At 42.6% G+C, this 104,377-nt stretch overlaps 8 protein-coding genes across 12 annotated transcripts; 4 read left to right on the top strand and 4 right to left on the bottom strand.

Annotated features, from left to right (window-relative positions):
• The first annotated feature begins 1,973 nt into the window (after positions 1-1,973).
• Positions 1,974-9,119, top strand: ube3a (ubiquitin protein ligase E3A). Of its 3 annotated transcripts, none has more exons than XM_070832224.1 (11): positions 1,974-2,112; positions 3,118-3,163; positions 3,638-3,715; positions 3,801-5,011; positions 5,115-5,259; positions 5,453-5,658; positions 5,990-6,154; positions 7,253-7,408; positions 7,501-7,574; positions 7,680-7,823; positions 8,023-9,119. In XM_070832224.1, exons 3-11 carry the CDS (start codon positions 3,673-3,675, stop codon positions 8,141-8,143), a joined length of 2,265 nt encoding a protein of 754 aa, XP_070688325.1. In that variant the 5' UTR covers positions 1,974-2,112; positions 3,118-3,163; positions 3,638-3,672; the 3' UTR covers positions 8,144-9,119. The 3 variants fall into 3 exon arrangements, with proteins under 3 accessions (XP_070688325.1, XP_070688324.1, XP_070688326.1); XM_070832223.1 differs by having other exon boundaries at positions 3,447-3,715; XM_070832225.1 differs by lacking the exons at positions 7,253-7,408; positions 7,501-7,574; positions 7,680-7,823; positions 8,023-9,119 and having other exon boundaries at positions 3,447-3,715; positions 5,453-5,663; positions 5,990-6,149.
• A 507-nt stretch (positions 9,120-9,626) lies between these two features.
• On the bottom strand, positions 9,627-16,369 carry cnga3a (cyclic nucleotide gated channel subunit alpha 3a). The gene is made up of 9 exons (XM_070832272.1): positions 16,323-16,369; positions 13,975-14,081; positions 13,690-13,779; positions 13,104-13,277; positions 12,785-12,844; positions 12,041-12,229; positions 11,807-11,908; positions 11,615-11,721; positions 9,627-11,511 (listed from the first exon to the last, which is right to left on the bottom strand). The coding sequence occupies exons 2-9, from the start codon at positions 14,073-14,075 to the stop codon at positions 10,115-10,117; spliced, it is 2,220 nt and encodes a 739-aa protein (XP_070688373.1). The 5' UTR covers positions 14,076-14,081; positions 16,323-16,369; the 3' UTR covers positions 9,627-10,114.
• A 10,131-nt stretch (positions 16,370-26,500) lies between these two features.
• tmem131 (transmembrane protein 131) lies at positions 26,501-53,870 on the top strand. Of its 2 annotated transcripts, none has more exons than XM_070831777.1 (41): positions 26,501-26,829; positions 29,188-29,249; positions 29,471-29,511; positions 32,200-32,268; positions 33,691-33,811; positions 38,801-38,917; positions 39,020-39,142; positions 39,251-39,331; positions 39,443-39,593; positions 39,683-39,739; positions 39,846-39,907; positions 39,992-40,100; positions 40,780-40,888; positions 41,019-41,172; positions 41,257-41,427; positions 42,264-42,374; positions 42,742-42,876; positions 43,802-43,906; positions 43,998-44,084; positions 44,208-44,360; positions 44,450-44,525; positions 44,643-44,757; positions 44,880-45,018; positions 45,121-45,230; positions 45,319-45,391; positions 45,549-45,700; positions 45,795-45,937; positions 46,473-46,659; positions 48,573-48,758; positions 48,863-49,018; positions 49,611-50,050; positions 50,149-50,333; positions 50,715-50,845; positions 50,937-51,055; positions 51,146-51,295; positions 51,380-51,530; positions 52,026-52,141; positions 52,227-52,308; positions 52,404-52,507; positions 52,623-52,774; positions 52,866-53,870. In XM_070831777.1, the coding sequence occupies exons 1-41, from the start codon at positions 26,652-26,654 to the stop codon at positions 53,130-53,132; spliced, it is 5,430 nt and encodes a 1,809-aa protein (XP_070687878.1). In that variant the 5' UTR covers positions 26,501-26,651; the 3' UTR covers positions 53,133-53,870. The 2 variants fall into 2 exon arrangements, with proteins under 2 accessions (XP_070687878.1, XP_070687877.1); XM_070831776.1 differs by having other exon boundaries at positions 51,143-51,295.
• Positions 53,871-65,170: 11,300 nt separating this feature from the next.
• LOC139202828 (inosine-uridine preferring nucleoside hydrolase) lies at positions 65,171-67,233 on the bottom strand. Its single transcript, XM_070832415.1, has 5 exons — positions 67,049-67,233; positions 66,680-66,862; positions 66,489-66,600; positions 66,280-66,416; positions 65,171-66,196 (listed from the first exon to the last, which is right to left on the bottom strand). The coding sequence occupies exons 1-5, from the start codon at positions 67,229-67,231 to the stop codon at positions 65,831-65,833; spliced, it is 981 nt and encodes a 326-aa protein (XP_070688516.1). The 5' UTR covers positions 67,232-67,233; the 3' UTR covers positions 65,171-65,830.
• Positions 67,234-69,181: 1,948 nt separating this feature from the next.
• On the top strand, positions 69,182-72,434 carry LOC139203037 (basic immunoglobulin-like variable motif-containing protein). Its single transcript, XM_070832665.1, has 10 exons — positions 69,182-69,312; positions 69,708-70,259; positions 70,433-70,562; positions 70,691-70,786; positions 70,873-70,977; positions 71,069-71,163; positions 71,248-71,380; positions 71,643-71,726; positions 71,810-71,906; positions 72,002-72,434. Exons 2-10 carry the CDS (start codon positions 69,773-69,775, stop codon positions 72,302-72,304), a joined length of 1,530 nt encoding a protein of 509 aa, XP_070688766.1. The 5' UTR covers positions 69,182-69,312; positions 69,708-69,772; the 3' UTR covers positions 72,305-72,434.
• Positions 72,435-74,080: 1,646 nt separating this feature from the next.
• On the bottom strand, positions 74,081-77,174 carry LOC139203217 (uncharacterized). Its single transcript, XM_070832905.1, has 8 exons — positions 76,900-77,174; positions 76,160-76,227; positions 75,556-75,728; positions 75,349-75,452; positions 75,020-75,181; positions 74,713-74,918; positions 74,467-74,546; positions 74,081-74,385 (listed from the first exon to the last, which is right to left on the bottom strand). The coding sequence occupies exons 1-8, from the start codon at positions 77,002-77,004 to the stop codon at positions 74,297-74,299; spliced, it is 987 nt and encodes a 328-aa protein (XP_070689006.1). The 5' UTR covers positions 77,005-77,174; the 3' UTR covers positions 74,081-74,296.
• A 573-nt stretch (positions 77,175-77,747) lies between these two features.
• On the top strand, positions 77,748-94,502 carry nme7 (NME/NM23 family member 7). 2 transcript variants are annotated; one of them, XM_070831621.1, is made up of 12 exons: positions 77,748-77,829; positions 79,749-79,850; positions 80,238-80,404; positions 81,222-81,332; positions 82,496-82,546; positions 82,755-82,962; positions 83,075-83,180; positions 86,629-86,693; positions 87,329-87,397; positions 87,624-87,725; positions 93,697-93,804; positions 94,367-94,502. In XM_070831621.1, the coding sequence occupies exons 1-12, from the start codon at positions 77,827-77,829 to the stop codon at positions 94,397-94,399; spliced, it is 1,125 nt and encodes a 374-aa protein (XP_070687722.1). In that variant the 5' UTR covers positions 77,748-77,826; the 3' UTR covers positions 94,400-94,502. The 2 variants fall into 2 exon arrangements, with proteins under 2 accessions (XP_070687722.1, XP_070687721.1); XM_070831620.1 differs by having other exon boundaries at positions 77,758-77,829; positions 79,746-79,850.
• On the bottom strand, positions 94,439-103,684 carry atp1b1a (ATPase Na+/K+ transporting subunit beta 1a). Its single transcript, XM_070831622.1, has 6 exons — positions 103,439-103,684; positions 98,997-99,125; positions 97,433-97,588; positions 97,059-97,243; positions 95,940-96,023; positions 94,439-95,834 (listed from the first exon to the last, which is right to left on the bottom strand). Exons 1-6 carry the CDS (start codon positions 103,530-103,532, stop codon positions 95,577-95,579), a joined length of 906 nt encoding a protein of 301 aa, XP_070687723.1. The 5' UTR covers positions 103,533-103,684; the 3' UTR covers positions 94,439-95,576.
• Between the last annotated feature and the right edge of the window lie 693 nt (positions 103,685-104,377).

Here is a 104,377-nt window from a genome sequence, read left to right as displayed (position 1 = left end):
AAACACTGCCGCCAGTACAAGAACAAGAAGCAGAAAAATAAGGAGGCGTAAAACAAGACACGGAGGTTCAGTTTCATGTCCTGACAGACGGGAGCGATCCGTCTGTCAGGATCTGATCTGTTCCTCTGTGTTTAAACTGGTTTTCTCCAGGTGCTCCGGTTTATCCAACATACAAAAAACAAACAAACAAAAAATCTGATTATTAAATTAGAAATTAAATATTGATTTCCTGTGTAGTTGTTCCTCTGTAGAGCATCGTTCAGAACTCTTCAGACTGGTGTCTTACTGTTCATATCATACTGGGATACAATCAAGGACTGTTTACTGAGTATCAGCTGATCTGATTTGATTTAATGTTGCACATAAAAATAATATTATAATATTATAATATGTATCATATAATAAAATGACATGTCATTTTAATTTAATTGTCTAATTGTAGCATGAAGAAACAGTTCAACATTTTCAGAAATGTGCTATTTAGCTTTCTCTCCAAGAGTGAGATGAGGTCACTCCAGCATGTAACTCACCCTGAAACCACTGTGTTATTTTTACATTTCTGTTTGTGTTCACGCTCAACCCAGACACAACGTGTTTTCGTCTATGAGTTTTAGAGGTGTTCACAGGTGTGTTTTTTTTTTTTTTTTTAACTCTGGACAGATCCAGGCTGGCTGTTTCCCCCTGCTTCCACTCTTTATGCTAAGCTAGACTAACCACGTCCTGCCTCCAGCTCCAGCTCTTCTTTTAAATTGAGTAGTCACGGACAAAGTGTGTTTTCATATAATTAGATATTATCACTGGTGCATTTACAGGCCAAAAAAAATCTAAACACAAAGGGAACAGCACTCAGACACATTTGTTTTTAAAGGAAACCTTCAAATAAATATTGTAGTGACAAAATGGGTTATTTCAACCAGAATTATAATGTAATATTTCCTACTGCAGCGTTACAAATCAGCTTGTGTTGTGTTCAGGTGTGTGATCTGGATGTACGACACATGCGGCCCATCTTCTGCTCTTAGTATGCGACGGTGTGAAGCGATGAGGTGTCACGTCGTCACATGGGTCAGAGTCTCCCTGCAGGAACCTCCAGCTGGTTTCCTCATGACAGAACCAACTAATCCTGCAGTCACACTGAAGCTTTCCTCGTTTCACTGCAGCTCAGTTGCTCAATTGGTCCAGTTTGCCTCAGTCGACTGCCAACTGCACCTGATCACAGTAGGTCCACTAAAAGTGCTTGTTTGATCCACTGACAGGCTCAGAGTGTTATTCTAAGTGTGTGACAGCATCATGGAAAGGATCCCTACAGAGAGAAACCTGGAAGATCCTTTTGGTTTAACCACAAACAGCCGTTATATCGCTCTCTGCACACACACCAGACTACATTCACAAAAACAGGGATTTTACCACACAGAACACAGGAAGCTGCCTCATTCGGTTAGTATGTTTGTGTTGTTGTGTGCTATATAAATATTTCTTTGGATCCAAACTAACCATTAAAAGCATCGAAGTAACACAATGACATAAACTGACTGATTGAGTCAGCTGTAGAAGAGAAGCACTGATGTTCTGTTCGGTAAAATCCCTGTTTTATCGCGTGGAAGGGTCGGAGTCCAGCAACAGGACGGAGCCGCCGCACGCCACGACGTGCACGGAGGTGCGAGGGCCCTCCAACGCTGCCTGCAGCTTTAATTATTATTTTTCTTTTATATTCCTTTAGACATTGTCTTCTTTTAATGACCGTGGGTGTCACTCAAACACAACAGGAGTCATGGACATTTAACTTCCGGCCTGATTTAATCACAACGCCTTATTGACGGAAGTGTTTTTAAGGTGAATAAAGTTTATTTCGGGTGGCTCCTGGAGGAGGAGGAGGAGGAGGAGGAATAGGAGGAGGGAGGAGGGAGGAGGGAGGGGGCATGGTGTTTGACAGCGTCGCACTGCATGCCGGGATATATCGCGCTCTTGTTTACAACATGGTGGAGGGGGATATTTGGCTCTGACTTACACACAAAGAAGTGTCAGGACTTCCCTGCGTCGCCGCATTATCAGCCCCGCTGAGGCGACGAGTCGCTGGACAGAGAGACGCTGGTTGAGCCGCAGCGGGCGGAGGTCGGTAAAACAGCCGCAGCGCGCGCACTGAGTGACGGCCCGACAGAGGAGGCTTTTTGCAGTGTCACCGACACCCACACACATACACACACACACACACACACACACACACACACATAGAGGAGTGTATCCCTGTTCAAATCTCAGGTTAGTGCCGGAGACATGGCCGAAACTTCACACTGAATTAACGCTGTTTTTCGTGGTGTGTTCACGTCCTGTGCTGTTTGCTAATAATGTGATGAGGTGTAGCCACAGGCGGTGAAAGTAGGACTTTCTCCAACCAATAAAATCAGTGCTGTTTGCTGCCACAGTCAGCTGGCAAGTTTTTGCAATATCATGAGGCTACTAACAGCCAGGACTCCATGTGATTTAACCAGGTGTAATGTACTGGAGGATGTGACATTTTTATGCCTTGTTTTAGTCTAATAGGTGTCACTGAGGGAAGAAATGACTGAACATGTGAACTTAATATTGTTTTAGATTTAGAGAAGAACTGCAATACTGTCCACTCAATATCTCAACATAATATAAGTACAGTGTGGATGATGAAACAGCTGTATTGTATGTTACCCTCTAACTACACAGTCATTACTGAATGAGTGCTCTGAGATCCAGGATTGAGCACCACAATGGTTCCCACTGCCACCCTAAAATAACAACTTATTAGGTCAGATGATGATGATGTCACCTGGTATGCATGAAATTAGATATCCAACTACATCAGACCTGAATTGCATGATGCAGAGTCACATGCCCAGTGATGTTGGAGACGTTTATTCCACACAGCTGCTCCAAAGTAGGACACGGCTACACTTCAAAATGCCTCACTCTGGATTCAGAGTAACCATGAATGTTAATAAGATTGGATGATAGAGGAGCGCGATAGAAGGTGACATCAGAAAGCTGAATCGGTTTACTGAAAAGCAGCAGCTGTTTTCTGTTATAAGCTGTATATTCACAGAAGGATAAGTAACGTTTTACATTATTGCCGAATGTTTCTTTCAGAGACTGTAACTTGGGCCTGCAGGAGGGTACTTGAATCCAGCCGAATGTAAGTCACTCTATTTGCACTAGTGAAACTACTAGTTAAACTAATGTACGTGCAGTTAGCTAAATTAACTATCTGAAGAGTTGTTGCCATCTCTGTGGCGTTGTGTCATAGCCTTTTAAAACAAAAGCATGTGTCAAAGCAATTGTTGAACATTTAGCTCTGATGGGTAGCGAAAGTCACTCGATGTTTTATCTGCATTGCAAGAATGCGTTTATGCTTTTTTTCCCGAACACTAGAGGACTTTGAACTATTGGTCTGACTTCCTGTTTGAATTGTCACGCAGGAACAGGGCGGCTGCAAAGCATCTAATTGAGCGCTACTTTCGGCAGTTAACTGAAGGCTGTGGAAATGGCGACTGCACGAATGAGTTTTGCGCCTCATGCTGTAATTTTCAACCTTTGGATAACAATTCAGCAGCTGCCAAAGCGCTTGAGCTGTTTAAGATTAATGCCAAACTGTGCACCCGACATTCAGACCCCAGTGCCAACGAACACACTCTGGACAGTAGGATGGGCGATGCGGGCATCTGTCCCACCAAGGAGGAGTTCTCAGGTACTGTAAAATTGACTCTAATGGACGCTGACTTTGAACCCGTTCACTGTGTTAATTCACTCTTCCTTTGACTGTTTTGGTCCAGATGTTCATTTCCTCACTGAGAACAACGTATGTACGATCCTGCATTTCTGTGAGGAGGAAGGCGACTACTCCACTCTCATTCGCGCCATCGGCAGGATTTTCTCCAACGCGGAAGCCTTGATGAAGAGCTTCAGGAAGGATGAATGCAACGCCGCTGGAAACCCTGACTCTTTTGACCCAACAGATGTGAATAAGCATGAGAAGCAGAGTGAGCAAACATCCGAGACGATGGGTGCTTCCTCAGTAGCTGCTCTACCAGACGAGGGTGTTCACGAAATGTTCGACCCTTCTGAGGTCACGGTGGACATTGACGCCGTGAGGAGAGTCTATGACAGACTTCTAGCCATCGACCAGGTGGAGGCAGCTCTTGTAAATGCACTCATTTACCTCACTCCAAACATGGAACTTGACCTGGAATACCTTGACGTGTACGAAACAAACCCAGATTACCTGAACATCTTCATCATTGTGATGGAGAACAGTAACCTCCACAGCCCAGAGTACCTGGAGGTGGCACTGCCGCAGTTCTGCAAAGCGATGAGCAAACTGCCGGTGACTGCGCTTGCCAGGCTGTCAAAGCTCTGGTCCGCGTACGGCCTCTCACACACCCGTCGTATAATGGAGACCTTCCAGCAGCTCATCACGTTCACAGTCGTCAGCAATGAGTACGATGGCGAAAATCTGGTAAATGATGACGAGACCGTGGTGGCCGCGACCCAATGTTTAAAAGTCGTCTTCTATGCAAGTATCCAAGGTGGTGATGTGGATGTGGAGCACAACGAGGAGGACGAGGAGGAGTCCGAGTCCGATGAGCTCTCCCTGCATGAGCTGTTAGGTGAGGAGCGTCTCTATAAGAAGGGTCCTCGTGTCGATCCTTTGGAGAAAGAAGTGGGTGTCAGATCCATAGACAGCAGGAGACCCCTCATCCCCTTTGAGGACTTTATTAACGAGTCACTTAACGAAGTAGTGGAGATGGATAAGGATTTCACCTTCTTCAAGGTCAACGCCGAAACCAAGTTTTCTTTCCAGAGCTGCCCCTTCATCCTCAATGTCATTACCAAGAACCAAGGACTGTACTACGACAACAGGATCAGGATGTACAGCGAGCGACGCCTCACGGCCCTCTACAGCATGGTGCAGGGCCAGCAGCCAAACCCCTATCTCAAGCTCAAAGTGCGCAGAGATCACATCATCGACGACGCCCTCGTCAGAGTGAGTCACACCGTGATATGATACTGTACTGCATGTGCATGGGATGTCAAATGGAGGCTCAGTCCTGCTGTGCTTGTCAATTAATTCACGCCCTCCGTTGCAGCTGGAGATGATCTCCATGGAGAATCCATCCGACCTGAAGAAGCAGCTGTTTGTTGAGTTTGAGGGCGAGCAAGGTGTCGACGAGGGAGGGGTTTCAAAGGAGTTCTTTCAGTTGGTCCTGGAGGAAATTTTCAATCCCGACATAGGTGAGACACGAACAAACAATGTTATGTTGATTATAGTTGCTTCCCATGTGTCCCTGTTTTCTATCATATGAATGGAATAGCTTTGCATTTTGGGAAACAGGGAAACAGCCTGGCTCTGTCCAAAGGTAACCATTTCCCAAGTATTTCATTATTCCTTATGTGTTTTTCCCTCTCTGTTTGATGTCCCAAACAGGAATGTTCACCTACGATGACGACACAAAACTGTTTTGGTTTAATTCATCCTCACTGGAGAACGAAGCGCAGTACACTCTTGTGGGACTCGTCCTGGGGCTCGCCATCTACAACAACTGCATCCTGGACGTACATTTCCCCATGGTTGTCTACAGGAAACTCATGGGCAAGAAAGGGACCTACTTGGACCTGTCAGACTCACATCCAGTACAGTAACTTTCTCCAAAGTTTATATACAGTGAAAGTCAGTTCATCACTGCTGTATTTCCAAATCTGTTTTTGACACTGAGACTTTAGGAAGCCACTGACCAGGCCACCAAATCCCCCCAGAACATGATCACCCATAAAGCCGTAATGTGTCATTTTGACTCTGATTTTTGTACGGATTAAAAAAACGAGATCATGTATCATGTTAGTGACAGACACGAGAATGGAAAAGGTCTTCTGATATAACTCCCGACAAGATAGCACACAGACTCATTTCCCAGAATCTCAAACAATTTCTTTAACAGCAGATGTTTTTCTTGTCATCTTGCAGGTTCTCTACCAGAGTCTCAAAGAGCTGCTTGAATATACCGGTGATGTAGAGAACGACATGGTGCTCACCTTCCAGATATCACACAAAGACCTTTTTGGGAACCCAGTGTTATATGACTTAAAGGAGCAGGGAGACCAGGCCCCTGTTACCAAGGAGAACAGACAGGTGAAAAGTGGTTTAGTTAAGGAGCTGCAGTACCTGTCATAGTGGTGGAAGGACAATGGTTTGAAGTTGTTTTTAAGTTGGTACATTAGATGGGTTTGAATTACAACGTTTTTACTGACATGTCTTAAAAGGGGTCGTGTGAGGTTACTTATCCAAAGTGTAGTACATAGTGTACTTGCAGTGTATTGCAGTATATGCCCCCAGTTTGGAGAAGTGGGCAGGAGTCCTGGCACAGACTTTAAGTAATGTAATGCTGTGGATGGGGGCAGCAAAAAGAAAAGTACTTCAGTCACAGAAGAAAAAAGCCCACCTAAAATAATCAATATTGTTTCAAGCATACGCTACACTTGAATTGTTTTCACAGCTTTACATTGGGATAGGACGGCTCTCCACGTGGAAGTGAAGCTGTTCTCTCTCTCTCTCTCTCTCTCTCTCTCTCTCTCTCCACTTGCTTCAAAGCCACAAGACAGGAGCTCCACTGCTACCGCAGTCTCAATCGATGAACTAAAAAGTTAGTTTGAATCCGAAGCAACCATATAAAAACACAAGCAAACTAACCAATCAAGGCAGCAGTAGACCAGCAACTCTTGTGTTTTGCAAGAAAAAATTACTTTGTTAATGGAGTCTGGTGGCTTTGAAGCGAGCAAAGAGAAAGAAAGACTGGCTTCAGTTCCCTGTCTGAAAGGGCTGTGTGACACAATGTAGAGCTGTGAAAATATTCTTAATAGAATGTACACTTAAACTGATATTGATTTTTTTTTAGGAGGCTAAAATCCATTTTCTGCTGACTATGGATAAGTATCCCGTACTACCCTATTTCATTTAATCTGAACTATCCCTTTAGGATAGTGGCCATCAATGTTATTGTTAGAACCGATAACTGACACATTTCTGTTTCTTCTCTCGACTTCATTGCACATTTAATAAACACAGCAGTAGGAATCCAATGGATATGAAATAGCTGGAAAATATACAGTTTGTGCAATTTGCATTAATTCTGTACATTCACATTAATGTGACTACAGTTATGAAAGAAAGTGAATAATGACCAATGTACATTTACCAGGTGTTTTTGTTTTGTACATGTGTGACTCACAGGAGTTTGTGGACCTGTATGCCGAGTACATACTCAACAAGAGTGTGGAGAGACAATTCAAAGCTTTCAAAAAAGGTTTCCTCATGGTCACAAATGAGTCCCCACTGAAGTATTTGTTTAGACCTGAGGAAGTCGAGCTGCTTATCTGTGGAAGCAGGGTGAGGAAACAAAAGCTTAATTTGGATTTTTGTTTCCTTGTTGTAGTCAACATGTAATGATTTACAGAAAAAAATCTCCTGGGATTTTACAGAAACTTGACTTTGAAGCTCTGGAAAAGGCCACAGAGTACGATGGAGGTTATAGCAAAGACACTCAAGTTATCAAGTAAGTCTTATTTACCGTTCATCACAAGCACAGCACACCAGTTAGGTCATAATCTAGAAACATGTTCGGAGCTGCAGGTCATGTGTTGTCTTTTATTGTCTACAGAGATTTCTGGGAGACGATTCACTCGTTTGGAGAGGAGCAGAAGAGGTTGTTTCTGCAGTTTACCACCGGCACAGACAGAGCACCGGTCGGTGGGCTTGGCAAATTAAAAATGATCATCGCCAAGAACGGCTCTGACACAGACAGGTACAGAACAGCACTTTGATTTAGGGAGGGCAGATTCAAACAGATTATTTTTGTATTTTATCACCTAAAAATATACCAGAAACTGACAGTTAGTCACTTCTTTGTTATTTTGTCCATGTGTCAGTCAAATGCGTAAAACATTTGTCCCGTTTTTGGCACCAGGCCCAGCAGCTCTCTTACTTTTCATCCTTCCCTCCAGGCTTCCAACATCTCACACCTGCTTTAACGCTCTGCTGCTCCCAGAATACTCCTCCAAGGAAAAACTGAGGGAGAGACTCCTCAAGGCCATCACTTATGCCAAAGGATTTGGGATGCTGTGACAGATCTGCAAAGAAGGGGTTCTGACTGCATTTTAACAAAACAAAGGGAGTATCACAAAAATACAGGGGGAAACGACAGGAAACAAAATGCTGCGCTAACCCTGTGCCTAACCAACCTCTACCAGTCACACTCGCACTGTCGGCCTTTCACTCCGACACCGAACTTCCTCTGACAGTTAGTTTCATATACAGTATTTTAGGGTCCCCAAAGAGTTTAACGCTGCACTTAAATAATTTATTTTTGTTTCTTGTGTGTTTAGTTTCTGCGCAAACAGGAACAATATTTAATTTGTGAAACTGTGAAAGTGCACTTATACACAGGATTTTAGTGAATGCCAGCACATGCAGTCTATTTATTGACTTAGTTTGACTTTTCTCACATTTTGCAGTCCTTCATGGCGTAGCAGCATTCAGTCCTCAGGCTCTCATCCCACAGCCGCGTGGACTGGGCATAATGGTGCTCCTCGCTTACGATTGTCATTGTGGTATATAGAGGTGAAGCCTTTTCTATTACTGCTAACCCAGGCAGCCTCACTGGCAGACTTATATTTAAAGTGTTTCCTGTCAGTGTGAGAGCAAACTCGCCACTAACCTGAAGGTTATTTTAAAGTGTTTCTGTGTTGTGCCTCTTGTATTACTTATAAAATGAATACTGTGTGTTGTGGAACGGTGACCCTGACCTGATAGTGTGATTTTTGATAGCTTTCAGGGTTTCAGAACGTTTCAGAACGGTCGGTTCAGACTTTCACATCCTGAAAGAAATGTCGCTCCTCCCTTGGTTTGTTTGCTTTTAAGTGTTTCTGAATGCACATCTGTAAGTGCAGTTGCCAAATGTGCAATGCCTACATAAGGAAAAGAGTCACATGAATTATTTTATTTGGCCAAATATCTCAGGTACATACAGAATGCGCAGAAAATGTGAAACTATTATGTAAAGCAACTATTATGCAAAAAAAAAAATAAAGGTGAAAAAAAATCTAGAAACTTTGTCATTGATATGCAATGAAGAAATGTCCACTGGCAACATATTATATGAATAACTTAAATCTGAATAGTAAATACTCTTATACTAGCAATGGCTCCCGTGACTGTGTAATGTCAGGGACACCCCCCAATCAGGATCAGGATTTAGCAACATTTGAATCAAGATTTGATGACAATCGATCGTTTGGTGCCTGTCAGTCAAATCAAACCACACTCACGCAGCCCATGAAGCAGACTGATGGAGCTTTTGGGCAACAAATGAGTTATAACTAATGATGTTTTTTTAAATTGATTGTTGCTTATATAGTCAGCAATATTCATGAGAAATACTTAAGATTCAAAGCCAGGTTGAGGGCCTTTAAAGCCAGTAGGTGGTTCATAAAGACCCACTGAGAAACAATCCAAAAAATGTTAATATTAGCAGTGCTGCAGAAAGGAGTTTCAAAGCTTCCCCTCTTACCAACAAAAGGACAATGTAGACACATGCAGTATATATATCATATGAACATTTTAATGTTTATTCACATGTAACATTTACATAACTGATGGTGTATGCTCATCAGCTTATAAACAGAACTGCATTTGGGTTTATTTTGCACATTCACGTCCAGTGTCAAATGCATTATTGTGTATGAATTTTAGTTTGTACTGTACAGATGGATCAATACGTTTTCTGGGAAAATGTCGAAACTGATCAGGAAAAAACAACATTCCTCATTAGTCTAAGGCTATGAAAAGCTGTTTTTTTGCGTCCACAAGCTTCTGATCAACATACTCGAGTAGTTTCATGACAACATGGAATTGCCAATCAGAGCATACACACAAAAATATGAATGTTCTGCATACACTGTACACAATTTGACACATTATAATGATAATAAACAGATGTATAAATACATATAAACATTGGCTGTTAAAAAGTGTCACTCTACTGTTGTAAATGAAAAACCCTTTCATTTCCTGTAAAGTCCTTGGGTAGCGCTCACATTACTGGACTTTTTTGTCTTTGTCGGCCTCCACTTCTGACAGGTCCCCGGGTGTTATGGATTTCACTTTGGCCTCCATCTGAGTGACCCTCTGCTTCATCCTCGTCTGGCTGGAGGTCAACTCTGCCATGAGCTGGGCGAACTTGGTTTGCATGACGTCCAGGTTGCTCTGCAGTTTGCCGATCTTCTCCTCCAGGTCTTTGGGGTCGGCGCCGGCGTTGGCGATCGCCTCATCAATCAGGTTGTCTTTCATCAGGATGGCTTTTCCCTTCTCCTCCAGAGCTTTTTTGGCATCAGGATACTCAGTGAGAGCTTCCATCAGGTCGTCCTTGGACAGGGCAAAGAGATCAGAGTAGCCCACACTTCTGATGTTGGCTGTTCTCCTGTTGCCGGCTTTACTGCCCTTGATACCCAAGATACTGATTTCTCCAAAGTACGCACCATCACTGAGCACTACGAACTGAGTGACCCCATCATCGGCCACCACAGCAAGCTTCCCCTCCTTGATGATGTACATCTCCCTGCCAATATCCCCCTTCTTACAGATGTAGTCTCCAGGACTGAACACTTGTGGCTGCAGCTTGAGCACCAATTCAATCAGCAGACCAGCTTCGCAATCCTGGAAAATGCGCACTTTTTTCAGCGTATCCAAGTGGACGTTGATGGCAATCTCTGCCTTGAGCTTGTCTGGGAGGTTCTTCAAAACTTCCTTCTCATCGCAGGTCTTCTTCTCAGTCCACAGGTAGTCAAACCACTTGATGACCCTGGCCTCCAGGTCCTTGGTGACCTTTCGAAACTGCATGTACTGCTTTATGGAGTCGATCTTCGCCTGGAACTCGGCACGAGAGGCGTTCATGTTGGAGATCATGGCACCTACATTACCGACAATACTAGCAAAGATCAGCACACCGCAGAGGAAGTCTGCAATGACGAAGAGGTATTCGACATCCCTGACTGGTGGAGGGGTCTCTCCGATGGTGGTGAGGGTCAGTGTGGACCAATACAGTGAGTAGATGTACTTCCTGGCCAAGCGGCCGTACTCCGGGTGGGAGATATTGGGATATACCCACGTGTCAGATCCAAAACCAATGGTTTTCGAAATGGCAAAGAACATACACGCATTCCAGTGGATAATAACGAGGATGTAAAGTACGAGGTTGCTGATACGAAACACATTAGGGAAGCTGGTTCTGGTTTCAGTCCGCTCGAAGAACTCAAAAAGCCTTGAGATTTTGCAAAGACGGTTGAATCTGAACTCCGGGTTGTTGAATCCAAATTTGAGAAACAGCAGATCAGTGGGTATCATCGATATCATATCGTATTTGAACTGAGACGTTGTTCTGTAATTACTTCTCAGTTTCACAGCATCCTTGACCAGCAGACCTTGTTCCAGGTAACCTGAGAGACAAACACAAAATTAGGAGCCAAATCCAAAACTACTATGGATGCAAATTCATATACAAGTATAAATTCTGTCCCGAAACATCTGGAAAAGCCCGACCTGTTCGTGATCTGACAAATGTGTCTGTGTAGTAGATGACGTCTGAGGTGTAGTCCAAGAATATCCACAGGTTTGTATATGAGTTCTGGAGTTCATTAAAACAGGCTCTAGGAGACAAAGTGACTACGTTAAAGTTTTGTGAACATCCCACTGAGGGAGGACTATGTTTTTAAGCATTTTAATGGACAATACCTTGTCACAATCATTATCAGGTTATAAAATACTGGGCCTGCGACGACCATCAGCCATTTGTAGTACTGGTCTGCGGCCGGATCCATAATCCAGATTTCTTTCCTAAGAAAGAATCAACATTACTTGATGTTGTCACAACTTTTTGTTCATTTTAACAGTAAGTATGAAACAGACAGAGGTGTGTTTTAAATTTCCAACTCCCTGCAGACCTACTGTATCTAATGGGTTACTTACGGTGGCTCCTCTTTCTTTTTATCATCTTTCTTGTCATCTTTCTTGTCGTCTTTCTTCTCATCTTTCTTCTCATCCTTCTTCTCGTCCTTCTTCTCCTCTTCCTTCTTGTCCCCGTCTTTCTTCTCGTCTTTTTTCTCCTCCTCCTTTTTCTCATCTTTTTTAATCTCATCTTTTTTGTCCTCTTTTTTGCTATGGACCACAAGTTTAGTTTTTAGGATGGTGAAAAAGGACGGAGGTGGACTACGAGGGGCTACCAGACTACACGATGGATTCTAGTGGACGATTCACAGCTTTTGATTTTGAAAGATCTGGTGCAGGTCATACTTTTGTCCAGCAGGTGGCAACATAACACAGCTAAGGTTCCATGTCTTCTGTCAGTTTACCACTGACTCTCTAAATATTAGAGTATATCTGAGCATTTCAGATCTAAATATTCCCCCGAAGGATAAGTATCCTACAACCAGTAAGTAGGATAAGTGCAACCAGTACAACCCGCAACACATCTTGCAACAAAAAAGGTCCCTCAAGCAAGCAAAGAGCCAGAGGTGTTATCTGTCTAAACACCAAAAAGGAAGGAAACCTGTTGTTTTTAAGGACTTCTAAGCTCTAGGCTGTGCTTTCTACTGCGGCATGTACCACATTAGCTACACAGTACACAAGACACTAATACTGTCCAACATGATCCATGAAACATTTCTCTAAGAATCTACTTCTATTTTTTCACACAGATATGAACACACTTACTCGTCTGTGTTGTTGCAGTTATTCATGTTGTAAGTAGCTAGCGGCCACTTACTGGCCAGACTTTGGAAAGAAATAAAGGACAAGGATGTTGCACAGTGAACACGGTGTCACACATGAACGCTGTTTGTCCAGTGAAATGAAAGATACATTTTCCAGATTCTAATCCTGGTCCTAGTGTCCAAACATCTTTTTTGAGTGTTTTGGATTGTCTCTCATGTAATGTAGATCCAGTGTGCTGTTTGGTGAACCATCGTCACCGTGAGTACAGATGATGAAACCTTCCAGCACTGACTGGTTGCAGTCACAGCGTGGTACTTACTTCCTCTTCCGGACTGAGTCGCCGTGGCCCGCAGACTGGGCATTGCTGTCTCGACTGGAGACGTCTTTGAGCTCGGGGCCTCTGAAGCGCTCCAGGAAAGAGTCATGCCTCTCTACTTGGGGGTTCCCTCTGTGAGACGCCCAGTTCCACAGCATTAAGAAGAAGTAAGAGAGCCTGGAGGGTTAGCAGGAGGTAAAAAGGAACAAGGTGACACCCGTCTACTCTAGGGATGGACTGTATCATCTAACAGAACACATCGATGCCAATAGTGGAGGAAGTATTTACTGAAGAATAACATCTACTTGATATGTTGTAAGACATTAGATTGATTCATCGATGTGTAAGCTACATCTTACTACTGGAGCTGGTTTATATGCATTATATACAGTTCTGCAGTTTAATCCGGTGGTTCTCAACCTATGGTTAGCACCACCTCAAAGGGTCACAAGAGAAATCTAAGGGGTCCTAATGGAAATACTCAAGTAAAGTACCTAAGTAGTACTTAAGTGTAGTACTTGAGTAAATGTACTTTCAACCACTGCTAAATACAGACTAAGAGCTAAGAAGTATTACTACAGGCGTTTACCTGGCCATTGCCCCAGCACCTGTTAATGAGTCTCTGTGGGACTCCGAAGACGACGCTCTCTCAGAATTGTCGTCACAAAGAGAGGGAGTCCTGGAGGACAGCAGGAGGAGAGAGAATGACATGCTCAAGATTGTGCCCCGCAGTCAGAGGTACAGAAGATGTGCCTTCAGTTGTCAGAATACGGTAGAAATGTGGTCAAAAGATCAAAAAATCTTCATTTAAAGGAGCACACAATGAGTTTTTGAGCATAACTTGAATCTTGAGAACTTTATGGTGATATCAGACCTGCTGTCCCCATTTTCAATGACAGCCAGCTCCTCATCGGGCGTGTTGGTGGGCAGCCGCTGTCTGGTTAAAAAGGAGTTTTCACTGCGGATTTTTGCCATTCTGGCCTGGAGCAGACAGACACAGAGGGGAAAGGCACAGTGAGACTGCAACATTACGGCACAAACATCAGATTTAAAAGCCAGAAATAACACAGCGAAAACCGGTCATTTCCCTCATGAGAGCTGTGTTGTTGCTGTGTTCACTGAAGGCCACTTTTCACTGTTTGTCTGAGAGTAGCAGCTAAAAATACATCCTCATTATGTCCTTAACACTAAACAGGATCAGTGCTCTCTCTCTGTCAACGATCAGCTGCTTTCTAAAATAACTAAGCTATGGCTTACAGGTAGACTGTAGCTGCTATGTTCAGCCCAACATACAGAAGCTTAAGTCTATTAGGGCACCATTTAAAGAACAGGTACAACTGTACACGACCGAGGGCACTGACTCTCTTCACTCCCTGCTACAGTCTGGAGAAACAGCCCAGTTAGCCACCTCCTGCTCTAAAGTCCTCTCCAGGAACTGCTTTAAAAAAAATCCTATTTTTATATTTATACCTTGCCTAGAGATTTTAGACTTTTGAGAACCTTTCAATTCTACCCGACAGATCTAAAAATGTCATGTGCAAAGTTTGATTTCATTAAATCTTTGCTTCAAATTATAGATATTTTTTCTTGCTTACTGGTAAATAATGACTCTCTGATCTCTGGAGAACACCGATGGTTGTAACACGTGCACACATGCAGATTAGTGGTAATACCAGGGAGTTAAGCAACCCCCACTAAATTAAATCACACTGACAGAATCACCAAGGAGGGTGACGAAAGTTAAGCCGCCCATGTGTCTTGAGGACCCGAGAATGCATCTTTGTAATGAACAGTGTGGGGAGGGACGGTTTCTGCAAATCAGTGTGATTGGGATGTGATTTCTGTCTGTATTTTTACATATTTTACCAGTTTTCTTGATTTCAGACAACAACTGACAACCAAAGCTGAGTGAAGCTCACACAAGCTCACAGGCTACAGGACGATGAATACTGAAATGCCTACCGCTTCCCGCACTGTGGGGATTATATCTGCCATTTGAAAGTTTTCTCTTTAAATCATAGTGAAACTGTTCAATATAGCACAGTGGTCTTTTTCTAATAAAAAAATACAAAATATTAAAATTGTTGAGAATAAAACCTGTGCCATTATTTCAAGTAACCATCTAAAAGAAGTGACTTTACATTACCACAGCCTGACATCACCAGATCTGATCTTATATCTGATTATGATGAGGAAGTGAATTCAGTATCTGATTCACTGAGTTTGTATTGATTTATATCTGTATCCCCTGTAGTTGTGTAATAAAGGGACATTCAAACACCCCCTTCCCAAATACCCCCCCACACACAAAAAATATCCTCATAGAAATCCAAATTCACTTGTTGATTTTTAATAGACTGATTTCTTCGTAAATGTACACATCTTAAAGAAGCTGTTAGGCCTGCAGTGTCTAACAAATACACTCTACTGCTAAGCCTACAATAATAAATACTACTAATAATGATAATATAAATAATAATACATGTATTTACACAGCACCTTTTAAGAACAGACATCACAAATGCTTCACAATAAAACACACAAGCAAATAGGCCATAGGTTTGTCTTGGGCTGCTTTTTAAAGGTTTCCACATTGAGCCCAATGTGAGACAGTTCCAAGATTTAGGAGCTACAACCATCAAAAGCTCTGTCACCCTGAGTCCCCCCCCCGGTCCAGGACCTCAGACTGCTGCTACAGGGCTGTGGAGGATCTGTAATGGAGGCAGGAGCCTGTCGTGAAAGGCTCTGACTGTGACAACAAGGATCCTACACTGGATTCTGGATTTGATGTGAAGCCCATGTAGAGACTTCAGATTCTGTGTTATGTGGAACCTTTAGGCAGAAATTGACCAAGACTAAATAAACTAATGACATAAACTAATGATCCATATTACAATGGAATATATAGTTCTGCTTCACAATGAAAGCTGGATGTTCTCCGTAAAGGCTCAACAAGTTGTTCCTGTTGTCTTTAGATTACATTCTCTGTCAGATTCACTCTGACAGTCAGCTGCAGGAAATGTGAAATTCTTTAATGCCCTATTATTTGAACAGTGAAGCTGACTGACAGCAGAAGGTCTGAGAGCACAGAGGAAAAGAAAGGACAGAAACCACATTGCTTTTTTCAAAAGAGTCACATTTGTCGTGAACCTTCCTGAGATTAGTCTAAGAGAGTTTTACTGGAGGAGGATAAACAGAGAAGAGTGATCGCAGCCAGCTCACCTGTTTGAAGCCTCCTCACGCTGAGTCCTGTGAGCCGACCACCCCCCTCTGGCAGTCCCTGTTTGATCCCATCTTTGAATCAGAAATGGCAGAATATTTCTCCAGTGGATGAATATTTCCGATCAGTGCGTCCGAGCGCGCAGTCAGCGTAAACATCGATGCCAGCTCTCCATAATTAGTATGAGCGGCTCTGCAGGCGGAGGGCGGGGGGGGTGGGGGGGGTGACAGGTCCGAGATCAGGCAAGGGGAGGAGACCTGTCCATCACCGTCCACAGCCCACAACATACGGCACACACTACATGACTCATCATGAGTCAGAAAAGCTCATCTATTCACACACGGACTGAAGAAACGTAAAAAATACTACTGGGAGCAAATTGTGCTCAGACACCCACACACATGCTGACACCTGCTCACAGTTAAGCTGAGGTCCAAGGGGTCGGGGCGGAAGGTGGGAAACCTGAGGGGCCCATGAGATGACTAATATTATTAGAAAAGAACATTAAAGTTCTGTGGACACCGATTAAAGGGCAAATATACACTTGTGTGTTTGCTAAGTTGACACAAGGTTGGAGACCACTGTTTCAGTCTTTAACATCATTTAATTTATTTAACAGCTGTGGTTTATGTTCAGCATCATCATACCCAAATTATTTCATGATGAGCTTATAAAATACAACTAAATTGCTATTTGTTAAACAATCCGACAGTTTAAAGGTTAAAAATAACTCCTCCTCAATCAGCTGGAGCAGAATCCATCCTTCATAACAATCCCATAGTGTACTATGACACGAATTTCCTGCAAAATCAATAGCAATGTTGTGTTTGTTTTTTTTTCCCTTACATGTTGGAAGGTGTATTCACATATCTGAGTACTTTCAGATGGGTGTCCTGCCATGACATCATGAAAAGGGCAGGAGGATCTGCCAAGATTGTACTTTTTCCATGTAGGTATAAGTTGAATGATGTATGCACACATCTGAATGGACTGTGCGGATGGTCAGCAATAAATTGAGTGACGAGGCCGACAAAGAGAGGATTCTTACATCACAGCGTTTCAGTGTTTCTCCTGTCACTTACACACACACGCACGCACGCACACACACACACACACACACACACACATCACCTGAAGGCATAAGGTTAACAGAGAAATCCCTTGGCAATATACGGAGCTGCAGTCTAATCCCAGATTAGACTTGAGTGCCTATTTCAGCCACCTAATGCCCCCTCATGGATGCGGTCACTTAACGATATGTCACTTTTCTACAACATTTTCCTGTTTTGTGTCACTGTTACACCAAATTCTTTAACAGTCACATTTCAGCTGCTCCACGTTATCTGTCTTATCTTTTGGCCCACGGTCTGTGGTTGCCTGCATATTCGCTCATAGATATTCAAACAACCATCTACAGAAATCATCCCTGTGGGCCAGATATGAGCAATGCTGCTGCAGAACCTGATAACGTTGGTGTTTTTATGTGTCTGTGATTGTCTCACACTGAAGGGACTTAGCGCCGAATAGATCGCAGGATTGTCCTCAGTGGAGGTGGGTTTAGGCCAATCCATTAATAGTAACAGAGTAGTGGATACACAGAAAAGGTGCTTATATGCAGACAGTCCACGGACAATAAAGCATTAAAGCCAGAATAACATTTCTTTAAGCCTCTCCTACATTATAAATAATCTTTAAATTATAATGTCCTTTTACATCACTGTTCAAACCAACTGTCAGATATGTTGTCCGTCTAGCCATGAAGTCGTGTAAAGCCATATCATTTGAATTTCTTTTAGAATGCCATATTGCAGTTGTATGCTGCTGCAAACCCGGTCGCTCTCCCCTTCTCCAAACCTCATTAGGTTTAGGACCGTCTCCAGGTGCATACGGATCTATTGAAAGCCTCTTTACATCTCTGCCAGAAGGCACATGGTAATTACTGCATCCTAAACCCTGCCTCTCCCAGAGTGCACCGTGAAGCAGGCCAACAATTGTCCCTCGCATGCTGGCTTCCATGTGCATTTCCAAGTCAATCAGACTGCGCAGCCCCTTCATTTCTAACACTCAGCAGCTCAACAATGAGCTGATTCCGAACTGATGTGACCGACTAGGCTGTGATCAGACCTGATGTCCGAGAAGAAGAGGAGGAAGGTCCCAGAAGATGCTCAGTATACACCGTGTTGTCATAGGTTTGGATAATGTAGACTAAAGACAAATGCATGAAATCAGTAAAGCACTCCTGGTCAATGCATTAACATGTTCTTGTTGCTAATTTCTATATTTAGTATGAACATGGTTGCAGAGCACTGTGGATGAAAAGCAAAGCTGCTGTGCTATTCATCAGACAGCAGGTGAACAATAACAGCTCACTGATAATCAGATTGATTTCCCATTTAAATTTCACTTCATTAGTTATTTAAATCACTTCGCTATTACTTGAATCGCTGAAAAAGATCAATATGTGGGCGGCGACTCTGAGGATTGGAGCCAACAGTGGAACAGAGATATGATATATTTCTTAGTTAGTAGGAGTCATACTGACAGTAGCAAACATCTGGAATAACTGAAAACATGGTCTAATATTTTTACTCTCCCTAACACTGTACACGTTTTGAAAGGTACATCCTTAAAATGTGTTGAGGGGTGCTGAGTGGTTGGGACCGTTATGTTGTGTGATGTCATACTAGTCATTTTCAATGGGATCCAGTGACATGAAGCTACAGACGTGGTGAAGCGGCAACCAATCATTAGTTTTTGTTTCACTACTGCCATTAGCCAGCTCCCTGTGCTATTTAACCCTACTGTACACCAACCCAATAAAATGTAGCTTGGCAGAGGGTGGTGGCCTATTATTAGTAACTTTTACGTTACATGTACAGTTGCACTATACAAACTTTCAGCTGTGTTCGACGTAAAACTCAAACAAAACAAAAAAATTTTAATAACTCACAACTGATATTACACATAGCTTCTCCAAACTCAACACAATATACCGCTTTTAATGGCTACTATTGTCCTGTTGGAAGGTCCAATGACGCCCAAGCTTCAGCTTCCTCAAAGAAGACATGACGTTTCCTCCTAGGATTTCCTGATGCTTGGTTGAATCCATCTTGCCCTCTGAACGCTGCAGGTTTCCAGTGCAAGAAGAAGCAAAGTAGCCCCAGAACATCACCAAGCCACCGCCATGCTTCACTGTTGGCAGGGTTCCTCTTTCTGACGCGTCCAGGTCGTGCAGCCAGTGTTCCTCCAGCTTTGACCTTGTGAAAAGTGCTTCCAACAGCATCTCCAGGAACATTCAGTGCCTTTGCTATCTTTTTCTATCCGTTACCTTGGTTGTGCAAGGCAATGATCTCCTCTCTTAACTTTTTGGACGATTCTCTTGACTTGACATATTTCTAACATGCAACCAAACATCACTATGAACAGACCTCTAGCCAGTCCAGGTATTTGATGTTTTCTATCTCAAGCACACCAGATGCAACTAATGAGGCCCTTCATTAGTTGCATCACGTGTGCTTGAGACAACACCTGATTTGCAAATGAGTACTCTTACGATGGATTCTGTTCAGGGGGTTGAATGATTTTGAAACTGCAGTAGTCATCAGAACTAACACATTGTGTTGAATTTGGAGAAACCACCTGTGCCATTAGTTGTGTTGAGTTATTTCAGTTGTTCTTGTTTGAGTTATTCATTGAACACAGCTGAAGGTTTGTACATTTTCTCAATACATCGATTTTGCAACGGGGGTTGAATAATTATGAGTGCACATACATCCATTTTTAAATCATAATTGTGTACAGTGTGTAACCAGCTGCCAGATGCTATGCTAGCTAACGTTAGCTTCTGCGTATTCCTACTCTAATCATAAATTGATAGGTATACAAGCCCATGACGACACCCTCATCAATGCAATCCTTCAACAATCAACTCTGTGCCAATGTAATGGCTACGCATAGCCTTTTTGTAGCTTTGTCACTCGTAGTTTGAACACAGCATTTGGCTCACACCTTTTTCTCAGTTATTCAAAGCTGAATCACAGCATGAAAAACCAAAGGGCTCAGAAGTGTGTCAAATATGTGGGAAATAATAGAGATCCCAAAGGTGAAAACATATTTTCAATTGAAAAATGGACATAACATGCCGTACGTGCTGTAATGTCAAATTAGAGCACAGGCCACATGACAGATGTGTCTCGGCAGTCAGTATCAGTTTAAGTGGCCATGGCTCTGCAGTGAGTGCTCTTGTGCTGATGAGCTGTGCCCTGTTCATCAGCTGCTGGGGATGATTACTTGTACTTTGTCATTTTTTTTATTCCAAACAGGGAGGATGATTTATCCTCCTCTGAACACTTACACGGCGTTGCTATGACAACCTCAAGGACAAATCTTAGGGCCTTTGCCAAAGACGGCGAACACAACATGCCGGACATGAGGTGTGTCATGTGTGTGGCTCTCTATTGATTTGTTTGTTTCATAATCCTCTAACCTGTGCTGTAATCAGACACACTCATACCTGTCCCCGCTTGCAATCAGTCAACGTCACGAGTGTGTGCGTGTGTGTGTGTGTGTGTACTTCCCTTATGTTCTCACTTCTCCTTTACAATCACACTTCCTTTATGTGGGTTTGAAAGTGTGCAATTGGCTGCTTGACTCTTCTGTTGAACACCCGTGCTCAAAATTCATTCAGATTTTCCCAGCAGCACCGTGTGAGGCTGCTGAGAAACAACAGGCTCTAATCAGAGTGAACGGAGGAGTGAGCTCGCGTTAATGTGGGGATGCAGAACGCAGATGAGGATGGTAATTAAACAGTAACTCAAACCTTAAACTGGGACCATACCCTGAGCAGTGCCTGGTAATATTCTGCACATGGCTAATGCAGTTCTTACTATATCCTGTGTATTGTCATGTATTGATAATGACAAGGTGCCTCGTTTGAATTACACAGATGAGCGTTGGGAATAATTATAGTTAATGGTGGCAAAATGGTGATGGAAATATCTAAAAGGGAGCCTCCTCTGTAGGGTGCGTTTTATTATATTTTCTGCCCTCTGCAGGAGGTTTCAGGCATTTCACTCACCAGCCCAGCAACATTAAGCATTTAGCAGTAAAGATGCTTTGATGGTCTCACAGTGACAGTTTAATATATCACAGTATGAACAGCACAGTGTGAGTTACTAACATTAAGGTAGTGGCAGTGAGCCGGTGTGTAAATCAGCAGCATCCTGTAAGTGACAGAGCTACAGTATGTGATGCTGTTGTTAATGTTGTTAGAGATGCCTTTGTGATAAGTCAAAATGTCAGTCAAAAGTTGAGCCATTTAAGGACATTTTTATGAATGTTTAGTTGTCATCATATGAATTTAAGACCAATATTTCCTTTACATTTAATCACACTTTGTACTCTGCTTTTGTTGCTTGTATTACCTCGGCAACAGGCTGCAGTATTATTTGCATATATTACATCCGGCACCGCTTTCAATCAAATCTGATATGACTTGTTGGTTGCTCTTGGCAGAACATCCTAATTCTTTTTTTTATCTCAGTCAAAACTAATCTAAAACTCACAACTCTGCTGAGAACGTTAATCAAGCGGTGGCATCTTTATCTGTCACTTTTCTGTTCGTGCAGCTTGTTGATACTTGTTGATCTGTCAAATGTTGGCAGGGTGGCTGTAACGAATGTGTTCTTAAGACGCTGCCGTACCAGCAGGGCTTGCTAGCAGCAGAAGATGAGCAGCCACAGCTGGTGTTTGTCACTCACTTCTGCACTGACATCACTTTGATGCAAACACACAGCTCCAGACAATATTTGAAGAGTTCATTAGCAAAAACACATCAACGGTATTCTTAATTAAAGCAATCCAACACCAGTTTGACTGACATTCTCTGGAGTGCACAATAAACAAACAAGATTTAGGGGAAATCTAACAGAAATGTAAATATCTCCTTTTGCAAATCACTTCTAGCCAACGTTTGCTGTCTACTCAAACCACCATTCAACCGCTCATTCTGTTTATGAGTAAAGCACAGCTTGTTTCAGGGTGACACATTAAATCTACACTGAGCACACGCCTCGCTGCCTGTGGCGCTCTGCTGAATGGATGCTCGCCTCACAGAAACTTGAAAGTGAACATTCTGGGACATGCTGCAGAATGATCTGTGCACTGTGATCTGTGTTACTGGCAGGGCTTCCAGCCCTCTGGCAGCAAACAGCTCTGCTGATGTTCAGGCCACCAGCTACAGCCACAAACAGTCCTCCAGACTGACATTCTCAAAACCAGAGCCGAGGGACACCTCTCAAGGGGCCCAAATGTGTCGTTAGGCCCCTATTAACCAACCACAGCTGTGGAGCTGAAATAATTAGTTGATGAATCAATTTGTCAATTGACAGAAGTTTTGCTGGCAATGGTATTTTGACTGTTGGTCAGCCAAAAAAAAACTATTTCAGTGTGTCAGCTTGCAGGGGATAATGACAGGCATGTTCCACTACAACAAAATTTGATAAAACACATCTTAAATGAATTCTAACTAAAACACTCAAGGTCTTAAATGTAGATTCTGACACTTCATCCCTCAACAAGACACAGACACAGGACGGATATAGCTGATTCTACTTCAGTGCGCATTTCTGACACATTTGCAAATGATCAAATTAAACAGAACCAAATGATATAGAGTAAAGGCTTCTGAGGCTGCTGCCTGGCTGCTGCCTGCCAGAACTAGTTTGAAAAAAAAGGAACTTGAATCGTCCTAGGAAGGAGGAAACGGGCTGCAAATAATCAGCTGTTTTAAAACTTCTTTTTAAAGTTATAGTGACCCTGTTCTTTTTTGAGTGAAAATTATAAGATGTGACCAGTTCCTATAATCACTCTTATATTTGTCAGTGACTCACGACTGAGGCAGGTAGCCGTATCTCTTCTTTTATATCATTTGCAATTGAAAAAGTAATTCTAATTTGTATACTATTGTCTGACAGCTGGGCTGCTCCTTTAGAGGGACTGACATTTATATTTGAGATAGTACAGAAGCAGGGGCAGCATGGTGGTGTGGTGATCAGCACTGTTGCCTCACAGCAAGAAGGTTCCAGGTTTGAATCTGCTGGCCGGCTGTTTTGCATGCTCTCCCCATGCTCCTGTGGGTTCTCTCTGGGTACTCAGGCTTCCTCCCACAGTCCAAAGACATGCAGGTTAGGTTAATTGGTCACTCTAAGTTTTTTCATTATGCACTTGTCAATACGTTGACTGCCTCTAGTCCGAAAGTCATTATGCTATTTCTTATTGAACAAATATTCACAATTATTTACTAAAGACATTGTCACTCCATTGTGGGCTACACTGAGGATTGTTTCATTATTACTGTTGCTCCTACTAAAAAATTAATAGCAGTTTTATGTCAATTTGACATTCCAAAAAAAATCTCCTGAGAGTTTGACGATAAAAATTGCATTTCAAAACCCCCTGATATTTATGAACAAACTCCTCTATCTTGCTAAAGGCATATCGACAGTGCTGTGCTGATAATGAGCAGAGACATTGCAACCAGCAGAAACAGCCAACCTTTGTCACCCTTGTAATTATCAAAACAAGCAGTACATTAGTGAGCAATGAGTGCTCTTTAGTGATACAAATCTAACAGCAGAAAGGGTTCCATGTACCTGCAAGGCCATCTTTTTGGAACCTGTTTTTTTTGTGTCATTGATCTGGCTGCTGGTGTTGTCAGCGGTCATGATGAAGGGGAAGAGGATGAAGTGGAGATGGATGATGATGATGATGATGATGATGATGATGATGATGATGATGATCAGTGAAATGGGACCTGTTTCCACGAATTAGGAGCGGCTGCACCATGCCAGTGGCCTTCCCATTTCATTCCTGGTGTGAAAACTTAATGAAAAAGTGGGTTCATTTCTTTGTATGTTGTCTAGTTCAGGACTTGTGAAAATCTGCATTGTTGGCCACTTGCATGGACATCAATTCAAGATGGCTGCCAGACAAACCCCATGGGCCTTTAGTTGGCCTTAGCTACATGAACGTTTGTGAACTAGACTGTGACGGCCTTGCTGATTTGTGTCTGCTACCCTGCTGTTCTCTGTCCTGATTCTGTAGAAGTGGGTGTCGAGTTGCCAGGCCACACCTGTAGGTGTGGTCCTACCTGATAAATGGCCGTCTCTGAGGCCGTCGTGAGCCAGGGTTGTAACAAATGGGGGCTCGTCCGCGATTCTAACACAGGACCTCTCGCAACCCTGGCTCACAGGTTGCAACAAACGAGAGAATACACACCAAAGGTAGCAGGGAGATATTTATTAACTCAACATAAGTCAACCGAAATATAAACAATGTGCTAAACAACAAAGGTTTTCTGGCCATGTGGTCAGCCAGCAACTCAGCCCCAGAGAGAGGGCAGAAGGACAGAGACCTACAGCTGTGGCCAGGCAACTCAACACCCACTTCTCCAGACTCAGGACGGAGAACAGCAGGGTGGCAGACACAAATCAGCAAGGCCGTCACAAGACACTATTAAGTCCTAAAAAACAGGTAACATAAAAGTGCTAGGTGGATACATGGGGACCTATTTCTCCTGCTAGACTTTAGTCTGCTGATGGTGGATGTCAGAAAATAGTCCTTTTAACTGCTGAAAAAGCTGGGAAGCTATACCTTTGCTGAAAAGCAAACATTAAGAGGGTTTCACATCTCCTACTCATCAATAACTTGTGTTTCTATTCAAGTTTCTATTCATTAATTCACCTGCAAAACCAGCCTGTAAACTGCAGGGCCAAACAGTAAACGAAGGATCATGGTACGAATTCAAACTATACGACACATCAAGTACCATCAGCAGACAACAGCACATTTATTATGTTCTATAGGCTCACTGGTCTCATGTTATCTTACTTTATCCTCAGTCTTTCAGCTATCAGCAATCATCTGGCTTTACTGCTGTCAACCATTAACCATTACTCTAGCTTCATTTTCCCACAGCAACCTGTTTCCTTATTTGTCTTCACTTATATTTCACTCTATAAAACTCTATATCTGTTTACAGGGTTCACAAAAAGTTAGGGATATTCAACTTTCAGGTGAAATTCATGGAAAATGTAAAAAGTTAATGCTACAGTGATATTATATCATGAAAGTGGGACATTTAAGTATCAGCATGCACTGGTAGTTTCTTCATCTTAAACAATTTATTGAAAGAAAATCTAACAACAGTGGAGGGTAAATGAGGGTAAACGTAAAATTGGGACGTGGCCAAAGGACGTCCACTCCTCTCCTTTCTGTGACTCTTCCAGTCTCTGTATCACTGTTACAACCTGCTGATGACACTCTGTGACCCTCTAAGCTCAGTGGACACTTCTGTCTGAGGACCTGTTTGAAGCCTCCAGCGTTGAGGTGCTGCTGATCAATAGTTAGGTGTCGTCTTGGTCTCATGATGTCAGAATGTGAACAGCATGATGAGGAGGACTGTTTAAATACCAATTCTAACTGAAGCAGGAAATGTATTGGTGGTGGTTCATCCTGAAATTTCACCTGAAAGCCGAATATCCCTAACTTTTTGTGAGTAGTGTAGTTCTATTGAAATTCCTTGGTTCTGTCTCTGTCTGACCTACAGCTGTGATCATCTTCCACTTCCTCTTTTTCAAATCCAAATTGAACATAACATCAAGCACATCTCATGCTGTCGGTCTGTAGTGGGGGGGACCACTTCTTGTAAGTGGATGTGGTGGGGGGGCATGGGGAGACTTCCCTTGGTCACAGGGTGGCGGCCCTGCTTAGAGAGATTCACAAAGATGGAAAAATGTTAATTGGGATCCAATAAAATCAACTAAAGAGTGATGGTGATAGATAAAACATGATTAGACAAAATAAAAAGCACTAGAGAGGTCACCTAATTCAGAAACTGTACATATTTAACTGCTCTCAGTAAGTGTCCGGTGAGTGTACCCTAGTGCTGTTCTGTACTTCTACTTTAAAGTTAAAATAAATAATTTAACAGTCTGCGTTAACATGAGAATGATTAAAACACCATAAAAGCATGAGGGGTGAGTGTTGGGCCGGTTTTAGCTGGTGAGGAGCCCTCACTCCGCGGCAGCAGGCAGCAGCACACACCGCTGACGGTGCCCGTGAGGCGGCTCACATGAAGCCGGAGAGGAAGAGAAGAAGAAGAAGAAGAAGAAGAAGGAAAAGGAAAAGCAGAAGAAGAAGAAGAGAGGCCAACGTCCTGCTCGGTAGTTAGCTGCTGCTGCCGCCGCTGCTGCTGCTGCTGCTGCTGTTGTTGCGCTCGAGTTTTTTCTCCACGGCGATGATTGACAGAGTCAGCAGAGGTTTCCACGGGCATGTCCGCACACTCGCTCGGTTGTTATCGTAACAGAGAGACCTGCAGCATGGCGAGTGGAGAAAGAGCCCAGAGTACTCGCCACTCTCACACAAGAACAAGAACAAGAACATCATGTATCGGATTAATGCGGATGTTATTTATTGCTTTTATTCACACGACGCGGGCCAATAAACAAGGTTTGTAACTTAGCCGGCTACGGCCGCAATAGCTAGCGCTAACTTCCGTAGACATTTCTACAAAGTGTGGGTCGGGGTTACCTCTACGGGCCAACTTTATCACAGCTAGCCCGCTACCTCGCTAACATTTATTCCTCTCTAACGCCGCTAAACAGTAGTTACTTGTGTTTGCCACCAACGAAGTGCCATTAAAAACCGGAGCGGGCTGACATTTGAATTGATAGAAAGCTCAGCGTTAGTTCAGAGGGAAGGTGCTACCTTTAGTTAGCTAACCTGTATGTGGCCTTTTAACGTCACAGTGAACGTTAGCTTCGTCTGTAGCTTGTTGACATGTTGTCATCCCGTCCATATAAGGCTAAGTTAGGCTAGCACTGCTCCTAGCAAACATAGAAAACGGCACAGGGAGAGCAGCTTGTTAGCATCATAGCTAGCACTAATGTTAGCTTACGCCAGCTTCTGTTTTATCTCGATGCATTTGACTTCAGAGATGTCTGACTGGCATTTATTAGTGGAAACATTGTCTTCCTGTCGCTGGCAGGCTCTCTGGCATTACTTCCTCATCATAGTCTAAATGAGGGAAATGTTTGAATCAGTCAGCTGCCTAGTTTGTTAACGTGGCTGAGCGTTTTGATTTTGACCCCGGGTCGTTTCCAGCTTGGCAATGATCGCTCCGCAGGCCAAATGACAGCCGCATACTATTTATCCAGCAGGCTGAAGTGTCCAGCTGTCAGGTCACAGTGATAAGTCTACCAGGCCAAGATAAGCTGTGCCAACTTTAAAACGTGTCTGCTGCCGATAAATTGTTTACATTGGTTCCGTAAACCTGCAGCACAATCTGAACATTTATGTTACACCAAGCGCTCTTGAGCGATAAAGCAGCATAGCATGGGTTATTTGGCAAATATTGTGAAGGCACTTTGGCACGCCTCTACCAGAGTCAACGCTGCAAGCTTAGCAAACCGAGTTAAGGAGATCACTGCTAGCTGTGCTTCACTATTTAAATTGTCAGTACAGATTTACACGGGCCCATGCCAGGAGAAGTCAGATGTGATTTGAGGGAGAGAAATTATCTAACTTTGTGCTTCCTCTTAGCTTGGCAGCCGTCAAGAAACTCGCACTTGCAGTCTGCTGTCAGTGTGACCAAAAGGCCCACTGTTCAAAGCATCAAATATTTATTGCTGAGGGCATTTTGAGTGAATCCTGTTTGTTTCTAAATCTCATGCTCAGTACATAGAGGTAAAACCTCACAGCAATAGAAAGTTTCACTTTTGCATTCAGCACTCTAGTTCAGCTTTCACTACAGCTCTCCTCCATTCAGTCGTATATTTTCCACAAACGTACACAAGGAAAGTTACTTCTTTCCACTCTAACTTACAAAAAGGGAAACTTGGACTTTAAAACTTGACTTCAGCTCTGACCAGAAGCTCACCCGTGGCAGAGCACTTCTAATCCTCTCTGTGTGTGATGTACTCGTGTAATGTCAGCAGTGAAATCTAAAAAGAAGTGTGAGTCATTGCATCAAGTGATAAGATCACCAGGATCTGCTGTGGCATTTTAATCTGAAACACACTTTCTATCCAGCAGTAGTTAATTAAATGCAGCAGTTTCATACCTCTGTGCACGCTAATATTATAACAAGTTTCCATGCTGATGGTGTGCAGTGAACATGAGCTGCAAAGGTTGATCCTGCAGCGCAAGCTGTGGGATTTCGGTGGTGTCAGGTGGAAAGCTACTCAGTAGATTGAAAGCGTAATAAGTGCTGAGTATTGAGTTGAAATTTAGGCCCTCCATGCTTATAGATTCAAACTTGGAGTGAGTCATATATCCGCCAATGCAAGAAACATCCGGTGCTGACAGTCTCGTTGATAATAATGTGATTACTAAGGATCTATTACCCTTTTAACACATAACTAAAGAGTATGAAGGTATGCTGACTTCTTAAGTTCATCCTTGTGTAGAAGGCAATTCAAAGTGAGCCTCATGCACAGAAAGACCTTATGAACGTCCTGAGACAGACAAATATGTTAAGTCTTCACGGTGGCAGATGAAGTTTCTCCACCAAGTGAAGCAGAACGTGAACACAAGCCTGATCTGTTTCTTGTCTGCTCTGAGGGCACAAGAGATTAAAGTTCAGGAAGGGAGTTGTCTTTACTTGTAATATAACTTGGTGGTTCAGGAAGAAGGGAGATTTGGAGTTACTAGTAGAAAGCTATTTTTATATCAGTAGAATTCTGGTATAGTTTCACCTTCCAGTGTTTGTATGTGTTTAATGTTCAAAACTGCTGAAATTAGAAACAGATTGTCAGTGACTGCGATGAGGATAATACTTATGATGTCTTCCTTTCATTGTTTTTGCAGCATTCATTCAGTCAGACACAATTCTAGAAGTTTTACATTTTGGTGAAGGAAGTCTTTTACAGGTGAGTGCTGTAACTTCATCTTCCTCTCTGTTGTTACCATTAAATTATTACTGTTACTCACCATAGATAAAAAAATAAAAAAATATTCACACCAGTACAGAGCAGGAAAATGTTGAATCAAGGCCATCTGCTTGGTGTACAAATGACCTTACTTTGATTGTAATCATGTGTCTGATTAAAGCACATTGAAATAATTGCTCATGTCTCTCTTCCCTTTGCAGGCTGAGTCTGACATCGATTTTAGTTTATATCATCAACAAAGGTACATTTTTATCTTTCTCTTCATAAATATGCTTCCAAACAAACACGTTTATGTAGTTAAATGCCTAAATGTTGGTGTGGGAGTAGTCAGGTAGGCGGGCGCTGTTGTACAGTGTATTCTGTAGCAAGGAGTTGCTGCACAGACAGAAATGTAGCCTGAGGAGTCTGCATTCACAGGGAAAAACAACAGCAGCACTTTTACAATGTTTCCATGACACTCCCAAACAAAGTAGAAAACAATAGAGATTTAGCTGAAATTCCACTGTAACAAATTGGCAAATGCAAATATCAGTCGCAGCGGTCATGTGAACAAGCAAGTACGAAAATGCCTTTTGTCAAGGTTAACAAACCTGGGTAGGAATTGTGTTGCATGTGTGTGCTACAAAGTATCAGTTAAACAACCAAAACTAAATGGCCTGAGCATCATCATCACAGGCTGACCGGGCCCATGAGTCAAGACAGAAACCGAAAGCCACACTAACTGTGTCAGTTGATAGCAGATCATAATAAAAGTAAAAGAAGTGTTTTGTTCCCCTGAGATCATACACGCATATAAGCACCGACTCCCTCAGCTCTCTGAGACATGTGCTGTTTGTGACATGAGTGGTCGCGGAAACCGCTCGGCCTGTGTCACCTGTTGTTCGAGCGGCCCACAGACAGTTTGCCTCTCTCCTGCCACAGCCACCCGGAGGAGCTGAGTGGCAGCGTGGCAGACCGCAGGCCCAGCTAATGTGGCAGTTTGCTCCTCCCAAGCTCATCAGTGTGGGCACAGACAGGCAGATGGTTGTGTGAGCCTCATCTCTGGTTATGACAACAGTTCCTGGTTAGATCGCTTAAATGCTTTGAGTGCAGAGACAAACATAGCTGACAGAAGAATGCAAGTTAGGGTTTGCTTTCCAGTGGCAGTCACAGACAGACATCAGACTCCTATGTCTTGGCACTGTGAGAACTGTAGTGATTGTCTAAGGGGATGACACTGGATACTGCACAGATTTGTTTTATTTTTCAGTATGTCTGGCCTAAAGAAGTAAACACTGTTTGCAAGACAGGAACCGTGTAGAGGTCTAGTCAGTTGACTTTTTAACTTCATGTTTTTATATCAAGGCCTCCACATAACATCAATATTCTGTCCATACTTTACACACGTGTTTTGCCTGGGGACCAAATACAGCGAGCCTTCACCATTTGTACAGCATGTTCTAATCCATACAAGGGTTATCTCGCACTGACATAGCATGACCACTCCCTCGTTTTTTGGAAGGGGGGTGTGGAGGGAGTATTTTGCCTTGTATTTTGACTTTGTTGTTTCAGGTTCTTTTGAATGTTGCACTTCCCCTTTTCCCTCAGTGTGTGTTTTAGTGTTGGAATTTTTTTTTTTTTTAATTATTATCTCCTCTCTTATTACTCGCTGTGCTCCCTTTGTGAAAATGTGCTAGTCACTTCCACAGGAACTCAAATGTTCTTCACTGTCACTATGTCTTGTTTTTCCAAACGCTCATCCTAAGGTTAGCCCGACACTGGACATATGCAGATCTGAGGCCAAGAGGCGCAGCCCTCCCCATGATCTCCCCGGCTTCTCCAATTACACGCCGACATTCAACACATTAGCTCTGAAGCGCTGAGCGAAAGGCTGCACAGAATTCACAGCCAGGATCCATTTGAATCCTTAATCCCACAAGAATTTTGTCAGTAGTTGTTATATTAATGAGAGAAGTGAGGACAGGCTGTAGATGACAGATTATCCAGGAAGAACACTGCATCGTCGGGGCTCTGTGTGGATTACTGTGCGCCTCAGGGGATGGAAATCCATCCTGTCTCTATCCAGCTCTGCTATTGGAGCGCACTGCTTCAGCCATTGTCTACTCCCACACACGCAGGCTTGATAGTAAATAGGTGAAATTGATCTGGTAAATTATCTGACTCCTGGGTAATGTTAGAGTAATTACATGTGAGTGATGAATTAGTGGATGGTGTTAGATACCTCTGCATCAATTCTGGTGCAAAAGATGGGAGAATAAAACATCCCAGCTATATTGTTTCCCTGCGTCTGCAACTTTCCCCGAATGGATCTGCGCGCTCTTGGTAAAATGAGCATGTGACATTCAGGCGTTTGCTTTGCCAACCATCAAATGACGTAAAGCTCAGTCATGTGCCACACCTGTATCACTGATGAACTTCTCTTTCCATGAGATTTACATAAAGGCTCTCATTACATAGTACTGTTGTATATCGCCTCCACCAAAGAAGAGCTGCTTCTCTTTAGGGACGTCCTTGTCTATTGTTAAGATACACCTGTTGTTAAACAGGTTTGGTGAGTTATGCCTGTGGCCTACGGCTAGGTGGGTGCAACCGATGCGCAGAAGTTGTTGCCTTCGTGTGAGAGAGACACCACACACTGAAGGTGACAGAAAGAGATTCGGCGTTGTTTTCTTGTTTGGTAGACCTATTATTATTATTATTTTTTTTTTTTAGAGTATGGATTTTCATGGAGATTTCCCGAATGGAAACAGTGCGCTGCAGACGGGAGTGGTCCCTTGGCCGTCTTAATGCAGTATTAAAAGGCCTGGACACAGGCTGTGGTGTCTGTGCTTGTGTGTTTAGCCTCTCATTTGTTTGAAATGCACACAAACATGGATACTATTTTACTTAGCCTGCTGTTGCTGCTGTCACATCTTCCTGTCTCTCACAGCACGTCCCCACACCGTGGGAACTGCCGACCTATACGATTTGAACCTCCAATGCTGGACTTTCACGAACAGTGAGTGTTTGGTATATTCTTACACTAATTTGGTGTTTTGTTTTGGTATGATTTGTGTTTTTATTACAGTTCACACAATCTGACACACTTGCTACCTGTCATTTTAAGTGTCTTTTTTTTCTTTTTGAAATGAAGAGGCATTTTCTAAACTCGGTGGATAGTTAAGAGACAGGTGCTCAGTCAGTTTGTCCTGTAGCTCTCTAGAATATACAAAATGAAAAGGTGACCTCAGTCTGTCAGCGATGAATGGATTGCTGAGGAGGCATTTAATGCACTTAACAAAACCACATTCTTTTAACTCCAGCGCCAGCACCTAGTTTCACCTCGGCCTGGCTTATTAGATCACATTCCACTTTGAAAGTCAGTGCACGCCCATGTAGCATGACCCAGCTTCAAGTGTAGCCTACCTTACCACTGTGCAGACCGCTAATGATTCAGTAGCTCTCAGAGGAGCAGTGTCCCCCTACGGCAGCTCACAGCGAGAGACCCAGCTGTCTCGGCCTGTCCTCCCCCGTCCTGCTTCCTCAATAAACAATCCACTTATCAGCTGTGAATGTTTTTAGGGCATGAAAATGAAACCTTGAGAAATTCTCACCCCGTCTCTAATATACTGGAAACAAAGGCAGGATGGGATTAGAGGTTTTAATAAATCAGCCCACAGATAGTGGCTCAGCTCGGTTTGGACGTGTTTACATCTGCCTGACTTATGTAGAAGGAACCACACATTCCTCTTTATCCTCTTTGTTCAAAGGACCATACTAGTGATTTTTCTGTTTGAATCACTTCACCTAGACGTAATCCATCACACTGAACATTTAGTGCCTTTTATTCTTAAGCCAAAGGTACTTCGTTATTCAGAAGTTGGAATCATAAAAACTCACAAGTTTTAAGTCTCTACAAGTTGACTTTCATACCATATTAAATTAAAGAGACTGCAGGCTGCCTAGGAGGTAGACATAGCAAATCAAAGAGTTTATGGTATGCTTTGGATGCTGATTGGCAGTGATGTGAAGAGCCATTTGTATGGTCCTTTTACAATGAATTGATAATTTGGAGATGGTAACCCAGAGGAATGTTAAGTGCATCATTAATCACCTTGTTGAATGGCTACACAGGGAGGTTATGTCTGTCATGTAACTTTGAAAAAGGCCTGAAAAAGGCCTGTTGACCTGACTTCAGGTTTTCTGCCCCTTCTAATCTCTCAAAATTCTTCACCAAACCTCTTGACCTCTTGAAGGTTTGGTGTCATTCATCTTCTAAATCCGTCTCATCTTTCATCAATTTTCACGTGATTCTGACAACTTGATGAGGTTTTCTCTTCCTGTGCTACATCCATAAGTCCATGTACAACTCGCATTTAATTTCTTTAAATGCACCGTTGATTACCTGCTCTTACAAAGGTTTCTTTTTTTCCATTTACAGGCCTGTTGGAATGCCAAAAATGGAGAAAGTTTATTTACACAATCCTAGCTCAGAAGAAATTAGTTTGATATCAATATCAGCAACAACAGCACATTTTCACGCGTCCTTTTTCCAGAATAGGGTAAGTACTTTTCACTTTGCAATCCTAAACCATAAGCCAACAAATCCAACACAGTTTTCTTGATCTTCGGTCACATGGCTATGTAGTGATCTCACCATATTAGTGAATCATCTTGCTTCATGTGGCAATTTTAAACAGTAATACAGCAGTGTGATAAGATGGAGTAATGATTATTAACAAGAGACTCTGACTAGGAAACACAGTGTGGCCTCCTCGTGACTCTCAGATCTGCTTTTTCTCTTCTTTTCTGCTTTCAACCCAAGTAAACCCGAGTAGTCTGAAACCTTCTTTAAGCACTGAACAGTGTTACTGTATATAGACACTGACAATTAAGTGGGAAGTCTGAATGCAAATCACGTGTCGGTATAACATGTGACCACACCAAAGATCTCTGGGGACTGTAGTCTATAATTGTGTAGAGACAGAGCACAGATGAATGGCCATGTATAAAGAGACACAAACACAGAGTAAACAAGAGTAGGGAAAGTAAACAGTAATATAATCAAGTTGTATTATACACAGTCTTTTAAAATGACACACACTGTACTTGTATTTATTAAAAAAAAGACTGAAATGTTCATTTAAAGCCACAGGATGCAGTGTCTCGTGAGGATGGGTCCAAAGTAACTGACTTACTCTTCTCTAGGAACTCGTTCTGTACCTCACTACATCTGAGAAAAGTCAACCAAGTGAAGGGCCCGTTAGCCTCATGTGGCTCGCCAGTTTTTCCGTTTGTTCCATTTCCTGTTTTGTCTCTTAACCTTGAGTAGCTGTTGTCAGCTATAGTAAATACAAGTAAAGTCTTGGCCCCGATGGGTTCACGCAGCCTGCTTTATACTTCTCAAAGGTGTGAGCACACTTCCACCTTCATGACGAGGTCATTTGGCCTGACAACACCACACACACCACAGATATCAGATTTAAAAAAAAAAAAAGAAGTTACACTCTGTGAGAACTAGCTTCTAACTGGCATACAACACGCTCAAATAGCATATAACTACTATCTTATAACTAGCTCAGCTAGAGTATTTAGCAGTGTTTTTATGGTGAAAAATGTCAAGAGCTCTGATGTGTAACTTGTACAATGAAGGTTAATATGTTATTAACATTATTGTATTCTTCACAAATGATCTGTAAACCAGCAGACTTTTGCAATGTTGGTCTGAAAACGTTTGATCCTCTGCAGCATGTAAAATATCACACACGTCTAAGGTCGCACACTGGATTTGGTTATTAGCATGGGGACATCAGACTTTGTTGATTTGCACTCTGATATTTTTGACTCTCTTAAAGATATTGACGCCATTGCACCTGAAAAGGTGAAAAGGTAAAAACCATTCCCTCAAAAAGAAAGCACCATGGAGAAACACCCCAGCTGTTACAAGTCAGAAGAGAGAATGCAGGAAAACTTGAGTCCAAATGGAGAAGGTAGAAAATAAGAGAGCAATCTTCAGATTCACTACAACCTCTATAAAGAAAGGCTTCGTATCTACAATTCTGAAATAAGTAATCAACGGGAATATCAATAGTTCTCGTGCTTTGTTTACCATTGTTGAAAGGAAAACTAATCCCCCAACACGTTTAGCCCCTGATTTCCATCTTTCAATTAGTGAAGAAGTCTAAATTATCAGAGGGCTGTAATTTCCCCCATGCCCTGTGGAACTAGACCACTGCTGCAGCCCTACAGAAACAATTTGGTCAGATTGTCAACATTCAGTGGTATTAATAGTAGAGCTCGGCAGGGTGTAGAGCAGGGTGTTTAATGGCTCAAATTCAAAAGCTCATTCATGCCTTCATTTCCAGCAGGGTGGACTATTGTAACAGCCTGGTCTTCCAAAAAGACAGACAGTGTTCAATCTTTTCACTGACTACATTTAAAAGTGCTGCTGCTTGTCTAGGCCACAATACATATTTGATCTCCTTGGGGAATATAAACCCTGGTCAACTGGTAGCACCTTAAGTCCTAACCAGTAGGGTGAAGCTGCTTCTAGCTGCGATGCTGCACACAGACAGAACTTACTTCCTGATGATCTCAAATGTCACCCAACCACAGCCACTGTCACTTCTAAATGAACAACTCTGGTGTCCTCCTTTGCCTTTTGTCGATTAGCATGAAGCTAGATCAGTGGGTTAGTGTGGTATGCAGAGTTTTCATTGTCATGAAGGTGGCTCTCTTTTAACCTGGCCAGATCACTGCAGTAACTTATGCTGCAAACCTGTGGTGCCCTTTCAAAAATCAGCTCCTTGGGTAATTGCGTCGCCTATCTTGAATAACCCTTGAGGGTTAGAGGGTTTTGAGATTGACACGATCCATTGGCTTTAACGGATGATATTCTGTGCAATATGCAAACTGCTTGAACCGTATCAGTAATGTTACTAAAGACGCCGTGCACTCACAGTAGCGCAAACTGTGTGCATCGTGTTGCCATGGGAACCTATGCATTCAGTCATATTAACGTACACTAACAAAGGTTACACAGTATATCGTTCATACCCCAAAAGAATAATGAAGGCACGGCAATTATTGATCATGTTTTTATGATTTTCTTTTTTTTTTCAGATAATATTCAATCAGTAACATTATTTTCACCTTGATTTGGCCAAAAATGAAAGTGATCTCCTTGTATGTGTTACCCTGAAACACTGATTACATAAGCTAGATCATCTAGAGGAGGATGTTTGTGTTTTTGTTCTTTTTTTTCCCCTCGTAACGATGTGTGCCTGAGGTATTCGTGTGAACACAAGACACTGAGTACGTTCAGTCTTTTTTCACCTTTTTCCAGATATTACTTTTCAATTGTGTAGATGATAAACTTCCTCACTTGAAAAGAAGCTGAATGAATTTTTGCAGACATGCTGTCTCAGTGTAGTCTTACTCAGATTAACAGACATATGTCACTGACTTGTAATGAGCCGTTGTTGCCAAGTGAAATGCTGGAATCTTTATTTTTCCTATATGAAGTTGTGGTTAGGTTTAGGTTAGGTCAAGTGTTTTTTATCATTCGGGGATTTTTGAATGGGTTACACATGCTTAAAGTTAAGTCGATAGGGGTTACCAAAGTGTAGTGTGCATATCAGTGCTGAATATAAAAATAATTTCAACTTCAGGACATGAGTCTCTTCACAAAGACATTCAGTAGGATGTCAGTGCGGTTTTAAAGATAACAAACTAAGGCCTCCAGACCTCTGTCACAGGATACATTTGTATAAAGGCTTTCTACATAAGAGTAGACGAAACACATCTCCAGGGAGATTCCTCAATTCACAGATTTTTTTATTATTGTCATCACTGGGCATCATCATCATCATATTAACTGCATATAACAATACATATACAGCATCTTTTGCTGTTTAGTTTGCCAAGTGTGTTTTTCATAAGTTTATACAGTAGGATTCTTCTATGAACTCTCGCCCATATGTAACTAAAGACGACTATCCCCAGAGAGATCTGCTGTGGTCACATGTTCCAGTGGCACATGTGTTTTGTATCATAACTGACCAAGTGATTAAAGTAGACGCCGTATATATATTTGAATATTTATCAACAGTGAATTAATGTATTTACTTTCAGTTGAACTCGGACGTTAGATCACAACTGTTATAAAATTTGAAAGTGCCAAAGAAGAAGCAAAATGTTTATCCAAATGTTTAATAGTTTTGTTAAGAGGTTCCCAGAGCTCTCTCCTTTTTTTTTCTCTTGTTTTCCACCTGTTTTCCAGCGATGTGTAGCTTCTCTCTTTCCTGTGTGTTTTGCATTTTGGGACACTTTAGTATGCACACTGATGCCTTGGAGTCTCTAGATTTTTGAATTACCAGTTGTATGTAGCATACATGAAATCTGCAATTTTATAGTTTCAGTCACAGATGATAGAGGAGTGGAGGCGATAAAAAATATGCTGATCTGACTTGTTATTAAAGTTATTACTGTGTGCTTAGAGCAATGAGCTTAATGAGCAGGGGCAAGTGGTGCACATGGTGCTTTTCTTTGCACTGGGTTTCACCTCTGAGGTACTACAGTACAGTACTATAGTACATACATTCTACTCTGCCTTGTTGGTGCCAGATGCAGCCTGAAGGGAATACCTGCAAACAAAATCCCCGCATATTTTTTGCGTATAGAAACCACCACTTCCTCTGTGATTTTAGTATGATTTTAGTTACAGTTAATATTGTCCTAAAAAGACACTTGAACAAAGGTAGAGCACACAGCTTTTTATAGTCAAGACATAAACATAAGATTATCTTATCATCTCTGCTCTGTTGTGTTCTTAATGCATGTAACCTACTTAAAAGCATGTTTAGTTTCTCCACCATCTTATCTTTGCTATACTATAACTATTATAGAAAGCACAATAAGCAGTCATACTTTTTTCTTGACCCAAAGAACATTCAGAAGAAGTAGAGTAAGAGGAAGTAGTTGGTATGTAGAATGAAATTGGCACATCCTTTATATATTGTTTTCAGCTTAAAGAAGGTTCCTGGCAAAGTAATCTGTGTTTCCTGTTGTACTTTTTGCTCATGCATTTCCACCAAGTCTTTATCTGGTGAGCAATGAATTTATCACTGAAGTGGATATTAAAAATGCTCTCTAATTCCTCTGTATTTTATTCCTTCCACTCTCTGCATTTTTGAGTTCTCCATCAGAGACCTGTTCTGTTCTCTGCTGTTACATTAGTGTTCAACATTTCTTAGATGGAGATGTTCACGTTACTATAAACAGAAAAGACTTGAGGGGAAGCTGAGGGAAAAACCACTGAACAGTCACCACCAAAATGCTAAAGTTGGAGTGTAGCTGCAATGTTTTCGTAGCAGCGGATCTTTAAGGTCAGGTGTTGTGGAAGCGGGTGTTGAGATCTTTTATGTCATTAGCTCAGCTGTTCGGGGGTCAGCGCATGCGGCTGTATCCTGCCCTGTGTGTCAGTAATGTTTTTGTTGAACTGAACTTCATGCACAGTGTGCCATTTTTTTTATCATCTATTCTTTCAACAGATAATTCCACCTGGAGGAAACACGTCATTTGATGTTGTGTTTCTCGCTCGTGTAGTTGGGAACGTAGAAAACACTTTATTTATTAACACATCACACCATGGAGTGTTTACATACCAGGTACAGACCCAAATAAACAATACTTCATTTTTTAAAGTTGAATGATTTGTGTGGATTAGTTAGACATGTGACTAATTCTGCTTGTCCAACTCTGACCTGTAGGTGTTTGGGGTTGGCATCCCAAACCCCTACAGACTGCGGCCCTTCATCGGGGCTCGAGTCCCAGTAAACAGCAGCTTCTCGCCTCTAATACACATCCACAACCCATACAGTGAGCCACTGCAGGTAATTTAGAGCTATAATTGATTTTGTTTTTGTGTGAAACAGCTGATTAATGTTGGTGAATTGATTTGATACGTATGGAGCGTGCTCCTTTTCCATGTCTCTCTCCAGGTTGTTGAGATGTACTCCAGTGGTGGGGATCTACACCTAGAGCTTCCCACAGGTCAACAGGGTGGCACTGGGAAATTATGGGTTAGTTCCACGCCTGTTTCTTGTATTGACGTGTTATTTTGATTTGAAGATGAACAATAGTGGAGTTTCAGAGTCAAGTCACTGTCACCCACACTGGCCTTCTCCCTCCAGGAGATTCCTCCATTCGAGACGAAAGGGGTCATGAGGGCCAGCTTCTCGTCGAGAGATGTAGACAACCACACGGCTTTCATCAGAATCAAAACCAATGCCCCCAACGAGGACCAGTTCATCATCCTCCCTGTAGAGGTGGAGGTCACGTCAGGTGTGCCATTTAATCCCTGTGAATACATTTGGGCTAATACTTTGTGTCTGTTTGTCTGTCAGGTAACCATTTTTCTGTTTTTTTTGCAGCCCCTGGTATATACTCCTCCACAGAGATGCTTGACTTTGGTACACTGCGGTCACAAGGTATGGAGTCCTCCAAAACGAGCTCGATCTTGCAGTTTTTCTTGAGCAATCTGTCTCTGGGTCTCTCTGATCACTTTCCCTCTCCTCCCACTACTTTGTATAACAGATCGTCCAAAAGTGCTGAATCTACACCTTTTAAATTCAGGAGCAAAAGATGTTCCAATTACAGTAGGTGTCCTCTGTAGCCTTTTTAAGTCCTTATATGCTCTTCTTTACCCTCATGTAACCCTGTCCTTTATTTATGCTTTACAGAGTGTACGCACAACACCATCAAACGAAGCAGTCACAATAGATTTCAAAGCAGTCACACTGAAGGCTGGAGAGAGCAGATATACCAAAGTTGCAAGTATTAGTTTCGATGGTAAGTGGTCTTGTTTAATGGATTAATATTTCTAAATTACTCTGTTTTAGCTCAGTGTACCTAATAAACTGGTAACTAATACAAACTGTCAAATACAACTGTCCTGCTATGAATCCAGGATATGATGCAGACACAAGTTTACCAAAAATGTCTTGAGGAATAAAAATACATTGTCTTCATTGTGTCACTTTAATAGTACAATTAGATGCACCATTTCCACTGAACCCAGTCCCTTAACTAAAAAAAACTGTCAGTTATAAACTACTACTAAGTGCAAAAACCTGTGGGATGTCAGTTTCCTCCCCCAAGTCTTCACTGGCAGACAGAAGTATAAAAGTCATCTCAACAAAAATGAATGCATTTTTTTGCGTTTATGATGTGTCTCTCACCACTTCCTTTCAAGAAGTCTTTGACTTTAACCCTGTTTTAGGGTTGTTCATGTACTTTGGTGAAAATAGAAAATAAAGCAATCTCCGTTTTCCCCTTGTATGTGTTCTATAATCCATATTGACGGGTTATTAGTAATGACATAGACATTCTTAAGCGTTTTACATCATGTCCTTACCCGAGCAGTCGCTCACATTTTTTTGGTTTAGTGTTGCACAACTTCCTCTTGCGGGGCCTTGTGTCTTTGTGTAGTGCACTTATCTGCTGTTTTGATCATGCTTTTTCATTGCAGCCTCAAAAGCAAGAAGACCATATCAGTTCTCTGGTAAAATAACTGTTAAAGCAAAAGAAAAGAGCTACTCCAAGCTTGAAATCCCCTACCAGGCAGAGGTTTTAGATGGGTAAGTTATTTTGTGGACACATTTTGTAGAGACTGGATGGCTTTATGTAGCTTTGTGGCTTTAGGAAGAGAAATGAAAAGAGTTCTAGCATTATTAAAAAGAAATTCTGGTTTGACATCTCTTCTGGCAGCTACGTGGGCTTCGACCACACAGCCACATTGTTCCACATCAGGGACAGCCCTGTGGACCCGGTGGACAGACCCATCTTCCTCACAAATGCCTTCAGCTTTGCCATCCGCATACACAATGTGTCACTGCCCGAGGAGGCCAAAACCATGTTTAATGTGAGTGTCACTGCAGCGGGCTAACAGATCTTTCTGACTACAGTGTCGGCCAATAAGACATCTCTTTTTCACTTTTTATTTCAGGTGCAGAACTTCAGTGCACCCATCGTTATTCCCCCACACGAGTCACGTTACATCTTCTCCCTCCTCTTCCGGCCAGTCCGACCCTCCATTCACATAGACAGCAACATCCTGCTCATCACAAATGCGTCAAAGTTTCACCTACCTGTCCGGGCCTACACAGGCTTCTTGGAGGTACACAATGGGCACACAGTTCATTTAGGAATAAACCTTCATATGTGGGTAATGTATTTCTCATCAGAGTGATACTAAACAAAGAGCTGATGAATTCTATCACTAGATGCTCTCCTTTTAGTGTTCATTGCACTATCTGTGTGTGTTCTTCATACAGTTCTGCACTTCAAAGCTAGAGAGCATTAACTACTGTTGCTGTGAGTAGTAGGGAAAAAGAGTTTCAAGTTCTCATGCTGGCAAACTGCGTCACTGATACAAAGGTCGTAACAGCTGAATTTTATGAATGTTTTTGATTAGTTTACTCTTCATCACCATGGAACCCACATAATACCTCATACATGCAGATACTCCACTCTGCTTTTGGATAAGCTTCACAGAAAACGCAGCACCTACCAATTAAACATGTTCCCTCAGCTTTCTTACCTATGTATTATACCAAACTGTACTATTTTGATTACTTACAGTCCATAGCATATTGGACTTAATTGTATTTCTTCATTTCAATGTAATGAGTTACTTTATAGTTTAAAATAATTTAAATGTTTAATTTAATGGTAACTGAAGTGCACCAAACTGGATGAATTCCACTGGAGGCAAAAGCTGAGATGGCAGCTACTGCAATCTAGTTACCTCTAGCAGGAGTTCAGCTGTTTTCTTACCTCCATCATGACTGGGTTTAACTGCTGCCAATCAACAGGTACATTTACTTTGTGGTTTAGATCAGAAGATAAGTCAGATTCAACAGAACTTTGACGTAAGTTGTAGGGGTGGAGTAGATGTTTTCTTGGTGAGTCTGTGTAACGTGATATTTGTTTCTTGTCGCCTGGTGTGAACAGCCCCTGGTCCTGCCTCCCAGTCAAAAGGAGAACCTCCTGGACTTCGGTGTTCGCAGTGCAACCGACACTAGCAGCATCATATTTGTGGTTGTCAACAGCAATCCCATAGAGGTGAGAACTCACGGTATACTGCATGTATAGCTGCAGTAATCACACATCGCATCATCAGGTTCTCTGGAACTTCCTCTGTGAAGTCCAAGAATTGTGTCTGGAATTGTGTTTATTGCCCAATACACTGGTAGTTGTGTTGTGTAAAGCACCTCTACATGGTCCTTGTTAAATGACTTGGCTGACTTGAACTTTCTAATGTTTTCACTACAGTTAAACACAAACCTTGTTAAACACAAACCCTGCTAATATACTTATTTCCACAATTGTAGTTGATAAAGTGTTTGAGCAATTTAAAAAACAGTCACACATTGTTCAGCAAAAGGAGTATGATGCACTTTGTCCTTTCTGTCTGCTCTCTGTCCTCCAGCTGGAGATCAAGTCCTGGCTGGTCACAGGAGACAGCCTTTCCATGGAGCTACTTAAGACAGAGAAAGGAAACACGACAGTGGCTCTGACCCGCATGCGAGAGCTGCAGAACACTTCAGCATCCCATCACAAAACAGTAAGACCTCCACAGTGCCATTCCAGCGCCGCTGTTTACTTTATGTGCTGATCATCATGTCACTAAACTTGGTAGAAATCCTAGACTCTAATCTAATACAGTCCAGTACAAAGGCTGCCGTTAAATGGCACCTTTAGGAAGCTTCTCTTGTCCAGTTTTTGTTAAGACTGTCACATGGGTCTCAGTTCAACATCAGTCTTTTTGGAGGTTTTGTATTGGATTTCCTTATTTTGCAAATACACACAATGTTACTATTTTGATATTATATGTTAACTTTAAGAGCACCAATAAAAGAGAATTTTACTGCATGTCAGCTTTGCTGTATAGGATGTGATAACTTTGGAACTCAATATCTCAGAACCACTCAGATCACAGTTTGAGTTAGCTTTTATTATTTCAATGTACAGCGAACAGCTTACTTGTGTTGACAGTCTGCAGCCTGAGCAGCATCAGGTCGTGACAGAAGGCATTACATTTTCAGGTCTTCTGCACTTCTCTCCATCCCATTATCTTGAATGTGATATCTCAGGAACACCTGGAGGGAATGTTTTCAAATTTGGCACAAATGGGCGCGGTCGAAGGTCAAGGTTACTGTGACCTCACAAAACACGTTCTTGACCATATCTCAAGGATTCATGCGCTAATTCTAACAAAATTTCACACAAATGTCTAATAGGATAAAAGTGGTCAAAGTAATGTGATCTACTTCACCATGACATCATAATGTTCTGCCAAAACACTTTTCTGACCATTATTCAAGGCCATAACTCGGGAAGAGATGGGTAGATTGTGTCCATATTTCACATTTGGTCGGCTACTGAATTGGTGACACTAATCTTGAGTGTAAACTGCAGAGGCATACAACTGTGAGGTAGTGATTCTAGTTTTTTACATAAAAAAACCCAAATTTTTTGTCTCTACGAAGGTGATATTGGCATCTGGCTATTACGCAGCATTCAGAGTGACACTTGTGGCCAAGGCACTGGAGGGCACATACGATGGAGCCATACACATAACCACAGATTATGAGGTAGGTAGCCACTCAAATCTCCTGTTCTTTCAAAGAAATGTACGACAAGCTCTCTTTCTACTGGTTACATGTTGTATTTCTTTTCCCTCAGATATTAACCATCCCAGTGAAAGCTGTCATTGCAGTGGGTACATTGAACAGCTCTCCCAAACACATCATTTTACCACCTTCATTTCCAGTAAGTAACCGTATGATCTGTCACACTTTGCAACAAGGAGAAACTGAGACAAAGTTTTATATGCAGAGCTGTTGTGAGGTGTTGTGGCTCTTGACGTGTCGGTATGTGTGCATTTTTCTTTAGGGGAAAGTTGTTCACCAAAGCTTCAGCATACAGAGCTCTTTTACACAGAAAGTGAGGCTACAGCAGATCCGCTCCCTGACAGAAGATATACGTTTCTATTACAAGCGGCTCCGCAACAACAAAGACGAGCTGGAGCCGAGGCGTAAATCTAAGGTAGGCCCTCATGTCACCGAGCAGCATTAGCGAGCCATAAGCATCCTTATAAACATAAACTTATTTTTTCTTTCCTCCATCTTTTTCAGGTGGCAAATATTTATTTTGATGCCAGCTTGCAGTGTGGTGATCACTGTTATGTGGGGCTGCCATTTGTGCTTAAATGTAAGTTGTTGTTGTTTTTTGTTGTTGTTTATTTTTTTTGAGTGTGTGTGTAACATTCAGATCTCACTAACAAGAGTCAAAATGTAAAAGTATCATGTTTTTTTTTTTTTTTCACAGCTGAGTCCAAGCCTCATGGGCTGGTGTTACAAGAGGACATCTGGGACGCTGACGTCGATCTCCACCAGAAACTCCTCAGACGATGGAAAGAGTTGAAAGAGCGCTCAGACCACAAGTAAGCACATTAGGAGTTAAGATTCAGTCATCTCTGCTTATTAAAGTCTACTGTTAAATGGTTGTTCCACGCCAACAGCCTATTTACAGAATGTCACAAGATGTTGTCTTTTTCTCCCGAAGGATTGAGGCTGTCTTTGAAGTCAACACAGACCTTCAGAAAAACGTGCAGGCTAAAATAACTGCACACTTGACCTGGCCCTCGCTGGTCAACTCCTCACAGCGAATAATGTTCCCTCTGACCAACACAAACAGCTCCTCTGTGAGTAGAAACAATCTGCCTCTTGTTATGACATTTGCACAAACACACGCAAGCAGGAATGTTTGAGAGTGTTGTGTCGGACATCTTTCTGCATCTCCGCAGGAAGAGGAGGTGATTCTGCAGAATCCTGCCGACGTCCTCGTCTACGTCCAAGTTCTCCCCTTGGCTCTGTTACCCAACCCTTCCGTGTTTTCTGGAAAGCTGGCCGACAGGTGAGAAACCTCACTAACCCCAGCACGTTCTTCTTCTTTATCCCCTCGCAGTAATCTGACAGCGATCTTCTCTGATTTTATTTCCCAGGTTGCCTTTAGGAAATTTGTCCAACATCAACATTGACACAAACACCTTCGAGTTCCAGGTTCACAGAAATCAAGTGAGTGGTACAAGGGTGACGTTCATTATTCAGGAATTCAGAGGATCAGCTGGTCGACATGTAATTGCATTGCAAACATTGCACAGTCCTCTTGTCCGTGACAGAGGCAGCATGTGGAAGCTGTTTGTCTCTAACAGGCCTTCTGTTTGTTTGGCAGACATCCCTAATGAAGAGCAGTACAGGGTTCGTGGAGGGATCAACCAGACCCTTTGTGTACAACCTCCTCCTGCTCCCCGGAGAGGTCAAGTCGTTCAGTGTGAGGTTCACTCCTGTCAGCAACCACAGCGTCTCCTCCCTCCTCATAGTCAGGTAACGTCAGTTGTTCAAAGTAACGAACCAAACAGTCCCTTTGGCAAATATGTTTCTATTCTGATATTATGTGCTTCATTGGGATTCTTTCCAGGAACAATCTGACTGTGATTGACACAATCTTGCTTCACGGCCGAGGTACGACGGAGAGCCTGAAAGTTGCAGGGAAGCCTCCAGGACAAGGCAGCTCACTGAGGTTCAAGATGACTGAGGCGCTGCTCAAAGACTGCACAGAGAGTGAGTTTGTGTTACTGCTGTCCAGATCAGGGCGACCATTGGCCACACTGTTACACTTACTTACTGTTATGAGACCATTTCAGGTGTCTCGTATCCTGATAAAATCCAAAATGTGATTTATATCCAAAGCAAGTCTGTCCCACTGGAGAAGAATAACAACTTGTGCAAAGTTGAAGCGCACTTATCAAGTTTAACATCTAGCAAGCTAACAACTATCCACATACTAACTCAAACAGGCAGATATTTAGATCAGATGGCTAGCCGAAGTGCACATGGATGTGGGGGGGGGGGCTGTTTCACTTTGGGCAGCATCTACTAGAAAGTCTACACATTCAGAATGTTTCATCTATAACTAACATCAGTATTCTTAACAAGGGTTGTAGTGTCAGTAAGAAGCTTCTGCACACCCAGAATGCTATACAGTATATTAACAGACTTTGGGGCCATTTTCCTGGACGCTTATTGTGCCAGCACTCTTGTCTCCTCTGCAATATATTCAGGGTCCTTTTAACTGTTACTCCTTCTTTTGTTTCAGAGACAAGAGTAAAGGAGCCAAACTTCACTCTCAAAAGAACCTTCAGAGTGGAGAACACGGGTTTGCTCCCGATCACCATCAGATCAGCAGAAATCAACGGACAAGTCTGCGAAGGATATGGATTCAAAGTTCTCAACTGTCAAGAATTTGCACTTAAGCCAAACGCTTCTAAAGACCTCATCATACTGTGAGTGCCCAAACGTGGCATTTCTTTTCTTTTGCTGCGTCTCATTTAGACCCGCACTTTCTGGATCAGGCTGCATTAGAATATGGGTGCTGCATGGGAGCATCAGAGAGAGTGTGTGAGTGTGTGAGTGTGTGAGTGTGTGAGTGTGTGAGTGTGTGAGTGTGTGAGTGTGTGAGGGTGTGTGGGTGTGTGGGTGTGTGTGTGTGTTCTCCCCATCACCCACAAGCTCTATTAATACTTGTGCTCAGCCTCTCTGGCTGAGTAAGCCTTCAGTAAGAGGATGAATTGGCTCTCTGTCTCTCTGCAGCGTGCTGCTCCCCTCAGGTCTCATTTTTCTTCATCGCAAGTTCAAGTTCATCCTTAAAACAGACACATATTCACTTGTTAGGTGTACACTTGTTACCCCCTTACAAATCCAAAAAATACTTAAATGTTAGCTGGGAAACTTCAACCATCAAATCAGGAGGTTTTTCTTCAGTCAAGTTTTGCTCAACAGTCAGAGTGACACCAGTTCAGAGGAAATAAATGGACCTCAGCTTTTCTGGCTGCGTATTCTGACGTAGCAGCCACTCTGTTTGTCCAAATTCCTCTCATAAATATTGTTTTTAATCAAAGGTGGTTGTAGGTGAGTATAAGTTAATGTTTCCCCACCAAGTATTCTGACATATCAGAATTGAAACGGTTGCCTGTCTGTTTCATATCAGAGGTTTCATCATTCTAACATCAAAGGTGTCATTTAAATTGCCTTATAAATGCCATTAGATTAAATGTCACTTCTGATTTGCCGTTGCACGTTAAGCAATTAAACTGCATCATACAATAAACCCAAAAATTAGATTGTCATTGTCACGTTTTAAAATCCCTCTCCCACAGCCATAGTTCACCCTGCAGCTGATTAGACCTCTTCTAAGAACTGTGTGGGTGGTCACTTGCACCTGTTTACTTCACATTAGAGGCCCTTTTTTCTTTTTTTTTTTACAGAAGACAATTACAAACATCACAGTAGGAAGTGTAAAATAAATAATTAATTTAAGTAATTGATTAATGTGACTAATCATTGCAGCTCTGCATCATTAAATCCATTAGTTGACTGACACAAAACTAATCAGCAGCTTGTTGAATAATCGACTAATCGTTTAGGTCTTGTTTCAATTAAATGTTCAAATGTTTGACAACTAGTCCAAAATAAAAAAAATTCAATTTCAAACAAACCAAGACCTCTGATGAGGTCACCTTGGGCTGTAGGATATTGTGATGGACATTTTTTACAGTTTTTTGACAAAGCGATTAATCAATTAATCAGATTGTTTGTTCGCTTACACTTGTTTATGTCAGTGAACTTTGTAAAGCACTATGAGACACTCTGTTGTGATATTGGGCTATACAAATAAATTGAATTGAAATTGAATTGAATTGAAAAATTAATGAGAGAGAATAACCAGCTGATTAATAACAAATAATTGTTAGTTGCAGCAAAATAGAACTCAAGCATAAGTTCATCACATTGTCATGGCTTACTGGGACACTTGAATAGTAGAGCAGTGCCTTTTTTAATGTTATAATGTAATAACTAGTCCAGTGCCCATTCAGGGTGTAGCCATTTAAAAACACACACACACACACACACATTCCTTCCTTCATAACTGGATACATGTGATTAAACTACTGTGATTATGTGAACGTGTGAGGTAACCAAAGTTTGTGTGCCAGTAAGTACACATGCCAACTATTTATGTGCTTTACAGCTACAAGCCAGATAGCCAGTGTGTAAAATATCAGGGCCTGGAAATGACACACCTGAATGAAATGAAGCCATTGTTAATGTTAGAACTGCAGCTTTCAGAGAAGAGAGAAGTTTTTGTAATGTCAAGAACTGCCTTTTAAACTTTGACGCTCTTTTCCTCTTCTTACAGGTTTACACCCGACTTCACCTCATCTCGAGTGATCCGGGAGCTGAAACTGGTGACATGTGGAGGCTCTGAGTTTGTGTTTGTCCTGAACGCCTCCTTGCCCTACCACATGTTAGCTGCGTGTGCAGAGACCCTGCCCAGACCGAGCTGGGAACTGGAGCTCTACATCATTGTGTCTCTCATTATGAGGCAAGTGTGGCTCTGTTCTGCAGCAAGCAAGCAATACCTCACCAATGTATTTTGTATTTCAACACAGCTACCAGCTCACGTCTGTTGTGTTTACGTCTCTTCAGTTCAATGTTTCTGTTGGTGATTGCCACGGCCTACCTGGAGGCTCAGAGCATATGGGAGCCTTTCAAGAGACGTGTGTCAGTGGAATCCAACTCCACCTTGGAGACCGGGAGACCATTTAATCTCAGGGAAATTGTGCAAATCCACAGTGATTCAAAGTAAGTGCAACACTGAAAAGGCTGCGTTACATATTGGGCAAAGGTGAGTATCACCAACAAACAAATACAGTGTTTGTCTAATGTAGAAGAAGATGGATCTAAGGCCACTCAGAGCACCACATCACCTTTTGTTTTACTTTGAAAGAGCCCAAGTGTGTCTGTTGTTGTTGTTGAACTGGCTTTAAATACTCATTCTGATTGATTAGGTGTGTTGAAAGAGCTCAGACACAGACCGTTGGCTTTTAGGCTGGAGTTAAGAGCCTGTGGCTAACCGCTGCCCACGATTTCTGTCCTTGTCCACTAATGTGACCACTAGTAGGGACTTGGCCATTTAGGAAACTTTGCATGTTTTACCCGAGGCAGTTGATGAGTGAGAGCTATCTGATCAATCAAGTGTCACAGTGAACTCAGATTTAAGTATATATGTAAGAGCCATTCAATTCTCATCACTTCTCTCTGAATTTAGGAGGGAATTAACTACGAATAGTGAAAGGATCCAAAGAAAGTTGGTTGTAGTGGCATGAAGTGTGACTGCGGAGGGAAGACTCAGCATGCACAATATCATTTAACAGACTTTTCTTTCATCATTCAGGTTGAATGATTACGGCGACTCAGCCCAGAACTCAAGAGGAGTATATGCGTCCAGCAACGGAGCAGCTCGGGTTGGAGGCCGACAGGGAAGCAGCCGCACCTTATCCGACTCAGACAGCCAGGATAAGAGGTCTAGGATCGGCTTCGGCCGCACATCTATGCAAGCTACTTCCTCGCAGCTGACCAGAGGAAGTACTGCCTCAGGCCAAGAAGGCCCTCCAGCTGCCTGCCAGCTAACCAACCGCAAGGCTCGGAGCACCAAACAACTGGACATCCAGACTCAAACTTTAGCCGGGTCCTCGTTGCCTCACAGAGGCCTTGGTCCTGAGGATGCAGAATTTGCCAACCTAATAGGAGCCATGGACAACGACCTCGACCGTCCAGAGTCACTTAGTGGTGAGACTCTACAGGAACAGAGCTCTCAGTCAATACAAAACAAAGGTACCCACATTTGTTTTTATCAGAAGAGGGTAGAAGGGCAGAGGGCCTCTGTAATCACTGATCGGTTTTTGAGGTATATGTGTTAATGTTGTGTGCAGTGTTGGAATCCAAAGGGAAGCTGCGGGGCAAAACAAAAGCCCAGAAAAAGAAGGAAGAGAAAGAGAAGAAATCAACAGTAAAGACTCAGGGAGACGAGCTTAAAGATAACCTGGCTGACAATGACGACAGCTCCTCCACCACGACAGAGACCTCCAACCCAGATGTGGAGACAAACATCAAAGAGGTACGCTGATGGTGACGACCAGCTCACAGCCTGTGTTCATCATCATTCTCTCAAGACTCTTTCTGTGGCATGTGACAGAGCTGGGAGACTAATGCACTACACTGTAATTATTACAACTTTGGCTGAAAAGCTAAAGCAGTACTAATTTGGCAGTGTTATTGCATTCAGGACCAGGATCCTGGTTTTAATTAACAAAGCAGATCAAACCAAGGAGAAGTGATGTATAGACACTGGTAGAAACTTTGGGCTTTTTGAGCAGTTGAATCTTTGAGCTGCTTTACCTGTTCAAATGCTTTGATTCATTACTTGCAACTGGCAGTATTTGGTGTGATTTTAGGCATGGTGCCATTGTTGTTTTCATATTTGCATCATTTCTTCCAGGAACCAGTGAAAAAGAAAGGACGGACAGTTACCACAGAAAAAGTAAAAGAGGAACCTTCAAATTTCCTAATTAAACCCAAAACCAAGAAGCAAGGCACCACAAAGAAGGAGAACCAAACGGAGAAATCCAGGTCTGTTGATATGATCGCTGGTGATAGCTTTTATCTTTTCTTCATTGCTTTACTTTTTTCCCTTTTTTTGACGAATCTTTCTTGCACTCAGTTCTCTTGAGCTGCCATATGTAACACCGCTGGAGAACAAACAACGCAAGAGCTTCACATCTAAAGCTCTCTACCCTCTCACCAATATCCCAAAGACAAGACCCATGCCGAAACAGAGATGTGAGTTTCATAGACATTCACTAAAATGTTGTTATTTGAGTCTTTGCTTCAACACTTGACGTGTTTTTGACATGTTTGTTTTCACAGTAGATGGGAAGCTGGAGGACGGGCGCCCCTCTCTGTTGGCCAAATTGTTGTCCAGCAGCTCAGTGCCAGAGCTGGGCCACAGCAGCAGCTCTGAGGGGGAGAAGGAGTTTGCATCTCCTGAGTGGGATGTACCACTTTCCAAAAACAGCGTCCGTAAGTCAAGAAACCACCCTGTCATGTCCACTGTCTGTCCTGTGTCAAATACGCGCCTCATAAAGATCTGATTTTGTCCTGCAGAAGCTGATAGTCTTCAGCAGATCTCCCTCCAGACAATAAATGCAGATCCTTTCCTGAAGAGATCCGTCACAGCTGGGACGTGCTCCCCTCCACCGACCTCCCCCAGCTTATTATCCAGAGGCACCTACAGCAGTGTCCTCAACAGCAACAGGTATCCATTTGGTCAAATGTTCACTAACTTTAACAGTAACAATCATTTTTGCTTATGTCTAATATTTGAATAGGCATAAAAAATATATTTTCCCTTGTTTTTACTGGCAAGGTCTCCTATTTTTAATAGGTGCAGGCAGCAGTAGGGAATGTTAGGTGAATATCAAATAGTATTTTTGCTCAAAATGCACGTTCATATCAATTTTACTTGACGTTTACTCTGCATTTGATACTGTTGATCATGCAATTTGTTGGACCCCTGTGAAAGCTGGGTTTGTATCAGGGATACTGTCTTAGAGTGGTTTAAATCTTACTTTTATTATCTTTGTTGATTCCTTGACCTGAGGTGTTCCCCAAGGCTCCATCCTTTGCCCCATTTGTTCTGTATTACATGGTTCCACTAAGTCACATTACCCACATGCACAACATTCAATAGCATTGTAATGCATATGATACTCGGGTCTATTGATGGTGCATTTCTGACTTTTTTTTACAGTGAGGGAAACCAAAAGAAGGCCCCAGGAAATAAATTGTCTGCAGCCGCTCCTCTCCCCGGCAAAAATGGGATCCCCACCTTTGCTGCCGTAGCTGCTGGTTATGATAAAAGCCCAGGTATAACAGTACTTGATCAAAATGTGTACATTATTTTTATGGTTTGTATGGTATGACAAAACACTAATGTTTATGCTCTGGTCAGGCGGCTCTGGTCCAGGTAAAACTGACAACCAAGGAAAGAGTCTGGCACACATGACATCAGTGGAAAGTGACAGCTCTGACAGGTAATGTGAGAAAATGATTAAATCTGCATCTAGACATGATGTCAAAATCCAATCCTAACTTGATATTCTGTATATATATTGTTTTTCTGTCCTAGCTCTGGATTATGGAGTCCAATTGACACAGCCAGTAGTCCAAACTTCCATTCTGCCAATTCATTCTCTGCTTTTGGGCCCAACAATTCCTTCAACCTGACAGGAGGTAACTTGTGTGGCTCACAGCTTCACGAGCAAACAGAAGAATGTGGAGTAACTGGTGTAGCAGTTCATGGTGGATCGGCTACATGCAAACTAAACTGTGCATTTGTTGTTTTTAGTTTTCAGTGGAATGAATCTCCCAAAGTCATCAGAGCCTCAGCAGAGCTGGCCTGAGTTCACCCCTGTGCCCTCCTCCATCTGGGACATACCGAGCAGTGACTCTCTGCACTCCTGGCCCAGCAGCTCCAGCTCACCAACTGCCCCAACTGCAGTAAGATCCCTCATGTGTTTTAATGTAGCTCACTGACACTCTTAAAGCTCATGATGCTACTATGAGGTTTCTCTTCCCTTTTTTGTTTCAGTCACTCCTGGGAAATACCCGAAATCCCTGGTCTGCAACCACACCCTTCGGCAGCTCCATTTGGTCAACAAGTGCAGAATCAGCCTTACATCCTTTTCCTCCAACAACCAACTCAACAACTCTGACCGATCTGGTTAACAGTCCCACCCCATCGCCTCCAGCTTCCACCGAGATGAGTCGGACCTACAACCCGTGGAGCATGTGGCGCCCCACCCTGAGCAGGCGCAGCTCTGAGCCCTGGCCCAGCTCCACCAACAATAGCAATTAAACAGCACATGACAGCACTTAACAGAAGCACGTCATAGATTTGATGTGCTCTGTATGCTAAATCAAATCTTTTATAATCCGAGAATCCCAAAAGAAAGCAATGTTACCTGAAGTGTAATGCTTTTGGTAGCCCACTGCTGTAGGTTACCAACCCTGCAATTTAGTTGACTGCAGCTTTTTATTCATGGGGGCAGAAAGAAATTCATAGGGGAGAAACTTTTTATTTGGATTTGTTTTTAAGAGGTGCCCCTACATTAAAAATGTTGATTGCATGGCATGCTATTGCCAGTGCAAACATTTTGCTATTATAGAAAGGCTGGAAATGCTGCCCTCTCCAAGTTTGGTAAATGGCGCAGAATCTCTAAAGTTCAGTATTAAAGTTGAAACGGCTTATTTTAAACCTTGTGTCTTGTTTTCACAGTCAATTTGGTTCTTATTGGTTTCTTATACAAATTGGTTTGAAAGGTCATATTTGCATACATTTGCATTTAAATGATTGCACCAGGCTTTTATTTGGCAGCAGGGATCTTTCATTATGTGATTCTTTAGAACACCAGTGGCCCAAGAGGCTTCATGAACGCTCATGTTTCCCAGGTCAAAGTGGGCTCTGCCCTAAAAATATCAAAGGCTTATGTGAGAATTAATTGGTCAAGTGATCAAAGTACACTTACGTTTGAGGTTTGTATTGTACATCGCCTCTATTTGTCAGCAAATTTAAATAAAGGACTTCAGCAAAACATTTTGCATTTCATGGTATTATATTTAAACCCTTGTTTTTTAGCCACTTGGGGGCAGCAGATACAAGTTGTGAACATACCGTATCATCACCTTTTAGAGCTGATATGGTGAACTTGTTCGCAAACAGTTGTTTATTTACACATGAACAGCTTCAAAGCAACATTATCATTAACTCGGAGTCTTGTTCCGGGCCATCTGATGAATGTAAGTCTAATATTCCCTCTCTCCTTTTAGTTGTGTTCGTGCCCTGTACCAACTCCTGAGAAAAATATGTCTCTATCTGCTCCTCTGCTTAGTTTACCAGCTGCATCTGTCTGCTGTTGGATGCTGACCACATATTGTACAGGGGGGGGTTTGGAGAATTTTTGCTGTAAGAAAAAACCAAACGGTAAAGTTGTGGGCCGAGTACCTAGACAATTAACTCAAACTCTTTATTAGGGCCCGAGCCCCGAGTGAGCGTCACTCGGCGAGGACCTATTGGACTTCACCATATTATTATCATTTTTTTTTTTATTTGCAAACATTTCAGGAGTGGCGAAAAATTCGATATTTTATGGGTGTCAAATATGGGCGTGCAGAAATGGCTCTATAGCGCCCCCTAAACGGCAGCCCCTCACACTACTTTGAGCTAGAAACATGCAATTTGGTGAGCACGTGTATGACATCCAGGCGCACAAAAAAGTCTCAAGTCTAAAAAATCTATCTTGTCCGACACCGTTCATCCGATCAAGCTCAAATTTGACTATGTTGTAGTCGAAGACTTGATGATGAAAAGTTATCAAAGGCAGAGTAGAATATTGAAGGGCATGGCGTGGGCGGAGCCTCAAACTTTAGCCTTCGCCACGAAACAGGAAATGGATCATAACTCGGCTGTAGATGATCATATCTGAATGAAAGTTATCACGTTTGATGACAGTCCGGCCCTGAACACATCTGTAGGACAATGTTCACCGACACTCATAGCGCCTCCTGGTGGCAACAGGAAACATCATGTTTTACGCCGTGGCGTCCACAGACGAGACAAATGAGCAGATCTACTTCAAAATACTGTCCTAACATGATCCTAGCTGTGGAGAAAAATCTGTGACTTTTCGTCACCGTGGAGGGGGTCTGGCGTGGCGGCGAAGTTCGACCCTTCACCATGAAATTTCGATCACCCATAACTCGGTCACACAAGCTCCTATCTTTACCAAATTTCCTGTGCTGAATGGCAATCTGGGTCTGAACAGCTGTGCAGGACAATTTTGAACGATAGTCATAGCGCCACCTATTGGCGGGAGGAAGTGTCACGTTTTCCTCTCGAATGATTATCTCCCAGCAGGTTAACCACAGACACCTCAAATTGGGTGAAAACCTTCCCAAGACTTTGATGATGCTACGTTACGAAGGACGTGAGCTTTCGTGAAACGCTGTCCCTGTAGCCACGCCTCCTTCGCCATGAAACTTACGTTTATTGTAAAACTGGTCAAACGTGATTCAAACGTCATCAAACTTGACGCACGCATGAAGAGGCCTAAAATGAATAATCTGATCTGGTTTATGAGTTTGGGTGTGGCAAAACGGCTCAACGGCGCCCCCTGCAACATTTCAACAAAGCAGCCCCTGCGCTACGTTTGACCTACAGATATGTGCTTTGGTGAGTATATAGAGAATTAGAAGACCTACAAAAAAGTCTATTGGAGCCACGTTGTAAAGCCAACAGGAAATTTATTATTTTTAATAAAGTGAAAAATTGAATGGATTTTTGGCCATAAATAGGGTTCGTAAATGGTCTAAATACTCCAAGGGGGTTTATCAGATCTCCCTCAAACTTGGTGTGTGTGTTACCATAATATTAACGATGAAAAGTTATCAAAAGACTGTGTAGAATCTTAAGGGCGTGGGCGTGGCGTGGCGTTTCGTTTTCAGAGCAAAAAGTTTATGGAAAGTTGATGGACAATGTCCAAGTACAGTTTAAACTTCACCAAACCATCTCAAATGTAGTGAAAACATTCCCAAGACTTTGGTGATGCTGTGTTGTGAAGCTCGTGAGCTTTCGTGAAATGCTGTCCCTGTGGCCACGCCTCCTTCGCCATAAAACTGGAGATTGCTGTAAAACGGCCAGGCATGATTCAAACCTCACGAAATTTGCCACACACATCAAGAGGCCTAAAATGAGTAATTTGATCTGGTTTATAGGTTTGGATTTGCTAAAATGGCTCAACGGCGCCACCTACAAAATTTTTTCAAAACTTTAACGAAGCAGCCCCTGCACAGTGTTTCACCTAGATGTTTCAAATTCACTGTGTATATGGCCAATGCCAAGACCTACAAAAAGGTCTCTTGGGTCCATGTCCTAAAACCAACAGAAGAATTATTATGAATTTTTTTAAATTGTGTCTAAAAAGAGGCTCCAAGCAGGCAAGCTACACCGACCTGAAATGTGGTCATTTTAACCTTTTAAATCCTCTAAGATGCTTCTTTGACAATCTTTCTTCTTTCAGTGTAACTGCATGCATGGTAAAAAACAATTTTAGCTCACAAATCACTAGAAATAGCAACATTTATTCTGCACTTATTTCATCTGCCACCACAGGGCAATACTGGCTTTCTAGTGGATGTAAACCTCTTTGGAAGGAGTTAAAAATGTGTTTTCAGTGTGTGTTACTCTACTGCAACACTAATAAGGGAACATCTTATAGTATCTTATCTCATGAACACACAGGTTCTTTGAATTCTACGTGTTTTGTGTACATTCTTACTGACTGACTAATTCTTCCACACATCAAATGCTGGATAAGAGTTTAGGATTAACGGACATCCACGTGCCCTCGTTGCCTCGCGGTCACGGCAACAGCCGCAGATGACAGGATCTCAGTCTCTCGTGACAAAGATGGTCAGATTTATATGAAACTTTGGAGCGATACGCGTGACGTACGCCTGGCTTCCGTGAAGGCTTCCGTGCAGACGTCACGCAAATTCAGGCAGCCTCGGCCAAACCGCGCGGCCACGTCCGCGGCTGCGGACACTCCCCGACGCGTGCACGTTTGCGAGGGCCCTTCAATGCTGCTTGCAGCTTTAATTAAACTTGAGTATCAAATAAAACTACAATTCAGGTGACAATTCTCTGTGGATTCATCAAAGAGAGACTTCTTTCACAATGTTTTCAAATTGTTATTGTAATTGTTAATTGATACACTTGATAGAAATAATTACTTGGACACTTTTACGTGAAATGTATGATTATAATATGTAGTTCAAATTATGAGATGGAGGAATCTTCTCTGGCCGTCTGTCCATCATCTGATCTCTTTCTCATTGTTAACACACTGCAGGAGAGCCACCATCTTTTTTTACTCTTGTTACTTTTAATTAATTGAAATTAAAAACAAGACTTGAATTCTGTCCTGCAGAGTTTTCATTGGAAGAGTGAAATTGGGATTTCAGTTGTCAATATAACATCACTGTTAACCCTGACACCTTATATTTCAGTAAAATAGATGCATGTATACGTGTAACATGTTGAAAAAAGACATAACACTTAAACTCAACGTAATGAAAAAGATTATCAGTGTAGTGAAACCTAGAACTCTTATGGGAAAACATATGAAAACCATTCAAATACAGTTTTTCTTTTGTTTTAATCTTATTTTATTGTAGTTTTGGTGTCGAATTAGGTGGGAGAAACCGGAGCACCCGGAGGAAACCCGTTTAATCCCGGTGAGACCATGCACACTCCACACAGAAAGTCTGTGAGGTGATAGAGTGCATTGTACCACCAGGCCTTTTCCCAGTCATGTTTGGGGCTGTCACTGGGAATAATTAGTGTCATTAATGTTGACTAGTGGTTGGGGGCGTAGGAGGTGTTGGGAGTGGGATTGGGGTGTAGTAGGAGAGGGGTGGGCAAGGAGGTCTTAGCAGGGCGGTGAGGTCCCTCCAGTTCATTTGAAGAGGCGGAAGAATCTCTTCCACAGAGAGCCTTTTTTAGGCTTTTTGTCGATCTTGGCCATCTGCTGTTCGAGGCCAAGAATTCTGTCCGTCAAGATGTGGCCGGTGGTATTGTGCTGGAGAGCCATTACATGTTCTTCTATACTTTCCAGGAGACGGGATTTCTCCTCTTCCCACTGGAGTCTCTCCTTCTTGATGTTGTCCTCCGCCTGAGCCAGGGCAGCTAGCAGTCTGGAGTTTTCTTCCCTCTGATGGGCCAGGGACGTCTCCAACTCCTTTTGACGATCCGTTTCTTCCTCAAGGAGTCCCTCCAGCTTTCTAACTTTGCGGAGAGCCTCTCTTTCAGTGCTCTCCCTTTCAAGTATGTCCAGCTGGAGGATCTTCATTGTGGTGTCATCCTTTAAAGGTGCGTCAGTATCCAAAGCTGTCTGAGTTTGGAGCATTTCTTGTAGATGCTTCACCTCAGTCAGCAGCGCCATCTGCTCACTTTCAAGTCCGGTGATCTGGTCATCTTTGTCTCCCATGAACCAGAGTGTAGTGACTTCTGTCATCTTCACTCCTGTCTGGGCAAACAAAGTCTCCACTGGACCACTGACCTTGGCTGTTGGAACCTGTGTTGGTGTTGTGTCAGGCTGTGCCATCGCTGAACCAGCCTGTGGTTCCTCAGGGGTCACAGCTGCCGGTAGTTCTTCTGGTGCCATGTCAGCCTGTGGTTCCTCAGGTGACACAGCTACCAGTGGTTGTTCTGGTGCCATGTCAGCCTGTGGTTCTTCAGGGGTCATAGCTGCCAGTAGTTCTTCTTGTGCCATGTCAGCCTGTGGTTCCTCAGGGGACACAGCTACCAGTGGTTGTTCTGGTGCCATGTCAGCCTGTGGTTCCTCAGGGATCACAGCTGCCAATAGTTCTTCTGGTGCCATGTCAGCTCGTGGTTCCTCAGGGGACACAGCTATCAGAGGTTGTTCTGGTGCCACGTCAGCCTGTGGTTCCTCAGGGGACACAGCTACCAGTGGTTGTTCTGGTGCCACGTCAGCCTGTGGTTCCTCAGGGGACACAGCTACCAGTGGTTGTTCTGGTGCCACGTCAGCCTGTGGTTCTTCAGGGGACACAGCTGCCGGTAGTTCTTCTTGTGCCATGTCAGCCTGCGGTTCCTCAGGGGACACAGCTACCAGTGGTTGTTCTTCTGGTGCCATGTCAGCCTGTGGTTCCTCAGGGATCACAGCTGCCAGTAGTTCTTCTTGTGCCATGTCAGCCTGTGGTTCCTCAGGGGACACAGCTACCAGTGGTTGTTCTGGTACCATGTCAGTCTGTGGTTCCTCAGGGGACACAGCTACCAGTGGTTGTTCTGGTGCCACGTCAGCCTGTGGTTCTTCAGGGGACACATCTGCCGGTAGTTCTTCTTGTGCCATGTCAGCCTGTCGTTCTTCAGGGGACACAGCTACCAGTGGTTGTTCTGGTGCCATGTCAGCCTGTGGTTCTTCAGGGGACACAGCTGCCGGTAGTTCTTCTGGTGCCACGTCAGCCTGCGGTTCCTCAGGGGACACAGCTACCAGTGGTTGTTCTGGTGCCACGTCAGCCTGCAGTTCCTCAGGGGACACAGCTACCAGTGGTTGTTCTGGTGCCACGTCAGCCTGCGGTTCCTCAGGGGACACAGCTACCAGTGGTTGTTCTGGTGCCACGTCAGCCTGCGGTTCCTCAGGGGACACAGCTACCGGTGGTTGTTCTGGTGCCACGTCAGCCTGCGGTTCCTCAGGGGACACAGCTACCGGTGGTTGTTCTGGTGCCACGTCAGCCTGCGGTTCCTCAGGGGACACAGCTGCCGGTGGTTGTTCTGGTGCCACGTCAGCCTGCGGTTCCTCAAGGGTCACAGCTGCCGGTAGTTCTTCTGGTGCCACGTCAGCCTGTGGTTCCTCAGGGGACACAGCTACCAGTGGTTGTTCTTGTGCCACGTCAGCCTGTGGTTCCTCAGGGGACACAGCTACTGGTAGTTCTTCTGGTGCCACGTCAGCCTGTGGTTCCTCAGGGGACACAGCTACCGGTAGTTCTTCTGGTGCCACGTCAGCCTGTGGTTCCTTGGGGGCAACAGCTACCTGTGGCTCTTTCAGAGTCTGCTCATTGAGTGTAGCAACTTTTGTGTTCCACAGACCGCCTCTTTGAGGGAACTGTATTAAACGCCTGTTCCTGCCTTTTTTACTTTTTCTCTCACTTGTCTCCAACCTGAAAACATGTGGTTCTTTGAGAGCCACAGCTACCTTTGGTGCCTCTGGGGGCACTGCTACCTGTGGTTCCTCAGGAGTCACAGCAACTTCTGGTGCTGTGTCAGCCTGTGGTTCCTCAGGGGTCACAGCTACCAGTGGTTGTTCTGGTGCCATGTCAGCCTGTGGTTCTTCAGAGGTCACAGCTACCTGTGGTTCCTTTGGTGCCCTCACAGGGTGAGTTTTGTACTTTTTCGACTGACAGAACACTGGATGCTCTCTCTGGAGCTCGGGGTACTCAGCCACATTGAGCTCTGGGCAGTAGACGTTCTCATTCTCCTTCTGGAGGTTGGAGTCAATAGATTTCAGCCAAGGGTTTACTGGTGGTTTCCTCTCCACTACAGCTCCCTGTGGTTCTTTAGGGACCACAGCTACCCGTGATTGCTTGGGAGCGATAGCTACCTGAGATTTCTTGGGAGCGACAGCTGCCCGAGATTTCTTGGGAGCCAACGCTACCCGAGACTGTTTGGGAGTCACAGCTACCTGTGACTTCTCACGGGCCACAGTTACCTGTGATTCCTTGGGGGCCACAGCTACCCGTGATTGCTTGGGAGCGACAGCTGCCCGAGATTTCTTGGGAGCCACAGCTTCCCGAGATTTCTTGGGAGCAACAGCTACCTGAGACTGTTTGGGAGTCACAGCTACCTGTGGCTTCTCACGGGCCACAGTTACCTGTGACTCATTGGGGGCCACAGCTACCCGTGATTGCTTGGGAGCGACAGCTGCCCGAGATTTCTTGGGAGCCACAGGTTCCCGAGATTTCTTGGGAGCCACAGCTACCCGAGACTGTTTGGGAGTCACAGCTACCTGTGGCTTCTCACGGGCCACAGTTACCTGTGATTCATTGGGGGCCACAGCTACCCGTGATTGCTTGGGAGCGACAGCTGCCTGAGATTTCTTGGGAGCCACAGCTACCCGAGACTGTTGGGGAGTCACAGCTACCTGTGGCTTCTCACGGGCCACAGTTACCTGTGATTCCTTGGGGGCCACAGCTACCCGTGATTGCTTGGGAGCGACAGCTGCCCGAGATTTCTTGGGAGCCACAGCTTCCCGAGATTTCTTGGGAGCCACAGCTACCTGAGACTGTTTGGGAGTCACAGCTACCTGTGGCTTCTCACGGGCCACAGTTACCTGTGACTCATTGGGGGCCACAGCTACCCGAGATTTCTTGGGAGCCACAGCTACCCGAGACTGTTTGGGAGTCACAGCTACCTGTGGCTTCTCACGGGCCACAGTTACCTGTGATTCATTGGGGGCCATAGCTACCTGTGATTTCTTGGGAGCCACAGCTACCCGAGACTGTTGGGGAGTCACAGCTACCTGTGGCTTCTCACGGGCCACAGTTACCTGTGATTGCTTGGGAGTTTGCCTTGTGAGGGCAGCAACTCCTGTTTTTCTTTCACTTGTATTCATCGGAAAATCGTTCCTGGACGCTCTGGTGTGTTCGCAATAGTGTCTTCTACTATCTGTGTCTGACTGCTGGGAGCTTGAGGTCTTACCAAGTTTTATACAGTACGTGTCATGTTCTAGAATGTTATGGATCAAAGGCATCAAAGTCAGAATCACTTTTCTTATTTTTCAAATTTGTTTTTATTTGAATTTCAACACATTTTTTCCTGAACTCTTTTTTGTTGCTATGACGACGGCTTGAATTGGGTTTTGTTATGTGAGGAGCTTTAGGTTCAGGATTTCATGAATTCTCACAGGTGGGGTCCTACTCTCACCCTCTGGGAGCGGTCTGTCAGGAAGTCCATGACCCAACAGCAGATGTTGTGGGACAGACCCAGGTCCACCAGCTTGCTCACCAGTCTGCTCGGAATGATGGTGTTAAAAGCCGAGCTGAAGACCAGGAAGAGCAGCCTCACCTAGCTCCCTCGCTGTTCCACATGAGTCAGCGTGGTGTGCAGAGCAGTGGCGATGGCGTCCTCCGTAGACCGGTTGGCTCTGTAGGCAAACTGGTGGGGGTCGAGTGTGGGTGGCAGGAATGAGGTGATGTGACTCCGTACCAGTTTCTCAAAGCACTTCATTATGATGGGGGTGAGTGCCACTGGCCGGTAGTCATTGAGGCTGCTGATGCTGTTCTTTTTTGGCAGAGGGATGATGGTGGAGGACTTTAAGCAGGGTGGGATGGAGCACTGGGTGAGGGACTGGTTGAAGATGCTGGTGAAAACCCCAGCTAGCTGGTCAGCGCAGTCCTTCAGCACCCTCCCCGTCACACCGTCAGGTCCAGCAGCTTTACGGGGGTTCACTGCCCTCAGGGTTCTCCTCACTTCCTGCGCCTGCACAGTGAAGGTCTGGCTGTGGAGGGATGTCAGCTGCAGTGTGGGCCCTGCTGGTGGCTCAGCCTCAAAACGGGCGAAGAAGTGATTGAGCTCCTCCGCCAGTGAGGCGTCCCCAGAGATTGCGGTGGTGTTGCTGGATCTGAAATTTGTGATGTGCTGGACCCCTTGCCATACCTGCCGACTGTTGCAATGACACAGGGCTGTTTCTCACGCCCCCAGGGATCCTGAGCAAGGTTTGTTGTTCCTGGGGTGTCCAAATCTACAACAATGCTGTCAACATATTCTGGACTACTTCCTTCACAATAGCATAGCGCACTTTCAACAACTCCAAATTATGCAGTAACGGCTCATTACTTTTGATTGTGTATATACCACCCCCTGCTGGATGTTTTGTTAAACTCTGTTCTTATTTCACCGAGAAAATACCTGCTGATGCATTCAATTTTGCAATTATATGCACACACAAACTATAAATACTGTATATTACATTTATTTGTAATACACATAGCACTGAGTAGGTTTGTTAGTATAACAAACATAAATGTTAATGCCACAGCAATTTTTGGGATCCAAAGACAAAGGGATGGCTATGGCTCAGAGGTAGAATGGGTTCTCCATTACTCAAAAGATCGGCGGTTCATATCAAACCCCCGAAGTGCCCGCTGTGCACTATAGAAGATATGCCACATATATAGCACAGACAAATGATATATCTGTGAAGACATCTGTGGTTTTTGTTCATAAAAATGATTATTCTGATTAATAATGGATGGGTTTTGGTAGGGGTGAAACACCCGCAGGACCAGACTTAGTAAAGACCAGTTGGTGCAATCAGCCCCAGGACCCGAGGCATGGTCAGTGGAAACACGTGACTGACAGAATACAAACAGTTTTGCATCAGGGAATTGTTATCTTTAGGCGTGAGAAGTTGCTTCTAACCATGGACACAGTTAGAGGCCACCCCTCCACTGACTCAGTCACTCAGGCTGAAGTTTGAGAGTGAAAAACTGCTAATTTTGAATATTTTGAATAAGTATAGTAGTCACTTGTGAAAGACAAGTAATTGTTTGATCCTGTTTGAAATGTGCCATGAATTACACATATGATGTTTATCAATTTAAAAGATAACTTTGCATGTCAAGAAAGTTTCAGTTTTTTCGTAAAAATCATAGTTTCATTTAATTTTGCGTAAAGCCACATAGTGAATTTAAACCTCTCATCTCCAATGAGCATCACCTTTTACCTAGCTAACTAACTGCTGGCCCTAGTCCCTGCTGAGGCTCCAGCTTGGCTGCTCTACACCATGTTTAAACCTGTTAATGTGCATTTTTGGATTTGCTTCACTATTAAATTACTTTGATTGATGTGGTGTGTTGTTCGGTTATTGTTAGCCACACCGCTCACCCTTGCATCTCCTCAGACTGTCCAATGGCAGACCACGAAGGAGGCGGGTCTGGCACCACAGTGTGGCTGCTGAGGGGCATGGCTTGATTAAATAATTAAGAGTGATGGCAAGGAGTGATGTGTGGATTATTTATGACTAAATCATCCACCGTTATCCATCAGGATGAATTATTTTCTCAAATTTATTTTATCCTTTTAAATTACATTGAGCAGCCTGAGCTTTCTAAGCGATTGCTTAATTGTTTCTTGTATATCTGAGTGTTCTCTATAACAATTTGACATTAGAGATCAGGGAGGCTGCTTTCAGTAACATGTGATAATGTCACTGCAGCAAATATTGTGGGATATTTAAGCAGCGAAACAATTCACTGTAGTTATAAATATGACAGGACACGGGAAATGGTGTGTCTTTGTGGATTTTGCATGAAGTCAGTTTAATTAATGTAATAGTTAATTATTTCATTTGTTTCTGGCAAAATTGCCAAGATGAACCAAAGTGCCCCAGAAATCGCACAGCCCCAAACTTGACTCTTTTGACAGAAATTAAAGCATTTTACATTGTTGACTCAGAGTCAACACAAAAATCCTCATTAAACCATTTGAATGGAATTAGAGCTACATATGTAACTTATGACACAAGTGACTGTGGACCGGGGGCTTGGCCACAACAGCCGGCCACAGTCTCTTAGCTAACACCAAGATTGGTTCAAAATCAACGTATCAAGTCTAACTTGCTCTAACACTAAGCGTATCATCTTAAAATGACCTCCAGTAAAGTACCATTAAAACCGTATCAGAAAATTAACAGATTGAAACAGACAAACGCAGGAGACGTCGCTCAGCTCCTGCCTGATTGACTATTACTTATGTAGGGGAAAATCTGTATTGAATACAACAATCCTCCTGCACCGTTGTTAATGACTGGATTCTACCATGCTACGGTCGATAATCTGTTCTAGCGAGGAAGCATGAATGAGCCACTTGTGTTGAACCCATGTAACACTGAAGTTGAACCCTGAATGACATCCAGCACTGCCGGTCCTGATCGGAGCTGCTTACTAAATATGAACTAATGATATATGTGATACTCTGCCTGAACTTGGGAAAACAAGAGATGTTGCCAGTTCGAACACAAGGCCTCGTCATCTTGACAAGTGCAGATATTGTTTAGTAGACATACGCCATTGACACTGAACCATAAAACTGATCGCTAAATATGAATAATTGGTTCCTCGTGTCCCGCTACCTTGTGCTCTATTTATATATACTTTTTAGCTCGATTGTAATAATCCAATGAATGTATCCAATTATTTTTTCCTCTTCTACGAGTGTATAAAGTTCTGGTGGACTCGTCGTCGATTCCCTCTGCAGCCGTTGTCTGTATGGTTTCGGTCCTATGTACAAAGACTGAGCTGCATTAAACACTCAGAGACTAATTCTTTCTCGTCAGTTTCTTTATTTGTTCTAGATTTTCCTCCACAACTTACATCAGACCACTGATTCTTCAAAATGTTTGTCAAACTGCAAGTTATCTGTTTGACACCCTTTCACAGTACTGTAGAGAATATTGCATAATTTGTACTATGATCTGTCAACGCTGTAATTAAAGTCTGCTTACAGTTATTATACTACCTGCACTTACACAGAGTTTAAACACTGTATGCACTTTTAGTGATCATGTTATTGTTTTCTGAGCTGTATATTTACATGAAATCTGATAGACGTCACAGCCATAAGAATTTGTATTTGTTTTAATTGAGGCATTTTAAACATTTTGCTGACAATGCTAAAGCTGCTGCCTTTATTTTCTTGAATAATCAGCTCACTCTAAGAAATGTATACAGTTTTCACAGCTAGTTCAAACTAATTAATTTAATTAATTAATGACATTTTTTACTCAGAAAAATAATGGTGCTGACTTGAACCAAGTTTGGTTCTTCAGAGTGATCAAACTGATTTATAAGTCCTTTCTGTTGTGTTCTGTGTGCGTCATGGCATTTCTGCATAGGATAAAGTGAAGGATTTCAGCAAAATATCTCATTTTTATTCAATATATTGAAAATCAATTAGATTCAGGGTCTTTTTTTCACTAAGGATTACTTCTTACAAGGTTGTCGAACAGACTCCATGAGTAACTGACTGAACTTGGCAACATCACATTTAGTCAAAACAAACACACTGTGACTCTTCTTCAGCTCATTTGTGCGATCTAACGCCATCATACCACGACAGATCGAACCCTGCAGCTCCACGCGAACAGGACAGTCGATTCTCTCTGTTACCACGCTGCCGTCGATACAGGCCGCCATCGCATAGGCATCGTAAGAGACGAAGCCAGGCCCGAAGTACACGCTACGTCTAGTCCTCAAAGCCTCCTTGGAGTAAGCCCAACATTTAGATGTTATCGTCTTCATAAAGCGTGCAGCAGGTGCATCCTGGTTGATCAACTCTTCAAAGAACTCCTGCACAAGCAGAATGAATGAAATCAGTTTTAGGTGGAACGGCCATGCAGGGTTATGTTGTTCTTCTTAGGCACGCATCTTACCCACGTCAGTGCATTTCTGCAGGAATATTCCCATGATGCCAGGTATGTGGGGCAGAGAAACTCTTCAAGAACAATGTAGGCAGACTCTGGATCCATTGCAAAGTTGAACTCTGCACATAGCGTCACGTTTCCTTTCCCTGCAAAGACAAAATCAAGTGGCATAAGCCTACATGTTTCAAAAACAAACTGTAATCATGTGGGGGTTTTACCTTCCATGTTGCCACCCATAATATACAGATCTTTGAGCTTTTGGGGAAAACATGGATCCAGTCTAACAGCCAATGCCAGATTAGTGAGGGGGCCAAGGGCCACCAGGGAAATCTGTGGAAAAGCACGTTTTGGTGGGACAATGCCAGAAAACTGTCATACATTATAGGCAGGCCACAGAGAGGTTTCTCACCTGCTTCTGGTTCTCAGTCACCAGCCTAATCATTGCATTGACTGCATGCTCTCTCTGGATTTTCTCCTCCCACTGTGGGTCTATGTCTTTAATCACATCCCCAAGTCCATCAGTTCCAAAGTGGTCACTACATGGGTGAATGGCTCCAACCAGAGGACCACTAGAACCTCGAAACACTGGAATCTACAAAAAAAGTTGTGCTCAGCAGAATTTATTGGCAGACATGGGGCTCTGCCTAACTGAATACTAGTATTTTTGTTTATTATGTAAAAAAAACGAGTGAGACAAGAATTAAATATAAAGACAAAAAAAGTATAGAAATATGAAACTGTTTATCTGGGCATTTAAATCCAGCTTCAGTGAACTTACCCCCACATGTTCACAGACAGAGAGCACCCTCAAAACATTCTGACACACATTCTCGACCGCTGCGTTCCCAAACACACAGGTGATGCCCACGACCTGAATGTTGGGTGCTGCCAAGGCCATCATTATAGCCTGAGCATCGTCTATGCCGCAGTCTGTGTCGATGATCACCTGCTTCCGTGCCATGGTCTTCTGTAAAATCCACATTTCCAAAATCACATTATCACACTCATTTAGTCTGTCAAAGGTTGTTTGATAACTCTGGTATTTTAAAACCTGGGCCCGATTTTCACATATTTTGGGTTCAAAATTACTAGTAGTTTGAAAAACTTTTGGAATTGGTCCAGTAGATTGCCACACCTGGCTGTGATGTAACCCTCACATGTCCACTTAAAGTGCTTGTTTTTACCCCTGTCAGGCTCAGATTGTTATTCTATGTGTCTGACAACATTACAGAAAGGATCCCTGCAGAGACAGACCTGTAACATCCTTTTTGTTTATCCATCTCCATTTGTCTTCAAACCCACCAGACTCACTTGACACTAGCAGTAATTTTACCTCACAGAACATGGGAGTTGTTGGTCCAGTTACTGTGACTTTGGTGTTTTAACACCTTAGTTGAGATCCAAAGTAACTTTTTAAAACATCTAAGTCACACAATAACAAAAAAACAAACTAACCAAGCGAGGTAGCCTTGGTAAAATTACTGTTTTTGTCAATGGAGTCTGGTGGCTCTGAAATGAGCGATATAACGGCTGTTTCTAGTTAAACACAAAGAATCTTATGATACTACTCTGCAGAGATCCTTTTCTGTAATGTTGTCAGACACATGGAATAAAAATCTGAGCCTGTCAGTGGCAAAAACAAGCTTTTAATTAACTGACTTTGACTGATGCAGTTGCCTCGAAGGATTACATTACAACCATTGTAGCTCGTTTGCAGCCCGTCTGTGTACCTACAAGTAAACCAAGACAGAAATATGTCAAAACTGAGTCCAGATTTAAAAATACTGGAGTTCTCTTTTAAAGCTGCTTCAGCATTCAGAGCTGTCTGAGTCTGAAGAATTTCCTCCAGCATTCACAAATGCCAACTGCTATTTGCAATGCTGATTAAGAATATGACATAAAACCATGAAAACAAACATCTAAAACACAGAATGTCAGGAAAAATTGCAATGCGAATATTGACCTCATTGGCTTTCCGTAAAGGTGCACATTTCCCGTCTGATTACTAAATATCATAGCATTTTTAATTCCATCTCTCCTGTGGGTTTCTGTGACACTGATTTTCAAGGTTATGTGAGTGAACTAAACGTTTATTCATTCTCATTAAGTTATTCACACTTTTGCAGAGCCTAGGAAAGATGAACATGAGATGGTCACACATATAGAGGAGCTATTTTGTTGTGACAGTTTCATTATTAGATAAGATTCCATGTTTTGCCATGTGATGCATTATGGTTCTTCTTTTTTCCCCGTTATTCAGAGTGCCACCTGTGAATTCTACTGACAGGCACACTCTCCAGTGATAGTTGAGATCAGATGAGTTATGTTGTATGAACCTCCCCGTTCATTACGTTAACGTTATTTTCTTTCATGCAAAATCAGCTTTCTGAACTAAAAAGTTTTGCACTGACAACTAAGACAAGATGTTTCTCGACCATTTTGTAGCCAAATGTTACCGTCGCAGAATTTTTGTCAGTACTCAAGTATTTTCAATTCATTTAACACTTGTTATAAGATGGAGCAATTGTTGCTTTGGCGTTAAAATAATTATAGAACAGTGGCCAGTGAAGACGAAACTACTCACCTTCAGTCTGTAAAGTAAAGTTTAAAGAAGCACCGCAGTCGCTCCTGTGATTGGTTGTAAATTGTAGGTTCATTCCATGTCGCGCTCACATGGGTTGTTTGCACTACGAAAGTGACACGGAGGCTGTATTTTCAGTAAATTTGATATAATGCATAAAATAGAGTGGTGATCACATAAAAGAACAGTTGCTCTTGAGCTATTTGTTACAATGATTTTTTTTTAAATGTATTTATTATCTAGTGTTAATTATTTTCGGACACCCCGGTTGTCACTGGGAATGGTCTAGTCCGTTGAACCTGTACAGGAAGAGGATGCGGGTCAGGAGGACGACGTTTCTGAATTATTATCGCTTATATTTAACATGTCTCAGGCTAATGTGCACCTTGGTTTAGTGACATGTGGTTTGCTTGACGTGGTGCCAACTCCCTGCCCCGTTTGGTCCTAAGACATTGCACAAGGTATGATGAAAAAAATAACGTAACGGCTGGGCGTGTTTACATCTGCTAACCACCACACAGCACTGGTAGCTGTAGCTGTGTGTTCACCTCCACCACAGCGACTACACAGGTGAAATGTTAGTGGATGTTCAATAACCCCGTAGCTAACTGTAGGAGGCTAATAAGAGCCACTGCAGCCTGTTTTCTCAATAGGTGACTTATTGTAGCTTAAAGATGTGTGGTGCTATCTAATTTTAGAACAGTGACATTCAGGGTTACGACTTTGAGAACCGCTGAACAAAGATCGTTTATGTGATAAGATTTCTCCTCCTGATGTTGGGACTCTGTCACTGCTCCTCCGTCTTCCTTTTATATCTCTGTAGTGTTTCTATAAATGCCTGTGCTTTCATCCCCAGAAAAGACATCAACATCACAATCACCTTCTGCTAATTCTGTCATCCATCATATAAGTGGCTGTTCAATGCCTAACACATCAGAAGGTCAAGGAGCAAACCTATCTGGGCCAGCAGAACCGTCAGGGCTGCAAAGGCCCACCGATGGGGAGGAGGAACACGGTCTGCTCAGCTCCCTCGCCCGGGACACTGCGAGAGTAAGGAGGGCTTCGAGTGCCGAGCTCCACCTGCCGTGGACCTGCCCGGTCACACACTCCCGAGAGAAGTTCTACACGGTCTGCTCCGATTATGCTCTTCTCAACCAAGCTGCCTCTGTGTACTGCCCCCCAAACACAGCCAGGGACATGGCCCAGAACAAGCAGGACGATGGACTGTCCCTTGTGAAGCCCAAAGCCTCAGTTGACTTCAGCAGCGGGGAGTCTGGAGGGGCCCATGTGGGATCAGACGGGGACTGTGACATGTTGGAAGTGTCCTCCGGCCACACTAAGCCTGTTCTGGCCTGGGAGATTGATACCACAGACTTCAATGCTGTGCTCACTAGAAAAATAAGAACAAGTGAGACAACTATCATTATAGAAGCCCATCATATAGATGTGTACAATTTGTCATAATGTTCGCACTCTTGCCGTCACACAAACCTGCCTTTTGTCTTTTAAACATCATGAAAGGTTTTGATCATTTACCAGCTATTCAACTGTCAGCCTGCACTGACTAATGCTGTATTTCAGGCAATGTGAAGAAGTGCAGCACCAAGAAGATGAAGTCGTCAGACAGACCGAGTAGAAATCTGCAAGACGTCCCTTCTCATGCCTCACTGGAGGAGATCAAACAGAGAAAAGTGCTCGACCTCAGAAGATGGTAATGTTGTATTTTAAAGAGAGACAGAGTGCAGTGAACTCCTCATCAGGCTGTAGGAGTGCTGTTTGTTTCAAAACACTAATTTATTCTGTGGATTTGTATGTGCTGGGGGCTGTTTTCTGCTTCAGGTACTGCATCAGTCGGCCACAGTACAAGACTTCGTGTGGAATCTCTTCATTGGTGTCCTGCTGGAATTTCTTGTACAGCACTCTGGGTGCAGGGAGGTGAGCAGCACGTAATGCCGTCTGTCAGACTTGATGTGGAAACACAGCTCCTGAGGCACTAAATGTGTGTTTATTTGCATCGTCAGTCTTCCACCCATCTCTCAGGAGGAAGCTCTGCATATTCTGGGTTTCCAGCCGCCTTTTGAAGAAATCAAGTTTGGTCCCTTCACTGGCAACGCTACTCTAATGCGGTAACACAAAACTACTTGTATAGCCCCCCTAAATGATCACTTGGTTTTTGGAAGTGCATGCAGCTCAGCAATCACTGCGTTTCTGTCACAGGTGGTTCAGACAAATCAATGACAATTTCCGCGTGCGAGGTTGCTCCTACATTCTGTACAAACCACATGGGAAACACAAGACAGCAGGAGAAACAGGTGAGCCCGTCAGCTCTAAAACTCAACAACATGCTGGCTCAGAAAGACATAAAACAGAAGTGATAACCGCTCTAATCTGTTTAGCCGAAGGAGCGTTGCTGAAACTGACACAAGGGCTGAAGGATGAGTCTATGGCCTACATTTACCACTGCCAGAACCACTACTTCTGCCCAGTGGGCTTTGAGGCCACGCCACTCAAAGCAGCGAAGGCCTATAGGTGGGTCACATCACTGAATGCCTTTGTCGGTTATGAGATGACAGAGGGCTGGTCTAAAGCCTTAAGACAAAACAGACAAAAGCTGAAAATCTTGACATAAGTGAAGCCATAATAAGAGGCTGTTAAGCATTTTGCGATGGTCTCTGCTTTAAAATGACTAAAATGATAATCAGTTCTCAAAATAGTTGGTTATTTTTCTGCTGATTGATTCATTGACTAATTGTTTAAGCTGAATTGACTGAGTGTTCTGTGTTGTGAAAAGGGGCCCTTTACCCACAAATGAAATGGAGTACTGGGTCCTCATTGGTGAGCCCAGTAGGAAACACCCAGCTATCCACTGTAAAAAGTAAGCTCTCATTCTGTTCCTTTTCTGCTATATTTGATAATGTACTGTAGCTGAGCTGTGTAACACGAAGCCTCTCTTTTCAGATGGATGGATATTGTGACTGACCTCAACACGCAAAATCCAGAATACCTGGACATCCGTCACACAGAGAGGGGCATTCAGCGCCGCAAAACCAAAAAGGTTCTCATTCTCACAGCTGACGTTTTAAAATGTTACTGATTATGTCAACATATCCAGGTGAGTGTTGAACTGACATAACATTCACTCGCCCACAGGTGGGTGGCAACCTGCACTGTATCATGGCCTTCCAGAGGGTGAACTGGCAGAAGCTCGGCCCCTGGGCTCTGAACTTGGAGAACCTACGCCACGACCTCCAGCATTCGGGCACAGAGCGGGCCCATGGAAGCGTCTCAGAGGATACGGAGGAGAGAACGTCCTCCAAGCGCCTGGCCTACCTGGGACGATCACACAGCATGGGGAGTCAGAAGGAGACCAGCTGGAAACGCCTGTCCAACACCACAGAGTACAGACAGAGGAGCTCCCCTGACAGCGATCTTGAAGAAGACATCACAGACTGAAAAGGTTTATGGGGACATGGTGGGATGGGGGGGTAAATAACACACATCACAATACAGTACAGTGGCATAAGGTGTTTTTCTATATTTTACCATCAACAAAACCCATGCAAAGACCAAAGCCAACAATAAACAAGTCTCTTATTGCTTATTGACTTTGTCTGTGGCGCTCCATCCAAAGCCCATTCAGTACTACTCAAGATGTAAGTCTTTTTTAAAATGGCAATTTTTCGGCCACTTGGGGGCAGCGGCTGCTAAAAGCATCACTGTGTTCACCAGCTAGTCGCTAACTGTGACTGCCTGCTATCAGGGTGCAGAGCACCCAGTGCTCAGTGGGTTTTTAAAGCTTTTTAACTGAAAACAGCTGTTGCTGACAAACGATGGTATGATATCGGTGACAGTGAACCAAACCACTTAAGCTCCACTGAGTCAAAATGATGTCACGCTGTTTTCATGGCTGTTTCATACATTGCGATTATAAAAATATTGATTATAGCTGCTTTTTTTATAGCAGCAGATTAATACACATATTGTGCACTAGCGAGTATCATCAGCGACAGGACAGATCATCTGGGAAGGAGCCCAGTACAAGAATGCAACTTACTGATGTGCTTTAACAAGGGCGCTGTGTGGCGCAGAGGAACAACATGTCAGGCTTTGAACACACGGACGCTTGTTTATAGGATCAGTTTATCGTTGGTTGTGGTCTTTTCATTGGATTTGTTAACAATAAGAAAAGGTAGAATATTACTTGACCTATACTTAAACATCGGTGAATTGATATTTTTTTAAGACGTCACATAAAGGTTCAAGTCAATTGTCATTTTTGGGGCTGTATTGTTTTAGTGCTTCAGTCAAGCCTACTGAAACTTCTTCCTTTGCCACCTCTCTGTCATTTAGCCTGTCTGTGAATGGCACATCAACTACAATTTAAAATCATTAACAGCAGCTACACAACTGAACCACATGAAATGAGCATTTAGCAGCGCGCGTCAGTCAATCAAGGTCGTACTGTTACTGTTTTGGCCTTTTCCATACAGCGTGTTGAGGCAGATGGCTCAGTTGCTGTCTGAGTTGCTAATGCATCAGTAGGTGAGGTAGGTAAAGAGTACTGCGTTAAACAGAGGGATAAAGTCTCAAAACTCATGATGACATGTGGCAAACAAAAAAATATACACTGACATAGGTGAGGAGTAAACAGCACATCAAACTACAGCCTCACAAATGAACTTCTTTTTTAAAAATCTGGATAACATGAGCTTTGAGTGGCGTTATATCCACAGGCACTGTAATGTATTGTCAGATGTTTCTGTTATTTTGTCTAACCCTGTGTTGTGCTGACAGAGGGACATGTTCACACTACAGGATTATTTTAGTTTCACCCTACTACTACTCACATACACACTTCTCTTTATTTAACTCCGGTTATATGGCACCATCTCAAACTCACTGCAGTGATACTGTAAGAGTGCACCTTACATTGAGCCAGCGCCGTCTGGGAAATACATGACATTAACACATTCGCTGTAAATTCTGTTCTAGTTCATTGAGTGGGCTTGTTTTGCGCCTGGCGTACAGTGGTTAGGTTCAGTGGAAATGCCGTCCAGTTCAAGTGTTGTGAAAGCAGCTGACATGTCGTTGTGCTTCGTGAAACGTGCAGTGAGACTGTTGCGTAGACGACCCCAGTGTTTTTAAAAGTCAGGAGCTGTACAGAGGTGATAGCAGAATTCCTCAATCCTTAAATCAGTCAAAATGTGAAACCAGGAAAGTGAAGACTGCATGGTTTATTTGCTTTATTTGGTTTATTTTCACGTTCATGTACAGCCACTGTTTGTTCTCACCTTTCTGTTTGCACCTTTTTGTGGTGTCACTTGTCTTTGACCCACCGCAGACATTATTGTGTGATTTGGTGTAGTGGTTTATTTATTTGTTTTACAATAAATTAAGATTTTTATAAACTCCCGCAACAGATATCTTCCTTCGCAGCGAGCACCGTCACACTGCAGAGGCCGGACACGTGTCACTTCCTTTTAACTCTCGTCGTAGCTGTGCTGTGTGAGTGGGGCTGATACGGCAGCATCCTCCTGGTGGACAAAAAAGACCCTCATCAGAGAGAAATCAGAAAAGAACAACAGTTAGTGGGAGAGAAAAACAGTTCATCTTACCTATCAAAGCAGCACCTTGCTTCATCCACTTATGACTGAGTCCAGGTATCGACCCTGACCTTTCCTCTGATGTTAGCCACCTTTTGAAGGGAAAAAGAAAACAGCAGTGTGGAAGAAGAACTTGTACTGTTTGCTAAAAGTAGAAACATTTGATCTCACTAAAAGTACAAGTATCAGCTAAATGTACTTGTAGTATGAAAGGTAAAAGTACTAATGATCATTGAAACTCCTTGACTGCTGACTCACCCCCGCTCAGTGTCCCAGTCCTCTCCACTGTTGGGGTACACCACCCAGCTCAGGTCTGGACTCAGCACGGACCTGGCAGAGTCCAGCAGAGGCTCCACCAGCACTGGTGAGCAGCAGTTGACTCCCACAGCAACCAGCTGCGTGGATCTATTGGCAATCTGCACGGCATCGGTAAACAGGTTGCCATCGGATATATGCGTCCCATCCTGTCAGAGGTTTCGTACAAAACCTGAGCCACTTTAAACACTGCACACTAGTTAACCATGAACTGACACCATGTGTATCATTGTTCATCATTAGTGGTTACCTTACAAGAGAAGGAGAGCCAGGCTTTAGAGTTGGGGAACTCTCTGAGAAGCTCCACCACAGCCTCTGCCTCTTTGATACTTGGGATTGTCTCAAAAGCAACAAGGTCAGCCCCTGCTGCTGCCAAGCAGTCCACCTGCGGCCGATGCCAAACTTTTAGCTCCTTGGAAGAGAGGAAAATCACCGGAGACCTTTGATCAGCACTGAACAAGTTAACAGATAAGTCAGTGATTAAATAAGTCATAATGTAGGTCAGCAGCCTGTTTGGATTTTCTGTTTGTCACCCTCGCTCAGCTTGCACAATTACTTGGAGCCAGCGTGACCACTCACTTCAACAGTCATCTCCTCTGCGTAAGCTCCAGTGTACTCAGAGCCGTCGTGTAGAAAGGCCCCGTAGGGTCCAACGGAGCCCGCCACCAGCGGACGTCTCTGCCCTTGACAGATAAAGACAACCGAACACAATGAGGGGGCATGAGAGCTGACAGAGACGCAGCCTTTCACAGCTTCAGACACATCACAGCCTGTATTGTGTTGGACCTGTTGGACAGCTGTCAGAGACAAATGTGTCCGCCGTCTCTCGGGCCAGTTGAACTCCAGACATCAGCAGCTCTCTGGCCCGTTCTGCACTCACGTCCAGGTGACTGATGAAGCCTGTGACACTCGCCTGGTATGTGGCAGTGGTGATAACATCAGCGCCAGCAAGGAGAAAGCTGTTGACACATTATGAGCTGTGGTCATATTTTTAAAAACTCATATCTATAGCTATGACTAAGGATTATTATCAGTATTGATTCATCTGCCAATTATTTTCTCAATGAATCGTCTATAATAAAAAAAAACTCCCCAAACAGTGAAAAATACTCTAGAGCACAAGATGGTGCCACTAAATGGCTTGTTTTGTCGGGCCAACAGTACAAACCACCAAAATATTAAATTTATTTAATTTATAATATTTATCTAATATTCAACAGCAGCCAATTCTCTCATTTGAGAAGCTGGAACCAGATAATGTTTAACATTTCTGCTTGAAAAACCACTTCAAATATTAATTGATTATCAAAACAGCTACAGACTTATTTTCTTTGGATGGACTAATCGATGAATCGACTAATGTAGCAGCACAAACACAGCATGGTCCTACCTGTAGTGAGCATCTCTTATGGCCTGGGGATTAGTGTGCAGCAGCCTGGCGCTCCACAAAGGATCTCCCTAAGAGTGTGAGACACACACAGACATTTGTAATTCTTAAAATCCGGATGTGTTTGACTAATAAAATACATGGAAACAACCTTTGAATTAATATTTATTCACATCAGCCACATCTCATAAAGCACCGGCCAATGGCGCCACCTAGTGGATTCATCAAGGTAATTTAACTAGTTGAGTCATGGAACAACTTTTGCATCAACTGCAAAAGTAACGGTGGAAAGTACATTTTTAGCAAATGTACCTAAATATTGTACTTAAGCTACTTCTACTGCACTTTAGTGTTTAAATATAAGCTACGGAATACTTTCACTGCACTACATCTATTGGTAGCTGTATTTACTTCCTGCTTTGCAGATACTAACTGTATTAAAATGAGTAAAACTGGTTTTACTGCAGCCAACTACATTAAAATGTGAAACTGTAGCAGTAATAATAATATTACAGATGTATAATATATAGAATTATATAGTAGTGACAGAGCCCGTTTCGGCTGTATAGGGACAAAACTTTTTCACTTTAGTTAGATTGTGATTGGTTTTCTTTGAGACGGAGTATTTCTAATTCAAGGTATAAATTTGGACTGTAAATGAGGAGCCAATGCTAACCAGTGGAATATGGAGCTATGTTTAGGCAGATGTCTGTCTTTCTGACTATATATTTAAAATATTTTACCTGTAATTTGGCTCCGTGCGCCTCCAGCTCAGTCGCTAGTCCGCCGTCCAAGATCAACGGACCATCATCACCCATGAAGTGTCTCAGGCGAGCAGAGGAACACATTGAGAGACGCTTTAATTACCCAACACTGAATTTATGGCCAACACTCCTGTTCACACTAAACAATCGGTCTAAAATATAAAGCTACCGTAACATAACTTTACATAGACAGGATTTACAAATTAAACGCCCGCTGCGTAACATGCAATCATGTAGTTACATGAAATACTTCATGTTACTTTCAGGACTGTTGTTGTTCCGGGTAACAAGAGCAGGTTCAGAGGTTGCATTCACGGCCGCTCGAAATTGTAACAAATTTGATCATTCGGACCTCCACAGTATCACCAGACCACAACTAGATGGCGCTTAAACAATGACAGTGCAGCGAGGAAGAGCCAGAACCTGTACTGTTCCTGATAGACGTGGCTCAGCTCTGCAGTAACTCCGTTCAAATGTTTTCTACCCTCAAATATAAAATTGTCACTTAATACAACTAACAACATCATCAAGTTTGTACCAGGCATGAACATTTCTCCCACTAACCTACCTCTTTTTTATTCACTTGTGTAAATTTGACTAATTGCATGGTACATCTGATGTGTATCACTACTATATTTTGAATTGTATACTTAATTTTACTTTGTTATCCAGTATTTTGTAATCATTTGCTTCTCTACAACTAGTTACATCAATTAAAAGTTGAAATGGTTAAACTTCGTTTTCTGTCAGTAGCAAGAACAACTCCCATGTACTTTGTTAAGTGATGCACTCCAACGCAACTTGGCTTGTCACTACAGTTGCTATAGAAACGAAGCATAGCCCGCGATAGCTAATGCTTGCTAGGTGAACAGCATTGGGACATGTAAACTTGTTACTTTGTCAAAAATGGTGAGTTAAAATCTCGCTGCTGGATAGCAATGATGCGAACGCAACATTCGCTAGTCAGAAACTTTGAACCATTGAACTAACGGACCGAACTGATAACTGTTTGCTAACGTTAACATAGCAAACACAGGCTAACAGTTAGCATACCTGAACTGTTAGCTAAAGGGACCAATTAATGTAAACCAAAAACGTTTGGCCGAATGAGGGGAGTTTATTAATGTTGGCATGTCGGAGTAATAATAAATTTAAAGTCAGCTTTACAGTACGATAATTGGTGGTAGCGTTAATTAGCTAATGTCCACGAGTTGAGTATTGACTAGCTAAAGCTGCACCTGTTAGCGTTAGTATTCTAACTTTATAGTGCCAATAGCCTCCATACTAGCTTACCGGCGGACTGAGCTTGATATCATTATAACGAGTTTACATCGTTGTAACATTTGTGTCCATATTTTGTGTCTTATGGTATGCTAAGTAGGGAGGTTAATAGACTCAGTTTGTGCTAATACTTGAGAGGCACAAAGTGAAGCTATTTAAGTTTCAGTGTGGAGCAAATCACGTGTCTCACCCCGTTGGCTAACATTAATAGTTATCTTAATACTCAAATTAACAGCACCGCAGGTTGCTCTGCTAAAAATCTCACCTGATCTGCACAAGTGCCCCTGAGCAAGACACTGAGTCTAAATAAGAGAAGACATGACACATTTCTCTAGTATGTTTTGAATCTGTGCATGCTCGGCTGAATAGTTGCTAGGTATTTTCTTTAATGAGCTCATTTCAGTCACCAGTATCCAAATACTTAGAGAGTTTAGATTGTACTTGTATTTTTGTAGAGCAGGAGATAGAGGGTGTTTATTTCCTGTGCTTACACAGTTAGGCTTACAGAGGCAAGAGCTTTTTCAAGTTAACAATGGGCAGAAGACAAGGAAGCACCTTGAACATGTCATTGATGGAGATAAACACACACACACATACACACACTAGGGTCAGGATAAAGTCCTCCATTTGCCTGACTTGAATGACTTCAGACACAGGCCTCTGAGGTGACAGTGCTGACAAATGAGCTGTCACTTCAGTTAACTAAACTGGGTTTGAGCCAAGCTGACAAATTAACTTGAGGCAATCTTTTGAATTTATTAGTGTCCACTGCCTTTTGATCTCCTAATCAAGATGAATAGAATCAGATCTGTCATCAGTCCAGTGTTGAAATTAGATCGTTATAAGCCACATATGATTGTTAGCCACTGTCAGTTAATGCCACCTCTTAGCTTTTAAGTATGCAGTCATGCTAATAAGAAATTTCCTGAAACCGTTAACCGTGACTTTTTAAGAATCAAGGCTTGCTAAATGAGGAACACCTACCCAAACCAGTGTTTTTGAATGCCTTCAATTATTTTGCAGAGTCTAATTTTCTTGTCCAAGTTACATTATTGTTGTGTGGTCATACAGTTAAAAGTCAGATTTAAAAAGTCTGCACTGCATTACTGTCAATAATTAAGCTTAACTTTAACCAAAATACAGACAGACTGTTGGCTGTATCGTGTGACCTAACGCAAGCAAGTTTCTAGTGTCTGAAAGTTGATTACCACAATAGAAACAGTCATAGACATAAGTCTGAAACACTAAAGCATGCTAATGAAATACACGTGAGTTGTAGTTAATGGGTTAAAATAACTAAAGCCTCTTGTTTGACCCCTTTACAAAAAAAAAAACGGTTCATGTACTTCATTAAGTATCTAGCTGTTGTCATAGACAGAGATGCTACATAAATTTTAATTATTTGGACTCAGTGTTTTCAGTGTTTTCCTTTTCTCATTAAGGATTATTGTAAAGCTGTTTGTGTCTGTATCTGGGACTAAAGCCGACAAAACATGTGGGTTATTTTCTGCCTCCCTATTACTCTAATGTGATCTGTTCTTTAGCAGGAAGATCGCTACGCCTTTCTTACTGAGTGGTATGACTCCACTGCAGCTCTCCTGCGGCGCTACCAACTGTTCTTCTACCCCAAAGATGGCTCAGTGGAAATGGTGAGCATTTACTACTGCAGTTAAGATTCTTTAAATAAATACATCTTTTACATTGGCTGCTGCAACTTTCCCAGTCCACTGCCTATATCAAGGCAATTAGAATTAATCAAGCTTTTCAGCCTCAAAATGTGACTATTAAAGGAGACTTCTTGGACAAGATCATTACTCTAATTATTTATATTTATATAATTAAGTAGATGATCAAATGTGGATAGAATTTCGATGAAGTACACATGTATTTTCCTCTGCTGACATTTTAAGTACTTCAGTGAGTAAGTATAAGTGTATTTGGAAAAACTGGCCCTCCCTGGGATATTTTCCATAGTAATCATGAACTCAGTCTAATTGATTTGAATAAACTACCAACATCTTTGTTTTGACTTGCAGTTTGATGTAAAAAACCAGCGGATATTTTTGCGAAGGACCAAATATGACGACCTGCATCCAGAGGACCTGTTTGTTGGGAATCGAGTGAATGTGTTCTCACGACAGCTTAATCTGATTGACTATGGAGATCAGTACACAGCAAATAAGCTTGGCAGCAAAAAAGAAAGGTATGATTGTGTAGGTTGTGTGAAAAGTCTGCATGATTTTCTCTGGTTACATGCCTCACAATTTCACAGTAGTCCCTGTAACTGTGGCTAAAAATCTCTATTTTAACGCTATTTTTAGAGAGGTTTGATCCATTTTGTACAGGATTGCTCACAGACATTGTACCCAGTCCTCAGTACAGTTAAAATGATGGTGAATTGTAGTAAATTGCAGATATTATATCTTGAGTTGCCACATTTTCTGTACCGTTTTCTGTGCAAACTGCTATGGTATCGACATATGTTATCTGAATTTATTGTCATAATTTAAATATTTTTTTAGATTCTGTCAATCAGATTTTAAAGTTAAATGCAAGCAGTATAACTCATGTGTTGGACTAACCTGATGAATCATATTTTATTGGCGAGTAAGTATTTATATTTGGCACAGAAACCAAAACGGTACACATCAAAATGTTTCCTTTTTTTGAATTAATTTTCCTCCAAAAGCATTTCCTATTTGTGTCAAGTGTTATCACAAACTCAAGAACTGTGTCCAAATGAAATACAATATTATTAACAAAATAATAAGCTAAATCAGGTACCATTTGAGGAATAAGTGCACAAGACTGACCAAACACACCAACCTACAGTTTTCTCGATGCAGTGGACACAATTTGCTTGCTACCAGATACACACTGAGGCACAATACCAAGTCCTACACATTATAAACCCATCTGAAAGCATTGATGTTATGGTGTCTGATCTTGATGAGTTGCTTCTTATTGGCTTATATCACAGACATGATCCATTTTCAGTTTTCCTCTCTCCATTTTCCCAGAACTCTTGCCTTGATAAAGCCAGACGTAGTTACCAAGATTGGAGATGTCCTTGAATTGATCTACTCGTCCAACCTGATTGTGACCAAAGCCAAAATGACGAAGCTTACATGGTAAGGTCAAAGCCTCATCAATGAGAGTGTGTAATAATACTAATTCACACTGTGGTGATGTATCAGACAAAGTCCAGGCAGTTTGATGCCAGTATCGTCACATAAACAGATGGATGGCTCCGCTCTCTCACACACATTAGGAGCATATGGTGTTGTGGCAGAGCGGCAGACAGGCTTGGCTTTTAATTAACCGTTTTATCAGGTGCTCATTCATGGTGCAATTATATCATCACACTCATCTCAGTTTCAGATATAACAATGAATATGATCAGCCATTTTTACTTTTACATCTGATGCTTAGGCTGATAATTCCTCTATAAGTTCACTTACTTAAGTCAATGTTGAATGCCAGACCTATTGCCAGGGATAAAATGCAAAATTGCAGAAGCCGACATTTATTATGTTATATATATATTATATATTTAAACATATGGAGTCATAGACACTGAGTGTTTGTACTGAAGAAAACAAGAAGACGTGATGTTAGACATAGAAATACTGAGGTCCTTTGTCCAAGCTCATCCCCCCCTAAAGTACAAAGCCTCTAAAGTGCTCCAGTTGTTTTGGATTTTTAATATTAAAATATTCAGTGAACTGTTCAAATTTATTTTCAGCATATTTATTTAGATTGAGCAGTTCTTTCAGGGGTGGCTAATTAACTCAGAGTTGTGACTCTATTTTCTCCTTTAAATAGCACCAATACCATTAATTACATCTTTTACTTCTGGGGGGAATTATCAGGAAGTTACACACCCGGAAAATACTTTTGTCATTTTTGTTTGCCATGTTGTTTCAAAGCCTTCTCCACGTGGCCAGGAATAAAATCCCAGTGGAAAAATACTACAAACTGCCCAAAAAATATGTACATGTGTAATTGTTGAACTGAAACATCCCCAACAATTAAAAACAATTTCCCTGTGGATTCTGATGACATGACACCAGCTTCCTCAGTGGTTGTGGTAAAATATTAGTTCACTGTCACAACAATTAAGAAGCTTAAATCTTCAACACAAAAAAGGACCAGTTCCACACAGAAGCTTTTTGCTCGGGAAAGAAATGACAGGGATGTTACTGACCTGTGTAGTTTGGTACGTGGAGTTCACACTGAATACCTGAGATAATGTGGCGACTCATTAACGGTTTATGGTTTCCTTACATTACAGGAGCCAAGCGGCAGACTTTTATGTGGAACATCAGTCAAAGCCTTTCTTCAAGTGAGTGCCTGTAAATGATTTGCCAGTTTGAGCAGGTGTGAGCCAGCAGAGAGCATTTCAGGTAGCCAGCTGCTATCATCAACAGAACCTGTGACAGCAATGACATTGTACTGACATTTGAAAATAACACAACAACACAAGTGGAGCCACCGCCGGTAGGAATCCCACCTACATGAATGAGCTATCCTGTCGTTGCTCCATTTTGCAGTAACCTGATGCAGTTTGTGTCCTCTGGCCCTGTGGTTGCCATGGAGCTGATGGGTGATGAGGCCATGTCTATCTGGAGGAGGCTCCTGGGACCTGCAGACTCCGCTGCGGCGCGGAAGGAGGCACCGCAGAGTGTCCGTGCCCAGTTTGGAACAGATGGCATCAAAAATGTTGGACATGGCTCTGACTCACTTGCTGCAGCAGCAAGAGTAAGGATGTAAAGCTAGTCTGATATTCATGTTCATATGTGCCCACGTACCTCCGCTCCTCACAGAAATTATAATTTACTCTAAAGTGTTTTTATTCTCTCCGTTTTATCAGGAGCTTGAATTTTTTTTCCCATCCACAATTGGCCATGGTCCCTCTAATACAGCCATCTATACAGACTGCACATGCTGCATCATCAAACCTCATGCCATATCAGAAGGTAGGGAACATATACCTGTCTTTTTGCAACCAGCAGATATTTATATGAATGAATCCATCAATAGTAGGATTATAGCAGTATTATTTATAGTGGTAGTATCAGTATCTACCTGTGTCTATCTCTGTGCCTGTCTGACACGTGTATAAGTTATGCACTTCCAGTCCACTGACTTGTGTAATTGTTTCTCCTTTTCCACCTATGGCTGTTTATGTGTTTGTGGCACACAAAGGCACTACGTGGTTACCAAGTTTGGCTTTGGATTTTTCCAAATCCCTGCCCTGATCCCTGTTCACGGAGCATGCCGCTAGAGCTCTGACCTGTGAAATGTGAAATTCTCTGGACAGAGCTGAAGTATGCACACAGACAGTTGTTGACTGAGGAGAGACCTGGACTGGCAGTTCTGGACATATAAGCCCAAACACAGTTCATTTGAATAAACAAGCTCACCCTGGTCCCATATAAATTCATTTAATCTCAATTTCAGATTTGATCTTGAGAACTTGTCCTTAATGGTAATTAGTTTGGTATCTGATTGGGAGCATGCTTACATCTAGTTTCCATGCCCTCTTTTGGTTTCTTCTATTTTTGGCCATGTTAGCAGCATGGCTCAAGGGATGGCAATGTTGATCTGGCAGTAAATGACTTTGGTGATCTTCTGACACTTCTTCTAGCGCCACCACCTGGTCACATTTTTAATTTATCCAGTACTTCAGAATATGACTAAATTCCTGCTAAATTAATAACATTTCCCCCAGCCTAAGCTGTATGATTTAAGTTAAATAGCAAATCTCAGTTTGCCAAACTAAGATGGTGATCATGTTAAGTGTAATACTTTCTTAGCATCTACATGGTAGCATTGTCATTGTGAGCATGTTAGCATGCTGACTTTAGCATTTAGCTTAAAGCACAGCAGCCAGCATGGCTGTAACATAACATCATGGAACCCTCTCACTTCATCACAAACAGAACTCAGCTCAGAATAACATGAGCTGAGATGACCTTTTGATTTGGGAGATTCTCGTCCCTGCTTGGAATATTTATTCAATTTGAACATTAGAAAATTAAAATGGACCAAAGTATTCATGTGTTTAAGGTTAATTCATTCTTATAGTCTAAACCTTTCACATGGCAGGACTTTCTGACCTATTAAAATAATAATGCCTGCATGATAACTAGGTGTGCCAGGACTCTGGGATTGGGCATGCTGCTCGCTGGTATGACTTTCTGCCACACCTATCTGGAACAATGCCATCATTAATGTTACTCTACCTGTGCTTTTCTTGCAATGACAAGTATAAATGTTTGCCACAAGAACGCTCAGAGAGAGAGAGAGAGAGAGAGAGAGAACTTTTTCAAAAAAATGACCTGTGTATGGACATGCCCTGTTTTGCTGCAGGGCATAGTTGAGCAACTGTTAAACTCACAATCAAATGCTGAATTAAATACCTTCAAGACATAGAGTCTGCATCTGTATTTCAATTAATACCAGTTGTACTAATGATGACTGGCATTTTTTCTCAGTACACATGATTCATTGGTGTGTAATTGAGGCTGTGTCACTTTATCGAGTTCTGCAAAACCTCTTTCTCTTGGCTACTTTAGTTTCCTATAGTTTTGCTAATGTGTAATAAAAACAAAGGCGTTAACCTGCTGTTTGTTTTTAAACCAAACAGCCACAGCCGTTCAGCTCTTTATTGTTGATTTATAGAACCATTACTTAAGTGTGCTCTCTCTTTGCTGGTAAAGTACATTTTATTTAAACATTTCTACTATGTATCTGAGGGGGAGTTTATGCAACCTATAAAGCCGGCCCACAAATTTCACTGTGCCATTGTGGTCTGGCAGCTTTATGGTTATGTGCATGGGACAGTGCTGTGCTGTCTACACTATAACTGACACTTCTTTTGCTGACACCTTCCTTAACACACTTACTGGATTGCCAAAAGTCTTCTCATATTCAAGTTCTAAACGGTCGGCAGCCAATCTGAAAATATCAAATTGCTCCCACCCAACAAAATCGTGGATTTTGGACAGTAGATAGTATGTTTTAAGAGGCAGAAAGTTTCATCATCATCCAAGTCAGTCTTAATGTGTTGACTGGTCTGGCGTCCGTCCACCAGAATCAGTTCATTTTTTAATCAGAATGGTCTTATGGACAGTCCTACGGGTAATGTAGCAAAAAGCAAGATCTGAGCTCATGAGATTAATTCTGACTTTGTATTTTCAACCACTGTTCCTAACTACTAGGTCTGGAGTTGCATTAATAAAACCATCCTAAATTGCTGAAATTATAGTACTGTCGCTGTTTTTAATGTGACAACACAACGTTTACCTTCAGACACCTTTATTCTCAGCCAAAAATAGTAACCCAGTGTGAGGAGCTTGACCAGCTGAGCCCAAACTGGGATTGTCAGTCAGCTTGAAGACAATTGGAATCAAAACACCTGCTTTGATTTCCTTTGAAGACCATTTAAGAGGCCAAATTACGCTCCAGCTACGTGTGCAGGGCGCAGCCAATCACAGTAATGACAGAGGACGTTGCGGCTGAAAATGCACTCAGACATGACTGGAATAGAGAAGCTTCTGTTGCCAGGCACCCAGAATAGGATCTCCTAGCAACAGCACCAGCTGCTTTTGGGAGCCTGGCTGAGTGTGTGCTGTCCTAGCGAAGGCTGCTGGCTGCTGGCTGCTGGCTGCTGCCTGGGGAGAGCACAGAGGACTCAGGAGATGGTTACTTACCTAATATGTACGTAACTCGACTGTGAACGATTACCCAAACAAGAGAGAAATTCATCAGTGCTTGCTGTGGCACGTGGTCCAAACCAAGTCATGATTTCACACAGCAGCATCTAGAATTAATGGAAAATGCAGACACCTGGTATCCAGCGTGACGGGCTACTTTTTATCAGGATATCAGACTGAGATTACAAGACCGGCGCCCTCTTTCAATTATGTGCGTCTGCAGCAGTCTGACCTTCAATGTCACTGCTGTGCCTTCGTCACTGTGGTTTTTTACAATAATGTATGGACACAGTAACAACAGGTACAGCTCTGTCTCTCGGTTTCTAACGTGTTGGCTGTGGGGACAAAAATAATGTCTCCTCTCCTCTAACAGACAGGACATTTGTAAGACAATCTCACTGTACTTTGTGCAAAGGACACACCACAATCTTAGGTCGTGGCAACACAAGATAACATTTATGTCTGAAGAGGAGCATTATGACGACTTCATATTGCATTCAGTGATAACATTTAGTATAAATTTAATATAAATAAGGATAATGTTGTCTGATCTGTTTTACCTGGATGAACTGTGAATTACAGAAATTCTTTGTTTAGGAAAACACAGGACTTTATTTAAGCGCTAAACACCTTACTTGTCAGTCTGTGATAACTCAGGGAAATGCTCATAAAAACTCAGATATGAACAGCTTTGATGTGTTCACAGGTCTGACAGGGAAGATCCTGAACTCCATATCTGCAGCTGGATTTGAAATCTCAGCCCTTCAGATGGTAAAACTTTAACAAATAATCCTCCTGCCCCTGGTCTCTGGTCTGGTCACGTCATACATCTGCTGTGGTACAAATGAAGCCATCCTATCCTGACACTTTGCTGATATAAATCACACACATACCTTAGCGTTACTCACGTCACCATTATGTGCACTGTATTGACTTTCTCTGATCCAATCTGACCTCATAATTGAACTTGGCGTCACTGACCCCTCACAGTCCATCTGTTTGCTCACATCAGATGTGATGCACATTCTGGGCCGTAGGACAGAAAGAAATCAATCAGGGATTTATCAGTGTAGGCATATGTCGAGCGTGTTCTGCATTAATGGTAATAAAATTGGTGCATATTATTTCATTACAATTCATGCAGTGCCTTCATTCTTGATATTCTTTATACATTAGTTGGTAATATTCTCATGGAAATTATATAATTATAGGTCTTTTGTGATAATGAAGCTTTTGTCACAATTCAAAGCCCAGACACAAGTATTTCCATTTGATTAAAGGAAGATCCTTCATGGTGTTCTCCGCTGCTGTTTTCATATTTCATTTCCTGGAGTGGATTATTCATATTTCACAATGAAACAGACATTTTGGGTTTGTTTTTCATGAGTAATATTTCCTTGTCACAGTTCAACGTGGACCGGGCAAACGCAGAAGAATTCTATGAAGTTTACAAAGGTGTTGTCACAGAGTATCCTGTGAGTATAAACACTTCACTGTTGTGTCATCACAGCAAGTACCTGCATGGTACTTATGTCAGTTGTTACTTTTGGTAGTAAAAACACAAACACTGCTTAATCTTTTGTAAAGCTCCAGAGGAGCAACACAGTCTCATAGATTTAGATCTAGATTGCCATTATCAGTGTAATTCTTCATTTGAATTAAAAGAAGTCAGAGTCACCATTTTCACTGTTCTTCCTGCAGAGTATGGTGACTGAACTGTGCTCTGGACCCTGCATGGTTCTAGAGATCCACGGCCCCGACACGCCGCAGTCATTCAGAGAGTTCTGTGGACCCGCTGACCCAGTGAGTCAGATAATGTTAAAAATGATTGTCTATTTGCTCATTCTATGCGAAAAGCTGGTTCGACAAGTTGAATGTCAGAAGTTGGGTTGAAGGTGGTGAAAATCATCTGCAAATGATTATCCATCCATCATCCTTTGGCATCTCAAATGCCAAAGACAGGCAGCAGAAAACACATTTTCATTTTTATATGTAGACTCCAGCTACAGCCAATGCAGTACAACAGCCTTGCAATACATCCTTCCCTCATGACGGTTATACAGAGATGTGTTTCTAATATTCTTCCCTCAGATACCATGTTTTCCCTTTATTCTAAAGATGAAGTCATCTCTGCTGCTGTGCGAGTTTGTTTAACAGCAGTGTTAAATTCTTATTGTCCTTCCTCAGTCTCCTTTTATGTTGAAATGCTGTGTGTGGAGGGGGTTAGGGCCAGTGCAGCTACTTATGTGGCACTCTGTCTGGCTCGTATCCTGAATAAGTATGCCTATATTTTCAGTTTAGTTTTTAAACTGTAATCTGAGTCTGGGATGCATCTGCTGGAAAGCCATTAAGCCAGGCAGCTGGAAGCCAGGTGACCGAGCAGCTCTGTGTTTTTAATATGAACTGATTGGTCCAAAGCTGATCACATGATGCACACCGTTTGATTCTACAAACTCCTGAATCAATTGAATTGGATAATTTTGTTTTAGCACTTAGTGTACATTGTAAAGATGTTGTGATTAGATAAAAGAGTTTTCCTGTGAAATAAATTTGTGTGTGTGTGTGTGTGAGCGCGTGCATGCATGTGTGTGTTTGTGAGCACTGTGTGAATCGGTGCTGCAGGGCTGTGGCAGTGCGTGATGTGAAATGTAATGCTAAGACGCTCTGCCTCCGATCACTGTTTAGTTGCCATAAAAATGAGGGACTACGCAGCTACACAGTTCCCCTGCAAGTTCAGCAGACCTCCATGCTTCAGCTGTCGGTCTTGTTAGAAATAGCTCGGCTTTTTTATTTCTTGTAATTTCCTCTGTTTCTGATATTTTTATTGAATGGATCTTATTGTTTGTTGTGGTTTCTGTCCATAACCAGGCCAATGTTAAAAGCATACTGACAGTGCAGCCACTGAACAGGAAAGGGTTAGTTAATTGGCTAATGATTTCCAGGTCACATGACACGACACCACTGCTCACTGACGCCAAACTAATTAAGCCGTCGCCACCGCACTCTGATATTTTATTTGTTGTCCTCTCCAGATCTGCCTCCAGTTTAGCTTATTATGAGTAACACTCAAAGATCCTGAGTGCACCATGCTAATGTGATTGTAACATTTTTCAAATGATAACATGATAGCATATCCTTTGTAGAAAAATGAAAAGTCAGTGAAGAGCCACAGATTATATCCAAAGGAAACAAATTGTAAATTAATTATAGAGAATTGCAATAATGATTATTCTTATAAATAACTATATTCCTCTGTTTAAATTTGTACCAGGTAAGAATTTCCCTCCTTCAACCACTATCATTTGTTCTCAGCCTTCTTTGTCCACTCTATAACCTCTGTGATTGCTTCAGACTTCATTGACTAACTGGGAGGTTGGGCAGTTCTGTCACTCCATGACCTCGGAGTCACCTCGGTATTGTCTAGCAAACAACCTTAACGTTAGCGCTCCCACCCCTCACTGCAGTTCAGTCATCTGATACACGTGACAAATGGAAAGTCGCAGCAGCACTGAGATCTGAGAGAAGAAACGTTGTAGACCAGATCAGGGTGTAGCTGATGAGGTCACCCACAGGGCATGTGTGTGTCCGTGGAACATTGTTCTGCTGAGAACCAAAGTGCAGGACATTTTCTTGTCAAATACAAAGCATGAAGACATTCCAGATGGCATTATCAGGCTGACAGATTGGACTGGACAAACACAATAAGGCCAGACTGTATGAAGAGGCCGGAATGTTTATTAATAATTAAGGGCCAGTTGTTTGTGGTAAGAACAGGCTATTGATTAATTCCAGTTGACTGAAGACTAATCTATAAACAACACAGGTCTTGTGTGAATGAACACATGACTGGACAGCTAAACGGCTGGATAAAGTGACCTCAAGCACACTTTATCATATTAGAGTTACTAGTCTATCACAGAAGAGAGCAGAAACATCAAAATATATGACGCAGGATGTATATCTTTCCACAAAGGATCCTCATGTATGCACACCTCCACACCCTTAGCTGCCTTTCATTGCAATCACCCTGTCATGAGATTGTGCTCTGTCTTGTGATGTGTCCTGATTTTAGAGTGGACAGATAGCGCAGTCCTCTGTTAGCCTGTCCTGACCCAGCCTAACCTGAACTCTCTACCCTCCGCCATACTCTTTAATGTCCGTATAGTCTGTAAGTCTACACTTCCCCTTTAAATCAGCAGGCTAATAAATCATCTGTGGTGGTCATAACGTGCTGCTGCCTCAGTTTGTCTCACAGTAGATGATGAGTGTAAGAGATGATCAAATAGGGCTCGACCTCGTGTTGCATGAGGCTAACAAACCATCCCTGCATCACGCTGGTTAAAAATATACTATTGATTTTTGACCCGTCTATTTAATGCTTTTGTGGAGAAAGATACCAGCTGTCTCTGGTGGCCTCTCAGCTAAATTTAGTGCAGTGCAGTGTAGTAGTCTGAAAAAAGATACGTCTGAGTAGAACAGAAATGTAGCTGGATTTACTCTGATTACACAAGTTAATGTTCCTTTTTTAAAGCCAAAGTTGTTGATTAAACCTAGTGGTTTAAATGTATATGAGCATTGGGCCTTTCAAGTTCTGTGACATCAGGGGACATTACAGAGAAACTAATCATTCTGTCAAAGAAACTAAATAGTTTCCACTGAGCTTTATTATTTTTGCCTGCTTAAGAGACAAATAACATTTTGGCAATCGGCTTAGGTTCATCCTTTCTTTATCCTCGTCTTTCTCTTTATGATCTTTAATATATAAAAGAGGAGAGGTGCTAACCGACAGTAGTGGTAGTAATAAAATAATAAAGAACAACATGAAGTGATAAAAATACAAGAAAGAAGATTCCATCAAAGATTTATATACATTTACTGTATTTACATATTTCTGATGTTTTTTATTTTAAAGACGGGATGTCAAATTTTTGGAGGGGTTTAATCAAATTGGAAAGTCAACCAGAAGCCTCTTTTCCCACAAAGCTTCATGTATTTTTTGTATGTTATGTATGTTTAGCATATGTTTATAAGTGGTTAGAGCATGGCTATCTTTTGATAACACAGTACCTGAAATGAAGAGAGCGTTTGAGAATAAAGTGAGAAAAAGTTTTGCCCATGACATTAAACCAAATACTCAGAAACAAGCGGCCGTATGCGCTGTGTAAGACCCGTGTTTCTCTTCAGTGTCTCTCTCTTCAGCAGGGACGGACACCCTGCAGTGCACGAAGGGTCAGGCGTGAGACTTTTCGATTTCTGACGGTCATATAACCACTAGGTCACTCTGCCCCGGCCATTACTGTCCACAAAAGCCAGCAGCCGTCACGTGAACATCAGTCTAGCACACTATGAGACCCATTAAAATCAAATTAAACTCCGCCAGCAGGTCACTCATGGGTAACTAATGCAATTACAGAGAGCAGTGCGTTGAAAAGAATTCTTTTATCACTAAGTAACTCTCACCCTAATGTCCCCCTCGCCATGTTTGGCTTTAGTCCTGTGTACCATGGGACGCTTGAACAGTAAAACGACAGGGTGCTGTGTGTAGTTTCATGAGGCACAAACCCATAACATGCAGACACGCATCTCACTGACAATGTTTATGTCACAGCTGAGCAACCATATTAGGAGTCCAGCTATTGTTTGTTCATCTTCACCTTCTCTCTGATTGATGCAATCTGACAGAGTTTACAAATAGACCAGTTAGCCAGATGATGGCACTTCTACAGTTGTTACTGCTACCGGCAGTGTTTATTAAATTGCAATGGCAAAATGAAATTATAACATTAAGCTCAACACCTTTGGTACACTCTGACAGTGACACTGAATTACCAAAAGTACTTAGACACGGCATTTCTTTAAGCTGAATGCTAACATGCTAACATGTTAACATGCCCACAGTGACAATACCAACGAGCTGATGCTATTACGTTTGCTGTGATCACCATCACAATATTAGCACCAGTTAGCACCAAAGAGCCTCAGCTCACAGACACTGTTGTTTGTCTGTCCTCTTGAAATTTGACATGTAATGCTAGTTTTCATAAATCCTGTGCCATGCTGTATTTTTCATGTCCTACTCAAAAATACATTTAAATATGTACATGAAGTTTCACCTAAAAGTTTTCCCAGATTTGACTTCCAGACGGCAGCAGCCATTAGTGAAAGTAATTCAAAGATTTAACTATTAACTTGAGAAACTAAATTCACAAAACCTGAACTAATAATTAATATAGAATAATCCTAATTCATAATTATTTTCCTGATTTCCTAACATGCAAATGTTTAACTTCAAAGAGATAGTTTGGAGTTGGATGAAGTAGGGGAGAGTGGGGTGAGTTTTTACTTAAGGAGTCTTTAAATTGTCTCCAATTAAAATATATTCATATATTTCAGGATGTGGTGCGTCACTGGGAATAATCACTTTGGATCTAAAACAAACAGTTTTCAAAATACGGTTTTCCAAAAAAAGAAAAAAACAGGGTCTCCTGATCCCCTCATTGGACGAGGAGAGGGTTAGGGTTATTCTCACCTCATATAGCCTCACGCTATATCAAAGAAAGACACTGCAACACAAAAAATCCAAACTATCCTTTTGACATGTTGTGTGACTGTAAGCACTCCTGAAAAAGAGCTAGAGTAGAAGTTGACTCATAGTTCCCAGTTGATCTACCGTTTCCACGATCCTTGAACCTTGCAACAATTTTAGTCAATTCAATGTTGTGTAGTACAATCACTTGAACCAGGAGACTGGTTTCCTACAAGGCCTTTGTTTTAATAGACAATGAATGAGGGGACCTGAAGGAGACGGCCTGGTTGATTCATGACCTTGAAACTTGTTCCTGCCTTTTGTGTGCGCTCTCATAAACCACTGGAGGATAAAGAACCCGTCTTAGGAAATGTTTTCCTGCCGTAAGACTAATTCTTTTCTCTACAAAATCTGAGACTAAACAAACCTTAGGTGGTGTAATGTGAATGTATATGTGACTCGTTAGTGTTCATTCTCTGATTAAAAAGAAAGAGGGCACTTAACACTTGCAGTGAATAGTTTTCATCATTTTCAAATATATCCACTTTGATGTTGACCCTTCTGTTCAGATAAGATCAAACATGCCTTTGAGGGCATAAAATATCACATGACTTGCTTTTCCCAATGTATGAAATATTAAATGAGCACTATATGTTACATAATGTTAGCATTCCTCTGGAGCTCATAGTCGTGGCGGTGACATCTTGTCCCTCCCCTGATGGCCGACCCTGTGGGAGGGTTGCATTTCCTGGAGGCACCAAGTGGCGAAGGTTAAGAGTTTGGCTTTGACCTTGGGAGTGTCTGATGTTGAAAGGAAATAGACAGACACTCCAGATAAAAAGCAATGAAAAGGAGAACTCAGTGTCTGAGTGCAGTGATGAGAAAGTATTTAAAGATAGTGAAATTGTATTTGATAAGTTTAAGGAAAAGTATCAGAACCTGTTGCAGTATGAGACTGTGACAGCAGTTAACATTTGTTACATTCTGAAACTCCTGAAATAGGAAGTAATAGTGATCTATCCCACCATTCAGTGTGTAAAAAACATTGAGGAGTGTCAGTTTTGTCACTTCCTCTACAGGATCACATGTCCAGTTGCTGAGTAATCACTTTGTCTGAGTAACATGCAACAGTACAGGATGTTCAGCTTGAAAGACTCCACTCTATCATCCACTCTGGGCTGAAAATGAGTCATGTCATCATTTCTCTGTGTTTTACTGAATCCCAATCGTGATGTTTTCATTCAACAGGAAATTGCTCGGCATCTCCGTCCAGCCACATTGCGTGCCCTTTACGGCAAAGACAAAGTGAAAAACGCAGTCCACTGCACAGACCTCCCTGAGGACGGTGTTCTGGAGGTGGGTTGAACGCTACTGACACGCACACTGTACCCCCCATGCACACCCACATCATTTCATCTGTGTAGCTCCTCTGATCCTACTAATAGGTGTCCCCATTGTCTTTCTGGCCATGCATAAATAACTACCTTCCATTCAGCTGAGAACAAAACCCCCGACTCTGTGAAGCCGTGCCTTCAGACGAGTCTCATGACTCCGCTCTGTGGGCTGGGGCAACCTTAGCTCGCACTGGTTTTGAGGAGAACAAGAACAGCAGAGGAATTTGAAACAAAACCATTGTTCTGCAGGGAGTGGGTCTGACCCATCGAGCGTCATTGTTCAGGAAAACTCCTGATCTGTGGCTCGGACAAATGCCTCCTTGTTAAACATTAGCCTGTGACTGACTGAGCTGCCATTTTCCCAAGACTGGGACACAGCGGCCAAGAGAGCGCTCGCACAGAGGAGAGTTTAATCTGTGAAGTTTCACAGTGTCACTATTTTGATATCAGAGAGGGAGGACTGGCTGAGGCATTGATGTTTTAAGTCAGTCTGTGCTGTAAGTGACTTTAAATTCCTTTTACAGGTGCAGTATTTCTTCAAGATTTTGGACGGGTGAGGCAAAGGAGAGGACACATGTACCGACATATTCACACAATTCACAGTTGTCTCATTTTTCTGTTTATTGTTTCAGCCTTATGCAGATTAAATAAAGTGACAAGAGCAGACTCCTGGCAAGTGTTTTGATCTTCAACATTGAATTAAGTATTTTCACACCAACTAAACATCTTATTACACGGGATACTGCATTGCCTCCGATATTCTCTAACCTTTTGACCAGCGACTTTGGTATTGGATTCATACATTAAACTTTGAAAAAAATGTACAACTGCATAAATATAAAATTCTTCCACCATGAAAATGGCTAAAACATTCAATAGTAAGTAGCATCACGTCATGTGATGTCTCCAGCAAAACAGATTTCAAAGCACTGAGTTGCCACTGTTTCCATGGAGGTGACAGTCTTCTAGGCTGGACCCACAAAGCTCTACACTATAGTTAAGAATGAACAGATGTAAGAGTATCAAACAGAAAATGTCATCAGACCATATCCTACGGCTAAGGTGAACAAAGAAAAGGTGTACAAATGTATCCTTCCACAGTCAACTTGAACAACTTGGATAACAAAACATAAACACACAAACGGCAAAAAAAAAGAAAAAGAAAGAAAAGAAGATTCCATGGAGCGCAGTCATTTACTCACACATGGGCCTTAAAGGTTCAGAGTACCATGCTAGTATTTCAGTTAGTCAGAGCACATTGACACACACTCCACACGCTCACATAAACTAACACACCTGCACACAGACACGAGCACACACACACACCTTGGACCACTAAAGCTGACGTAAGACAGGAGAGATTACAACAGGACTTGACTACAGCACTGGACACTCCAAAAATATATAGAAACCACATTAGGATGAAATAGTTTGGGGACAGAAACACAGCTCGCTACACGTCAGTAGTGGAATTGCAGTTTTACAGTAATAGATGAACACACCCCATGGCTCAAGGAATATTTTCATGTACAGTAGAATAAATATTTGCTATTGCTACTCTTGTATTTTACATTCTAACCCTCGACAAACACACAGAAAAGCTAGTGTAAAGCACACAGATTAAGTGTAGGTCCTGTATATTATGAATGTTCAAAGACTAGTGGTGTTTATCTGAACTCTTATTCTCTCTACATTTTATTTGTTTCAAAATGAGAGTGCTCGTCATGGCTGAGGTCACGACTTGACAATGAACTTAACGTCGAAACGTCCTTGGTAGCGGTCTTTCTCGCTGTACTCGATGTTTGCTCCGAATGCTCTGCACTCAATGCGGAGCTCCTGATCCAAAGTGAGATTGGTGAACTGAATGGCCACTAGAGGCTGCAGGTACTGGGGGTGCAGCAGTTTGCCATAGTAGGGGTAGTACTGGAGGGGAAAGCCTTCGCCCAGGCCAAAGTACTTGATCTCTCCGATCTTTCCTTCATCCTCTTCTCTCTGCAGAAATAGTTGAGTTTAACTTCAAATCTGACCTTTTTAGAGCATAATACTACAGACAAGTATTCTACCAGCACATATGCACTAGCACAATATCAAACGTACCTTATTTTTGCAGTAAATGGGGATCAGGTTGGGCTGTGCTCTGCTCTGCAGAGCCTCTGGGAGCGACTGATTATTAGATGGAGCCTAAAGGAAGAAGATGAAGGACATCCTGAGCAGGGGGTAATGTGATGTCTGATTATGGCTGTCAGCTGAACCAGACTGCTGCTGCAACAGAGGCCTTTATGTCGACTTATTGTCAACTTATTGTGGTTCGACTTTATTCAGAACAATGTTGAAGCAAGTTGCCACTTTGCAACAATGTTCCAAATGAGTATAAACAGCACAGTTATGTTTTGCAATGGCAAATGTGAATTAGTGATGCAGTTACAACTTTGGTCATCAATAATTGTATAGTGTGTAAAAATACCACTCTGTTGGTGTGTCATTAAAAGAGTCGGACTCACAACTGGCAAAAAGGGTAAAAATAAAGGGAGCGGGACCAGAGACAACATATGTTTTATTCCGTGACCCACAATGCACCTCAAACTGCAGACATGCATATACAGAAGAAAGGAAGGATCTGAACTAAAGGTGGTGTGAAAGTTACAGTAAGTCTAAATGCATGCTCTACTTCATGCTGAGAGCTTCATGGGGTTCTAACATAGCTTTAACAGTAAGTATAGTATAGTCCACATCCCAGTTGTTCTGTTTATTCTCTCTGTCGTCTCTGCTGCATTCAAGTGGTTGTCGTCTGCAGCTGAATGTATGAAATTCTCTTGTAAAGCTAACATGTCAGTAAGGGAGACCAAATGTGATCAACTCATACTTTTAAAACAAATTAACACATGTACTCGCATGCATTTTTACCTACAGATGTACTACGTCGGAGAGCAATGCCAGATTTATTGCTACTGGCTCAATTATTAGACTCAATTATTTTTGTAATTATTTCTACTAAGGAAAGCGTCTCAGTTTTCATCACACAACACATATAACTAAGAAGTGGCTCGTGTCATTCATCCTGACATTAGCAAACAGTTTGCTTTGCACGGCAGGTCTCGGGCTTTACGACGTTCGTTTATAACATTTTATTGATTTACTCCAAACGCAATTGCCTTTATCGGTGTGAATGCACCTAATAACAAAAGCTGTAATGTTGTAAGTGTGCAGTAAACCTACCCTTGGTCTGAAGTTGACAATCCTGTTGAGCTTGACAATGATGCACGGCTTTCCCTCTTTGAAGCCAAAAGAGGGGTCGCTATCCCCTGAGCAGCTACCAAGCAAAGACTTGCTGAAACGGCAGGCTTTCTTCATGGTTTTCTCTTTTTCCAGAGGTCCACGGTCCCTGTATGGCTGAGGGGTGACTGCAAGTGGCACAAAAAAACACACATAAGTCCTGTAAATATAAGTGAATACCATACTTGCAAAGCAAGCCTTTTCAAGCACATACTTACTAGAGTTTACATGAAATCAGAAGCATTATTGTAGGCTTCGGTGTTTCTCATGACAATGTATTGTTAATAGATCTAAATACTATGTCAACTTATACTTGCTTCCACAGTCTTCAAACTTCATCTGGTCAGTCTGACGGGTGTCTTCATACTGTGCAAGGAGGTCCTTCATGCTATCAGTGTACTTCTTGAACGTGGTATCATCGGACTTGCTGAAAGCGATTTCAGATTTTTCTGAGCGTGGGGTGTGTGACAGACCTGAAAACACACACACACACACACACACAAAATTGTTTTGGTGAGAAAAGACAAAATAAAAAAGGGGAAAACACTGATTCTAAGAGAGTTAAATACAACAACTTATAACAAATATAAGGCTGTGTTGTGTTGGAGTGAGAGTCCTGACAGAAGCTACTCTGTACATCACGCCAGCTATTCTTTGTAGGACTCAGAGAGAGTCTCTGGTCTATTATCTTAGAACAACACACAATGTAGGGTCTTGGGGATTTCCTCACATGGTCTCTGTCAGCTCTTTATAGCAGTAATTTTCCACAGACCTTGTGCACAAGGCCTCAGTGAGGCGTGGCATGAAGAGAACGAGATGGGTAAGAGGAGTGAGAGGAAACATGACATTTCTGAACCTTTTCCCAGCCTCACTGTTGGATCTGCTCATTTAAGCAGAAGCAAAAGTCAAGGTATTTATGCAACAGAAGCAGGGAACTAAGATTTAGTCATTTGAATTTCAGTGGTGGCTTGTGAAAGTTCACCAATCCCCTGCCCCCACCCATCCACTCTCACGTGTGTCTCTCTCACAATGGAAACTTTTAGCCCCAGAGTGAGAGGCGGGCTTGAGCTCTGAAAAAAAAAACACATCTAACTACTCCCTGCTTCCTTTATCTAGCCACAACTGGAAACTCACTTCAGCTCGAAGCGCTCCACACTCTCTGCCAGGGTACTCTTTGACTGTCAGCGGCCGCGGACGCCTGGCAGACAAAACGGCAGGGAAACTAACCCCTGCGCATGAAGCCAGTCATTTACAATGGCTGCTAAAAATACCGCCAAGGCTAGAGCATGTGCTGTGCAAACAAGTACTGGCACAACGACACAAGGCCGGGAACTTAAAATCTGCGCCGTCTCCGAGCATGCAGGAAATTTCGAAACGCTCATAGTGTGACTGTGGCAGTCTTTGATGTTTTCACAAGATTACAGATCAGAATTTTCCCCCCAGAAAAACAAGCTTACAGGCCTCTTAAGCTGTGACAAAACTAAACCTTTCTTTCCCCAAATAATGAACCACAAACTCCGGCTGCCACGCATGTGCATTTAAACATGTCGGCTGTGAACACAATCATAGCACACATGAATCGTTTTAGTCGCAGTGGGTGTGAGCTACAACAGTTCCCCTGTAGCCTGAGGGGGGAAACATTGACTGGCTGAGAGGAGTGAAGGACAAAATGGCTGAACCTATCTAAGGTCAGAAAAACTTCTGATAGAGAGGCTGTTTAAAGGCACACCCCAACTGTCATTCTGTACCATGAGCAGCCACAGCAGCAACACTGCTAGAGCCCAACACAAAACTACTCCTTCCATCACTGCTGGTGAAACGTGCACTACTACAGCAGATCACTCAAAAGGGTCACATTAGAAAGATGAAGGAAACGTTTACCTGGAGGGGCCACTCTGTCCTGATAGGTGGGTTTGTAGTTACTTAACGTGAGCAGCAGTGCCTGAATGGTCCCGACGAAGATTCCAGCCAAGCATCCGTAGAATATCACGTAGAACATGAGGATTTTAACTGCGGGATGAAAAAGGCATATCTCATTAATAATTAATGTAAAATGATTAGAGCTGCAACAAGAAGTATATTCAATGATTCATCAGCAGCTATGATATGATAATGGTGTCAGTCATTTATGGAGCCGTAAAGCCAAACATTCTCTGGTTTTAGCTCCTCAAATGGGAGGATTTGCTGTTTTTTTTTTTTTGTTTTATATCATTATAAATTGAATATCTCAGGTTTTTGCACTGTTGGTCAGACATTTAGACACTTTTTATGGCATTTCAGAGACCAAACTCTTTAATGGATTCTTAATGGATCTTAATTAGGAGACCTAAACACATAAACTTCAACATACTTGAAGTACAAGAAATGTGTTTCATTTTACAGGTAAGAGTGTGAGATAATGCGGGCATTAATGAGTGGAGCTCATGGTTTCTCAAAATCCATCCTGCTTTGTGTCTTTTATCTCTAAACTGTAAGATCAAAATTTGGATCAAACCTCCAGGAGCAAAGAATAAGCTCAGGAAATGCATTTAACAGATCCTCCACAGCCTACTTCCACACAGGGTGACCCCGTCTCTTCTCATCACAGGAGCCATTTTAGAACAACGGTGCTGGGGTTTTCACCTAATTTGAAATTTACTCCAATTACGCAACAGCAGGAGGGTTGTGGTTCCAGTTCAACAGGATGAGTCACTAGTCATTCCTGTCAGCGCCACAGCCACCTCTCACGCGGACCCTTCCCCCGCCCCTTACAACTGGTTCAACATAAAAACACTGTCCTCACTCAGCTCGACAAGAAGCCCTTTTCTTTCTGTGGCTTTATTCAAGCTGGTGTGACCAGAAACTTCAAATTAGCACAACTTTCTTGCCTACTTTCAGACAAGTAAGTATGGGAGGAGATGAATCAAGACATACATGTGTACTCTCAGTACTGATCACTTTTAGATTAGCCCTTCTTCTTGTTCGTATCCGGCTATACAACAGTGAATCTATTCTAAAACCCTAAAATGAATTACTGTGGGCCTGATTGGTGTAAAAAGACAACAACTGAAATGTTTCAAATAAATTTGCAGTCAACAGTGTGACCCCATTACACACCTTAAAGGCAGCCCAAGAGTAACGTTCCTATCCCCTCTTTGAAGAACTAGGTTTACTTCATTTTCCATGTACCGCTGAGGGTAATTTGAATATTTAATATATCGACATAAATTTTGAATTGACAGAAAGCTATTGAAACTACGTATTTATGTTTGAGTTACAGGAATGTGACCGTTTAGAGCACACGGCCTTGAAATCTATGACACAAAACCTAATTTTTCTAATGGCTATCTATATACCACAAATCTTGTATTTGGTATTTGATGCTACAGTTTTCCTATTGCTGACAAACAGTCATCATGTGGCATCACGATGTTCCTTATTTTGGGTTGTGACAAGACAGCCAGGTCGTCATCAGTGTTCCCATTTTTTATGTATTTGCTGGTGTTGTGGCGCCTCGCCAAAATTTCTTCCCGCTGCCAGCTGCATGTCCCAATCAGCCACAGTGAAACCAGTTTGGCGGGTTCAGCTCCACAGCCTTATCTCCTCCAACAGACTACAGACAGAAAGGTCTGCAGCAGTTGCAGCCTCTCCACGCCTTGTGCTACTCTGATACTCTGGGTTTATGCATTTGAAACACACTGAGAACACATGAGAAGTTGCAGCCAAGAGCAAAATCCCTTTACTTTCCACTGCGAGGATGACACAGGCATTATAGACAGCACTGTGCAGAACGGACAGGGTTCTGTCTTGTACCACAGCTGGAGAAGCTGAGCACCAAATGAACTTTTTCTGAATAAAAAACGTTAGGGACACATCTGAGTAAATGTCACATTTCTACACATTGGAGACAGACGGTCTTGATTTTGTGTTCCAACATGAGGGAACACGGGTTGTCACAGCACCAGCTACCAATGACCATGCATGGGGAGCTATTTTCTAATGAGCACCCGTCGCGGGATCGCTGTGAGATGCACCTGTTGAGAGGGAAGCTATAGACGGACATTCATGAGATGTGTCGAATTACAATCGTGTACAGTGATTTCCTCAAAGCAGGGCCATCTCTAAGGCAGAAAAATGTTTCAACCAGCACCTGCTGTAAGGGCGACTAGTATTTGCAAAACAAATTGCATTTCTTTGTCATGGATGCTTTGTCAGCCGGTGACTGTGGCTCTGGGACTAGTTTCTATAACATCTAAGGAACACCATCACATTCAAAGCCAGTTAGTTGAGATTTACAGGAGGGCTGTGACCTTCATTTCGAGTGGGTGATGAACGAACACTACATCTTCAAAACACACACACACACACACACACACACACACACACACACACACACACACACACACACACACACACACACACACAGGTATCTGCAACTGTTGCTCAGAAATGTAAATAGCAGAAAGTGGCCCAGGGGTGGTGAGAGGCACAGTTTGAATGGAGAGCACCTCCCCCACCACACTGCTGCAGCGTGTTGTGAGGGTGTTGTTCACACCTCACTCGTGTCTCTCCACTTTCACCGACATTTTTCCTCATGATGTAGCCAAGTCAACGCTGATGTGGCCCGGACTCTTTCGGGCTCTCCGACACATTAAGCCGTATCGACACGAACAGGCAGAAAACACCGCTGGAGCAGAAATGAGTCACCTGTCTGTCGGCGACGCTCCTCATTTCCTGTATGCCCCGTATTGAAAACCAGCATAAATACAGACGGTTCACTTGAGACACTTTATTAGCTGCATCAGTGGACATTTTAAAGCGGGCTGTGCTGAAGGGCCGCGCCGGTTTCGGCTCTCGGGGACGCGGACATACCTGTTGCTTTCAGAGCAACACCGCTCGCTTTTAGTTAGTGCGACATCACTCACAGCAACCGTGAGGATGTAATGGGTGTCTCATGTAGTAACAGTACAACTGCAGCACCGGTGCCATTACATTACGTTACGTTACATTAATATCGTGCGGTGCTGTTCATTTTTCACCTCAAAGTAGCTCCTCTAAGTTGGCTGTAAACTCGCCATTGACTGGTGCTGCCTTCACGGCGACACCGCGGCAACAATACTGTGATTTTTGCTCGGAGAATTCGCCTTTCTCGGAAATAAACTCTTAATTTGAGCTTTCATTAAGCTTTGAGGAATGGGCGCTTTAATCTGGCAAAGACGGGCCGACTAATGTCTCCTTTCTTTCGTGACTAGAAAAAAAAAAAAAAAAAAAAAAAAAGCGCCCTGCTCAGCTCGGAGATGGAGAGGGAGAGGGGCGGCCCTTGAGACATGTGAGTCGTGATCTGTTCGCAGCACCATGTTGCCAAGCGGTGTCTGGCCGAACCCGACTGTTTGACACAGGGACAAAAAAAATGGCATTTATAATTTGTAAAACGGTTTAGTGAGCTTAATGGGCGCTATATAATGGCGTGTAGTTATCCTATCAAATCAACAAGCACTGCTGCCCGCATTAGGAGAGCATTCCCCCGTCTTAAAGTATTGAAAACAGTGCTAAAACGATTAGAGCCGGATCCATTAATCTTGGGTTTGAGTGAAAGGGGGGACAGAATAAGCAGGCCTGTATACTGGAGCCACAGATTAGCCATTCAGCTTATTATTGAGAGGAATAAAATGTCCAGTTTCTCTCCCTCTCTCACTGGTAGACTTAAATATAAGAGGTGAACCAACTTTCACTGTCTGGTTCGATGGAAGTCCTGGCCCACCACACACTGTCCTTCAAGATGACCTTTTCATAAAGGGCGTTTATTAACATTAATACGGGCTACGCCTTGAATTATCACTTCCTATTACGATGTATTACCCATTAAACCAAGCGTCTCATTGAATCTTGTTAAAATCATACGAGCTAACATTAAAGCTTTAAAGCAGTCAAAGCAAACGTGCAAGGGGACAAATAATGCATTTATAGTGCGACTTAAGTGATTTTAAATCGAAATAATTGAGCTTTACTTTCGGCTACAATCGACCTGTAGCATGTTTAGAAGGACAACTCTGCGAGATGAGCCCGTCTGGTTTTTTCCTCTCGTGAGAAATTTGACAGAGCAACTTCTAACACACAGCCTCCATTGAAAAACCCAAGTCACGACGCAGCGTGTCACAGCCAGTGAGATCTAACAGGTGCCGTCTGTACGGTCAGGAAATGGAGAAAAAACATGAAAAAAAAACCCCAGTTTCCACTCCCTCGGCCAAACGTGCTTCATCACTGTTTATTTGACACTGAGCCGTCGTCCGTAAACAGCAGCGAGCTAGTTAGTTGTGTTAAAACAGAGGGAGAGGAGTACTTACACCAACTGCCCCCTGTCCGTCCTAGAAACTCCCTCTTCTCTGAATTCCACAGAAATGTCCTCCATCCGCCGTCACTGTCCTTATTTCCCGACATATTCACTCCGGGTAATATCCCCTTTTTCCGTGTATATGATTATTAACGGTGTGGTTCGGTAGTTTTAGCTCAGACTGTTGACTGTCCCTCACAGAAAAAGCGAAAGGGCAGTTTCGTACCCGACTCCTCCAATTGTAGCACACACAATTTATCTCTCGGGGAAACCGACTCCGCCCGCAAACTCTCGTAATAAGTTACCCCCCGAAGAGGGAGGGCTGAGCACAGCAAATCACAACCTTCCGCTGCTCTCTGCGTAAGAGGGAAACGGAGGGGGGCTAGCTAGCAGCTACAGGCTAACACACTGAGGGACGTTCAGGGGCCAGCGGGAACCCTCCCACTGTTGCCACGGAACGTTTTAAATGATGCCGGTGCCATGGTAACCAGTGCGGTCCTCCAGTGTTTAAACTCTAATGTGGCGACAAGTAAAGTTAAAATGCGCCATAACGAGAGGGCAAAGTTAAAACTGGAACAACTAAAGTGCTGATGGCTAGTCCACTGTGAAAGGTGGCTACACTTTTTTTCTACTAAAAGAGACATTCACTGATGTTAGCTATGATTAGCCTTCAGCACAGGTGTGCTTATATGCAGCTTAATGCAACAGTTGGTATTACTGTGCATACAGACCTGTAATGGCACCTAAAAGTACCTAAAATAAACTTTTAAACGCTGCTATGTAGGGTAGTGAATGTCAGTTAGCATTACGTGTTCACGCATAAGTTATTGTTAGCTATTCATTATAGCTGAAAAGAACTGAAAGTGTATTTGATGTGTAATTTGGGGCGCAGACCGTGACAAAATGCTGAACACAATGAAAACTAGCCCACAGGAATTTGAAAGGCTCCACT

The sequence above is a fragment of the Pempheris klunzingeri genome, chromosome 6, assembly GCF_042242105.1.
Source record: "Pempheris klunzingeri isolate RE-2024b chromosome 6, fPemKlu1.hap1, whole genome shotgun sequence".
NCBI classification, from domain to species: Eukaryota; Metazoa; Chordata; class Actinopteri; order Acropomatiformes; family Pempheridae; genus Pempheris; species Pempheris klunzingeri.
This window is presented reverse-complemented; position numbering and strand designations above follow the sequence as displayed.

Excerpts from the sequence above, each read along its gene's own strand:
- ube3a (XM_070832223.1), top strand. Across the intron at positions 3,716-3,800 it reads CACCAAGGAGGAGTTCTCAG|ATGTTCATTTCCTCACTGAG; the intron begins GTACTGTAAAAT and ends GTTTTGGTCCAG. Across the intron at positions 7,824-8,022 it reads AACGGCTCTGACACAGACAG|GCTTCCAACATCTCACACCT; the intron begins GTACAGAACAGC and ends CCTTCCCTCCAG.
- cnga3a (XM_070832272.1), bottom strand. The coding sequence starts at position 14,075 with ATGGCAAAAATCCGCAGTGAAAACTCCTTTTTAACCAGACAGCGGCTG. Across the intron at positions 13,780-13,974 it reads ATTGAAAATGGGGACAGCAG|GACTCCCTCTCTTTGTGACG; the intron begins GTCTGATATCAC and ends GCTGTCCTCCAG. Across the intron at positions 11,512-11,614 it reads ATTTGTCAGATCACGAACAG|GTTACCTGGAACAAGGTCTG; the intron begins GTCGGGCTTTTC and ends TTTGTCTCTCAG.
- tmem131 (XM_070831776.1), top strand. The coding sequence starts at position 26,652 with ATGTCCGCACACTCGCTCGGTTGTTATCGTAACAGAGAGACCTGCAGC. Across the intron at positions 39,740-39,845 it reads TGGTACACTGCGGTCACAAG|ATCGTCCAAAAGTGCTGAAT; the intron begins GTATGGAGTCCT and ends TTTGTATAACAG. Across the intron at positions 42,877-43,801 it reads CAGCATCCCATCACAAAACA|GTGATATTGGCATCTGGCTA; the intron begins GTAAGACCTCCA and ends GTCTCTACGAAG.
- LOC139202828 (XM_070832415.1), bottom strand. The coding sequence starts at position 67,231 with ATGGCACGGAAGCAGGTGATCATCGACACAGACTGCGGCATAGACGAT. Across the intron at positions 66,601-66,679 it reads TGACTGAGAACCAGAAGCAG|ATTTCCCTGGTGGCCCTTGG; the intron begins GTGAGAAACCTC and ends GCTTTTCCACAG. Across the intron at positions 66,417-66,488 it reads TATGGGTGGCAACATGGAAG|GGAAAGGAAACGTGACGCTA; the intron begins GTAAAACCCCCA and ends TTGTCTTTGCAG.
- LOC139203037 (XM_070832665.1), top strand. The coding sequence starts at position 69,773 with ATGCCTAACACATCAGAAGGTCAAGGAGCAAACCTATCTGGGCCAGCA. Across the intron at positions 70,260-70,432 it reads CACTAGAAAAATAAGAACAA|GCAATGTGAAGAAGTGCAGC; the intron begins GTGAGACAACTA and ends GCTGTATTTCAG. Across the intron at positions 70,787-70,872 it reads AGCACTCTGGGTGCAGGGAG|TCTTCCACCCATCTCTCAGG; the intron begins GTGAGCAGCACG and ends TTGCATCGTCAG.
- LOC139203217 (XM_070832905.1), bottom strand. The coding sequence starts at position 77,004 with ATGTGTTCCTCTGCTCGCCTGAGACACTTCATGGGTGATGATGGTCCG. Across the intron at positions 75,453-75,555 it reads CTCTGACAGCTGTCCAACAG|GGCAGAGACGTCCGCTGGTG; the intron begins GTCCAACACAAT and ends TTATCTGTCAAG. Across the intron at positions 74,547-74,712 it reads GACTGGGACACTGAGCGGGG|GTGGCTAACATCAGAGGAAA; the intron begins GTGAGTCAGCAG and ends TCCCTTCAAAAG.
- nme7 (XM_070831620.1), top strand. Across the intron at positions 82,963-83,074 it reads CACTTGCTGCAGCAGCAAGA|GAGCTTGAATTTTTTTTCCC; the intron begins GTAAGGATGTAA and ends CCGTTTTATCAG. Across the intron at positions 83,181-86,628 it reads ACCTCATGCCATATCAGAAG|GTCTGACAGGGAAGATCCTG; the intron begins GTAGGGAACATA and ends ATGTGTTCACAG.
- atp1b1a (XM_070831622.1), bottom strand. The coding sequence starts at position 103,532 with ATGTCGGGAAATAAGGACAGTGACGGCGGATGGAGGACATTTCTGTGG. Across the intron at positions 99,126-103,438 it reads ACGGACAGGGGGCAGTTGGT|TTAAAATCCTCATGTTCTAC; the intron begins GTAAGTACTCCT and ends TTCATCCCGCAG. Across the intron at positions 96,024-97,058 it reads TTGTCAACTTCAGACCAAGG|GCTCCATCTAATAATCAGTC; the intron begins GTAGGTTTACTG and ends TTCTTCCTTTAG.